Source organism: Salvelinus fontinalis, chromosome 31 (genome assembly GCF_029448725.1).
Source record: "Salvelinus fontinalis isolate EN_2023a chromosome 31, ASM2944872v1, whole genome shotgun sequence".
NCBI classification, from domain to species: Eukaryota; Metazoa; Chordata; class Actinopteri; order Salmoniformes; family Salmonidae; genus Salvelinus; species Salvelinus fontinalis.
Genome location: NC_074695.1, coordinates 24,043,034 through 24,181,503, shown reverse-complemented (window position 1 = coordinate 24,181,503; position 138,470 = coordinate 24,043,034). Strand labels below are relative to the sequence as shown.

Sequence of the window (138,470 nt, the reverse complement as noted above, 5' to 3'; positions counted from 1 at the left end):
TTGATTATACTATTCCTGGTTATTGTTCACGCAGATCTGATAAAACAACTGGTCAGGGTGGAGGATGCGCTACGTTCATAAAGGAAGGTTTTTCATATCGTAAAATATCTGTTCCACCTGAATATGAATGTGTGATGGTTGAAATCTACCGTACAGGTAGTAATATTAAGCTGTTACATTTCTACAATCCTTGTTGACAACCATCTGTAGCGATGTTTGATGAAATATCAGGATACTTGGGGACTTTGCCTCCTGAAATTCTACTTCATTTCCAAAGGAAGAGAGCTTTGGTGTGTAGGGTCATTAAGTCTGCCAAGAGAAACGCATGGAGACAGTTCTGTTCTACAATAGGCAGGGGTACTGGACTGGGAGATGTTTGGTCCAAGTGGAAGAAGCAGGACTCTATTTCCGGTTTTGGTTGATGGTATGAACTGTAGCTCAGTAAAATCTATCAAATTGTTGCATGTTGCATTTATATTTTTGTTCAGTATACATAGTGGGGTTACATTGAACGAAGTGTACAAGAAATGCAAGCGTGAGATTTTAAATGCTCATACTAACGTGCATAAGAAAATTGATGTTGTTGACTCTTCCTTGGATGCTGATTTTACATTGCCTGAGATGCAATTAGCCCTAATTAGCTGTGGATATACAGCCCTGGGTCATGATAAATTGTCTTATCTAATGTTAAGCATCCTCCTGATGAGGTCATAAATATTCACCTGGGATTATTTAATAAGATCTGGAGTGAAAGGGTTATTTATACATTCTGGATGGAAACTTGCAGTTCTATTAACTTTTGTAACGCCTGGGAAGTATCCTTCATGTGCTGGTAGTTATAGACCGATGTCACTGACCTCTAACCCATATAAACTGATGGAAAAGATGATTGTCAACAGACTGTCCTATTTCCTGGAACAAACACTTTGAGTCAACGTCAAAGTGGATTTCTTAAATGTAGATCAATCTTGGTTCATGCATTAGTAAAGGTGAGGAATGAAGTGGAATAAACTCTGGTCATGAAATAAGTAATTGTCACACCCTGATCTGTGTCACCTGTCTTTGTGATTGTCTCCACCACCCCCCCAGGTGTCGCCCATCTTCCCCATTATCCTGTGTATTTATACCTGTGTTCTCTGTTTGTCTGTTGCCAGTTCGTTTTGTTTTGTCAAGCCTGCCAGTGGTTTTCCCTCTGTTCCTGGCTCTCGATTGTTCCTTGTTTCCCAGTTTTGACCTTTTCCGCCTGCCCTGAGCCTGCCTGCCGTCCTGTACCTTTGCCCCACCTATCTGGATTACTGACCCCTGCCTGCTCTTGACCTGTCTTTTCCCTGCCCCTGTTGGATTAATAAACAGTTGTTCATTTGACGTTGTCTGCATCTGGGTCTTACCTTGAAACACAATAGTAATGGCTACTGTCTTTTTATTACATAAAAAAAAAAACATGACACTATGTGGAGAGAAGGCCTACTGATTAAGATGGCAAGACTGGGTATTGGTGGGTATTTATCTGATGATTATGGAGTTGATAATGGTATTCCTCAAGGCAGTGCTATCAGTCCTATTCTGTTCAACCTTATGATTAACAATGTGTTTAGCCATGTCGGTGAGGCATTGGGGTTTCCTTATATGCTGACGATGGAGCTTTTTAGAAGAGGGGAAGGTTTGTCTCTCATGAGATCAAATCAATTCAACAAGCTACTGTAGCGGCTGTTGAAAGACGGTCGATTGACTGCAGATTAAAATTATCAGTGTTGAAGTCTTACTGTATGTTCTTCTCAAAGAAGAAAGTTGTTGATAATAAACAGTTGTTTTTGTATCAGGGTTTGTACAGGCAGTGGCAAGTCAAATTCAAGGACTTTCAAGTACTTTTTCAAGCACTAATATTTATTTTCAATAACCATCCATTTGTAATAGTTCATATTATGCAATTGTTTCTAGTTGCCACGAGATGGCAGTACATCGCCACAACCTCATGTGGGTCTTCAGGGCCGATTCATGCTGGCAAAGTTTGACGCATTATTTGGCAGGTTGCACAATGCCGGTCGGTTAGGTACAGTTATGTAGTGGTTAAAAAAGTTGGGTAAACTATACTGAACAAAAATATAAAACACAACATGCAACATCTTGGTCCCATGTTTTATGAGCTGAAATAAAATATCCCAGAAATGTTCCATAAGCACAAAAGGCAGACTTGAATTTATATTTTCCCGTCATTTTAGCTATCAATGTGACGTTAGGCGGTGCCTAATCAGTCAGTTCTGTACCTGATTGGCTAAGTGGCAGTGTTGGTGGAATGAGCGAGCTCGCCTGGAAATCACAGCGTGAAACGTGAGGAAATAAAACTCGGTACTCAGCCTGGAAATTAATTTGCAAGACCAATACATTTAATAACATTTTTCATTAAAATTTTGAACATTATCTATTATCTTTTCAAGTACCAACTTGAGATGTTACTGTTCTAGATGACCTTTGGGAATATACTAGTAGACAAGGCAGTGGCTTTGGATGGACAGTTAAAACGTTTGCTGATGAGAGTGGTCTGATGGAGTTGGAGGTTGGCTCTTCTGTGGTGATGGGGGATGTTCCTCCGTCGTTACTCACAGATCCTGTTGTTGATCTAACCTTAAAATAGAAAATAAAATATTGGTCGAAAGTGAGTGATATAGGGGAACTGGTTGACAATTACATTGGTAGAAGCTTTTATAGTTGGAAGGGATTTGGGGGATGGGGAGGATTTGCTAGAAGTTAGTAGGGCTCTTTTTTATTTTATTAGTAGTACAGGATTAGATAGGAGGGTTTAGTTTCTCATGTTTGTTTCTTTATTAATGTAGTCTATAAACTGTGATTGACTACACTCCAGTACAGTAGGTGGTGGCATTCACTTCTAATGTTTGTTTGAGGACCACCATAATATTATAGAAGAAGTCATATCAGACTAGTGAAGAAGTAGGCACAGATATAACAATGAGACAGATATTTCACTGGTTGAATAAATGTGAAGCATTCGGTTGGCGTTTCCACTCATTACCAAATATGGTGATGAGTGGAAGCCCAGTGGCCAGCAATGGGAGAACATGGAGCGAGATGGATTTTGGCCAACATTCTCCTAATTTTCTAATCGATTAAACATTTGATCTCCATACAGTTTTGTGTTTCCAAAACTAGAATCTGTAACAAACAGTGGACTGCGTTTTGGAGACTTTAACCAAAGTTGCCAAAGTTTCTAAAAATTGTGTTGTTTATAAGGAATGCAAGGGCAAATTTAGTTAATGCATATGCACTTCACAGAGTAGGCATTCCCTAATGGAAATATGCAAATACATGCTAGAACACGCAAATAGGATCTCACTAGCTCGTGCTTGGCTCTGCCCACCTCCTTGCTTGTTCTGCCCACTATGAGTAATTTGCTCCCATTGGAAATTACAGGCTCTGATCTAACTTCTATTTTTTTTTTTACAGCCATGAGTTCACATTTATTAATGTTAAGATATAGACCAGACACTTTGGAAAAGGATTGTATCACATTGATCGATATGGTAATTTGGTTAGCATCTTTCAGAAAAAGTGTAGTATCGTCAGCCAGCTGGCTTATAATAATTTATTTACCAGCTTTGGAAATACCTTGTACAGGACTATTATTTAAAGAATTTGTAAGAAGTTGGGTGATTAATAAAAACAGGTACGGAGAGATAGGACAACCTTGCCTAATTCCTCTCTTTAATTCAAATCTAGGTGAGATGCCATATTTCAATTTGATAGAGTCTTAATAGCTTTACAGAAAAAATCCCCATAGCCAAGTCTCTCAAGGGAGTGGAAGAGGAACTGATGCTCTACTGTGTCAAATGCTTTATAAAAATCTAAAAATAATATGAAGCTATCCTCAGTTATTAGGTCTGAGTAGTCAAGTATGTCTAATTCTAGTCTGACATTGTTAGGCATATGTCTGTTCCTCATAAAGCCAGACTGTGTTTCATCAATGATCCGGCTCTGGTCTAACTTGGGTTAGTTCTAAAGATCTTTGACGTAGGGCCGTATTCTGACTATAGATCCGTGTGGTTAACTCAAGTTTGTGTGCAAATCTGACGTCAATAAATTACTTTTGACTTTTACACTGTCTTTCGTCGTAGCATAATCATTTAACTTAAAATAACTATTAGCGCTTCCAATTATGTTAATAAAAAATGTATATATCTAAGATGCACAATGCAGAAATCGTTCCGCCATTTCCTGGTTGCTAAAATTAAAATATTCCGTTTATGTGACAAAACAAGCAAGTATAGCGTAGAGAATCATTGTACCACCTAAATCGCTGTGAAATATATTTTCCATAACCAGAAATATTGCATTTTAAGCTTTTTGAAGCTGGTGTACAAAACCGAAAGTAAAAGCAAAAATAAAACTTAAGAACAGGAAGCATAGAAATAACGCACATCTACTGCTTCTTAGACTTGCTTTCAATGAAAATGACAGACCTTAAACACGCATTTCTATATGCATTTTGTCAGGTTACACAAAAAAGTTACATATTGCAGCTTTAAGGAATCTTACTTCTTTATTTCTATTTGTGATATGCAATTGGGGTTATTTGCATTTTGAAATATTACACAATGCTCCACCTTTCAGCATCAAATTTGATACAGGAGGGGAAATACATGATATAACATAATATAAAACAGAGTTACATCTCCACCTGCTTGTCAGTACTTGCACTGCACATTTACAGTTGAAAATACTGATTCACATGGAGTATAACATGGCTCTATAGTCCTCAATTAATCAAATTTCACTGTAGGTCTTGGGTTGAGGCACCCAAGTAAGTGTGCAGGTCTGCAACATTTGATTTGAAGATCTTTGCTGGAATGGTTTTCATTTTCAACCATTTGTTTGACTCAACCCGGTGACAGCCTCCAAAGTAGTAGTAATTTCCTCCTTCCCTTCCCTTGATCCAGAGTATATCAATGGGAGGAACAGTGCTGATGTCTATAGATTCCTATGAGGAAAAATACTATATTTGGTACGTTTTTCTATTCTATTTCAGAGGTCATTTATCACACAGAACAAGGAAATAAAAATGTGTCATTCACACTAGAGGTTTATCAGTCTAATACAGTAGCCTAGTTTCTCAATTAAGAAGATAATCTTCACTATTTTCTTGCTGCCGTCTGTATTTATACCACCACCACTTAACAATCAACTCTCTTATGGTTTGATCTAGGCAGAACGATGCCACATTTTTACCGGTATTGTACCCATAAGGCTTTGAACTTTGCTCTCGTCTAGTACAGGAGGGAGTGGTCGTATGATAACTTCAATTGGCACGTTATAAACTTCCTCGACGTTGTCCGAATGAATAGACCTATTTTCGTTGTTTTTATTAATGTCCATTATATTAGACTATGAGAGATGGTCAACTGGTAGGTAAAAATGTGTGGTTTCCATTGCTCCCATTGTTCAAAGATCGAAACGTTTAGTTAGCGCAGAGATATTAGAAAAATAAGGAGATAGGAATCACATCGTGCAGGGACGTATAACGCCTCACCCAGCAGACTGACGAAAAATCGCGTTCATGTTGTCATGCTACGTCATGTGGTTGCTAAGCTAATCGTCCCGCAGTCCCTTCTCAAAGTCAGGGTATGAGTCGAGAAACCTGCCTATTGTCCTCGAAAGTACGTAATGTCACGATTCCAAAGCTATACTATATTACAGAGAACGAGTGAATTATCTCACATCTCGGAAACTATTTGTAATGTTGTACTTCTTGTTGACTAAATCCATGCTAATGCTAATTGAAAGAGTGCGCGCCTTGTCCCAGAATTACCCAGAATGCACTGCGAGGCCCATTGACGACACGTGGGCAACGCACATAATGGGCTAATACGAGTCCAATGGACTTTCCCATCTACTCGAAAGTAACTCTGATTGGAGTCCTACTGGCTTTAAGCGCAGAAGTATCGTATATCATTTTCTTCTTCTATGGTGTTATGGCAATCTGCAAACAACATTAAAGGTGCATGCCGCCCACTACTGAATGGGATGAAAACAAACTTGAACACAAAATAATTGTCATAAGGGAAGGACGAAAAAATAAATACTTATAATATTCAAAAGTAAACAAAACAATTAAAACTGTACTCCTTTAGTCAGATTCAAATATCCATTCAGGTCAAATCTAATGTTATTGGTCGCAGACACATACAGTATTAGCAGGTGCTATTGCGGGTGTAGCGAAATGCTTGTGTCCTTAGCTCTAACAGTACAATCTAACAATACACAACAATACACACAAGTCTAAAAAGTAAAAGAATGGAATTAAGAAATACAGAAATAACAGGATGAGCAATGTCAGAGTACGGAGTATAAACATATTTAAGTAATAAGGCCCGAGGAGGTGCGGTGTATATATAATTTAACCTTTATTTAATTAGGCAAGTCAGTTAAGAACAAATTCTTATTTACAATGATGGCCTACCGGGGAACAGTGGGTTAACTGCCTTGTTCAGGGGCAGAACAACAGATTTTTACCTTGTCAGCTCGGGGATTCGTATATGGCTAACAGCTAAGGGCTGTTCTTATGCACAATGCAATGCAGAGTGCCTGGATACAGCCCTTAGCTGTGGTATATCGGCCATATACCATAAACCCACAAGGAGCCTTATTGCTATTATAAGTAGAGTAGATCAATAAAAAATAAATGTCAGCCAATCAGCATTCAGGGCTCGAACCACCCAGTTCAGGGCTCGAACCACCCTTCACCTTTTCCACATGTTGTTTTACGTTACAGCCTTATTCTAAAATGGATGAAATAGTTTTCCCCCTCATCAATCTACACACGATACCCCATAATGTCAAATCAAAAACAGGTTTTTAGATTCTTTTGCAAATTTTTTATTTTTAAAAAAACTGAAATATCACATTTACATAAGTATTCAGACACTTTACTCAGTACTTTGTTGAAGCACCTTTGGCAGCGATTACAGCCTCATGTCTTCTTGGGTATGGCGCTACAAGTTTGGCACATCTGTATTGGGGAGTTTCTCAGATTCTTTTCTGTAGATCCTCTCAAGCTCTGTCAGATTGGATAAGGAGCGTCACTGTGCAGCTATTTTTAGGTCTCTCCAGAGATGTTTGATCGGGTTCAAGTCCGGGCTCTGGCTGGGCCACTCAAGAACATTCAGAGACTTGTCCCGAAGACACTCCTGCATTGTCTTGGCTGTGTGCTTAGGGTCATTGTTCTGTTGGAAGGTTAACCTTCACCCCAATCTGAGGTCTTGCGCACTCTGGAGCAGGTTTTCATCAAGGATCTTTCTGTACTTTGCTCCGTTCATCTTTCCCTCGATCCTAACTAGTCTTCCAGTCCCTGCCACTGAAAAACATCCCCACAGCATAATGCTGCCACCACCATGCTTCACCAGAGGGATTGTGCCAGGTTTCCACCAGACGTGACGTGTCACGAATCCCGCCGAAGATGGTGCCTCTTCCTGTTCGGGCGGCGCTCAGCGGTCGTCGTCACCGGCCTACTAGCTGCCATCGATTCTTTTCTTTTTGTTTCTGTTAGTTTGGGCTGATTGGGTGCACCTGTTTTAAGTTTAGTTTGGTGGGTAGGCTATTTAAGGGCAGATAGCCCGCTGGCTTTTGTGCGGGCTTGTTTATCTGTTATTTGGTGTTGGATTGTTATGTGGATTTTATTATTTTCTCGGGACAGTTTAGTCCGGTGTTTTTGGACTCGTCTTTTCATGCGCCCGTGTGTTTAGGGCATGATCGTTTTCCCTGTCAACTGGAAAATAAATCCACTTTCTTGAAACCCTGCTCTCTGCGCTTGACTCCTCCACCCAGTACTCCTAGCAGCTCTAACAGACGCTTGGTATTCATGCAAAAGAGTTCAATCTTCATTTCATTAGACCAGAGAATCTTGTTTCTCATGGTCTGAGAGTCTAGGTGCTTTTTGGCAAACTCCAAGCGGGCTGTCGTGCCTTTTACTGAGGGGTGGCTTCCGTCTGGCCACTCTACCATAAACTGTGTTCTTGGGGACCTTCAATGCTGCAGACATTTTTTGGTACCCTTCCCCAGATCTGTGCCTTGACACAATCATGTTTCCAAGCTCTACAGACAATTCCTTCGACTTCATTGCTTGGTTTTTGCTCTGACATGCACTGTCAACTGTGGGACTTTGTATAGACAGATGTGTTCCTTTCCAAATCATGTCAAATTAATTTAATTTACCACAGGTGGACTCCAATCAATTTGTAGAAACATGTCAAGGATGATCAATGGAAAGGATGCACCTGAGCTCAATTTCGCATCCCATAGCAAAGGATTTGAGTACTTTTATACTTTAATTTTTTTTTAAATAAATTTGCTAAAAATTCAAAAACCCTGTTTTCACTTTGTCATTATGGGGTATTGTGTATAGATATACGAGGACATTTTTTTATTTAATCCATTTTTTAATAAGGCTGTCAGATAGCAAAATGTGGAAATAGGGAAGAGGTCTGAATACTTTCCGATTGTACATTTTGGACAGTATATGGATAGAATATGTAGTATATCTGAAGAACACGTAGGATTGAATAGAATATGTACAGCAATAGTCAAATAGGACAGGCCTTGACTAGAATATTCCCAGTCACCTTGCCGTGGTTAAATGCAATGGTTTGTGCTTTCAGTTTTGGGCGAATGCTGCCATCTATCCACTTTTTTGATTTGGATAGGTTTTAATTGTCCTGGTGGGAACAACATCCCCTATGCATTTCAAGAAACAAGAAAATGCTCATCCAGAAGCAGCGCTCCTAGTGGCCGGGGACTTTAATGCAGGCAAACTTAAATCTGTCTTACCTGATTTCTACCAGCATGCAACCAGAGGAAAATAATTCTTGAACACCTTTACTCCACACACAGAGACACGTACAAAGCTCTCCCTCGCCGTCCATTTGGAAATTCTGACTAATTTTATCCACCTGATTCCTGCTTACAAGCAAAAATGAAAGCAGGTTAAATAAGGTCTGGCCGCCTGACAACCTGCCCGCTTGACCCAATCCCCTCCTCCCTTCTCCAGGCCATCTCTGGAGACCTTCTCCCATTCCTCATCAACTAATCCCTGACCACTGGCTGCGTCCCCTCTGACTTCAAAATGGCCCGAGTTGCTCCCCTCCTCAAGAAACCAACAATTGACTCCTCTGACGTCAAAAACTATAGACTTGTATCCCTTCTTTCTTTTCTTTCCAAAACACTTGTGTCTGCTGTCTCTGATCAACTTTCTCGTTATCTCTCTCAAAACGATCTTCTTGACCCTAACCAGTCAGGCTTCAAGACGGGTCACTCAACTGAGACTGCTCTTCTCTGTGTCACGGAGGCTCTCTGCACTGCCAAATCTGACTCTCTCTCCTCTGTATCCACTGCCTTTGACACCGTGAACCATCAGATGCTCCTCTCCACCCTTTCAGGGCAGGGCGTCTCAGGCTATGCACACTCTTGGATTGCATCCTATCCGGCAGGCCACTCCTACCAGGGTGACGTGGAGATGATCTGTGTCTGCACCATGTACTCTTACTACTGGTGTTCCCCAGGGCTCGGTTCTAGACCCTCTTCTCTTCTCTCTATACACCAAGTCACTCGGCACCGTCATATCCTCACATGGTCTCTCCTATCATTGCTATGCGGATAACACTCAACTACTTTTCTCCTTCCCCCCTCCTGACACCCAGCTGGTGACACGCATCTCTGCGTGCCTGGCTTGAATGTCACCCCCCCCCCCCCCCCCCCCCCCCCCAGAGTGCAAAGAACCTTGGCGTGACCCTGTACAACACCATTTTGTTCTCTGCAAACATCAAAGCAGTGACCTGCTCCTGCAGGTTCATGCTCTACAACATCCGTAGAGTATGACCCTACCTCACACAGGAAGCAGTACAGGTTCTAATCCAGGCACTTGTCCTCTTCCATCTGGACTACTGCAACTCGCGGTTGGCTGGGCTCCCCTCCCCCCTGCAACTTATCTAGAACACAGCAGCCCACCTGGTTTTCAACCTTCCCATATTCTCTCATGTCACCCTGCGCCTCCGCACACTCCACTGGCTTCCAGTTGAATCTCCAATACAAGACTAAGGTGCTTCCCTACTGAACAGCAAGAAGAACTGCCCCTCCCTACCTTCAGGCTATGCTCAAACCCTACACCCTAACCCGAGCACGCCATTCTGCCACCTTAGGTCTCTTGGCCCTCCCACCCCTACGGGAGTGCAGCTCCTGCTCACCCCAGTCCAAGCGCTTCCCTGTCCATCTTCCGAAAACTGAAACCCTACCTCTTCAAACAGTATCTTAAATAATCTTGCTAAATGTATTATTGTTAATTTAAGCAGATCTCCCCCCCCCCATCTTCTAGCTCTGACTCTACTAACAGCTACGCTACCAGCCAAAAGTTTAAGAACACATACTTAATAAAGGGGTTTTCTTTATTTTTACTATTTTCTACATTGTAGGATAATAGTCAAGACATCAAAACTATGAAATAACACATATGGTGTCATGTAGTAACCAAAAAAGTGTTAAATAAATCCAAACATTTATTTATATTTGAGATTCTTCCAATAGCCATCCTTTGCCTAGATGACAGCTTTGCACACTCTTAATTAATCAGTTAATCAATTGGCTACCCGGACTATTTACATTGACCTCTTTTATTTGACATTCTTGCACCGGCTCTATGCACAGTCACTGAACTCTACCTAGACACTAACACACGCTACTACTACTGACAATCCAACATACACACACACACACACATACTCACACACTGCATACACTCTCACACACACAAAACACACAAACACATGCATATTGACGCCAGACACACACACACACACATAGACACACTTTCACACTCTTCGCATACGCTGCTGCTACTCTGTTTATTATCTATCCTGATTGCCTAGTCACTTTACCCCTACCTCTATGTACATATTACCCCAATTACCTCAACTACCTCGTACCCCTGCACATTAACTGTGTACCGGTATTGTTATTTTATTGCGTTACTATTTCCTTTTTTTTTGTATTTTTGCTATCTATTTATATTGTTTTTACTTTGGAACTGCATTGTTGGGAAAGGGCTCGTAAATAAGCGTTTTACGATAAAGTCTACACCTGTTCTATTCGGCGCATATGGCAAATAACATTTTACTTTTAGGTTCTAGATAGCACCTTGGATTCACTAGATTCCACGACCACTTTACAACTCTTACTTCCTTATTTGTTTGCCACTAATCCATTCCTTCTCACTCTCATTTCCACTCGACGTTCCATCAGTTTCAAACAAAAAATCTGCTTCTGCCATCTTCCTGACCATGCAGCCGGATTCCACCCTATCAGTGCATTGCCCACCTCGTTTGATGGAATACCAAATCCAATAACATCAAAGTTGATTTGTCTCGTAAACAGATTAGTAGATGTTAAAGCAGGTGCATCGAAATGCTTGTGTTTTTAGCTCCTGCATTGAATACCCATTCTAGCCTGCTGATCATGCCAATGTATTGTGCTGTAGGTCTACCATATTTATCTGATTTGTTAAATGGGAAAGCCAAAACTATAGGGTTGGATTATTATACATTAATGCATTATTATTATACAATCATAAAACATGAAGTTGATGTGAATCAAAATAATACCTTATTTCCCCAAAGTTGTGTTGCATCCCATCATGATGGAGAGAAATTACAAAGGAATATTTAAAAGCGCTGATATATCTCCCTATGTATCCTAGGGAGTGTAGTTCAGCAAACGATTAAAGTTCACAGGAACTTTTGTAATATTCTGCTTCTGATGATAAGACATTTTAATCAGAACCTGCAGTCTTCTCTACTGTATGTGAGACAAAATACTATTTACTAACATCCCAGCCAAACTGAATCTCATAAACATGTATCCTAGCAATTAGTCATGCAGTTGAAAATAATAAATAAACAGAATAAATTAGCAAACAGACTCTTTAGGTGACCAACTTTTTATAATGAGGTTCGCACTTCGTTTTGAAGTGTTAGAACATGATATTATGCTTTTTCCTTCAAAGAACACTTGGATGATTATGTGCAGATAAAAATGCTATTTTTGTAGGGATTTCAAAGAGTGAGCCAGGTTGCTGTGGTAACTAAAAGGACGTCTGGGCTCGGTGCTTTGCCCAGGTATTACTGGAAAGCTTCAAAGTAAGGAAGAACAACTGATGGTTTCTCCAACCCACAGTCAAGCTCTCCCACTAATGAGACAATTAAAAATGAATTATTGGACAGGAGAAGCAGGTTACTGCATTAAATCTTAACAAATACTTTGAACTTCAATATGATTGAATAATATTAATTGGTCACAAGGGTTATTAGCTGCAATCTAAAGCCCATTGTTAAAGAGGGAAAAAACACCTGTCCTAAAAGTCAACAATGGAATAGAATAACGAGTTTGGCAATGTAGGGTGTACAATCTCAGACAAACCAAATGGCATATAGTATACAGGATATGCTCTGTGCTCAAAGCATTAGCCTTCTATACTGATGAATTTAATGTATCAGATATATAAGTTATTGAATTAAAACAACACTGTACTCTCCCTAGCATGACCCGTAGATGTTGCCATCCTCACTTATCAACAGACAGTGCAGTTATTTTATATACATTTTTGCATGTGTGTTGGTTTTCAATATCTGAGCTGCAAATATAAATATTATCTAAGGTTACAAATCTAAGTAACACATCTCTCCACTCTCAGCACATCAGTTTCTTTATATATGCAATGCCACATCCAAGTCACTACTGCTTTGCTGTCAATCGCACAAACTGTGAGAATCACACATCAGATCATCTGATTTACTATCAATCATGCATCAGATCATTATAGGAGAGGGAGAAGTCTGGTCACTCACATCCAACAAACATGTAAATTACCCCTAAAGTATGTACTGTATTTCCAGAAGTCACACTGCAATTTCTATAGCCCATAACTGTCACAGCAGCACTACTTCCCAGTACAGTAGCTAACATATCTAAATAACCTAGATTGAGTTAGTCATACAGGTACAGCGTCAGGTCACGGAAGAGCAGTTCTCACATAATGATTTGCAGTTAATATTAGATTTCATCCCTCATGGGATTGTCGCGCTGGAGCTCCTCAAGAAAATTACCTGCCCAATCTCCGACAGCAGAGCTATGAGCTAATTTAATTTATTACACAGTGACATGCTTTAAATTCAGAATTATTCTTACAGTGATGTTCAGTTTGTGTTTATACACTGTGTTGAACATGCATAAATGTAAAAACAAACACATATTTGGACCATTTAGCCAAAACAGGAAATAAAGGCGAGGAGTTGGGCTGTGCCTAATTCAAGCAGTGCTTTTTTAAATTTTGGCCTGAACGTTGATAAAAAAAGTGAAACTCAGATGATTTAAATGCACAAAAATGTTATTTTGACATTACTTCAAAAGAGAAGCATAAGGAAGAGGTGGCCACTCTGCCAAGAGAGAGAGGAGCAAACAGATGGGTTTTACATAAACAGCACAAACATCAAGAACACTGAGATAAAGAGCTTGGCAGTCTCAGCTGATGAAACAGACCAGGGAGGAATCGAGAGGATTTAATGAGCAAGATACCCACTGTTCTTTGGGGTCTAATAAAATAATGAATCAAATAACGCATCATATTCGCTCCTAATGGCCGGGTGGCTGGATCTGTTTGTGGAGGAAGGAGATGGCAGTAGCCTGTCAGGCACCAGAGAGACATGAGGATGTGTCCCAAATGGCACCCTGTTCCCTATAGTACGTTGCTTTTGACCAGGGTCCATTTCAGACGGTGCCATGATGTGAGGAGGACGTCCACAGAGCCATGACTGTCGTCTCAATCATCTCTCTCAGCATTCAAAGTCTGATCATTTACAGCCCATCTTATTACACCCAGGCTCAGCGCTGGCCCTAGGCTTTTGGAGGCCTAAGCAAAGTTTTGTTCACAAAACGACAAACATAGGCTAATTTGGTTCAGGACAACCCAGGTTATAAAGCATGTCATCCTTGTAACTGTGGCTCAAACATAGTGATCATAAACGTTGATACTGTAAATGACATGAGTTTTCAAATATGGAAATGTGGAGTGCACATTTGAACTCATGGGCCTCCCGGGAGGCGCAGCGATCTAAGGCATTGCATCGCAGTGCTAAAGGCGTCACTACAGATCTGTGTTCGATCCTGGGCTGTGTCGCAGCCAGCCGCGACCGGGAAACCCATGAGGCGCTGCACAATTGGCCCAGCGTCGTCTGGGATAGGGGAGGGTCTGGCCGGCTGGGATGTCCTTGTCCTATCACACTCTAGCGACTCCTTGTGGAGGCCGGGCCCATGAAAGCTGACTTCGGTTGCCAGCTGTACAACTGTTTCCTCCGACACATTGGTTCTGGCTGGCTTCCGGGTGAAGCGGGCAGTGTGTCAAGAAGTAGTGTGGCTTGGCGAGTCGTGTTTCGGGAAGACACATGCCTCTCCCGAGTCCGTATGAGAGTTGCAGCGATGGGACAAGACTAACGTACGCTAACCCCATTCTGTACAAATGTGCGCAACTGCGACATTCAAACGAGGCTGCAAAGAAAACTAATGGGACTGTAGCGACTGTGTTGACATCAAAATCTGGGGTGTGAACTGCGTTTCTATTCAAGCGTTGATTGACATGGTAATGGCTCTATAGTATTGAAGAAAAGTTGAAAAAACTGACCCCTCCGACGCTGTATGTTACATCGTGACGTGTCATGGCGTAACGTACAGCACGCATAAAGCAACTAATTCTGTCTTACAGCCTCTCTCCACCAGGTGTAGCACTTCTCTCACCGTTTAAAAACAAGGGACAGGGACAGGGTAAGGGGGGGATACCTAGTCAGTTTTTGCATCATCACTGCAAGCTATCATGACCCTCTAAAGCAGGGGTGTCAAAGTCAAATGGACGGAGGGCCAAATAAAAAATTTAGCTACAAGCCGAGGGCCGGACTGTTCGAATGTTCATTGAAATTTTTTTAAATGACGCATATAGTCTAGTGAACCTAATTGAACCTACTGAAAACCTAACAAATATATTCCAATATGATCAGATAAATAAAGCAATATTTTCTTATGGCTCTGTCAGTAATCTTTAATTTTCAACAGACACAAAAGACAAATTTCCTTTATATAAAAATCCCCATAACATGAACATTAAATGAAAGAAACCGGTATTCAAGGCACCATCAGTAGCCTATATTTTCTATTTTAGCAAAAGTGGGCTAAATTTACTTCAAAGAAAAAAACAATAATAGCAATTTTCTATCATCCACTCAACTGAAATATTTTTAAAATATAATTGGATTGAAATACAATAAAATAAAGTGCAAAAATCTATTAATCAAAAACAACACTTTGTTTAAGGAGAAGTAACATGCAGTGAAAACAAATATTAAACTTTAACTTTTGAACTTGAACTGAGTAAAAACTCTAAATATGTGATTGCACAGTAATGTTCACTTGTTTGAGGTTGAGGGTGATACTTGGTGGTGTCCCATCTTTTCCACAAGTTCATCAATGTTCGGGGTAAGGCTCTGAGCTGAGGAAATCCTCAGAATTGAGTGGAGGTGTTCAGCAGTAAGTCGACTTCTGTGTGATGTTTTGTTCAGGTTCATCAAAGAAAACAGTTGTTCACACAGGTATGTGCTGCCAAACATAGACAACGTTTGAGCAGCCTGGATGCGCAGCTGGGGCATTGTGTCGGGGAGGAAACGGGCGAACTCCGCAGCACCCACTGCCGCATATTTTGCCCTCAGTGCATCATTGCATTGGAGGTCAATCAACTCCATTTGGAGGTTTGGTGGTGAGCTTTCCACGTCAACAGCAAATGGGTTACCGAGCAGTTCCAACCTGCTTTTTTGTGCTTCAAAGTCAGCAAATCGGCGTCGAAAGTCAGCGGCAAGCATACCTATTTTATCAGCCAACTGTGCGCTCGGGAACGCACTGGTAGAGAGCTTCTCTTTCATGGTCTGGCAGCTGGGAAAGTGGCTCAAATTTTCTTTCCGCATCTGCGTCTCCCACAGAGTCAGTTTGGTTTTAAATGCCTTCACTGTACTGTACATATCAGAGATGACATGATCCCGACCCTGCAGCTGCAAGTTCATTGCATTCAGATGACTCGTAATGTCACACAGAAAAGCCATTTCACACAGAAACATTTCGTCTCGGAGTTGTGTTGTGTCTTTCCCTTTCCCTTTTTCTCCACACAGAAGACACACAGGTTTTCCAGCTACCTCCGTGAACATATACTCCGACTCCCACCTTGTTTGAAACCCCCGGTTCTCAGTGTCCACCTTCCGTTTTGCCATTTTTGATGGGTATCTGAAAGTTAATTTTACTGTGATGCTGACGACTGCTGTGCCAATAAATATTGAAATGAAGCAGCCTACTGCTCGGTGCGTCACCGTTGCATTGTGGGAAATGTAGTATTGGTGCGTGTAAAAGATCTGCGGGCTGCCGGCTTGCTGCGGTCTGCGGGCCGGTTCTAATAATAAATCAAGATCATCCCAGGGGCCGTAAAAAACCTTCTCGCGGGCCGGATGTGGCCCGCGGGCCTTGACTCTGACATATATGCTCTAAAGCCTCTGTTTACTTCTGAAGATCACTTTAGCACCGCCCCCTAAAAACCTGATTCAAATTCGACACAAACCTTCAAATAGGTATATAATGACACATTATATAAACTCTTTATAGTGTTTTATTTACATTTTAGAGGCTATAAGGTGATAAGTTGGACAGATCGAGTGAAAAAAGCCATTTCCCCACACGACATCTCTCCTTCTCACAATCACGCAGTAGGTTTCGCTTCCCCACCTGCCATTTTTAAAAAGACCCGACGGAGCTCATTGCCTTCTTCAATCATGCAGAGATGGGCATCATGAAGGGCTAGTCATTGATTTTGTTGGAAAGGGGAGAAATTGTGCTTTACAATGGTATTGATATTACAGTTGATCTGGAAGTATTCCGTGTTTTGGGCGCTAAAATAAGGTCAATTGTACAGACCAGCGCAATGTACAAAAGTGAGTTAGTTTACGTTACCAATTGGATATCACGAAATTGGGGAGAAAAAGGAGTAATTGGACTCATGGGTGTGTGGTTTGCTTGTATGACCTCAAAGTGGTATTTATTATCCTCAATGTCTCATCTTTCATTACACATCGACTACTCTCGATTTACAGCATTTCCCTCACTCGGACAACAAATGTGCAAAAGTAACCCAGTTAGTGGGAAGGATGGGGGCCTCTTCTTGTCACGCGCGGTGCTCAAGTTTATAAAGTCTGTCAGTTAAAACCCATAAAGCGCTGCAAACCGGAGAACCTGAGCTCTGACGTCCTGTATAGCATGCTACTGTACGGCCACGGGGTTCCAATTTAGGTGCTTATCAATGACAAAATCTGCCATTTTCAACCTATATACGGGATGACAGATGGAGAGACATTTTTGCAGTTTTAATGCTAATTTCCCGCAATTCTACACATTTTTCCATGACTTATGAGTGAGAGTGACAAAATCTATGGGGAACCCCTGGAGGCCAGGGCCCCTGTGCACTTGCCCTGTAATTCGACCATGATTACTACAAGTTTAGATAGCTGGCTAGATTAACTTACCAGTCTAAAACATTTTAGCTGACATGGGTTAATTGAGAGACTGTCAGTGACTGACATAAGAGAGAAACTGTTGATGGAAAACTAAATTTCAAAATTAGACCCTGTGTATTCTACTATCCTAATGCTCAACAGTAAGCCCTATGTCACGCCCTGGCCTTAGTATTCTTTGTTTTCTTTATTATTTTAGTTAGGTCAGGGTGTGACATGGGGAATGTATGTGGTTTTTGTAGTGTCTAGGGTGGTTGTAAGGTTTAGGGGGTTTATTAGAGTAGTTGGGTTTATGTTTAGTATAGAAGTCTAGCTGTGTCTATGGTTGCCTGAATGGTTCTCAATCAGAGACAGATGTCATTAATTGTCTCTGATTGGGAGCCATATTTAAGGCAGCCATAGGCACTAGGTTTTTGTGGGTAATTGTCTATGTCGATGTTCTATGTTGCATGTATGCACTTAGTTCTAGCTTAGCTTCACGTTCGTCTGTTTGTTGTTTTGTTTCGTTTTCCTTCTTATAATAAAGAGAAGATGTATTTTTCACGTGCTGCGCCTTGGTCCTCTCTCTCTTCGCAAGACGATCGTGACACCCTAAGCGACCGTTTATGTTGCTTCTTCCCAGGGCTGGCCCTGCCCAGGCTGCACATCCAGGGGAAAATTATGGTGATGTAATTGGATTCCATGGGTCCTCACTTTACTGCCACATAATGAAATTACCTGTTTATTGTCATTGTTAAATCTGGCCTGGGACAACATCTTGTCACGCGGAGCGGAACAGGTGAACCCAAGAGCAGACTCAGACGAGGAGACTGGGATGAGGTAACCAAGGTATTTATTGAAACACGGGGGGAAGATTGAGTGCAGGCCAGGGGAAGCTCGGGCGGGTTGCCGGAAACCGGGTGCGGAGGCTGAGGCTGGAGCGAGAGCTGTTGGGATAGGGTAAGCAGGTCCGGAGGGGAATCCAAGGTAGCGTAGAGTGGGGAATCCAGGACAGAGTAGCAGGACTGACGAGAAGTCGGACCAGAGTCAGAGCGGGCAGAACTGTAGCGGAGAGGAAAACAGGTTCAGGCAAGGGAAAACAGGCACAACAGAAAGAAATGGCTAGAAACATGGACTGACTGAGCATAGATTACGATCTGGCAGTGTGGAAGTGGCAGGCCTCAGTATTTGTAGAGGTCTTGATTATGGAACAGGTTGCAGCTGGTGGGGATCTGTTCTGATTCCAGCACACCTGTCTCTACACACACACAGAGCACTGGGGAGTGGTGGCAGGTCAAGGAGACACAGGATGAGCACTAGAGGATGTGACAGTACCCCTCCCTCTACGGGCGCCACCACACGGTATAGGCAGGATGGTAATCGATGAGCCGAGGGGGTGAAGGAGCTGCTGCAGGAGGAGACAGGGGACTGGAGCAGACAGGTTTAAATCAGGGACACATGGAAGGTTGGGTGGGTCTTAAGAGTCTGGGAGTTTCAGGTGCACAGCAGAGGGGTTAATGACACGATCAATCTCAAAGGGACCAATGAATCGGGGGGGAAATTTCCTGGAAACTACTTTCAAAGGCAAGTCCTTCGACAAGAGCCATACCCTTTGGCCTGGAGTGTAGACTGGAGCTGAGGCACGGTGATGGTTATCTTGGGATTGGGTCCTGGCGGAGGCATGGTGAAGCGCAGCCCGGGTCCTCCTCCAGGTGCGATGACAACGGCACATGTGGTCATGGACTAAGGACACCGCTACCTCGACTTCTTGGGCAGGGAACAAGGGGGTGGATAGCCCAGAGCGCACTCAAAGGGTTTCATACCTGACGAGGCATTGATGAGGGTGTTGTGGGTATATTCCACCCAGGGTAGCTAAACACTCCAAGAGGAAGGACTAGCCGAAATCACAGAGAGTAGGGCAGTCTCCATCTACTGGTTGGCCTGTTCGGTCTGGGGATGATATCCAGATGAAAGACTAACATTAAAACCAAGTGCTGAACAGAAGGTTTTCCATACCTGGGATGTAAACTGGTGTTCCCTGTCGGAAACGATGTCAGTGGGAATGCCATGCAGCCGAAACACATGGGATACCAGCAGGTCCGAAGTCTCCTTGGAGGATGGAAGCTTGGAGGGGAATGAAGTGAGCTGCTTTGGAAAATCTGTCAATAATGGTGAGGATGACTGAGTTACCGTTAGATGGGGGAAGGCCAGTGACGAAGTCCAGAGCTATGTGTGACCAGGGGCGACTGGGTATAGGAAGAGGGCGAAGTATACCGGAAGTGGGTTTGGTGGAGGTTGTGTTCTGGGCACAGACTGAGCAGGCTGAGACGAACTCCCGGGCGTCTCTCCCCATGTGGGCCACCAAAAGCGCTGACGCAGGAAGGTGACAGTCTGGTTCATGCCAGGTTGACAGGTGAGGTGAGTACAATGGGCCCACTGAAGAACTTCAGAGCAAACTGAATCTGGAACAAACAGAGCCTTTCTAGGACCGTTACCTGGGTCAGGCTGGTTCTGTTGAGCCTGGCGAATGTGGAACTCGATCTCCCAGGAGACAGCGGCAAGGATGCAGGTGGATGGCATAATGGTCTCTGGCTCGGAACCTGTGTTGTAGGCGGTGAACTGATGGGAGTGGGCGTCAGGCTTGGTATTCTTAGATCCGGGTCGATAAGTGAGTGTGAAGTTGAATCTTCCAAACAACAATGCCCACCTGGCCTGCCGTGAGTTCAGACGTTTGGCGGTCTGGATGTAGGACAGGTATTTGTGGTCTGTCCACACAATGAAGGAGAGAACCGAGACCTCCAACCAGTGACACCACTCCTCAAGTGCCAGCTTCACAGCCAGAAGTTCCCGGGTACCTATGTCGAAATTTCTTTCTGCAGGTGAGAGCTTGCGGGACAAGAAAGCACATGGGTGGACCTTCTGATCAGAGGGGGAACATTGAGACAGAACAGCACCTACACCGGTGTCGGAGGCATCCACCTCGACGACGAACTGGAGTTCTGAGTCTGTCTGGGTGAGGATCGGAGCGGAAGTGAAGCGGCACTTGAGTTCCCGGAACGCTGCCTCTGCCTCATGGGACCAGTGGAACGGAGTGGAGGTGGTGGTGACAGGGGCTGCCAAACGGCTGTAGTTACGGATGAAACGTCTGTGAAAATGGTCAAACCCCAGGAAACGCTGCAGCTGCTTCAGATTCGAGGGCACAGACCACTGTGACTGCCCTGACCTTGGCAGGGTCCATCCGTAACTGTCCTTGTGCAATAATGTAACCCAGGAAGGACACAGAAGAAGCATGAAACTCACATTTCTCAGCCTTAACAAAACAAAAAAAAGCTTAACAAAAAGCTTATTCTCCAACAGCCATTGGAGAACTTGGTGAACGTGTTGCTGGTAGGCCTCAAGGTCCTTAGAAAAAAATGTAATGTCACGATACTATTCAGCCCACTGAAGTCTATGCACGGCCTTAGTGAACCATCTTTTTTCTTGATAAAGAAAAACCTGCCCCTTCCCAGAGAGGAAGAAGGCCTGACATGTCCTGCAGCCAGGGAATCCTGGATGTACCCCTTCATAGTCTCTTGCGCAGGGCGAGAGAGGTTTTACAACCGGCTACAGGGGAGAGGAGCTCCAGGCTGGGGGTCAATAGCGCAGTCGTACGGCCGATGAAGTAGCAGAGACAGGGTGTGTTGCTTGCTGAGCACAGGAGCTAGATCGTGATACTCTAGGACGAACTGATGACAGGTCCGGGGATTCTGGAATGGACTGGGGCACAGGCAAGGCAGGGGGACGGGCAGAATGTAGACAAATAGTGTGACAAAATGTACTCCAAGTGGTTACCCATCCAGCGGTCCAGTCGATTGTGCAGCTTTAACCAAAGCTGTGGGTTGTGCAGCTTTAACCAAATATGGCCAAGAATCAGGGGAGAGCGAGGGCAGTCGATTATGTGGAGACTGATCCTTTCCTGGTGATTCCCATAGAGACGCAGGATGACCGGCACGGTTCTCTCACTGACACTGGCGAGAAGCTGTTCATTGAGAGCGTTGGGAGAGGAAAACAGTGTCAGGCAAGGGAAAACAGGCACAACCGGCTAGAAACATGGACTGATTGAGCAGAGATTACGATCTGGCAGTGTGGAAGTGGCAGGACTGAGTATTTGTAGAGGTCTTGTTTATGAAACAGGTTGCAGCTGGTGGGGGATCTGCTCTGACTCCAGCACACCTGTCTCCGCCCACACAATCACACACACAGAGAGAGGGAGAGAGCACTGGGGAAGTGGCGGCAGGTCAAGGAGACACAGGATGAGCACTAGAGGGCATGGCAGGAGCAGATGTGACACATCTGCTACAACAATCTTTGTATGTGTTTGTGGGATTCTCATTACTTTAGAAATCAGGGCTTCTGTCAGTTTTTTGGATGTGTCAATGTTTTCAGTTAAGAACAAATTCTTATTTACAATGACGGCCTAGGAACAGTGGGCTAACTGCCTTAGTCAGGGGCAGAACGACAGATTTTTACCTTGTCAGCTCGGGGATTCGATCTAGCAACTTTCGGTTACCAGCCCAAGGCTACCTGCCGCCACTAGATGAATAAATGTTGAATTTAGAAACACTTAGAGCTTGATTTTTTACAGAGAACAGTACGTAAACGCACATAAATATGTAAATAAGTACATAATTTCCTTTCTGAAGTATTGCTAATGAGGGGCTACAGTTTACTGCTGTCGCAGCATACACCTTTACATATGATGCATCGTCCCAGTCGTCCCTTGAGTAGAGAAAGATTCCTCTGAATGAATGTACTACAAAGCAACTGTCCACCTCCCGTTCCCTACCCAGCCCACTGTCTGTCTGTCTCATTATACTGTTTCATTGCTGCTGTAGGACACTGAAGGACACCACCACCGCCACCAATTCAAGTGTGTATATTCCCTGGAAACCAATCAAGAAAAACCCAGAAAAATAATCCCCATTCTCTGCCACGATTCATTTTTATTTTGTTCCATATTTTTCTCTCTGGCTTTTGAGTCACTGGTGAAAGAGGAGCTCCGGCATAAAATCAATGTTCCATTAAAATGTTATGATCAAGAATGGCTTAATAGCTCTGGAACAGATGCTTTTGCTTTTAATATTACCCTATATTTCAGGAAACTCTTACACAGAAATGTATTGCTATCACCAGGGCTTCTATATTGGTCCTGTTTTCTCTATCAGTTGATATGGGCACTAGAATGGAATAATGGTCATATTTCTCATAATAAAAATTAAACAGATTTTGATAGATACTGTATGTTTGTAGCATTGCAGGCCTATTGGTCTCTAAATGAATTGTACAGAAATTCTGTTTAACACCAGTGATTTGATGTGGACATGGTGGATCAGTCTGAAATAATTTGTTGAAACAAATAATCTGCCATATCTGTTATTGATATTATAGCGTAATTCAAATTAGTCAGTATTAGAGAAGATGCAGCAATATACAGCTTGTTGAAAGAATGTATGAAATTAATAGTTTGTCTGATTGCTCACAGAGGCCTTATCAAAGAAATAAAGAACGGAGCTGTAGATGACTTGTGCTATTGTTTTTATTATCTTTATCACCATTATTGTTATCATCATTATTAATTGTAGCAGAATAAAATCAACTAAAACACCCCTCAGAAATAATGGCTTAAATTTCTTCACACTTCGTTGAAAATAGTAAAGACAAAAAAAAGATAGAGTTTGAAATAAAGTGGTAAAACTGAATCATTGTTTTGAGGAACATATGGAAGGTTTCAAGCGACCCATCGTATGTTGAAGGCTTTTGTTATGGAAATCATACTTTTTGGCACTTTTAATCTTTGCGCAGCCAAGCCGGGCACATCAATACAATTTAAATAAATGTAAAAGAATAAGAACATGGACACATCTCCCAGTCAGTGTGCACAGAGCAGTGGAGTGTTGTTGGTAACCTATGACAGATAGCTTTTAATTAGGACTTTTCCTGATTCACATTCCAACTCACACTGCAGTTGGTACCTGTATTTGTCTTCTTTACAAAAGACAACATAAGCAAAGAGAACAAACAAGTAAATGTCCACATGCATTGTCATCTTATTGCTGTGATATACAGTATATACAAATATATTTACAAAATCGTCAAAGAGGAACAATGTTTTCCCTTCTCAAACTCAGAACAACCGTTTCAGAACAAATTTTCACTTACTTTTCTGCATTTAGTGTTTCTATTCATTTTGGGACAATATCACTACGTTTACACAGGCAGCACAATTCTGATATTTCTTCCAATAATTGGTCTTTTGACCAATCACATCAGATATTTTCACATCAGATCTTTTTCAGAGCTAGTGAAAAAAATATCAGATTTGGGCTGCCTGTTTAAACTCAGCCTATAAATTTGATTTTGCAATCAAATCAATATCTGTATTGGACATACAGTACAGTTTGGTTGTCATATTGCTCAGAAGAAACATGGATCCCTCCATCAAGTAGGAGGATAAGCTACAAAATAATTTTTGGAAAAAACACCCAGTTCCTTCTGAACTCAAAATACCTGTAGGCTACACAAATATTCCACAAGTTGTTTTGGAGACAGGGATTTTTTTCACAATGAGTCCAGTATGTTCACCAAGCCTATCATGAACCAAGACTACATCTTTAGAATGAAAGAGGTTAATATAGAGGCTGGAGTCATTGTATGGGGGAGTGGTAGGGGTAAAAAAGAAGAGAAGGATGGAATGATAGAAGGCAGAATCAGTTTATTCCCTACGGGTTTTTAAAGGAGAACTCACCATTACTGTGATTGTGTCATCCATTTAAAATATGCAAATAGCTGACACTGCATTTGTCTGCTGGTGCTCGACCTTCCCCTTGGAGGTCGCTCACCAACTCAATTACTCTCCCTATCTGCAGTCTGTCTGCAAACACCTGTTATCCTCCCACACGCCACAGCCTCTACCAATCTCAGTCTAACCATCTCACACACCACTAAACCACACATCTCATCAAAACCAGTTAGAGAGGGAGAGGGGTAAGGATGGTGTATTATTATTTTACAACAATAATATCAGTCTTTGTGTCATGAAGAGATTTACATGAATAAAGGATTTTGTATAAAGCCTTCTCTTGTCAATTGATGGAAGAACATCAATTTTATTGACACATTAATTATAATGACATATTTTTTCATAGATATCATTATCTTGCCGATAGACACCCCATCATTTCAAACCTCTAATCCTAAAAAACACATGGATTCAACATAGAGCAATCTGCCAAACAGATTAATTTTGGAAGCAACTGTGATTGTAAAAAAAATCCCTATCATGACAGATGTCCTAAATGGAAAGCACTCTGTATCACACTGACTAACACCGGTTGTTTTCAGCCTTCCAACCAAGTGGCAATTTTCTGTTATGGGAAGTGTTGTTTTAAATTTCTTGTGCAATTACTGTTTCCTATATACTGTGGGAGGTTTTGGAAAACATTCACATTTTCATTTAACTTCTAAGGTCTTTTCAGTGCATATTCCCCTTTCACTGTTAAACCAGGCTACATAAACCTTTCCAAAGCTCTCTTAGTCTACGTTATAAGGAAAACACTGTCTTACAGATAAATCTGCCAATCTCTTGATTCCCAACTTTTCCCTTTTACAGGGCTTTAATGGCTTGCAGCAAAGCTCTGGCAGGGTAATCGGGAGAGCAATTGCTGTCGACACTGTTTTATAATTACTGCATTGCTATTATTATCGCCTGGTTAATCCACCTGGGAAAAAAGCCTTCCCATTGCCATTATCTCCTCTGGCATGATGATTGGGGCTCCTCAGTCCTCCTTGCAACTAACTCAACCTGTCAGGATTCTAGAATACAGCTCTGTGAGTTGTGGAAGACAAGCCAGCTGGTAGAATAGAATGTGTATCTGTTTGAAAATAACTGATTCCCCCTATCTTATTCATAGGGTTGAATAAGGAAGTGTTTGATGTTCTATGTGGAAAATGTTAGATTTCATGGGATTTATAATAAAGCATAACAGTAAGGTTTGCTATCTTTGGACAGCATTGCATGACATGATCATCAACCCTTCAAGGGTCAATCTTCAGGCAATATGTGGAGGGAGGCAGTTGGGTGGACTCTACCTTTGGGAAACAACAAGATGGAGGATTTATTACAATTTCTTCTTCATCTGTTTCCTTTTATTGCCCTAAATCGACTGCAAACAGGACAGTTTTGATTATTATTATACATGTCAATTGCTGTACCAGTGAAGTTATTATTGCTGTGAAACAAATATAATCTGCATTCATCATTTGTTTGAAGTTATGGCTGATACTAGACATTGTTCCTCTTTAAAAAACTAAGTCCCATGGACTCTCTACAGTTTCATGCATATAAACACTTTCTTTGAAGATCAGCAGCATCTTACAAGGTCAATGGAAAGTCATATTTCAACACGTGAATAGACAAATACTGTAATGGCATAAATTAATAAATTAATAGATGAATACATTTAGAAACATATGAATAACAAATACATTAATAAATTGACAAATAAATACTTACATGAATAGATCAATAAATACACAATTTACAAGGTAGTAGGATGCTATTCATCTAATGGTAGAAAGAGCTTTCAGCAACATATATAAAATAAAATAAAACATTCCTTTGTAACTGAGGGTGCATGTCGTGAGATCATATATTTTCCTTTTTGAGGTAATACCAGTAAAAGAAGAGGGAGAGCACCTCAGAGTGTAATGAACATTGCTTATTACGACTGAGGGAAACACCACAGAGTGGCAAAGTTCATGCAAGCCACCGTGGTGGAGGAAGAACAGGGATGGTTTCCATTGCTATAGACAGGTTACTGCACAATGCACATGGCACCTATAACAACCGATCGGTACATTTGGTTTGGCTCCCAGTGTTGTTGTTGTTAAACTGTAGTTACCAGTATGATGAAGAGAGTGTACTTTGAGTGCCGCCGGTATCTTGTGATTCCACAACCTGATCAACAGGTCTCCATAAGAACTCAAAACAACTGCTCTGATGGAACTGACAATGACCCTGGTTCATGATCCTATTGTACTCAGCTGATGTAGTTTGCCTTTAGGTTTGTTCAATGACTTTTGCTGGAAGTTTTCTGAATACCCACAGTTACAAAGATGCTTTGCTTTCAAAAATCAAGGAGGAATTGACACCAAAATGTATAACAAATTCAGTCGGACAATAGAAAAATAACACCCATTGAATTAAAAACATATGTGTGACAAAAAGGGTACTTTTTAAACTTTAAAATGATTTCCCTTTTATGCAAATACTGTCATAGTACTCATTTTCATAAAAAGTGAATGTTGGCAGTTGCAAAAGAATTAAATTCTTAGCAAATAAAAAGCAGCATAAAAATACAAGAGGTCATTTTTGTCTCTAAAAAACAAAAGAAAACTGTTACAGTCCTTTTTAATGTTTTTTTTCTTCTTCATTTTCCCTGTACTATTTTCTATAAAATATCAGGAATCTAAATAGTATTACTATTGATATCAATATCATTATAGTCATTGATAAAAAATCACATGCCAGGCCTCATATATAATTGTGTGTGCATGTGTGAGCGTGTGTGAGCGTGTGTGCATATGCATGTGTGTGTGTTTGTGTGTGAGCTAAAAACTAGAGTATTTATTTGGAGAATTGTTGTTTTGATTGTAAGTATCTGTGGATGATTAGCTACTGTGCAGGGGGAGGGGGGGGGGGGGAATCCAGCATCTTTTGAAATTGTCTTTGCCATAATCATAACAGTTTTCTTCACGTAATCTCAGTGAAAATATTGCTTTCTAAAAAAAGGAAGAAAAAGGCATGGAGGGCAAAGTGAAGGGGGTTATTGGTTGTAGAACCTACAATATAGAATTCCAAATTCTGCTTCCGTCCTTCTGGTTCCGGCAACTAGTTCTCAGAGCAGGACTCGTCATCATCTTCGTCTCCGGAACCCTTGAAGCAGGCTGATTCATAGTGCTTGTTCAGGTAGGACTTGAGGGCGAAGGTCTTATTGCAGCGCTTGCATCGGTAATGCTTGAAGGCAGAGTGGGTTTGCATGTGGGCGCGGAGGTTTGAGCGGTCAGCAAAGGCTTTGCCGCAGTGGGCGCAGGCGAACGGTTTCTCCCCGGTGTGCGAGCGCATGTGGCCCTGCAGGAGCCAGGGCCGGCTGAAAGCCTTGTTGCACACGTCACACTTGTGCTTTAGGTTGTGGGTGAGGATGTGCATGGCCAGTGCCGGCATGGACACATACACTTTGTCGCAGGTGGGACACTGGCGCGCCATCTTGCTATCCAGGCTACGGTGTGTCTGTTTGTGCCTGCTGAGGTTGGACGAGGTGGCGTACGTCTTGCCGCACTCGTTGCAAGTGTGACGGGCTGTCCCGGTGGCCCCTGCCTCACTCTCCTCTGTGGCGTCAGCATTGGAAGCACCAGAACGACCTCCCTTACGGCCATCACCATCTCCCTTCCGCCGCGAGCGCCCGTCGGAGATGAAGAAGGCATCCATGGTGTAGCCCTCGGTCAGGGCCTCCGCCTCGCCACTGTAGAATCCGCTGGCCGTCATGCCGGACTGGGGGCTGTCGGGGTGCTCCAGGTCAGGGTCACAGTACTCCTCACCCCTGCTGCTCACCTGGGTGTACAGAGGGTCAGAGACGGGCGACGCCATCTTGAGCTCCATCTTCGTCTCCCCCTGATATACAGATGGTGTGATGTAATCCTGGATGTAGCCTGGAGAAAACACACAATAATAGTTACATTAAGGCAAAACACACACACACCCAGAGACAGTGACAGTGACAGTTAGTCTACAGTAGGCTGAGTGTTGTGGTGGTGGATAAGTGCATTGTGACTTGATTATATGGATATGGATGCCTCTTGTAAATGATTAAACAATAGAATACACATAGAAATAGAAAACAAATTGATCCCCAAATCACACAGCATTTACCACAGGACTGTGATGCTGCAGAACACTATTCACAGCATTCATCTTTATTACACAGTTACAGCACAGACGAGTGGTGGCTGTAAATGCAGATAAGTGCTCATTAAAGACACCTATGAAAGAAGGCCCCTCTTATTACTTGAAGTGGTCTCATTGATTAGTCACCGTTTCTTTGTCCCTCACTCCAAGGTACTGTTTGTCAATCATCTGTGACTGAAGGTCTATATCTTTGTTTTGTTTGCCCTGTTAAGCCTGAACACGCTGGGCCCATCAGGCAGAACACACTGTCTATGGTCTGGGGTGACTGTTCAGGGGACTACAGTATTTGGGGATGATATATCATCAGGAGAGGCCATTAAAACTGAAAGATATTTATTTATTTTATTCTAGAAAGCACTTGAATTGTTTTTGGAGCGCTTTATTCTTTATAGTAGCTTGGATACCACCCTAAATATGAATTTCTCTCAAAAGAGTAGCACTTCCAGGATATTTCCAATTTGTCTCACTGGATTATTGACTGATGTTATATTACAGACAGGTCATTTTATTGTCTAGGCAATCTTTAATGTCTCCCTATATTGTGAGGCAGCCAAGTGGAGCTAAAAGGTTTCCTGGCATGCAGCTGTAAAGAGCTAAACAACACTGAATATTTACCAACATTAGCCCAATAAATCTACACACTTGTATGCATTTATCGAAACATGTTCCACTTTAACAGTTTACTAACATATAGGACAAACATATGATTCCAATTCTAATATGTGGTGTGAATCAGGAAAAAGAAGAAAAGGCAGATTCCTAAGCACTGTGTGCAGCAAGTGGTGGAAATTAACTATTGACTGGTTTTTAATGAAATTCAAAGTTTCTTGTTGATCAATAGGCCTTCATCGGTAAAATATTACAGCTGTTGGAACACACTGCGTGTGGGGAAATAAGACAGAAATAATGCAGGGCAAGGAGTAAAGTGACTGGAGAAGACTATACAACGATAGCCTACTGAACATGGTTCAGTGATGGAAAGGTTAAGCTGAAACGTGATACACAGGATTACCAGCAGAACAAAGTGGCTATAGTGTTAAGCTCGCTGAAGTGCCTTTAGGAATCAGGTCATTAGAAAATCAATTTTTAAGTGCTCTCTTAGAATGCTGTCTCCATTCCCAAGGGTTCCCACTCAGAGACCATTCCTTGTCAAATACATTACCATAATACTATAGGACTGGGAGACTGGGATCTTATTGAAAGGCAAGGGTGCTATTTGGTCAAAAGCACCACCCCTTTGTTGACTAGCCTATATAGCTAACAACTCATGATATATCTTCCTCTCCTGATATAACTTCTAAAGGTAATGGTAATTCTTACTTCATAGGCTATTTCAAGTCTAATAGCACCCCCTTGTTTCTTTTTCTTTGAACATCTAAAATAAAACACTATCTCATTGAATATACAGTACCGTAAAGAGAGCACAGGAAAATAGCCAAACATATTGTATACAGCAACAGATTGTTATTGAAACATATGGACATCTTGTTTTTTATTCCCCTGATTAATTACACATGTGTAACAGGTTTTAATTACTTAAGGTCAGACAGAGAGTTCATTATTTGTGGCTGAACTAATGCTGTATTAACCTTTGCTGTATAGCGACTCATTCCTCTAATGCAAAGCGAGCATGTTATTAATGGACTCCCTCTCCCACCCTCCTTCTTTGTTGTTCGACAGACACTTCAAGTCAAATGTCTCCACAATGGGGAAAGCGCTGACGCCAGGCATTTCAACAATGTTGTGATTTCTCTGGGATTTCATTGAAAAGACAAGAAGGGTTATTTTGTCTGCATACAATGGTAATCGTTGATACTAATGCAGTAATCCATAATATATATTTTTTTTTCCCCCATCAAAATGCTTATTTCTTTCTCAACAGAAGAGGAGTAGTGTTATCAATGACAGAACAGTAGAGACTGAGACTAACAGCTTTATTAACGATTGAAATGTCAATTTCACCACATCATTTATTTAAAGAAGTAATGTTTTTTGCAATGAATCTGGTTCCATAACTTTATCGTAACCGTTTGCATTTGTGTTTATAAAATGTAAATAAAAATGAAGTTAATTTATCCTCATACTCTATCATAAAAATATATATATTTAGTGAAACTGATCATTCACTGCAGCCATAATTTGTTAAGAACAACTAAACTGTTCAAACATGTGCTTTTGTTCTCAGTTGTTGCTGCTCCTAATCTAAAATCACTGGATAATAGTATTATGTGATGTGGTTGAATAACAAGTGAGCATTTTATGTTCACAGGTTGATCTGAACTGTAAAACTATCTGCTTATTGCCAAGACAAAATAACAAAGAGAGACAGACAGACATCTGGCATCCTAAATATGGCCACAAAATGGGAGCGAGCTTAAACCTGACTGACTGAAAGTGAAGGACGTCTCTCTCTAGCTCTGACTGGACTGGGGCTTAGCATGCTGCCTAGTCCTACTGTCGCCCACTGTGCAGCTATGGGCCCTTTCCTCTATGTTTACTGTATACACCTAGTCACGTGGCCCCACGTCAATGCTGCCCGAAGCATTTTTTACTCCTTTTTCTCCTTCTTTCTCTCCTCCTCGCTCCCCCTCTACTCCAGCTAACCCCCCTCCCCCGGCAGTACTGTACAATGCGTTGATATCTCTTGTGATGGCGATAGGCCTGCATGGATGAAACTCCACCCCTGCTAGTTTTCAAACGCCCGGAAGGAGGAGAAGGATGCAGCGGAGGGATGGGGGTGGGGAGACTGTGCATGCATGCTCCGGTTGGGTGGGAAGGGAGGCGGGCAGAGGGGGGCAAGGACTGTGATGGAAACTCAAGGACAATAACAGCTAAGGACAAATGTATCATCCAGCACTTATCTTTCATTTTCATATATTTCACAGATCACACAAAGACTGGAGTGACAGCCTGCATGTTTCAGGCACACCGTAATTTGTGCACGCAATACAAATTCAGAGATACACGTCTACAGGCGAGAAGCACGTTTTGCTCCACCATTTGCATAAGCCGATCCTCTGCTGTGACCTGAATTGTGTCTTCCTCTCATCAGAGTCAAAAGACAAAAGTCTTGGAGCACGATGGGGGTGTGCTGGTGGTGCTGGAGAGGATTATTTGCGATACGGGAGCAAAATCTAATGGCTTTATGTAACATCTGTTATTAATTCCCAGACAAAATGCAGACAACAGGCATGTCAAGGGCTGAAGAACCACTTACGAATACACAATCAAAAGATAATTCCAACTGTGTTTACTGTATAGATATCACGGGGCATTCTTATTCTGGAATCAACAACTAAACCAAAGAGAGCAGTGGTGCTACAGTAGCACACCCTAGACAACGGCAGGCAGGATGTGTGTGTGCTGTGTGCTGTGTGCTGTGCTGTGCTGTGCAGTGCAGAGGCATGCAAACTCACCATTCTCACTGAGACGAACGCCCAAGCTGGTCACAGAGTCAGTGATGGAGCGTGTGAAAGGAGTGAACGAGTCATCCAGGTGGTGATGGTGATTAGAGAAATCATCAAGCTTGATTTTCTTCACCAAAAACGAACGGGGCATGTTTCAAAGAATAAAAAACACACAGAACTGAGAATCACACATGAAGAGAAAAAATAATACCCCCAAAGAAATCAGCAAACAGGCAGAGCTGGAGCCGGCTGTCAGTAGTAGTAATCCTTGTGTTAAAGGAAAATGCAACCTCTAAAAGACATAAGAGAAGGAATGAAAATGGAAACCAGTGGAGAACAAGGCAGACGACAATGCTGTGCGTTTCTCTATGGCACCCCCAGCTTTCCAAAAAATACAATTAAAATATTTGGTTCAGCACTGGATAGCTCCTGTGATGCAGCAGGCTTAAAGGACCAGAGAGAAAGAGAAGAGAGAGAGAAAGAGAGAGACAGAGAAAGAGAGCGTGGAGGAGGGAGGAGAGAGTGAGAGTGAGAGCAAGAGAGAGAGAGAGAGAGAGACTGTCAGACTAGCTGAGATCAGCTCTCTCTCCAGCCTTTATATGGGGCACAGGCAGTGGAAGATCAGGTGGTGCTGCGAAATGGAGCTGCTTAGCTTTAATCCATCAAATGTCCCCGGGGACACACATCAAATTACCACTGAACCGTCTGTGCGTTCGTTCGCACACAGACAGAGGAGAAAGAACACACCCATCCCCCCCCCCGACACACACACACACACACACACACACACACACACACACACACACACACACACACACACACACACACACACACACACACACACACACTGCCCCCACTACTATCACTGCCCCTCTCCCATCCCTCCCTCACTCTTTCACTCCCACTTATGCTCCATGCTCAAAGAAGGAGTACAAGAGGTGGATTGAGACAATGGAGACGTGGATGAGAGCACATTTAGTGTCCTGTCACCTATTGTTTTCAGATGAAGTGGCACAGTTTATGTTTTCCTTGTTACAGGAACTGCCTTGCTCCTCATCATCCTGTCCTCTCTGTTACCTCAGACTACCTCTTACTATTCAAAACTCTCCCTGGCTGGGACAAAAGCAGACATATCTTACTATACTAAACACACTGCACACACACATACAGTTGTAGGATCTTAATTTGAGCCAGTTTGCCATAGCATTAAAATAATTCTGAAGCAACAGGAAATGTGAATTATTATGTGAATCAAGTCTGAAATTTCAAAGTGGAAATTACAAACCTCAGAAGAATTTTTAAACCTTAAATACACTACAAGGTCTCTTGCAACAGGATGATTAATATTAAGATCCTACATCTGTACTGTACAATTAAAATATTTTTCTATGATTCTCTATGAGAAAATGTTTGAATTGAAAATGGAATTTTAGTTTACTTCCTGAATTGGCGGAAATGAAATTGAATTGACCCCAATCCTGACACATACACACTGTAGAGTTTCATAACAGGGATTTCAGCACTGTTTATCTGCTTATCCATGGACGCAATAGGAGCGTTTTGGCAAACTCTCTAGCATCTCCCTGACGGTGCGGCACAGATGTGTCCTGCTATGCATGAAAATTAATTGCCTGTTAAATTAATTACAAATTTTTGATTAGAATGAAATGTAAAATTAGACTCACATTTGCTAATTAGTCAAGTCATTTCTAGATTGATTTGGTTTGATAACATTAAAGCATAGCAGGCAGCAAATGCTCCGATGTCTACATATTCTGTAATATTTGTTATTTAGAAATATTGAACAGATGTACATGTCAGAATTCTGCCAGAAGGTGTCAATGTATCTGACAAATACACATCGGAGACTGTAGGAATCTTACATAACAAGACTTGATTGCTCACTTGTGGGACACTGACGTCGTTTACTGTATGTCAGTCAGGCATATGAACTCTCATCATTCTCAATAATCAATCAGGAAAACCATGCACAACAATGCCGTGGTATTGCTGGATTATACAGCAAAAAATTGTCATGCTGCTGTGATACATTAGCAAGGCTACGGATTAATTTCATGCTAAATTGACAGCCATAAATTGGAAGTGACAATTTTATAAGGGTGCTGCTGCGTGCTTCAACAAATTGGACATGCTCTAAGAAACTTATTACAGCCAAGTTCGGTTATCTTGTCTAGAAAGGATCAGAAATGGAGAAAGATGGAGAAAACACTGTGCATCATGCTATTGATGATTTCCTAAAGGTTTTTTAAAGTGAACTTTGTTTTGTTTTGTATACCGTCCTCTAGTTTGACTCTGCTGTCTGAACTGAGCTCAACCTTGGGCAGAGGACCTCCTCATCCTTCTGCTTTCTGTACAGTGCAGTGGAGCACAACCAGAACACACCTCCCTGCTTCAGACATGGCACGCAGACATTAATATTTCAAAAATATAAAGATGACACTCAGAAGAAACATGGAGGCACAGATAGAAACTCAACTTGGTGGAGGAAGGAAACCATCATTGAGAAATGGTTTTACAGTGTTATATTTGTTTTATTCATATGGTTGTGGGGTAACTTTTTTTGTCTTAGCATTTGCGTAACTGACAAAATATTTTGACAAAATACACAGTATTCAACCCATAGTAATTCTATAATTTACTGTGTTCCATTTAATTATATGATTCAACAATTCACTATTCCACAGACTTGATGAATCCACATACTTGATTAATTAATTATCCTGATTTGAGACCAACAAGTGATAGTTACAGGTGACAAGTTACAGGTTGCCCCTTCCTCACCCCTCTCCCCTGCCCTGAGCTCCAGAGCCCTCAGACTCACTCTGACATCTGGTCACTGCCTTGGGACGGGCGTTGCCATGGTGACATCCCCTCTGGGCTAGCGGGAGTAGGATGGCTCTACCCTCGCCGGTAGTAGGGGCAGGGGCTTGGGCTGTATCCACCGTCTGGTCATTAACATACTGTACGGCCTCAGAGGGCTGTGGAAAGTTGGCCAGCTGAATGGAGGTAAATGTTTTGGGTTTCTTATTCTTTGAGACAATTCCTCCGCTAGGGATGCTGTGCAAACTGCAAAAGGAGGATGTAAGGCCGTTCCGCAGGTTCCAACACCTCTATTTCTACTGCCTCAATTTACAAACATGTTATGCAATTAAATCACTTAATTTACATTTAAGCTAATTCATCTTGGAAATTTCTGTAGAAATTTCTGTTGAATGGAGAGAAAATACATCTCTTAATTTCTCTGAAACAGCTATTAATTTGTTAAGGTAGTGGTGCCTAATGAGTCCAGGACACAACCCATAGCGCCACTTACGATGCTACCATGAGTGTTTGGAGCAAGGTAGTAAGTCCATTAGGCACAGCGATTTATAATTCACCTCTATTTTCCTTACCGGGTTAGTGGTGCAACAAGCCAACATCCCCTCATACTGTTTTATTATATTGGCTCTGTCATGTACTGTATCACATTGTGTTGTTTTATAAAAAACATTCTATACTCTACAGTACAGTCACTACAGATGTAGGATCTTAATTTGAGTCAGTTTGTTACAGCAGGAAAATAATCCTGCCAAATAGGAAATGTGAATTATTATGTGGATAATTATAATTTATGGACATTTTTTGTAGGGATTGCAACATTTTTCATTAGGGCAAAATTTTAAAGTGGAATTTACAAACTATAGAAGCCTTTTTAAACCTCTAATACACTATAAATTTGCATTTCCTGCTATGCAGGAAACTTCTCAGCAACAAAAGATCCTACATCTGTATATGGGCACAAAAATAAGTGGCTTAATAAATAGTTGATAAGTGACTCACCAGTGTATGGGACAAGTTGGATCAGAATGACAGTTTATCCAACAATTTCACACACAGAGAGAATGAGAATGATGTTGTCTCGGGTGGTGTGAAAATAAATAAATACAACTAAACTACAACAAACAAATAAATAAAGAATTGTTATATATAACGCTCTCCAATGGAATAAACAGTCAACAGAAACTGATCAGCCCTAGCACAGAGATGAAGGTTGAGGAGACAATATTTATTACTTTATTGAGGACTCCCGGCTCAACATAAAGGGAGTGAATGGACTTTAACAGCTTCCACTGCCACTGTATATCAAATGCAAGTTGGCAGATAGTTCACTATATCACTCATGCCCTATTTGGCTTGTGTCTGCCTGGTGTGTGTGTGTGTGTCTCAGTGTGTGTGCTCGATTTTGTTGTCCACAGGCAACTAACTGTACAATAAGTGGGGCAATTAAGTGAGAAAGGCAGAAAGAAGCTAATATGTTCCTATCTCTCTTTGACGGATGAGATAATTTATGCTAATAACATCTCCACCAGCTCCAGTCTGCCTAAAGATGATAGCAGACCCATCGTTCTCCCTCTGAAAAATCCTTTTCATACTGTTTCTCAACAAATTGCAAGAAGACAGCTGCATGGAAATGAATGAATATCTCTCAGACAGAGCACAGCCAGAATTGTCTGTTCCTCACCTATCAATATATAATGGTAACTCTTACTTACACTCACTCATACTGTGAGCCCCTTTTGTAGTTTGGAAAGGAAGTAGTACTTAATGGATGTATAAACATGAATAACAACACATACCCAGTGATATTTTGAAGATTAGAAACATTTTGGAAATAAATTATACAACAAACACAATTCTACATAGCCCAAGGTGTGATCAAACTTCGACGGAAAGCAATTGTTTTGCAGTGAATAAAAATCTCCTCCTCTGTCCTATTGTCTCTGAGAAATTGCTCCTCATTAAATCAAATAATATAGCCTGATGCATGCTTACAACCTAGCTGCATGGTTACAACCTCTTTCTCCCTCTTCCTCTCTTTCTTCTGCTCTCTCTCTCTCTCCCTCCGCGCTCTACCCAAACTCTCTCTCCCTCCTCCTCTCTCTTTATCTCCCCCATCCCCCCTCTCTCTCTCCCTCCCCTCCTGTCTCTCACCCCACACTCACAGTCTGTTCTTTTACCTCAACAGCCTCTTTCAGAGAGAACACAACCCAGGAACATATGAGAATATTAAATATGATGAAAGACTGATGTTTCTTAATACCATTCAAGCTAAAGCTCAGTACACAGTTCTAGTGGGATAAATTCCATTATCGTATTGTGGATGAGGAGGGAATAACTGGCTTGCAGAGCAGAGTTCTTCCATGATGGCAGATCAATAAATAACACTGGTGACAGTAGGAGCAATAAAGAATATGCAATCTCCAACATATGGGAGGTAGCTAGCTGCCCACAACCACGCACAGTAAGGAATTCTGTTATTGTCATCCACTGAGACAGATGTGCTATTAACTTCCAAGAACAAGGTAACTTTTTCTTAAAGAGTACTGGGGGAAAAGAATGGAAAGCTTGATGAAAAAGTAATTTTCTAAATGTCATCTTTTCAAAGAGCTGTAATTGTGAATGGAGAGATGCTTGGACTGGACTTAGTATAATAGATCTGATTGTTCGTCTCCATCCCAAATAAGTCATTATTATTCATAAACATTTCCTTAAAGGAAAACCTAATTAACCCAGTACTTTCCAAAGGAATGATGCAGAAGCACCCTGGTGCCATTAAAAACATATAAAGTTCTAAATTTGTATTCTGCTTCTGTAGCGGGCTTCCTCCTCCTCTTCATACGAAGAGGAGGAGTAGTGATTCGACCAAACTGCAGCGGGTTGTGAATACATAATGATTTAATAAACAAAACTGAAGAACACGACGAACACTTGAATAATTACAAAACAAATAAACGAATGTAGACAGACCTGGACACGAACTTACATACAACGTGAAGAACGCATGAACCAGGAAAACAGACTACATAAAACTAACTAACTAACAAACAAAAACCGGAACAGTCCCATGTGGCGTAACATACTGACACAGGAGACAATCACCCACAAACAAACAGTGAGAACAACCTACCTTAATATGACTCTCAATTAGAGGAAACGTCAAACACCTGCCTCTAATTGAGAGCCATACCAGGCAACCCAAAACCAACATAGAAACAGAAAACATAGACTGCCCACCCAAAACTCACGCCCTGACCAATAAACACAACCAAACAACAGAAAACAGGTCAGGAACGTGACAGCTTCCCTTTCTATAGTGATAATTAAATATGAATTATAATAGTCATCATCGCACCTTGCTCTAAGTTATCTCTAAATGATTGTTCCAGTAATCTTATTCTAAATTAATTGGGTTAATTAATCATGAACAGTCCCTCCCCCACCTCCCCACCTCCATCCCCAAAAAGGCATTGCAGGGTTTTTCATATTATGTTCCATGGAAACGGTCATACCACTGGATAATAGACTGTCGCTTTCAATTTGTACCCCAACCCCAAAATAGGAGCAACTGCATTCATGTGATGCTATCAGTCTGATTGAAATTAGACAACAAATGAGAATATTTGCATATAACCAGCATGGATGAAGTGGATTGGCCCAATAGACTAAACACATACCCCTAGATGTTTATTGTGTAGTCCCCAAAAAGTGTTCATTCCAGTTGCTCATTTGTCTGTGTGAGCAACACCTGTTTGCTTTAGGGGATAAACAAAGACACGTGGCCCTTGTTGCCAAAAAATGGAGCCCTTTCATGAATAAAATGAAGGAATCTGCAACCAAGCAAAAAAAATCATCAGGCAACATTGAAGCAGGCGTCTTTTTTCTCCTCTTATGTGTTTCCCTTCCCACCTGCTTGTCAGAAAGGTGAGGATCAATTTCCCAAGGATTAGGCGGCCTGTGGAAAATGATTGCTTTTTCTAATACTTAGCAAAAAACATTATATTTCCTGTGGTCTTTGTTACTCTCAACATTTTCTCAAATGAGCAAAACACAGGCGAGCAGCATTGATGCCTTTGCGAACTTCACCTTGGGACCAGTCGTCATTTGCATATATATTGAGAGCATACGTTTTTGGTTTATAATAGTCACCATTCTGGGGTAGGGGTGGAAGGTGGGGGCGGGTGGCAGGCATTCTGTTATGAGGCCCCTCACTGGGCACAGAAGTCATTTCAATGTCTAGTTTTGATTTACATTTGGTTGAGTTATTATGTCACCATGTCATTGGATTTAGGTTAAAATCTGTGTGAAAAAAAGACGAAATTCCCTTTAAATTTATGATTTTTTAAATATTTTTTATATCCAATCAGTTTTCCATGTTGATTCAACATTATCACAAATCATTTTTGGGATGAAATAACATGGAAACAATGTTGATTCAACCAGTTTTTGCCTAGTGTGCTTGTCTGCAAACAAAACTGAGAGATAGGCAGGCGATAGTCACGGCGCTAGGAAATCCTGACACACTCTGGTGTTGCTCTTATGCTGCACACTCTCTTCAATCCCAACAGATAGGCTACAGCAGAGCTCTGTATATAACACTAGGCACACACTAGGCACACACTGGTTGAATCAACGTTGTTTCCACGTCGTTTTAATTAAATTACGTTGCACCAACGTGGAATCGATGTTAAATTGTCGCCTGTGCCTAGTGGTTTGTGTCTCCGCCTTAATAATGGGATTCGTTGTCCACAGAGCGGAACGACGGTTGTTATTTGAATACTTTTTGGAATATTTGATGAGGGGTGTTGACGTCAACTGCCTTTATTGAATGGAGAGTGAGCTGCTAGCCTCATGAATATGCATAGTCCGCCTCAAATTTCGGCGGGGACAACTCCGATGTAAATTGTTTTTCCTCAAACTTGCCGGGATGTCACGTGAACCACACTTATATCAATACACTCGTAACAACCTAAGCATTATGAAACTTCTATTAGATCCAATAAGCCTCACGTCTTAAAATAGCAATTCATTTTAATCTTGACTGAATTTGACACTCTCTCATTGCCACCCATAAAAAAACTCCTCACTTGCTTAAAAATGTATGATCTGCTTAACACAAACCCTCTTTCTTCACCTCTTCCTCTCTGGCTACAGAGGATACCACAAGACAAATACCCATTAGGGAAGAGTGGGGTATCCTTTTTCTAGGAAATGATACACAACATTTATCATTTGACCAAATATTTAGGAAGAGGTCATCATTTCATGGAGTTTGTGAAGGAAGAAACCACATGGAAAAAGTGGGAGCAAGTTAGGTCCCTAAATCAGATTTTCACCAAGTCAAATTGATTTATCGTGTTAGAGGTTTCACAGTGCTTGCATCTAAACCAAAGTAGATCATTTTAAGATTGTTCTATACATCAGTTGGGGTCCCTATAAGCTTCAATATGAGTTCCTAAACCGAGCATGAAAGTGCATCACTGTAGCTGTGTGGGCTAATATAGTCAAAATGTTTGCCTTGGGGTAAGATTAGCCAATGGCAATAGGGTAAATTGAGCCAATGGTTGAGCCAATGGCAAGTTGAGCAAATGTAAGTGGGTTTTTTCACCAGGCGTAATGCAAGGCGTGCAAGGGCCTGGCCTATGTTAAAAGTGTTTTAAAAAGTATGAAGTGTTTCTTAGGTATTAAGTCTGTGTTAAAAGATGCTTAGAATGATTAAAAGTCCCAAAAGTGACTGTGATTGTGTTGAATTGTGTTTGGGAAATAGAGATAAACATGGTTTTAAAAAGGTCGTGGTAATAGTGTATTTCATTCAGTACAGAAATGTGTAGGCTTAACTTACCCTGTCCCATGGCTGAACTTACCCTGTCCCATGGCTGAACTTACCCTGTCCCATTGCTGAACTTACCCTGTCCCATGGCTTAACTTACCCTGTCCCATGGCTGAATTTACCCTGTCCCATGGCTGAACTTACCCTGTCCCATGGCTGAACTTACCCTGTCCCATGGTTGAACTTACCTTGTCCCATGGCTGAACTTACCCTGTCCCATGGCTGAACTTATCCCATAACCAGTGTAAGTTGTGTCAAGAGACCTCTTTTTTTGGTCAAGCTTTGTTTTCAAAACTGTGATGTTTATGTGAATTCTGATTATTTACAGGGATACAGAACATCCTGAAATATATGTAGATATCTTAGTTAGGAAGAATACTATATTTCCCTTGATGGAGGGATGCTGAATATAAAACAACTTACACCACTCTCCCCTATCCCTGAAAGGGCAGATTTGTCCAGAAAATATATTTATAGTTATATTCATGAAACCACATTGCATTAATAGCCATACCATTGATATATATTCATATTTCATGGTTTATTTGTGTACCTGTAGACTACTGTACATACCATTATACATTACAAATAAAATTACGTTCTTTACTTTGAGATTTGGGCAACCATACATGTTTTGCAGTGCAGATCGGTGCGTGTGTAAGTGTGTGTGGGCATTCATAGGCCTACATTTGTGTGTTTGAGCGCATTTCAAAGGGCATGCAGCTTTCCTGCAGACACACAGACGATACAGCTGGCAGTCAGAGTCGAGGCATGGCTTTGTTCACTGTGTTGCTACCTGGAAGTATGTCCAAGTTGGCAATCTTACAGAAGGCCGTGGCTCCTGGGTCACCCTTTATATACGGTGCATAAAAGCTGCCTCCCTCCCGTCTGCTATCTGCTCCATCCAGAATGGCTGTAGAGCACAGGCTGAACAACACAAGAAACAATATGTAGGAGTTCAGTCTCCATTAATCACTTTCACAGTTATGTCAGATATATACATTTTATAACTTTCCTCTTGTAGTGGGAAAGTGGTGTAGAAGATTTTCTTGAATTCTTCCTTCCTTTCAAAAATATTTGTGACGCATTTTCATATTCCCTCAACACACTCCACTCCACTGTTGGATACGTTATTCTAGAATCTGACCAACCAACACCAATGGCTGCCCAAATGAGGAATGACAACAGTCCTGTATAATTGCCTGATACATTAATCAGATAAGGCCCCTGTCAAAACAGGTGACATTCACTGTGGAACCACCTTCCTCCCAATGGGCCTGTTCTGAAGGACTGAGTTGCTATTGGTAATGACAACTCCGTAAGTCGTAAGTCTGTCCCCTCTGGATTAGGGATGAGAGAGAGCCCCATACATCTAGTCCTCTTCTCCAATCCAACAGACATTTTAATTTGAAGTTCATTTTCTCTTCAAGGGTTTGTAATTGTCTGTGAGTGATGAAACAGCTAACCTATCATTTGCAACATTGAATGGCCATTGGTATTATTTTTTTGGTTCATTCTGACGTACATCATTTCCCTCAGGCATTGTTTATGTCTTTTGGATAGACGCTTTAAAACTTAATTTAAATACTACAGCCAATAATGGTTCTCTCCATTTGGACTCATTGGTGAACAGCAGCAATTTGTTGTTCAATGGTAACCTCCTCATTAATTAGGACACTAAACCACTAGATCACAACCTCTTTGGACATAAGAGTTTCTGTAAGGCTATAGCCAAGTTGTTTTAGAATTTCTATCGTATGTACAGATGTAGGATTTTATTTGATCACCCTTTTGTTGCTGAGAATTTTCCTGGACGGCAGGAAATGCAAACTTGTAGTGTATTTGAGTTTTAAAAAGGCTTGTAAAGTATGTAATTTCCACTTGTCAGACTTGATTTGCCCTAATGAAAAATGTATCAACCCAGACAAAAATGTTGATTAATTATAATCCACATAATTATACACATTGCTGCAGGATTCTTTTCCTGCTGTAGAATACTGGCTCAAATTAGGATTATACATCTGTATGATTGCACAGAAGTGGCCATAAGTTTAGGTCTGGGTTCAATCAAATCAAGCGTTAACTGGCGATAGCCGACACCCACATAGCTGATGCATTGTCTGTGTCGGCGGTGAAACTGCGTTGGAGCTGTCAAATTGTTGAGCAGCTGCTCTTGTGATCTTTGTCTCGAAGCCACCCCCGTCCCACTCACGTTAGAAGTTCTGAAATTAGAATGTGTAGATATATAGAATTAATGATTTAAGGCTGCATGGGATTATTCTTAATGTGACACCTTGCAGCCAATGGCAATGTCCGCTTTAGGTATACTGCCGGGAGCCGCTTGTGTATTTGACAGCTCTAATGCAGTTCCACCTCCGACATCGTCAAAACATCAGCTATGCGGATTTCGGCTAAAGCGAATCTGATTGAATCAGGCCCTTAGTTAAACCAGATATTCTCACCAAAAACAAACAATGATGATTCATTGATATTTCACAAAGAAACCAATTATACAGAATAATGGAAACTCCCTCCCTGACTATAACGAGACCTCATCTCTCAGCTGTTATAGGGTACGGTGCACCCGGAGACCTCTGTTACCAACAGCTTGGGTGACGTTAACGTGTGGGAAATGAACGCACATGCCTGGCAGCGGTGCCTTGGTGCACACTGGGCTCAACACCTGCTCGTGTTCAGCTGCTACCACCACTGTCCACCGCATGTACAGTTGAAGTCGGAAGTTTACATACACCTTAGCCAAATACATTTAAACTCAGATTTTCACAATTCCTGACATTTAATCCTAGTAACAATTCTCTGTCTTAGGTCAGTTGGTATCACCACTTTATTTTAAGAGTGTGAAATGTCAGAATAATAGTAGAGAGAATGATTTATTTCAGTTTATATTTCTTTCATAACATTCCCAGTGGGTCAGAAGTTTACATGCTACCAAATTCAAATTGAGTGTACTGCCGTTAAATTGTTTAACTTGGGTCAAACATTTCGGGTAGCCTTCCACAAGCTTCCCACAATAAGTTGGGTGAATTTTAGCCCATTCCTCCCGACAGAGCTGGTGTAACTGAGTCAGGTTTGTAAGCCTCCTTGCTCGCACACGCTTTTTCAGTTCTTCCCACAAATTTTCTATAGGATTGAGGTCAAGGCTTTGTGATGGCCACTCCAATACCTTGACTTTGTTGTCCTTAAGCCATTTGCCACAACTTTGGAAGTATGCTTGGGGTCATTGTCCATTTGGAAGACCCATTTGCGACCAAGCTTTAACTTCCTGACTGATGTCTTGAGATGTTGCTTCAATATATCCACATCATTTCCCATCCTCATGATGCTATCTATTTTGTGAAGTGCACCAGTCCATCCTGCAGCAAAGCACCTCCACAACATGATGCCCGTGCTTCACAAGGTCTTGCCTGATTTATTTTGATTTTCCCATGATGTCAAGCAAAGAGGCAGTGAGTTTGAAGGTAGGCCTTGCAATACATCCACAGGTACACCTCCAATTGACTCAAATTATGTCAATTAGCCTATCAGAAGCATTTAAAGACATGACATCATTTTCTGGAATTTTCCAAGCTGTTTAAAGGCACAGTCAACTTAGTGTATGTTAACTTCTGACCCATTGGAATTGTGATACAGTGAAATGATCTGTCTATAAACAATTGTTGGAACAATTACCTTTGTCATGCACAAAGTAGATGTCCTAACCGACTTGCCAAAACTGTAGTTTGTTAACAAGAAATTTGTGGAGTGTTTGAAAAACTAGTTTTAATGACTCCAACCTAAGTGTATGTAAACTTCCGACTTCAACTGTACATAATAAACAGACCCGTCCTTATCACTGGATCTCCATTAGAGGGGACTACAGTCATCTGAATCCAGACTACCTGGGACCAGGGACAAAGGAGGGTATTGTAAAGGCAAATGGTAATGGCTTTTACTATATTAACTGACTGCACACTGAGGTTCTGAATTAGACCAAGGGCTTGATGTTATTACGTCCCCTGGAGGGCCAGGAGCTTGTCTCTCTCCTTCATGATGACTACAGTGGAAAACCAGGTCAGTGCTCAAATCGTCATGCTCTTTGCCCTCGTCACTCTGATCCTATCTATACGCTCCATTCAGACTGCAGAGGAACAAAGGCCTGCAGCAGGTTGGTACCTCAGTCACATATTGGTCAGCATTCGACACTGGAGAGATGATTGTTGTAGTCTCATATAGGCGAGAATATCTTGCAATGCTAACCCATACTTTCACTGTATGGGGGTGGATATTTATTTAGTACATTTTCCCATATTGTCCTACTATAGCACTGCTCCTGCAGTAGCCTGCAGCAACAATCACACTCTACTACAGTGTTCAGCCGAAACAACAGGCTACAGGGAGTAAGTAAGGGGGGTGTTTTTAATCAGTGAACCCTAGCTGCATCCCTCTTCGTCAATACATCCTGCCCTCTCAGGGATCCTTGAGTTCACAGACCAGACCAGGCCTGGAGGGAAGAGCTCAAGACAAAGACAACACCATTCCCCACAGGCCTAAAAGACTGAGGAGATGCCATTGGGGGCCCGTTGATAAATTACTCTCGTCTGTCCGCATGAGAAAACAGGGATTCTCAGTAATTGCATATTTCCCAGAATTCCCACTAATTGCAGTTGTCACATGTGGGGTCTGCAGTGCAGTGAGCCAGCCTGGTCTCTGGGCCTTGATTGTCAGTGATGTGTTAAACTAAACAGCTGAACTCTCACCTGCCCCCTGAGTAGGGGAGTGGGAGATGTGCAGAGAGAGGCCTGTAGTAGAGGATGCTAATAAATTGCACAGTGGCAAAAAACATCAGCAGGGCAGCCGTGGAGTCAGAGGCGCAGAGTGCCCAGTGTATCCTGCCAGACAGACAGACACATGCAGCAGACCCATTAAGGCCTCTGAAATGGGTATGGAGAGAATGTCTTGGTGACACTGATTAAGGACAACCAGTAGCTACTGCATGCCCCCCCCCCCCCCCATCCATGATTGAATGTATACTGAGCTCTACAGTATAGATGTAACCCGTTAATATATTGTGGCAAATTGTATCTTAAGGTCTCTCACACAGAATTAAATAGAAATATAGGATCTCTGGGGTCTCTCACATGAGATTGGTGGGTGGCGTAGGCATTACTTCCAACACTTTACTCATCCTTCTTTCACACTAATTCAATTTTCATAATAAAATAGAATTCCCTTCGCTCTGTTACATGCATACTGGCACCTTTATATGTACAAAAATATGTTAATCTATCTATTAGGATACAGAAAAATACTGTAATGTGTGCAGTTGCACTGAGAGCACCAGAGGTTAGATTATGGAACATGTTAGAGTATGGAACGTGTACATGCTACATCTTTAAAAATATGGGGATCATGATGTGGGATCTGTTGAAAACAGATTTCTCACAGGTTTCTCAACGGTGTTGTCTTGGTTCACCAACATAATGGGTTGGATCAGTGATGGAGGAAGGCAGATCTCATCAGGACTTCTGGCACACTGCGATACCATGGGGTGGCCTACTGAATTATACAGAGGGGTTGTACAACTACATTTTAATCCACTCATGTTTCAGGCCTGATAAAAGGATTCTCTCCATCTCTTTCTGTTTAATTCACACTATCATCAATCAAATGTGTCCCTCCTCCTCCCCTGGGTTTGAGGGCCTACTGTGGATAGGCTGGGGGTCCCCTGGGGGGGTTAGGGACTGGGGCATGACGGACTGGTCACAGATGCTACAGAAATTAAAATGCAAAAGTCTGTATACATGTGCAAGGTGCTCAGTGTCTCAGACGAGCTTGTTTACATCAAGCACAACATAGGGCATTTAGGATGCTTTTGTTTGTATAAAATCTCTCAGACAGCTATGATATTAGGAATTAGTAGATTTATGAAATATGAATCACATAATAAACCAATAAAACATTTTTATTTTATTTTTTAGCTTGGCTACAAGTGTGTAAGATTCCCTGTCTAGAAAATATACTGGATTTGTTTCTAACAATTGTCAGGAATGCATACTGACAGCAGCAGCCAGAGGCTACAGTAGGTCAGTAGGTCAGCGTCTGAACAAAAATAGAAAATAAAGGATAAACATAATACCTTTATAGCCTACGTAGGTATACTCCCACACAACAACAAAACATTGCAGAAACCAACCACATTTAATCCTCATTGGATCTTAAACCACATCAAAATGATAATGTATTTTTTCCCCTCATCTTTAATGTGAACTAAAGTTATTGTATGATTCCCCGGTTCTGGTTATTAGTTTACGGGATAATAGCATGAATGTTTGATGGGCAGTAAATAATTCAGTACCTTTGTGTCCGTCTGTGGTTCACTACCAGTTCTGATTGAGTCACTTCAAGGCGTCTTTTGTGGATGGAGGGTCCTTCAGCCTAAATGACACTTGGCCAAATAACACTTAAGTACCTGCTCAATATTTTAACAGGCTGGCCTTGAAAGAAGGCTTGGGAATGGAATGGTATGTCTGGTGGATTGTGTCTTTGTTAAGCCACAGCAACTGTAGAGTAGAGCACCATTCATGTCATTTAGAATCTCTGGGCTGACCTATCACGCAACAACACGCATCACTGTCCAGGCACTATGGTTTAAACTCCATGCTCACACCAGGTACAGTTACTTAAGTTTGACACAATGACTAATGATGGGAAAAAAATATTGTGAAATTGTACCACAAAAACATGGGTCATTCTGACCTTGTAAAAGCCTCTTTTGGAGAAAGAAATGATATATCCATGTGACATGTGGTTTGAAAAGTATTTTTCTCTTCATTTGTTTTATCAACTCTATTTTCATATACATAATTAAGAATTGAATTGATAGGTTCACACCTGTTTCATTTTCTTTTGTTGATTGTTCTTGGGTTGAAGTTAAATGTATTTTTATACTTGGATTATTTTAATCTTGACACAGTTTCTCAAATACTGTATTAGAAATGGTAACATCAGAATATCACAGATTTAATGAAAATATCAAAAACCAGATTGTGAGTTGCTACACCAATTTGAGTAATCAAATCGGTCAAAATTGTGTTTTCAAAATCATTCCCAATTGGGTGTGGAGACTGCTATTGTAGAGTATTTGATTAACGTTCCGTTGATGAGAAAATTAACTTATGTACACTTCATTATAAACCCAGCAGACCTCAAGGACCCAGTCTTTATGAATCCAGGACCAGATGTCAGCCAGCCACAGCCCCAATTAATCTCCACGTCTTGTAACACACCCCTAGAAGTAACAAAACAAAAAAATCATTGGGTCCGTATGACTAGGAGGACAGAGAGTCAGAGACAGTGAGTGGGAAACGAGGGTGAGAGATGCTATCCAGGGAGCACGGGGCCTGGCTGGCGAGCCTGCACAAGGGGAGATAAGAAGGGGGTGGCTGGGCTGTGGTGGAGCCTGGGTCACAGAGGGGAGGCTGGGGTTATTCATGGCCTTGCCGTGAAAGCTTGAGAAGATTACCCAGGGCCTGGCTGGCAGTGATACTGAGGGAGCGGACAGGCAGAGTAGAGGGGGGCCTCATCTCACCCCCTTTGTTCCCATCCATCTGCTTGGATCTCACAATGGCTCATAGGGACAGGGGCTGGAGGGGTAGAGGGGGCAGAGGGGGGTGGGGTGGAAGAGATAGGGGAGAACGAATGAGGACTCAAGCACACGGCTTGTTGAGATTGAATGAATAGTGCTGCAGCTGACAAGCTCTGACATACTACATTGGGAGAGGCGATGGAGGCGGGTGTTTACATTGTCTTTTTCCGGGCCAGTAATGGGCCGGCAGCTCCTCTTCACTCTGTATAATCAGTACTTTGGATAGACTCAGACGCCTCTTCAAACCATGATAAATAAACCACTCCAAAACCTTTGCGACCATGAGGACAGCATTTGTCTGTGAATGTGTTGACCGCCGTATTCATCTTGTTGAGCAATGATCAGATGATAAAGGTGTTGTGTCCTATGAAATGTTGTCCAGACAGACTATACCTATGTACACAACAAAAGGGTTTTGTCCTTTGATTATGTTCCACTTGTAGAATAGCAGACAGTTTTAAAGCGGAAAGCATTAATGTTAGGAAAGGAGTTTATAGTTGTCACGTTGCATTGACAATGGAATGGAATATGAATTTGGTAATATCTCATGACTAAGTTCATTAGTTATGAAATATGGAAATGTATTACTGCTGTGGTCTATGACTGGATGGTTGCGAAGAGGAATGTGCATGTATACGTGTGTATAGGTGTTAATGCCTTTGTGGTGAGCTTGTTTTTTGCTCTTACAACCCTTTGGAACTTTAATGTAATAATTTTAAGGAGATGATAATTCATCATGAGCTGCCACTGTACTTTACTTCATGACTCACTGAATATATTTTAATTTATTTATTTAACCTTTATTTAACTAGGCAAGTCAGTTAAGAACAAATTCTTATTTACAATGACAACCTACCAAAAGGCAAAGGGCCTCCTGCGGGGACGGGGGATTAAAAATAAGTAATAATATAGGACTAAACACACATCACGACAAGAGAGACAACACAACGCTACATAAAGAGAGACCTAAGACAACAACATAGCAAGGCAGCAACACACGACAACACAGCATGGTAGCAACATAACATGACAACAACATGGTAGCAACACAACATGGCAGCAGTACAACATGGTAGCAGCACAAAATATAGTACAAACATTATTGGGCACCTACAACAACACAAATGGCAAAAAGGTAGAGACAACAATACATCACGCAAAGCAGCCACAACTGTCAGTAAGACTGTGCATGATTGAGTCTTTGAATGAAAAGAGCAGAGATGTTATATTGCTGAGGATAACGACATCGTCCTTATGAAAAGTGTGATCTCTGATAAAAGGTTATATTGCTGTTGCAGTCTAATCTTATTGTTATTAAAATAATCTAATCTTACATTATTAAAATATATAATTAAAATCAATCCCCATTGTCTCATTTACATAACTGTATTTTTAATAAAGTGTGTTTCCCAAATTTAAGGAGAAATGTGTATTTTGGAACATTGAAGGGTAGTTATCTTTACAAGGGAACCTCCATTTCCAGCATTATGACAACTTAATACTATCAATAGAGACTATTAGCTATTCAAACCCCCAAAACCCAGGATGCTTGTCCCACACAACCTTTCTGAAAAAGTTCTGACATTAAGGTCAACACATCTGTTGATGTGAATGTACAGTACCAGTCAAAAGTTTGTACACACCTACTAATTCAAGGGTTTTTCTTTATTTTTACTATTTTCTACATTGTAGAATAATAGTGAAGACATCAAAACTATGAAATAACACATATGGAATCATTTAGTAACCAAAAAAGTGTTAAACAAATATATTTTATATATTTTTTAAATATATTTTAGATTCTTCAAAATAGCCACCCTTTGCCTTGACGACAGCTTTGCATACTCTTGGCATTCTCTCAATCAGCTTCACCTGGAATGCTTTTCCAACAGTCTTGAAGGAGTTCCAACATATGTTGAACACTTGTTGGCTGCTTTTCCTTCACTCTGCAGTCCAACTCATCCCAAACCATCTCAATTGGGTTGAGGTTGGGTGATTGTGGAGGCCAGGTCATCTGATGTTGCACTCCATCACTTTCCTTCTTGGTCAAATAGCCCTTACACAGCCTGGAGGTGGGTTGGGTCATTGTCCTGTTGAAAAACAAATGACAGTCCCACTAAGCGCAAACCAGATGGGATGGCGTATCACTGCAGAATGCTGTGGTAGCCATGCTGGTTAAGTGTACCTTGAATTCTAAATGAATCACCGACAGTGTCACCAGCAAAACACCCCCACACCATCACACCTCCTCCTTCATGCTTCACGGTGGGAACCACACATATGGAGATCACCCGTTCACCTACTCTGTGTCTCACAAAGACACGGCGGTTGGAACTAAAAATCTCAAATTTGGACTCATCAGACGAAAGGACAGATTTCCACCAGTCTAATGTCCATTGCTCATGTCTCTTGGCCCAAGCAAGTCTCTTCTTATTATTGGTGTCCTTTAGTAGTGGTTTCTTTGCAGCAAATCGACTATGAAGGCCTGATTCACACAGTCTCCTCTGAACAGTTGATGTTGTGATGTGTCTGTTACTTGAACTCCGTGAAACATTTATTTGGGCTGCAATTTCTGAGGCTGGTGACTCTAATGAACTTATCCTAATGAACTTAACTTATGTGGCAGTCCTCATGAGAGACAGTGTCATCATAGCACTTGATGGTTTTTGCAACTGCACTTGAAGAAACTCTAAAAGTTCTTAAAAAGTCTTAAAGTAATGACGGACTGTCGTTTCTCTTTGCTTATTTGATCTGTTCTTGCCATAATATGGACATGGTCTTTTACCATATAGGGCTGTCTTCTGTATACAACCCCTACCTTGTCACAACACAACTGGTTGGCTCAAACGCATTAAGAAGTAAAGAAATTCCACAAATTAACTTTAACAAGGCACACCTGTTAATTGAAATGCATTCCAGGTGACTACCTCATGAAGCTGGTTGAGAGAATTCCAAGAGTTTGCAAAGCTGTCATCAAGGCAAAGGGTGGCTACTTTGAAGAATTTAAAATATAAAATATATTTGTATTTGTTTGACACTTTTTTGGTTACTACATAATTCCATATGTGTTATTTCATAGTTTGGATGTCTTCACTATTATTATACACTGTAGAAAATAGTAAAAATAAAGAAAAACCCTTGAATGAGTAGGTGTGTCCAAACTTTTGACTGGTACTGTATGCATAGCCCTTGGCCAAAACATTGCTTAAATATGAATAGCAGATCAATTACTTAGGCCCAGACCAATCAGACCAGTTCCTTTGCAAAAAATGTGGCAAAATATTAGCATTGGGCTGCCTGTGTAAACACAGCCATGGTGATGGAGAAGCATCTCTCTGTCCCAGAGAAGTGTTCACAGATGTTCCCAGAAGAATCCCTCCCATCAGAAACCAAACCGGTGTGACTGCCTGTGCCTGGCACTAACAGATAAACAGTAGACATATGGCCAGTTTCCCATCATCTGCTCTGCTATTTACAGCCCAGTAGTCTGTCACTTATGACGCCTCCAAGGAGACAGGATGACACCTGTTTGAATTCTCAATCAAAGGACTTATCTCCTCTTACACAGATTTATGAAGTCGGATAGTTGGAGTAGATTTTCTAATACAGTACTGCTGTCTTTGTAAAGTAGTATTGATCTGTTTTGCAGTGCACCCATAGGGCTGGCTTGTTAAGACAATAAACCACAATAATTATATCAAAAATATTAATCTGTTGAGCTTATTGAGTGGGTCCTCAACCCTGACTTTTTATTTTGGTTTGAATTTTCCTTCATTCTTATCCTGCATTGTGATCCTTCCATTTCAAAGGATCCTTCCAGAGCCAAACATATGTTTTGTTTAGGCTTGAGTCTGTGGCCTGTAGGAGAAGATGCCATATAGCAGCATGGCCTGGATGTGGAATGCTCTTTTGTAAGTGTTCTGAAATGCCTTCCCACTCCAAAGGCTATAAGATAAGAGTGGCAGGTAGCCACAATGGAAGAACATAGAGTAGAAAGACAGTAACAAGGGAATGGGGGCATATCGTGGATCAGAGGGATTAGTTGTTAAGAGGGAGAAGGAGGAATAAAGAGAGAGAGAGAAGGAGGGAGAGGAAGAGGGAGAGAAAGAGGGAGAGAGAGGCAGGGAGAAGGAGAGGAAGAGAGGGAGTGGGAGGAGAGAGGCAGGGAGAAGGAGAGGGAGAGAGGGCGAGTGAGGGGAGAGGCAGAGAGAAGGAGAGGGAGAGAGGGAGGGGGAGAGGCAGGGAGAAGGAGAGGAAGAGAGGGAGGGGAGAGGCAGGGAGAAGGAGAGGGAGAGAGGGAGAGGAAGGGGGAGAGGCAGGGAGAGGGATATGGAGGGGGAGAGGCAGGGAGAAGGTGAAGGAGAAAGGGAGAGGGAGAGGCAGTGAGAAAGAGAGGGAGAGAGTGTGAAAAGAAGAGTGTTCTCTGTCTGACCTAAAGGTCATAGTGACAACAGGTTTAATATGATTAATCAGGTCAGGCTAACACGCAGCACTTACAGTAATTTGACAGGGCCACACAAACGCAACTATAATCATCGATTTAGTGTTAAAATTACTTACCCTTGTCCAGGTCATGATCTTAATCATCTGTATGGATAAAGTTCCTTAGCATCATTGTTGTGATGATAATCAACTGACTTTTCCACCAGTTTCACGCAGTTTTAAAGACATTCAACAAGACTTTGGTGGCTAAGCATTTCACTGTAAGGTGTATTCAGCGAATGTGACAAATCAAATTTAATTTGATTTTGATTTTAATCCACACAAGAGAAATCTTGTCTTAGACCTGAAGACCTACGTTAGCTCCCAGAGCTAACGTCTAGGCTTTAGCTCAGCAGGCAAACACTGTCTTGTGGCACACCAGAGACCCAGGTTTGAACACAGTCCAGAGTCACATCAGCACAGTATGAGTTAGAACCTGGGAGAAACTAAGGAGAACCCATCTCTCAGGTTTAGAGTGTTCCCCTCAGGCCACAGTGTGCTGAGTCAGATGCCAGTGACAAGGTCTTCCAGCTCTCCCTGCCTTCACCTCTCTCTGACAACTGAATTATTCATAAGGGCCAGAAAGACGTTGTTAGGGGCCTGGCTGCTAATTTCTCAATGGGGTTGTTGGCTGTTCTCGCGCTATTTGCCAGAATGCATGTTTGGGAGGCTCGGATTCAAATGACTTGTCAAGATCTCCCCCAATGCTTTTTATTATCTATCCATCATCATACACAGAGTTCAAAATGTGGTCTATACATGCTGTGGAAGAAAACAGGATCAAGTTAAACTGTTACATAAACTGATAGGGCATTAACTCTTACATTTACAGTATTCTACTCTCAAGGACATTGTGCCTGATCTGCTGGACGGTGTGTATCTAGGCCCTGTACTGTAGATTTATTGAGTGCACTCTCTCCCCACTGGATTCATCCAGCAACAGCAGCACAGGTCACTTTAAGGGTTGGGGACTTTGCCAATTGTCGTCAACAAAGAGTGTGTGCTTGTGTTGTTGTCCTTTCATAGCTGGCACCAAGCCTTAGCGGTATGCAGAGGTCAACATAGCATATGACATTCTTTCCTGCACCCTATATCTATCCAAATAATTAAGTAAATCATAGTAAAGTGAGGGCAACAGAAATGTAATATCCATAGACAAACATTGGCAGTAGAATGGCCTTACTGAAGAGCTCATTGACTTAATGTGGCACCGTCATAGGATGCCACCTTTCCAACAAGTCAGTTTATCACATTTCTGCCCTGCTATGCTGCCCCGGTCAACTGTAAGTGCTGTTATTGTGAAGTGGAAATGTCTAGGAGCAACAACAGCTCAGCCTCAAAGTGGTAAGCCACACAAGCTCACAGAACGGGACTGCCGAATGCTGAAGCGCATAACGTGTAAAAATCGTCTGTCCTCGTTTGCAACACTCACTACCGAGTTCCAAACTGCCTCTGGAAGCAACATCAGCACAAGAACTGTTCGTCGGAAGCTTCATGAAATGGGTTTCCAGGCCTCCCGGGTGGCGCAGTGGTCTAGGGCACTGCATCGCAGTGCTAACTGCGCCACCAGAGTCTCTGGGTTCGCCCCCAGGCTCTGTCGCAGCCGGCCGCGACCGGGAGGTCGGTGGGGCGATGCACAATTGGGCTAGCGTCGTCCGGGTTAGGGAGGGTTTGGCCGGTAGGGATTTCCTTGTCTCATCGCGCTCCAGCGACTCCTGTGGCGGGCTGGGCGCAGTGCACGCTAACCAAGGGGGGCCAGGTGCACGGTGTTTCCTCCGACACATTGGTGCGGCTGGCTTCCGGGTTGGAGGCGCGCTGTGTTAAAGAAGCAGTGCGGCTTGGTTGGGTTGTGCCTCGGAGGACACATGGCTTTCGACCTTCGTCTCTCCCGAGCCCGTACGGGAGTTGTAGCGATGAGACAAGATAGTAATTACTAGCGATTGGATACCACGAAAATTGGGGAGAAAAGGGGATAAAAAAAAGTAATTTTTTTTAATAAGAAATGGGTTTCCATTGCCGAGCAGCCGCACACAAGCCTAAGATCACCATGCGCAATGCTAAGCGTTGGTTGGAGTGGTGTTAAGCTCGCCTCCATTGGATTCTGGAGCAGTGGAAATGCATTCTCTGGAGTGATGAATCACACTTCACCATCTGGCAGACCGACGAACGAATCTGGGTTTGGTGGATGCAAGGAGAACGTTACCTGCCCCAATGCATAGTGCCAACTGTAAAGTTTAATGGAGGAGGAATAATGGTCTGGGGCTGTTTTTCATGGTTCGGGCTAGGCCCCTTAGTTCCAGTGAGGGGAAATCTTAACACTACATCATACAATGACATTCTAGACAATTCTGTGCTTCCAACTTTGTGGCAACAGTTTGGGCCTCAATAATGCTCTTGTGGCTGAGTGGAAGCAAGTCCCCGCGTCAATGTTTCAACATCTAGTGGAAAGCCTTCCCAGAAGAGTGGAGGCTGTTATAGCAGCAAAGGGGGACCAACTCCATATTAATGCCTATGATTTTGGAATGAGATGTTCGACGAGCAGGTATCCACATATTTTTGGTCATGTAGTGTACTTTGTTTCTTATCATGAATCATTCTGCTTAGAGAAATAATGATGCAGGAATTAAGGAGACCGATCTATGAATAAATGAAGAACATAAATAATAAAATCTTGAAAAGACCATCACTTCTTATTGACTGCTCAACATCCTCTGTTGGATACCAGGTATCAAAGTTCATCATTTCAATCAGAAAGCTGAAGACCACCCAAGGTAATTTCCCTTGAACTGAGTCCAAATAGAAGCTTTCATCATTGTTCTGGATATTAATGCAAAGCACCCCCATCATTTACGGTGGTCTGGTGAATAAATCATCACCTGTGGTCTTGTCCTCTTACCCTTTTAGAAGAGTCATACATGCAACTGTCCAAAACAACAGCCAAGCCTTTTTGGATCCTTGGTGAAATATTGTAACATTCAAAGACCTATACATTTCTTTGGAGGTGACACAAACACAGCACTTCACATTCAGAGCAAACCTTACAACACAGCCCCATCAAAAACCTGTACCAATGAACGCTAACGTAGGCGGAGATGATAACACCAGCAGGTGCTCAAGGACAAATAGGTAAACGCTGCATCAGCATAAAATAAATCAGTTATGCAAGGTATGCTACTGTTTTGCCATTTGTCAGATGTCTCACTTTTTTTTCAAGGTTACATTTTACATTAATAAAGTGGGACTTTGTTGGCAGCATTGGAATGGATGTCTAAGTATTTTTCCCCTGACCACCTCTGTTTGTGCTAATTACAGTCTCTGCATATGTTACCACCTTTATTTACTGCCTTCACCCACTTCAGACATCAGTTTAATAACTAGGAGTGGGAGAGATCTTAACCCTAAGGGAGGACCATCAAAGCCTATCAAACCCCCTTCTCACGCACCCACACACCCACCCACACACCCCCTCTTTTCTCTATCTCTTCTCTCTTTCTCTGTCTCTCCCTCCCTCCCTCCCCCGCCCTCTCTTTCTATCGCTTTCTGTCTCTCTGCAGCAGATGGACCACCCTGAGGCAAGGCCATGAGGAGAGGGACCTGGTGAGAAGGTGGTACTGCCATATGACGAATGAGATCAGGTGTGCTTCAACACAAAGATGCCTCCTGCTCTTTTCAAGTATACATGTTAGCCCCCAGACAAACTCCTGTGAGACGCAAATGACAGTGGCATCTGTGGCAGAAAATGACCCAACTACTGAGAATCTGGATAATTACATATTGTAGCGAGACCATTTGTTGCAGATAGAATCACTGTTGCACATTCAGCTGCTGCACACAGGGAACCTTGTTGTCCCTTAGCAATAAACATACATTTTCTAAGAAAGTTGGGAATAGTTAATGTTAAATTGCATACATTTGTCATTCATTAAACAGTTTGAGAGCTGCCAAAGGTAAAGTTTGCCAGAACTACCTCAGTCATATATCTCTGATGCCAATCCAGTCCTAGATCCATAAATATGTTTTCATATGGCTGAAGGTCAATTGAAAATTAGTTACACATATTATCATCAATCAGTAAGTACAATATCTACAAGAATGTAGCCTAGCCCCTATTTATTCTAAGAACAGCTACCAGTATCTCTCCTTTGAAATGTAGTCAATCATTACCCAACTGTAAGCTCACCAGCTGAGGCATTTCACTGTAACATATATAGCTAATATTACTATGATGGCCTGGTTGAGGACATATTATTTTGCACCCGACCTTCAGCAGAGAAGTTGTATATTTACAGCACCAATAGAGCAGCAGATATTATGCACATACGATATACAGCTACACCTGGCTGTAATCATGTCTTTTCTCTGTGATGCCACTCTGGCATGAGGGTCAGACTCATCAGACAAGCACCCTGCCACTGTGGCTTCAAATATCAACCAAGGTGGTCTCCCCTTTATCTTCTCTTTTCTCCCCCTGCGCTGGTGAACACAATAATAGCCTTGCTGTGTTCATGTGCGCTCCATGTTAGCACTGTGGCTGTCAAAGGCCATCAAGCCCCTTTAAAGAATGGCAGCTCTCTGAAGTTGCCTCTTTCTGGAGTGGCCATTTTCCACATGACTGGTCCCACACACAAATGGGCTAGCTCAGCCTCTCCCGGGCTTGGAAACCTCCAGCAGTTGGGGCTCTAGGGAAAGGGGAGTGGAGAGGGATCTCAGTGTTAATGGGAGGGTCGACATTAACATAATCATCTCCCTAAAGCGGCATCCAATATTGTTGCAACAAACAATACCTTGCTGGACCCCTCAGAGTAGGCATCATTAAATGCAATGCTTTTATTGTTGATTACCATAGATATAAAGGTTGTTTTACAGTGGAAAGGGTCATAATGCTACTGCAGCTAAATCTTGGCCCATGATCATCATAGCACTGCATGGGGAATGGTTAGCAATTCGGCAGGTATCCCACAGAAAGATAAAATGATCCTGGATAATGGAAAATGGTCATCATAAACACCATCCACAGGTCCTCTAACCCTTACGGGATCTTTCACCATGTTACTGCTTGCAGTGTCGTTTGCTGCTTGCTTGGTACTGTCAATGATCTCTGGAGTCTGCTGCTGTATTGAGCACAGCCTGGCATGTCAGCAGTGCCACTGTATCAATGTTAACCTGGCAACCCATCCTGAACCCATTTATGTAGTACAGACTGCCAAAGCCTCCTCACATAACTCAGAGCATCTGGAACAAAGACTATGTCCCAAATGGCACCCTATTCCCTATATAGTGCACTACTTTTGACCAGGGCCCATAGGGTGCCATTTGGGTCACAGACAGAGACAACACACCACAGGGATATACAGTATAATGATATCAATGATAATGAATGAAAATATCTGGTTGGCCAGCCACTTGGGCTTTGTGTCAACATTAACATCTGGCCCGATCATGTGCGGTCCATCCCGACACTAAGACAGGAATCAACATTTTCATAAATCATTTCAAGGTGTCATCTTAAGGTTACAGGGCTAGCAGTGCATGACCAAAATAATGTGGACACCTGCTCATTGAACATCTCATTCCAAAATCATGGACATTAATAGGGATTTGGCCCTCCCCTTTGCTGCTATAATTTATTTAACCTTCATTTAACTAGGCACGTCAGTTAAAAAAAAATTCTTATTTACAATGACGGCCTACTCCGGCCAAACCCGGACAACGCTGGGCCAATTGCGTGCCACCCTATGGGACTCCCAGTCACAAACAGATGTGATACAGCCTGGATTCGAACCAGGTACTATAGTGACGCCTCTTGCACTGAGATGCAGTGCCTTAGACTGCTGCACCCCTCGTGAGGTCTTCAGTAAGGCCATTCTACTGTCAATGTTTGTCTATGGAGATTGCATGGCTTTGTGGTCGATTTTATACACCTGTTAACAATGGGTGTGGCTGAAATAGCCAAATCCACTAAATAGAAATGATGTCCACATACTTTTTTATATACTGTATAGTGTACCACACACAAGTCAATTGCCTTTGAATTGCACAGACAATGCAAAGAAGCACTGTGAGGATTTCCCTTTATAGACTTGTTATCTACCTTTTCTACCTTTATGGTTACAAAATAAGAACAACCTTTTCCCAAACAGTGATTATCATAGTACCATAATAATTTAAATACAGTACAAATCACTGACATTTTAGTAAACAGGCTTTTAGACAGATATCCATAAAGAATAGCTGAAAAAATGTGTCTATTTAGTTAGTCACTCATGAACGCTCTTCTATCAGCTGGGTAAGTGTAATAATTATCAGCGTTACAAGTTTTTCCATCCTCCCTACTGTGCGTCTCTATAATTGGTCTCATTACGTGGCACAGTCAGCCCTAGAACAAAGGGTTCCCAGAGAGAGGGGGGGGGGGGGGGGGGTCATTCTAAACCCTGCAGAACCCATGCCACATTGACAAGCAGGGGGCATTTACATATGCTGACAGACTCGTCCCTTCCAAGGGTGGAGCGTTTGGCACTTCATTAAACCAACATCAATATCTGCTGATGAAAAAAAAAGGAGCAGGCCAAAACACTGGGAGACACCATAGGGAAATGACAGAGGGCTGTAACGTTCAATCTCATTTTATGGGAGAGTATTATTTAAATAGAATTTCATATGTACCAGAGTACTAGTGTCTGAATATTGCCTTGTGTGTCTGTCACTAGATTATCTGCAATTGGTTTCCACAAGCTGTTCACCCGAATATCAGCTGCCAGCATTTGTCTCCCTCTGGGTATGTTCAAGCAAAAATTTCCCCACGTTCTGGATTTTGTTGATGTTTTGACAAAACTGCTTAATTGTTTTTCGAGTGTGATTATGTTATTTTATTGCTGGTGGTATAGTAAATTGTTGTAATAATGCTAATCATTCATCCTTGAATGATTGTTGTTTTACCAACTTTACCAAGGGGATCCTACAATCAGTTACTGTGTCAGGCACAGGTGACGTATCTGTGGATTCAGCAACAAGGTAGATAGGATATCTATCTAGAGTTGTGGTTTAGAGTTCATTGCATTATAATTCCCTGAATTAATTCCCTGATTCTGTTGAAGAGGCTAAATCCCCCATTCAATTTGACGCGCTGCTCATTTATCTGAGAACTGGGATGGGAAGCGGCTGGGTGGGGTGGGGATTCGGTGAGGTGTGAGGGTGGGGGTCCACTCTGGGAGGTGTCGTCCTGACCAGATGGGCCTCTCAGTGGCGTTGTAAGAGTCCTCCTCACATGGCAGAAGAGACTGCAGGATCTCACAGGACCAAGACAGGGAATCCAGGTGGCCACAGTCCCTCCTGACCAGCTGGAGAAGCAATGGGCCATCTGACACAAAATTATACACTTTTCTTTTGCTGCTGATGCTGTGTGTTGTCAATGCCTCTCCTCAACACAAAAGCCCGGGCCAATCAAGGAATTTATCCAACGAAGCTAGCAGAAAATCTCTTAGTTGCACTCAGATATTCAGGGACGTTGTGAAGCAAAGCGAAACAACATTTGAATGCAAGATGAAGGCTATAGTGAGTAAGGAGCTGTGAAGTGCCTAAAACGAAATAAAAATGACAGAGAAAAAAAATCTGATTCACCTTCAACTAAATGTAACACTTTATCCAGAACTACCCTTTGACAATTTCCCTTTTACATAATAACATCCAATAATGATGAAATAATTTGGGCTTATTTATTGTCAATGGTGTGAATAATTCACCGCAGTGATTTCAGGAAAAGGGGTTTTCCTTTCCTCAAATCCAAGTGAGAAAGTCGCATCTGCTCTTCGCCTGATCCTCATCTGATCCTCAGCTGACCCGGACTCCCGGAGGCAGGGTGGCCCTCATCTGATCGTCTGCTAACCCGGACTCCCGGAGACAGGCTGGGGGTAATTGTCGCCCTCTTTCTTTATAATTTTTTTACTCAGAGCCGGGGTCAGTGGAGCTCCCAAGTGACCAGCAATGGGGCCAATAGCCGACTAACTGCCTCCTCTACTCTGACTAACCTTAATTAGTGACCACCTCCCTGGGCTTCCCCTAAACCTGGGGCTGGGGGGACCTCTTTGTGGTCCTCAACTCATCTGAGGGGAAGGAGATAGACTGAGAGATAGAGACTGGTAGAACAACAGCTGCTGATGGGGACATCACTATCTGGTTCCTATGGAAGAGCAGCATCCTCCTGAGAGAAATTGCTGTAACCTACAGTAATCTGATTCTCACACATCCATGATAGCCATAGAATCTCTCGAAGCAACATTGTATGTGAGTGAACACATGAGGTTAAACACATTAACTTGAACACATTAGCACATGATGATCTATAATGTATTTACAAAAACAATCAACAGTGCATATCATATGATGATCTTACATGGAATGCTCTTTCACACTGACACACACATGAACATAGAGATATAAAAGCCTTTATACAGCAAGTGTTGAATAGACAAAGTGTAATTAAATGTATTTTGTGTTGACAAGAGAATCTGCTGGGATGCCTGAATAATGCAAAGATTCTTTTTTTCTAACATGGTCTACTACCGCCATCTAGTGTTACAATCTGAAACATTCTAAATAGAGAAAACACCAGTGGGTTCAGCAGAGTGACCGTGATATACACTAAGTGTACATACAGAACATTAAGAACATATTCCTAATAATGAGTTGCACCCCCCCCCCCCCCCCCCCTTTTGCCCTCAGAAAAGCCTCAACTTGTTGGGGCATGGACTCTACAAGGTGTCGAAAGTGTTCCACAGGGAAGCAGGCCCATGTTGACGCCAATACTTGGCTGGATGTCCTTTGGTTGGTGGACTATTCTTGATACACACAGGAAACTGTTGAGCATGAAAAACCCAGCAGTGTACCTGGCGCTTACCACCATACCCCCGTTCAAAGGCACTTTTATCTTGCCATTGACACTCTGAATGGCACACACACACAATCCATGTCTCAATTGTCTTAAAATTCCTTCTTTAACCTGTCTCCTCCCCTTCACCTAGACTGATTGAATTAGATTCAACAAGTGACATCAATAAGTTTTCCCCTGGATTCACCTGGTCAGTCTATCTCATGGAAAAAGCAGGTGTTCTTAATGTTTTGTACACTCAGTGTAAATCTAAGGTTAATTCAATAATAACATTTTTCATGGCACTATAATTAGTAATTACAAACCAAACATGAATCTGGATTCTGCTTGTCTCCTTAAATTCCCAATTATTCAACAAGTAATGGTTTAAAACCATACATTTGAAATAAGATAAGGTTATGAGGTTTATAATGCAGATATTTACAACAATTGCTCCAACACCCTTGAGTGTAGGTTGTGAATCATACTGCATAGAAATACATACAATTATTAACTGAACAACAGTTTGAAATCTTATGCTTTACTCCATTGATCCACGTGGATTTTTTTCTCACCACAGGGTGCCCTTGAAGACATACTTAGAGTCCAATCTCTAATCTGAGGCCAGATACGTCATTGTCTTGTCATTGTCTTTTCCTTGACCCCCACATTATTCACACATCACCCCAGTGGGTATAGGTACTAGCAGGTACTCCTGTCCAGGGGGTGTACTTGTACATCAAGCTGCATTGCACTACAGAAACAAGAGATAAACTCCTGCCCTAGGGCCGTTCTGGCTCGGACAAGGCTACTTACCAGTGGGTATGTTAGTGTCTCAGGTATAAGTCATCATCATAAAGGGCACCTAGTGTTGCAGAAGTCTCCTGACTCGAACAGGTTGCAGACATTCACCAAAGGGAACATAATGGCAGAGCCAAGCAGAGAGCCTGTCTGTGCCGCTGCTCCACACCACACCAGGGCACTGTGGCTCTCGTCCCTCAGGATGACACCCACCATTACCCTCACATAGGACATGGTCCCCGTGAAGAAGACCCACGACAGAACCTGAGGATTACATTGTGACTTTATTAGTTAGGTAACACGTACGATTCAAGTGTAAGAATTCAAGTGCCCTAGCACGACATACCTGATCCTATACTAATCAAAGGTTTAATGATCAGGTGTTTAGTGGAATCAGATGTGTAGTGCCAGAGGAAAAACTAAAATGTGCACCCCCTGGGTGCTGGGCCCTGGGGCTCCCCGGGTGCATGTGTCGCCCCCCCCCCCCCCCCCCCCCCCTAGCACTACATAGCTGATTAAAATAAACAAAGCTTGATGATGAGTTTGTTATTTGAATCATCTGTGTAGTGCTAGGGCAAAAAACTAAACATGCACCGAGTGGGGGCCCCAGGACCGAGTTTGGGAAACCCTACCATAAAGGACCGTATCAACTTTGTTACCTTTGCTTTTCTTGAATTCCAAGGATCAATAACTGTGACAGTTTGATAGATAAGTGTTTCTTAGAAAGTGTCTCTAGACTGAGGCCTATTTCTACAGGTGGAGTTGTCACTCACTATGATGGTTTCTCCCAGTGCAGAGCCTTGTAGTACTGGACATGGACTCATGGCGGCCATGGCCATGTTGTATCCTCCAAAGATTGAGCCCAGGAGACACAGTACACCCAGCAACACTAGTGACCTGAGCGCAAAACAGGAAACCAGAAAACAGTTTGTAAACTGTATATCTGGAGAATGTCATTCAACATAAAGATAACCAATGAGATTGCTGCAGTGATGGGTAGCTGAATGTCTATGTCAGTGTACAAACAATATCTATGTTCATCTGAGAACGCTGTAAAAAATGGTTACTTATTGAACAGCAGGAAGCAATTTCTGCACATAATGCTGTCAAAGCTGAGATAATAATACATATTGATTTGAGTGTTTGTCCATAAATGCTTGTTGTTGCTTTATCATCAATAAAAGAGGAAAGCTTGAGGCTATTTGGGGTTTTACCTTTTAGGAAAGAACAGGGCGACTATACAGGCCACTGGGTTGGCACAGGATGCCAGAGCCGCCGACAGGTGATAAGCCAGGTTACCGTAGGGCATGCAGGAGTACGTCTGCACCGAGGGCAACAGGCCGTTGGTTGCCCCGTTCACACAGACCACCATGAAATAGATAAAAGCTAACTGATAAACAGAGTGGCCTGGTTTAGCCAGCTGTAGCCTAGCCTGACCTGATTCCTCACTGTGGGGTTTTGGGTTAGAGTTCTGTTCGTCGGTTACCACTCCAGGGTTGTCGAGACCGAAGCAGACCGACGCCACTGTGTCAGTGTCTGAAACCAGGTTCTCTGTGGACAGTTCAAAGCTGCGTGGGAACCTGTTGAGGGCAGAGAACGCCAGCAGGCTGATGCACATCATCGCCGCCAAGAAGAAGAAAAACACCTCTGTGGAAAAGTTGGGCTGTAGATACTGGGTCTGGACAATGTACATGTCCTTTTCAGTGAGGTTACCAGAGGACTGAGTGCCATTTACACACTTGGCCATGCCGACGCCCTGGCCAAGAGCCACCAGACCAGGGATAAAGCCACTCAGGCCCTCTCCAATGAAGTAGGTGGTGATGTAGTGGGCTGGCAGATGCATCATGAAGGGCAGGAAGGTAACAGAGGAAGTACAATCCACCAAGGCCAGGAAAAGGGTTAGAATAAAGAAGACTGTGCTCCGTGGTGCCGTTGCCACAACCGTGGTCTCATCCCAGAAGAACGCCAACAGTACACAGGCCAGGATGCCGATGGACAACACACTGTAGATGACAGCGCTCTCCCTCAGACGGCCCGGACACAGCTTGTGCATGACAGTGACCAGCAGAGGCCCCAGGTTGGCCAGCTGGATGATGACTGTCAGGTAGGATGGTAGCTCCCAGCCCTCGGGGAGGGTGTTGACAATGAGGGGGAGCTCCACCCACAGGCCGTTGACAGCCACCCAGGAGCCCAGGCCGAAGCAGCAGGCCAGAACATGGACCAGCAGAGACATGGCTGTATTGTAGCTGGTCCCAGTCAGGTCAGGTCAGGTGAGGTGAAGTAGTCTTCTGGAGGAACTTCAGATCTGAAGTGAAGATATATCTGGTTGAACAGTTTCAACCTGGCCAGCCTTCAGAGCCTAGAAAAAGAGGAAACTAGAGATTATCTTAACAAATACTGAAAGTCAGTAGCGGTGCGTGAGCAACCTCTGTCCGGTGAAGTCCACAAAGCATATTGCATGTAACAAACAGTTACATGACCTACAGCATGGTCAAGCAAGTTAATGTTTCTGATATTTTCAGACTACTAAACTAAACAACTATTGAGTTAGAACTAATGAGAGTTACTGCTAGTTGCAAAGAAAACAGGAGCTACCTCCACTATTCCAGAACCATTTCATCTTCAACAATTCAACATCATCAAATAACCTACTGTATGCTTAGTCTAATACAGTGACAACTAAAAGATATCAAAAACAACTTAGTCCAATCAATGTAAGCTAAATATGCTGTGGCTGTCCATGGTTCTGCCATCGTCCTCTCTTTCATGTTGACGAAACGGTCTATGACTGTGTTATACAGTACACGCTTTTAGTTTTTGTTGTCCTATGCTACCTGGCTAGAATGCTTGCTCGCTAGCCTAACTTCCTTTATTGGGCAACGATGAGCCAGCTAGTTAAAATTAGCCTACTACATCTAGCTACATACTGAACTTCCATCCTCTAAGGGCCAGGGGCACAATGTATGAACTAATGGTTGGATCAGAATCGCCATTATAATCAATGACCAGTACAGAGAATTAAGTAAAACCACAAGTCTAAATCCCTGTCTCCATCCATGGCTAATTTAGGAAAGAGACGATTCTAGGTAGCTAGCTAGCCACTGGAGGACAACGACACAACGAGATGCAACAATTCAATTTTTTTCTGTCAATTATATTTTGCTTTTGATGTGATGTGATTGGTGTGAAGCCAAATCCAAACTGGCTTCCCTTGGTGCACCAGGACCATTCACAGTTGGGGCTCACTCAGTTTAGCTCAACGCTAGTTGGCTATTATTGTATACTTTTTTATCAAGGGAGGCAAAATGCTTGCTGGTTTCCCTTGCATTCAATGCTACGGGTTTCAACAATCTCATACTCTTTTTGACCAAACAGCATCAGATAGATGGGCTATACATACAGAGACAGAGGGGAGCTGTTTCACTCGCTCTGATGCTTTTCCAGTGAGATACTGTACATTCAGCCTCTTGCGAATTGAATGAAAATTATGAAATATATTTTTTGGGAAAACCTGGCTTCCCTTGGCATCCATGAATACACGCCACTGCTTAAAGACACTGCTGCTAAAACTATCAAGCTAGATCGAGGATGAAATGAGTAGGACAATAATAATATTTGTAATTTTAAAAAAAAGTATTATAGTACCAAATCTCTCTGCAAGGATCTATCAACAAGTAGGCCTAACCCTAGCCTAGACCAGGGGTTCCCAAACATTTTCACTCAGGCTCCCCTTCCAGCATTGGGGAACACTGGAAAACTGATAATGCACTATCAATTTTGAAATGGCACCTTGTGCATTATTGCAACTTTCAGGAGTAAGTTGAAAGCCAGACTGAGTTCCTTTTTTATTTTTGGGAACTACTGGCCTAGACCATGACCCTCATTACTGTATAACCAAGAGTAAATATCACATTGTTATTGTGGGTTTACAAATCAAAGGATCAGTTTTGCCTTTTAGATCATAATGAATCAGATTAAATAGAAAGATTCTAGATCAGCACTCCTACTCTGAGACTCTTTATGGATATGTGCCCTGTTATTGAATGTGCATTCATTTTGTCATTGGAATTTGATCTTTAACTTTTTGCCAAACAGCTTTTAACCCTACTGTTTTACACTTTAGCTGTGAGTCACACAGGGTGACGCAACCTGGCATAAGCAGATCTAGGTCAACTGGTTCAACTCTGACGCTCTCTGTGTGCCCTGTAATTTATGCACAGGGTGTTGTTGCTCAAGGGTGCAAATGTCACACATCCAACTTTGAAATGACTGGTTTAGTTAATTAGTTACACTTTGATTACCTAAATGATATACTGTATGTTAAATTTAAAAAATAAATGTAAGTCAAGGACAACTATCTAACTAACTGTGTAGATGGAGTAGTGAGAATCAGATGTATTGTATTTTTCATTTTTACAGAGATGAAACCATGAAACCTTGAGACAATACTAGCAATTGTAACAGAGAAGTATTCAGTATACTCAACGCATTCTTCTTACATGTCAAGCAGCTGAAGGAAATTTCACTTCCCTAACACTTCCCTCTAGAAACACAACGTACCATATGGCTGTGGGGGCCAGCCGGATGCCTAACTACGACCCAGATCATACAGGACACACACTTCTCAGAGGCCTCAACTCGTGACAATCCAAACCTTGAACTGGCTCAAGCTGCTGAACTTCACTCTCTGTACCCAAAGTAGCAAATGTTTCACTCTTCTCATTGTTCAGCTAAACATTTTATCAGTTTCATATCAACCATTGTCTGTAACGATGCCATGTATACACAATTAAGAATGACTATATTAGTCTTGAGACATAATTTTCTTTATATTTACTGGCTGTGGCTTTTAAGGAACTGGTGCTATTAGCATGTGTATTTCCGCATGACCACCTGCACCTCAAAGCTCTGTATTAAAACTTTTACTTCTGGAACTCAAGTCTCCTCTTTTACTTTAAAAAAGTTAACATTGTTACTGCACAATGGAAAAGTCTAAGAGGGATCCTTGGGAAGTTTAAGTGGGAACCGACTTGAAATTTAAAATGGTCCATTTAAATTTAAAACAGTTAAAGTAAGGGTTAAGGGAAGGGTTAAGGTTAGGAGTTCAGGTTAGGAGTTAAGGTTATGGTTAGGGTTTAGGGCAGGGACATCCCAAGGATACCACTTAGTACAATTTAGTTTACATGGCCCTGCTGATTTCCTATCTCTGCTAGTGAAAATCAGACAGGCATTTAGCTTCCACACAGGATTTCATGATGTTCGGCCTAACAAATGAGACAATGTCAGAGCCAATACCATCACATACTGTGTATCTGGCTTACAAAGCACCAATGTGTTACAGTAATGTAGATGGTCAGTGTGAACTGCAAGAACTTTCAATTCATATTGATCACTATGATCTTCTGTCAGGGGAATGGATTATCAGAATCTGCCTGAAAAATACCTTCTTTACAATATTGATTTGAAAATTGATACACTTTAACTTCCATGATTGTTCCATTGCATGACCATAAGGCAATATTACATTTCCAATACAACTCATAGGAACCAAGAAGATAAAAAAGTATACTCACAGGTTTCTTGAGCTACTGAATGGATGCCTTATTGAGGAATCCAACATCCTCCCACTCTCATCTTATATACAGACCTTTGGGACAATGCCACTGGCTTCTCCTTCACACACAGGCTGGAGGAGAACTAGGGAACTAGTGCCTTGTGGGTAGTTCAGAGTCCAGTCCAGCAGTCAGCTCCACCGTGTAAGAGTAAACTGAGCAGCTGTGCAGCTGTATCCTTTTTAAATCTGTACAACAGCCATAAAGTTAGATACACAGTAGAGATGGGACGTCCCCTTTCCTCTGCCTGCACAGCCCCGAGAGACTAATGGGAGACCTATGGTCCCTCATCTCATTCCACAATTATGTGAATGGGAAATTCAGGAAGAAAGCGAGGTTGCTTATATCAGAGGTAGTCAGGTAATACAACCCAGGGTGTGTGTGTGTTTGTGTGTGTGTAAATGATTGGGATGTGGTATGGTCATTTTAATCATAACAATAATATCCAATAAAAATCCATCTGTTTATTGACCTACAGAATATACATTGATTAAGACATGAGAGGGCATCTACTCAACATCTTTGACCAATAATGACTCTGGTGAACACTAACTGAGATTCACATGAACTTTTTATAGGCCTACACCGCTTTATCCTTTAACCAACAACAATAGTCCATGGGAACAATAACAATATCAGGGATCCCTCCCGAGTGGCGCAGCGGTCTAAGGCACTGCATCTCAGTGCTTGAGGTGTCACTACAGACACCCTGATTCGAATCCAGGCTGTAGCACAGATTGGAATATGTTCCGGGATTCTTCCAATGGCATTGAGGAGTACACCACATCAGTCACTGGCATTATCAATAAGTGCATCGAGGACGTCGTCCCCACAGTGACTGTACGTGCATACCCCAACCAGAAGCCATGGATTACAGGCAACATTCGCACCGAGCTAAAGGGTAGAGCTGCCGCTTTCAAGGAGCGCGACTCTAACCCGGAAGCTTTTAAGAAATACCGCTATGCCCTCCGATGAACCATCAAACAGGCAAAGTGTCATTACAAGACTAAGATCGAATCGTACTACACCGGCTCCGACAATCGTCGGATGTGGCAGGGCTTGCAAACTATTACAGACTACAAAGGGAAGCACAGCCGAGATCTGCCCAGTGACACGAGCCTACCAGACGAGCTAAATAACTTCTATGCTTGCTTTGAGACAAGTAACACTGAAACATGCATGAGAGCATCAGCTATTCCGGACGACTGTGTGATCACACTCTCTGCAGCCGATGTGAGTAAGACTTTCAAACAGGTCAACATTCACAAGGCCGCAGGGCCAGACGGATTACCAGGACGTGTACTCCGAGCATGCGCTGACCAACTGGCAAGTGTCTCCACTGACATTTTCAACCTCTCCCTGTCTGAGCCTGTAACACTAACATGTTTCAAGCAGACCACCATAGTCCTTGTGCACAAGAACACTAAGATGACCTGCCGAAATGACTACCGACACGTAGCTCTCACGTCTGTAGCCATGAAATGCTTTGAAAGGCTCGTCATGGCTCACATCAACACCATCATCCCAGAAACCCTAGACCCACTCCAATTTGCATACTGCACCAACATATCCACAGATGACGCAATCTCTATTGCACTCCACACTACCCTTTCACACCTGGACAAAAGGAACACCTATGAGAGAATGCTATTCATTGACTACAGATCAGTGTTCAACACCATAGTGCCCTCAAAGCTCATCACTAAGCTAAGGAACCTAGAACTAAACACCTCCCTCTGCAACTGGATCCTGGAATTCCTGACGGGCCGGCCCCAGGTGGTAAGGGTAGGTAACAACACATACGCAACGCTGATCCTCAACACGGGGGCCCCTCTGGGGTGCGTGCTCAGCCCCCTCTTGTACTTCCTATTCACTCCTGACTGCACGGCCAGGCACGACTCCAACACCATCATTAAGATTTGCTGATGACACAACAGTGGTAGGCCTAATCACCGATAATGATGAGACAGCCCATAGGGAGGAGGTTAGAGACCTGGCCGTGTGGTGCAAGGACAACAATCAACAAGGAGATTATTGTGGACTACAGGAAAAGGAGGACCAAGCACGCCCCCATTCTCATCGACGGGGCTGCAGTGGAGCAGGTTGAGAGCTTCAAGTTCCTTGGTGTCCACATCACCAACAAACTAACATGGTCCAAGCACACCAAGACAGTCGTGAAGAGGGCACGACAAGACCTAATTCCCCTCAGGAGACTGAAAATATTTGGCATGGGTCCCCAGATCATCAAAAGGTTTTACAGCTGCACCATCGAGAGCATCCTGATGGGTTGCACCACTACTCAGCCGCGGAACGCAAGGCACAACAGAGGGTAGTACGTACGGCCCAGTACATCACCGGGGCCAAGCTTCCTGCCATCCAGGACCTCTATACTAGGTGTCAGAGGAAGGCCCTAGAAATTGTCAAAGACTCCAGCCACCCTAGTCATAGAATGTTCTCTCTGCTCCACACGGCAAGCAGTACCGGTTCACCAAGTCTTCACCCCCCCCACCACATTTCCTCAACACCGGTGCCCACGCACATTGACATTGACTCTGTACCGGTACCCCCTGTAAATAGCCCCGCTGTTGTTATTTATTGCTGCTCTTTAATTATAGGTATTTTCTTAAAACTGCATTGTTGATTAAGGGCTTGTAAGTAAGTGTTTCACTGTAAGGTCTACACCTCTTGTATTCGGTGCATGTGACAAATACAATTTAATTTGATCACTAGCAGCTGTGCTTGCGAGTCCAGTAGAGCGGTGCACAATTGGCCCAGCGTCGTCTGGGTTTGGCCGGTGTAGGCCGTCATTGTAAAAAATAATTTGTTTTTAATGGACTTGCCTAGTTAAATAAAAGCAAACAATCACAATCACCCAACTGGTGTTGTGTGTCTACTGTCCCTTTAATTAATATTTAACACCATTTTATTATGTCCACGAGTGTCTCAATAACTTTATAAATGCTGAACTTTCATTATAAGATTTCCCCCTTTTGATGGATATTATTCCCTCTGATACTACTTCATGAAGAGCATAATCATTTTAATATTGTACCTGATAAGATCAATAAACTACCCACTTTTATTACTAACCACGTATCCATCCGGTTTGTATGCGAGTAGTCATACGGTATTAAAAAATCACATCTATGGAAACAGGAGGTTTCGGTACAATTGTATAAATGCAGACATAATTTGTTCGTTTGAAAAACTGGGATCTTTTTGTATCAGTGAAATGTATTACAAGAGAAATGGCGGTGGAAACGCCTTAATGTAAATGCTGGCTGCAACCTCATATTGATATAGTTACTATCATATCGAAGTACATTAGGAGTCATGCAATTATATGATGATCGATGCTTGACTGACGTTTAACACAAATATTTTTTTCGCTCTTATCCATAATAATCTCATCATGTAGACTAGACTACCCGCACAGTATCTGCCAGCTGTTGACAAGAGCGCAAATGCCAAGACCAGAGTAGGCACATTTGCTTTTTAACGCAACAATTTGTGAGAAAACTATTGGTAGAGTTGAAAATGCGATGGAAACACACTGAACTTTAGATTTTTATTCGGTACATGAAAACTTAAGCGAAAAAGTACATTTTGTGTGCACTACGTCATCACCCACGGACTTTTATCAGCAACAAGTCCCTTTGGTGGAAACACACCATTGGTGTGAACATTGTCTTTGTGGATTGTAGAATATTAGCATGAAAATCTGTCGCCAATTTGATGGAAACCTAGCTTGTGATAAACAAATAGTCACAAGACTGGTCACCCTATGATATTTACTGCATGTTTGGTAAGATCACTAAAGGGGAACAGACAAACACTATACATAAGATCCTGTACAGACCAAGATAGTGTAAAAGTACAATCAATGTAGTTCCATAACCCACACCGACAGTGTATGAATGGCAAACTCAATGACACTAGCATTCTGAAACAAACATGGGAAATGCCTGCAGGGGGTTAGAACCATTGGAATATAGACACTATACATACATAAGTGTGAATGCATGATGCAATAATTATGATAGGAAAGGGGGAAGAAAAAAAAAACTTATTATAAAAGAAGACATGACTATTGGTCAATTCTACTCTCCAACTAAGGACCAAAAGAGGTAGCCCAATTCAAGTTATCTCCATTCAAGGGTTGTTGGCTTAAATGGTTGCAGGTTTTCTGGTTTGTGAATCCTTTCAGATGACATATGTTATTATTGTATTGTGTTTTACACCCAATGACACTTATGAACTAAACATTTCTGGTATCTTAAAAATATATATAAATAATTATATAGGACGCTAAATATCAGTGGTTGCCAGTCATGGCCAGGTGTGTGTTGACTAAAGTGACAGCTTGAAGAGCTTACTACTTCAGGGATCTTGCTATAAACTGCTGCAGTCACATGCATTTCCAGTGGAGCCCATAAATAAATTGCTATAAGTTAGACATGCATAAAGCCCCCAAAAAACACCCAAGAAATCAATCTCTCTAAATCAATGGGGAGGTAAATTGACTGGTTGAACTTTATGTTTAGAACCTGATACGTTTTTCTTATCTAATTTATATCTTGCACTGAACAAAATCCACAAATACTTGCATAATCGCTGGAGGGTCCTCTCTATTACAAAAAGGCAGCACACAACATGTACACTCAATAAGATTATTTATGTTATTGTACAATCTGCATTTATAACAAATAATAATAAAAAAAGATTAGTAAGATGTACAGTATTCGAATGATCAGGGCTGGACCGATGACTCCGCCTACCTAGTCTTCTCTAGTCCAACCAGAGCTCCAGTGATGGAAAGGGGAGGGGCCATGGCCTGAGAATGGCGCATGTAGAAGTGATTGCATGTTTGTGGGTGTCTGCATTCGTGTGTTCGGACACACGTACATCCCTGTGTGTGTGCGCTTGAGTGTTGGCTGGCAAATTAATTAAAATAAGGAGGGAGGTGGTGGATGGGATGAAAGGATGAACGCAAACAAAAGAGGGAAAAGGAGAAGGAGAGTAGTAGCATGGGCTCAGTTGGTGTAGATCTGGCCCTCTGGTGGCTGGGGGAGCTTCATGTTCTCCTTGCACATCATGAGCCGCCTGAGCTCCTGCAGGACCACACGGATGCTGTAGGAGTTCTGCCACTTGGCCAGTGCAGACACTGCTCGTGTGTCAACCTGCAGGACAGGGAACAATGGAAGGAGAGAAACATTACACCTCAATCACGCACACTCACAAAACATGACTCAAATCTCTATATATATATTTTGTAGTAATATCATGGTTGGCTGAAGTACTGGTTAGTTGTCAACAAACATATCCCAAAAATTATTCGCTACATAATCTGGTAAAAATAGTTCATTTTTGTATGGATATAAAGACTACATAAATGCAACTTGTGGAATAGCCTATCCAGCGGAACGTACATCCTATACGATCATGCATAACTACATTTAGTATGTTCAAGCAAAGTATTGCCAATGGACTCATATTGCATGTGACATTTCCTCTGTCTGTAATGTAACCTAAACATAGTAGGCATTAGCCCTGCACTGAAATCCATATCTATTATAGGAGCCAGGGGCAAATGAATCAGTCATTCACTTCAATAAACAATCAAATCCTTAAACATACATAAAAAAATATCTACATCACAAATGAGACAGCCAGTATTAACTATTATACAATGGAAACATTTTGAAAGACAAACAGGTTTACATACCACACCATTGGAGTTGTGCACACCATTCAAGTTTATCTTAGTTACAAATCTGACAAACGGTGGGGCCTCTGGATATCTGGGCCCACATTCAACCTTCAGACTGTACATCCTATTTTCATAGATTGTCTGAAAAATGACAAAGACATCAGTAAGAATGGGTTTAGCATTACGTTAATAGCTCCACCTTGCCCCTTTGATAGGCTAGGTCAGGGTTGTCAAACTCAGACCGCATTCGGTTTTCACCGAGATCCTGAGGGCTGTAAATATAATTCATTTTATTTCCAAGCTGGCAAAAAAATTCAAAAAGTAGTCATCTGTCCATTACATTTGGAATTTTAAATGCTCCCCGACAGTCCAACTGTTAGCAAGCTGGACAGAATAGTTTTGATTTGGTTTTTAGCCATTTCAATATTGATTAAGATTGTCCCCCGCAAATGTACATTTATTGACAAAAAATAATGCATTCTTTGTTTTATCAAACCTGTGCGCCGTATGTTTGACACCCCTGGGCTAGGCGGAATTTTTGACATATTGATTACACCTGTCCAATCCTCTCAGACCTCCACAGTTGCCTAGCGGGGTAGGGCCTAAGGGGTTGTTTCTGGACAAGGCCAGTGAGCCAAACTTGGTGGATTCCTGTGAATCAGAGTAGCCAACTCACCCTAGGAGGGCCAATGATCATCCCTCTCCATCTTGTTAAGGTCATGTCCTCATCATCTTCCAAGCCCCAGCTCACTGTCCCATCCCCCACACCTTTCTGGCCTTCTTCCAGCTCTTCAAGCAGCCGGAAGTTACGAGGAACCTTAACGCCTGTTGGTGTGTGAGACAAACAAGCACAAAACAGAAAAGATTGAAATACCACACAAGACAAAACAAACAGTACATCCCATTAAGTTTCAATATGCACAGTGTACAAAACCATGTTCGGCTCTTTCCATGACATAGACTGACCAGGTGAAAGATATGATCCCTTATTGATGTCACTTGTTAAATCCACTTCAATCAGTGTTGTTGAAGGGGAGGAGAAAGGTTAAAGGATTTTTAAGCCTTGAGATATGGATTGTGTATGTGTGCCATTCAGAGGGTGAATGGGCAAGACAAAATATTGAAGTGCCTTTGAATAGGGTATTGCAGTAGGTGCCAGGTTTGAGTGTGCCAAGAACTGCAATGATGCTGTTTTCACACTCAACAGTTTCCCGTGAGTATCAATAATGGTCCACCACCCAAAGGACATCCAGCCAATTTGACACAACTGTGGGAAGCATTGGAGTCAACATGGGCCAGCATCCCTGTGGAACGCTTTTGAAACATTGTTGTCCATGCTCTGACAAATTGAGGCTGTTCTGGGGGCAAAAGAGGGTGCAACTCAATATTAGGAAGATGTTCCTAATGTTTTGTACACTCAGTGTATATGTCAGAAGTTACACACCATGGCAAACTTTGATTCTTCTATAGTGCCCTTTGAATACAATTTAGTGGTGGAAACAGAGCATCTATTATAGCCGCACTTGCCAGGGTTTGACTGGTTTTTGCTGATGGCAAGCCATCTAATATGAAGGATGGGCTACCTTTGACAGTAAAACCAGGCGAGCGGGTCAGACCACCTCAGTCTGTGCCAAAACAGTTTGAAAGTGCCACTAACCAGCCATTGGTCACATCCTCTGCCAATCACACCTGTACCATTGACCAATAGGTTAGCAGTAGACAATAAGAAACTGCTATAAAGCCAGATTCCACTTCCTATCAGTCAGTTCCTTCAAGCAGCTCCAGAAAACAGCTGTTGTTCATAAACATTTGAACTCCAACTCAACATCTGTCCATAAACCTGTAGATAGGTGGTGAGAGTTTCGCATGAGACAAATTAGCAATAACTCTGGGCAGATTTAGTGAGTCGACCCATTCACACTGAGCTTCTGGGAATAATCTGCTAAATTCCCCGTCTAGATTATCTGGCAGTCTGATTGGGTATGTGTGTGGCATTTACCTGCCATTTTACCTTTACAACATTACTGCTTATTTAGATTTTAGCAATAAAACGGATTGTTACTGTATAATTAGGCTTATTACAGCTGTGTAACACATTTATTTGCCTGTCTTTATAGAGACCACTCTGCATCAATTACCCCACTATCACTGCCCAATGTAATTACAATAAAGCCCCTGACTATTTTGAGGAGTTTTTCAATGATTATTAAGTGTATAGCTACAGTAGCGTGCTAATTCAAACGAACGTTACTGGCCTGTATTAGAGAACAAATTGGAGGTGTGGATTGACGTAATGTGGACGGTAAACGTAATCCGCATAAATGTGTGGGTAGCTAGTTAGCAAACGTTAACTAGAGAGAATTGGTTATTTCAGTTCATAGTAGGCCCAAACGGTTCTGGCCTAAATTCAGATGAGTGAGCTAACGTTAGCTAAATAATTGATCGCATTAGAAAGCCAATAGTGCCATCTTCCCCACGTACGCTGGGTAGTTAGCTAACTATTACAAGTCCAATTAATGTGACTGACAAGTTAGCTGAAGTTAGATCACGAAATCACTACAGTAACAAATCGAGTCGTTATCTGACTAACGTTAGTTGACTACGCTAGCAAACCAGCTAACAACAAATAGCAACTCGTTAGGTAGCTACTATAACGTGTGCTGACAACATGCAACACACAAACCAGCCAGTTCGAGCTGTTCCTGCGACTAGTTAATAATGAACTAACGTTAGCTAGCTGGTAATTCTCTTGCCAATGACGTTCTGGACGTGGAAGCTAGCTAACAGGCTAAAAACAACGCTTGATGAATGACGCGGCATTTGATCAGTCGACACAGGTTGACGAGCTCTTTTGCCATGTCAACTGAGTTAAATTTAGCATTAAATATATGAGTAACTATGCATGGAGAGATTTTCCAACGGAATTTACCATGTTAGCTTCAATACACTCGAACTTGCGAGACCAAAAGCCTTGTCAGCTGGCAGATAGCAGGTGAGAGCTAACTTCGGTAACTAGCGTTAGCCGCTAGCTAGCAGCTATGCATAGCAGCTATACATAGCCATGTTTTAGTAAAATAAGCACTACTTGAGCATTTCTGGAAAGTATCTTGGAGCGTATATACACTATCAGCAAACGTTTATTTGAATGTTACACGAAATTAGTAATGTGGTAGCTAGTCATTTATTTATTTAGCTGAACCGTTTTACCTGATCCGGCGGCGACCGCCATCTTGTCGCTTAATAGCGGGAGCGCGCACGTAAGCATGGTTGGGGGTTGGTTGCAGCATGGGAGGGGAGAGATGGGAACGCGCTTGCTCGAGGTAAATTGATCCACATTACCTAGTATAAATTGATCCACAGATCAGATTTACCCACCACAAATCCTAACCAAAAGGGCGATTAAACATATCTAACCCTGGACCAGTGGTTAGGGGCAACTTGTTCCCAACACTCAATGGGGGGTCAGATATTTTTGATTTACCTAGAGACCACTTTGGGAAAAATTTAATTCATAGATTTATCATGGTAGTTATTTTGACAATGGCATAGCAATATTTCTAAGAAATATAATAGCATAATATACTTAAAATGACAAAAAACAAATTGAAACTGTGTACAAATGATAATGGACCTTCATTCAAAGTTTATTGACTGTGTCCAGCTCACTAATGAAAGCTAGACAGTCAGGGAGCCTTAAATTTCCCCCAAAAAGAACACATTTGACTGTGGAAATATAACCAATTTAGTGCGGCCCTCCGGACCTCGTTGAAGAAGGAATGCACTCCCCGGGGCAAAATTAGTTTGACACCCCTGTTCTCATGGATGGTCTTTGTTAGATATGCTTCTAATGGAAATAATGAACACAACCAAGTACTACCTTGTTTTTTAAATTTAGTTTCTTTATAAATATAATATAAATTGTAAGCCATAAGTAGGCCAATCATATTGTACCGATAAACAACATTTACAACAACTTCTCAGCAGAGAAGACAAGGCCAGCTTTTTAAAGGTCCAAGGAGCACTACAAATTTCATTCAGACAAACATGTCAGAAACACCTGAACAAAATCAACAATAACCATTTATAACATGATTGATCTCATGCTTGACAAAAAAATAAGTGCATTAGGCAACATCTTTTCTTTTAACATTTAGACAAACCCCAATTGTACACTTTCAACAAGACCTTTAGCTAAATCCATTCATGAAAAAGCATTGTATTAAAGCAATTAGGTCATTAAAATAACCTCTACTTCATCACAATCCCGGATCCGGGAGCACCCCCATCAGTAAAAAAAGCTGACTAGCATAGCCTAGCATAGCGTCACAAGTAAATACTAGCATCTAAATATCATTAAATCACAAGTCCAAGACACCAGATGAAAGATACACATCTTGTGAATCCAGCCATCATTTCTGATTTTTAAAATGTTTTACAGGGAAGACACAATATGTATTTCTATTAGCTAACCACGATAGCAAAAGACACAACTTTTTTTTCCCACCATTTTTTTCCTGCATAGGTAGCTATCACAATTTCGACCAAATAAAGATATAAATAGTCACTAACCAAGAAACAACTTCATCAGATGACAGTCTGATAACATATTTATTGTATAGCATATGTTTTGTTAGAAAAATGTGCATATTTCAGGTATAAATCATAGTTTACCATTGCAGCCACCATCACAACTCTCACCAAAGCAACTAGAATAACTACAGAGACCAACGTGAATTACCTAAATACTCATCATAAAACATTTATGAAAAATACACAGCGTACAGCAAATGAAAGACAAAGATCTTGTGAATCCAGCCAATATTTCAGATTCTTTTAAGTGTTTTACAGCGAAAACACAATATAGCATTATATTAGCTTACTACAATAGCCAACCACACAACAGCATTGAGCCAACAATAGCGATAACGAATAAACCAGCAAAAGATATTAATTTTGTTCACTAACCTTCTCAAACTTCTTCAGATGACAGTCCTATAACATCATATTACACAATACATATAGAGTTTGTTCGAAAATGTGCATATTTAGCGGCACAAATCGTGGTTATACAATGAGAATAGTAGCCAATCTGCCAACAAAATGTTGTGAGAAATGTTGGGAGAGGCACCTAATCTAAATCAGTAACTAATCATAAACGTGACTAAAAAAATACAGGTTGGACAGCAAATGAAAGATACATTAGTTCTTAAATGCAACCGCTGTGTTAGATTTTTAAAATTAACGTTACTACGACATACAGCGTGCGTTAAAGCGAGACCGCACCGAAATTAATGGCGGAATAGTATTTTTACATTTTCCAACAGAACAACGAATTAACATCATAAATACTTCTTACTTTTTGATGAGCTCCCATCAGAATCTTGGGCAAGTTGTCCTTTGTCTAGAGGAATCGTTGCTTGGTTGTAGATTGTCGCCTTTAACTTTGGAATTAGCAGTAAACATTAGCCATGTGGCAAAGACGTGTCCAACTCACTATAACGCAGCACTAAGAAATATCCGCAATATACTGATATAAACTGACATAACTCGGTTTAAAATAACAACATTATGATGTCTTTAACACCTATATCGAATAAAATCAGAGCCGGATATATCTAAGGCCTATAACGGGAGCTTTCCAGAACGCAATCCTGAGGTCTGTCTTGCGTCATGGCGAATGAAGAAAAGACTGGACCCCACGTTCCCAGACCATTTATATGGCCTCAGATCTGCCGAGCAACTCCATTCCAATTCTCACTACTTGCTGACATCTAGGGGAAGGCGTATAAGATGAAGTTCCGGTAATATGGATAACTATTGAAAGATAGTTTGTGTTTTTCTACATTGTAATGGACACAGTGCAACCTTTAGTAGGTAGGCTGCTGACAGGCTTTTGCTGCGATACAGACAAAGCCTATATGCTGATGTTTATCAACTCCACTTGGAAATTCCCACCGCGAATTTGTAAATGTTTAAATAGCATTCTTCGGAGGTAGAACCTAAACGTGCATGTCCTATCTTGGACAGAAAATTGTCCTTTAGGAGATTACAATTTCACCAATATTAAAAGCCATTTCAGTTTATCCTTTCAAACTTCTTCCCCTCATCTGAATTATTTAATAAACTAGTGAAGCCATAGTCATAATTACAAATTGATCCACTTACTATTATCCTGTTCCTACTACTATACAATAATTCAAATCCTCGTAGTAAGCTCTGACACTGACAAGCTACACAAGAGACATTAGAAGGTAAGGGGTTCTTCTACATAGAAGATCATAGGAAATCCAAGGGTATAGTGTCTATAATAAGCTCACATCGTTGCGGTCACAAACTGCAAACTCCACATAGTTGTCACTGACTAGTTGGATTTTAATTTCACACTGAGAAAACAATCTGTACTTACAGCATTCATATAAATTCATCATTAGTACGGTTCTCTTTGACGGGCCTTATTTGTTGTTGTTGACATTTGTCAATAAAACTCATGAATGCAACAGCTTGTCAAATTGTTTAGTGTTCTACTTGTAGCCCTGGTTGTCCTGAAAAAAATAAATGATAAAACACAAAGAATGATCGGTGCTTAGCTGCCAATTACCCCGATCAGTCCCAAGACCCCAGCAACAATCATATCTTGGTTTATCTGACTTTCATGTAGCTTCATGTCCAGCCTGCATGTTATATTTAGCGTCACAATTACACTACCAGTCAAAGGTTTTAGAACACCTACTCATTCAAGCGTTTTTCTTTAATTTCTACATTGTAGAATAATAGGGAAGACATCAAAACTATGAAATAACACATATGGAATCATGTAGTAACCAAACAAGTGTTAAATGAAAATATATTTTATATTTGAGATTCTTCAAATAGCCACCCTTTGCCTTGACAGCTTTTCACACTCTTGGCATTCTCTCAACCAGCTTCATGAGGTAGTCACCTGGAATTCAATTAACAGGTGTGCCTTGTTAAAAGTTCATGTGTGGAATTTCTTTCCTTCTTAATGCGTTTGAGTCAATCAGTTGTGTTGTGACAAGGGGGTATATATAGGAGATAGTCTTTTACCAAATAGGACAAAGTCCATATTCTGGCAAGAACAGCTCAAATAAGCAAAGAGAAACGACAGTCCATCATTACTTTAAGACATGAAGGTCAGTCAAAACAGAAAATTAAGAACTTTGAACGTTTCTTCAAAGTGCAGTGGCAAAAACCATCAAGAACTATGATGAAACTGGCTCTCATCAGGACTGCCACATTCATTACTTATCAAGTAATGAATTAGTTAAATGAAAATAGTAAGGAAAGCTGGTGAGTTACCTCTGCTGCAAAGGATAAGTTCATTAGAGTTACCAGCCTCAGAAATTGCAGGCCAAATAAATGCTTCACAGACTTCAAGTTCAAGACACATCTCAACATCAACTGTTCAGAGGAGACTGCGTGAATCAGGCCTTCCTGGTCCAATTGCTGCAAAGAAACTACTTCTAAAGGAAACCAATAAGAAGAGACTTGCTTGGGCCAAGAAACACGAGCAACGGACAGTATACCGGTGGAAATTTGTCCTTTGGTCTGGAGTCAAAATTGGAGACTTTTGGTTCCAACCGCCATGTCTTTGTGAGACGCGGTGTGGGTCAACGGATGATCTCCGAAAGTGTATTTCCCACCGTAATGGAGGTTGTGTTATGGTGTGGGGGTGCTTTGCTGATGACACTGATTTATTTAGAATTCAAGGCACACTTAACCAGCATGGCTACCACAGCATTCTGCATCAATACGCCATCCCATCTGGTTTGGGCTTAGTGGGACTATCATTTGTTTTTCAACAGGACAATCATTTGTTTTTCAACAGGACAATGTCCCAACACACCTCCAGGCTGTGTAAGGGATATTTTACCAAGAAGTAGAGTGATGGAGTACTGCATCAAATGACCTGGCCTCCACAATCCCCCGACTTCAACCAAATTGAGATGGTTTGGGATGAGTCCGACCGCAGAGTGAAGGAAAAGCATGGGAACGCATTCAAGACTGTTGGAAAAACATTCCAGGTGAAGCTGGTTGAGAGAATGGAAAGTGTGCAAAATTGTCATCAAGACAAACGTGGCTATTTGAAGAATCTCAAATATATTTTGATATGTTTAACACTTTAGTTACATGACTCCACATGTTATTTAATATTTTTAATCTAAAACTTTTGACCAGTAGTGTAATTGTGATGCTAAATATAACATGCAGGCTGGACATGAAGATAAATGAAAGTCATATAAACGAAAATACGATTTTTGCTGGGGTCTTGGGACTGGTCGGGTTAATTGGCAGCTAAGCACCGATCATCCTTTCACTAGCATACAAATTAAGACAATCAATATTTTTTTGAAAGGCGCATCACCACATCTTTTCACCACACTGTGAAGTTGATAACTTATTAATCTGTAGCCTAAAACTGTGCATGCTTTTTCAAGTTGTAGTGGGAGGAACACAGTGTCGCATGACTGCAAAATTACATCGACATGGTTACTCGATCAACAAATTGCGCTAGTAATAATTTCCACCTCAAATTTGTAACATAATTCATTTTACAGACACAAAACAGATCCCACCCTGTCAAACTAACAAATTGTCTGTCGACATTTCAGACACTTCCTGTTTATATCAAAGCTGTCATGATTTTTATAGGACTTTACTCCCATAAAAACTATGGATGGAAACATGCTTACAGGACCAGAGGTTTCACTTTCCCAGCTTTTACAATATCCTACTTATACTAAACATTTAACTCTGCAGTAATTTCTCTGCTGACCTACAATTGAAAAATGTATGAACAGTCAGAAGAATAAAGGACACTTGTTAATTTTCAGGCATAAGTGCTTTTTGCTTCTGAATAAAACAATATGAATATCTCAGCTAGTTTAACACACATTTTCAAACTTCATAACTCTGAACCTTGACAATCCCAACCAATGCTGGGCAACCCATGATTATAAAACATAAAATAATTATTGCAGCAATTTTAGTTGTTCAAATCAAGGACCAACTGAAAAACTACATTATTGAACAATAGCACAACTGCCCCAAAACTCAAGTGGTCATATACAGCAGGTTGAGTTCATTCCATTATCAAGTAATTAATTAGTTAAATGAAAATAGTAAGGAAAGCTGGTGATCCATCATATTGCTTGCATAAGCCAACCTATTGTGTGCATGCATTCTTACAGTATATAAGTCAGTAAGTGACATTTTAAAAAGGGTAATTTGAGCACAGTGGGCAATTAGCATGTTTTAACTACGTTATTGTGCACAGACTTTATTCTTCCCAAGTGGAACTATTTGCAGATACAGTATATGGGGAAATCATTTCTAGATTGGTGGTGTGCATGTTATTCACCTGTCTCTCTTGTTTGTGATGCTGGAAATAAAAGCCCCAGAGTTAAAATAATTATGAAAAATAACTCCCACATCATTACGTTTCTGTAGGTGACCTTTTTGAAGACAATAAATGTCACATGCAGAGGGGGATAGTCGTGTGTTCGTAATTAAATAATGTCCAAGTTAAGGGAATTTAAGAACAGACAGATTGAAACCTGATAGCATTTCTAGCCAAGGTTGTTAAAACAAAAGCCTCAGGTTAAGTATCAGACTGCATAGGTATCTACTGTACAGTTAATTTCCAACCATGGTTACTACAGCACACACAAAGCACTCATTTCAGGTACTTTGCTAATTAAATATCTTCTGATTACTCGTCTACTGCATTCAAATAATTATTAGGCCATCATCACTGTAGCCTTACACGGAACCCAAACCGGCTGTGCGCGTGCGCCATCGTGCATACATTTATTTTGTCCCCCCACACCAAACGCGATGATGACACGCAGGTTAAAATATCAAAACAAACTCTGAACCAATGACATTAATTTGGGGACAGGTTGAAAAGCATTAAACATGTATGGCAATTTAGCTAGTTAGCTTGCCCTTGCTAGCTAACGTTAATTTGTCCTATTTAGCTAGCTTGGTGTTGCTAGCTAATTTGTCCTGGGATATAAACAGAGTTGTTATTTTAACTGAAATGCACAAGGACCTCTACTCCGACAATTAATCCACACATAAAACGGCCAACCGAATCGTTTCTAGTCATCTCTCCTCTTTCATCGTTTAACTTATATGGTGATCACATCTAAACTTTCATTGTATTACCACGACTACTGGCAAAACAGTTTGTCTTTCAGTTACCCACGTGGGTATAACCAATGAGGAGATGGCACGTGGGTACCTGCTTCTATAAACCAATGAGGAGATGGGAGAGGCAGGACATGCAGCGCGATCTGCATCAGAAATAGGAATGAGTTTTATTTTAGCCCGCAGACGCTCGTTAGCGCGCGTGAGCAGTGTGGGTGCAATAATTGAATAACATGGATTTCTAAATATATTTTGCGACGCTCGCGCACGCGACGTGTCCGGTCTGGTCAGCATGTTAATCACCCTTCAAATCCTGCTTGGCATGGTGGTTACAAGGCAGATATTGGCAATATCACTGAAGGGTAATATTGTGTTTGACCACATCTATGTAAACTTGGTATACAACTTCTGGGTTGATATATAAAAAAAGGAATGCTTTGTGTGGAAAAGAGTGGCAAATTTGAGAATGTATGTGTGGATAGTAGCAAATTTAAGACAGAAAAAAATGGTTGAAAAGAACAAGCGTTACAAAGAGCGTTACAAAGCGTTACAAAATAGGTTTGGCAAATTGAGAAGTGAAATGAAAAGCAAGAGATTACTGCATCTGTGATTGTTAAGGACATTTTTTTTTTAAACTGCACACGGACTATGTCCATCAAGACAACTGGATATAGACAAAATACGAGCCAGCACTAAGGTAAAGCGAAACTTAAAAAATCTCAGGTGAATTAACAGGCATCAACTATACAAGTGGCAAATTAAGGTAATAGGCAGTCCTTGACAGGTGAAGGACAACATACTGGGTTCATGCCCAGTGAGAGATGCATTTTTTTGTCACATTGTTTTTGAGGGGGGGAGACGAAGTGCTGCAAAAAAGCAAGACGGTTTGCTTCAAGTATTTAGAGTTTTCTGAGAAAGGTAGTTTCTCATTCTCAGTCTTCGTAAAGTGGATGACAATTAAATGTTTGACTGTCCCTTATGGTGACAATGGCTTCAGTGTTACACCTCAAGAAAGGAGATCAGAAATATAGAATAAGATGAGGATTTGAGAAAGTATCGCAATGTAGTAGTGATTTCAAATAGCACTTCGCACTCAAATTTCCACAGTGGGTTAAGAAAACACTCCACAGATAGAACCAGACAAAATGTGCAAGGTTTAAAGCTATACGGCATCTCTGAAACAAAACCCTTGTTAAGGTTTGTGTCGCCTATGGATTACAGCTAGAGTTAAGCAAGGAGACTGATTACTCCTTCTGAGGTAGGGTTGCAGCCAGTCAGAATGGTTACTTGGTTTTGTGGGCACATTTCAGGTCATCAGACCTGGGCTTCTCCCCAGTCACACTCTGGATCAGATCCTCAAGCTTAGACCAGAACCCCAGGTTCTCCAGGGGATAGTTCAGCCAGCCTGGGGAGATAAGACTTGACATTATGGTTTTATGAACTTGTTACCTCACATTTGATCTACAGATTTTACAGCAAATATAATTCTCCTGACAATTTTTTATTTATTTTTAATGTTCAAAAGCCATACCATTGGCTCAGCTGAATGATAATCGTTCCAGCTCACTAGGCGAGAGGGTAAGGAAGTTGAAGGCCATGTGTGCCAATGGGATCAGGGTCAGCATGCAGTTGTCACCATTGGTCTCAATGAAGTCATGGCGGGTGATGGCTGTAGGATCGATGTGATGCTCCCTGAATGGTCGGATAAAGGCCTGGGGCCACATATCAGAAAGTGAGTTCAAAATAACAGGAGGAACAGTAAAACAGAAAGTCATCACAACAATTAGGTAATTAGACAATTTTTGGGGGAGGGACAATACTTTTCCAAATCCAGTCAGTCACATCTACCTTTCCAAAGATGGGAAGCTCCACAGATCCCCAGGTGTCAGCCCCCCAGTGGACTACACCAGAGGCAAAGTCTGCAGTCAATATTCCTGCCACTGAGAGGGAGGGGGGCGATGACATGTAAGCAAGAATCTTGTCAATCAACGCACACTTATTCTAATGACTGATGCATCAACGGTGCTTACCAATGCCCAAAAGGATGTACCACATATGACCCAGGTGGAAGTGAGCAAGGAGGTGACAGAAGTTGAAGGCTATGAGAGAAGCAGAGGACAACACTTATCCATTCCTGACTTTTCCTGCAGTGCACATTTGTGGCCTGCTGGAGGTCATTTTGCAGGGCTCTGGCAGTGCACATCCTTGCACAAAGGCGTAGGTAACGGTCCTGCTGCTGGGTTGTTGCCCTCCTACGGCCTCCTCCACGTCTCCTGATGTACTGGCCTGTCTCCTGGTAGCGCCTCCATGCTCTGGACACTACGCTGACAGACACAGCAAACCTTTTTGCCACAGCTCGCATTGATGTGCCATCCTGGATGAACTGCACTACCTGAGCCACTTGTGTGGGTTGTAGACTCCGTCTCATGCTACCACTAGAGTGAAAGCACCGCCAGCATTCAAAAGTGACCAAAACATCAGCCAGGAAGCATAGGAAGAGAAGTGGTCTGTGGTCAGCACCTGCAGAACCATTCCTTTATTGGGGGTGTCTTACTAATTGCCTATAATTTCCACCTTTTGTCTATTCCATTTGCACAACAGCATGTGAAATGTATTGTCAATCAGTGTTGCTTCCTAAGTGGACAGTTTGATTTCACAGAAGTGTGATTGACTTGGAGTTACATTGTGTTGTTTAAGTGTTCCCTTTATTTTTTTGAGCAGTGTATATAAAAAAAAATATATATATATATAAATAAAATAAAAATAATAAATAAAATAAAAATAAAAATATATATATATAGATATATATAGATATATATATATATATATATATATATATATATAAATAAAATAATAATAAGAGAAAAAAAAAAAAAAAAAAAAAATTTCGGCCGATTAATCGGTATTGGCTTTTTTTGTCCAATAAATCGGAATTGAAAAATCATAATCGGTCGACCTCTAGTTTCAACCCAAAGGTATTCAACAGTATGAGTGTTTGACTTAACTTTTTGTACCCTGTACCTGCAAAGTTAGTCTCTTTACACCATGCCAACACTGTGCCAGTGAGGAGCTAGCTCTGGTCCAGGGCATTTACATGTCTCAGCCTCCTTCAGAGGAGGCTCATCCGCAGATAAACACACTGGACCAGAGCTAATGAGGAGCTTGCCTAATAAAATCAGACGTTTATACCAATACTTAATATACAGGCTGAAACATAGCAATGCAAAATTGTATACGTTTTTCCTACAAGCCAGAATGCAAATGTAATTAAACACTTACTGATGGTTGTCTGTGCGGTTGGTTCTTCAGCCACTCAATTTGGGATAGAATATCCACAGGAAAGTGCTGTTTACACAACTTTTTAGAGTGACGGTGATGCCATTGAAATTTATGTCACCTGCACATATGCAAAACAATGTAAACAACTACAGACTTCGATTACGTGCATGTACTTCCGTTTTATTCCTTTGGTCACGAGCAAACAAATCTTCATTACCACACAGAGACCAACGTTTTTGAAGTCGGGTTAATAATACTGTCCTGTGGATATTTTGTCACAAATTTCAACCAAATGAAGGGCCAACACCATGAACAACCAGCAGAGTATATTCACATTAAGTTTATTCTATATTCTGACTTGTAAAGGGACTGCTTGGAATTTTCTAACGTAAATGGCGTTGCCTACATAATTTGCAGGCATTGCAACATTTCATGCCTAGGGACCACCACCCCTCCATGTGAAGTACAAATGGAGCTGACAGAGCAGCATTCTGGTCACATGTGGTCCATCTACGTAACATTGCAAAAATCAGAAACTTTGTCCAAAAATGATGCAGAAAAATGTATCCATGCTTTTGTTACTTCTAGGTTAGACTACTGCAATGCTCTACTTTCCTGCTAAAGTACTAAATAAACTTCAGTTAGTGCTAAATACGACTGCTAGAATCCTGACTAGAACCAAAAAATGTGATCATATTACTCCAGTGCTAGCCTCCCTACACTGGCTTCCTGTTAAGGCAAGGGCTGATTTCAAGGTTTTACTGCTAATCTACAAAGCATTACATGGGCTTGCTCCTACCTATCTTTCTGATTTGGTCCTGCCGTACATACCTACACGTACGCTACGGTCACAAGATGCAGGCCTCTAATTGTCCCTAGAATTTCTAAGCAAACAGCTGGAGGCAGGACTTTCTCCTATAGAGCTCCATTTTTATGGAATGGTATGCCTACCCATGTGAGAGACACAGACTCGGTCTCAACCTTTAAGTCTTTACTGAAGACTTATCTCTTCAGTAGGTCATATGACTGAGTGTAGTCTGGCCCAGGAGTGTGAAGGTGAACGGAAAGGCTCTGGAGCAACGAACCGCCCTTGCTGTCTCTGCCTGGCCGGTTCTCCTCTCTCCACTGGGATTCTCTGCCTCTAACCCTATTACAGAGGCTGAGTCACTGGCTTATTGGTGCTCTTCCATGCCGTCCCTAGGAGGGGTGCGTCACTTGAGTGGGTTGAGTCACTGACTTGATCTTCCTGTCTGGGTTGATGCCCCCCCTTGGATTGTGCCGTGGCGGAGATCTTTGTGGGCTATAATCGACCTCGTCTCAGGATGGTAAGTTGGTGGTTTAAGATGTCCCTCTAGTGGTGTGGGTGCTGTGCTTTGGCAAAGTGGGTGGGGTTATATCCTGCCTGTTTGGCCCTGTCCGGGGTATCATCGGATGGGGCCACAGTGTCTCCTGACCCCTCCAGTCTCAGCCTCCAGTATTCATGCTGCAGTAGCTTACGTGTCGGGGGCTAGGGTCACACTGTTATATCTGGAGTACTTCTCCTGTCTTATCCGGTGTGAATTTAAGTATGCTCTCTCTAATTCTCTCTGAGGACCTGAGCCCTAGGACCATGCCTCAGGACTACCTGGCATGATGACTCCTTGCTGTCCCCAGTCCACCTGGCCGTGCTGCTGCTCCAGTTTCAACTGTTCTGCCTGCGGCTATGAAACCCTGACTTGTTCACCGGACGTGCTACCTGTCCCAGACCTGCTGTTTTCAACTCTAGAGACAGCAGGAGCGGTAGAGATACTCTTAATGATCGGCTATGACAAGCCAACTAACATTTACTCCTGAGATGCTGACTTGTTGCACCCTCAACAACTACTGTGATTATTATTATTTGACCATGCTGGTCATTTATGAACATCTTGGCCATGTTCTGTTATAATCTCCACCCGCCACCGCTCATAGCCTTGTTCCTCTCTAGGTTTCTTCCTAGGTGTTGGCCTTCCTAGGGAGTTTTTCCTAGCCACCGTGCTTCTACACCTGCATTGCTTGCTGTTTGGGGTTTTAGGCTGAGTTTCTGTACAGCACTTTGATATATCACCTGATGTAAGAAGGGCTATATAAATAAATTTAATTTGATGTGGAATGTTGGAGCCAGGACACAGCAGCATTCTGGTCACATTTGGAATGTTGGAGCCAGGATACAGCAGCACCTATGCATTCAGTGTCTTTCAATAGGAGTCAAGCAAAGAAGAAAAACCAGTCAAAAGCATCAAGTACAAAAGGAAACATGCAAAGTAGCATGCCATAGATTTAAAGAATGACATGCTCTATTGGTACAGTAATTTGTCATCATAGGCTAGATGTCATGAATCTTTTTTAAATACTTTGTAGGCATATCAACTCTAGTCACTTAGTGCACCACTAAATTACGATGACTGAGCTTTGGGCCACTTGATTCCATTCTTGACACCATGGCCTTTTCTCAATTACATTCTCCGCAAGTCCCCTCTCCTTCTCAAAACCAATTGGATTACAAAGCCAGAGGTCCCTCTGCAATCTAAAGCAGCCAATTGTTGAGTTGTACATAGTTCCATAATCACGCGAATAACCAATTAGGTAGTGAGGTGAACGAACGAATTTCCTGACCCCATCCGCGAGTGGCCAATCAGAGCTATTGTGTTTGACTGTTAAGGACCGTTGTTCCATGTTCTATGTACCTGGTAATGGTAGCCAAACATTACGGTCAATTAGGAGAGATAGGCCTTTAATTTAAAGGCATGTCACATATGTTGAAATTAGGATTTTGGTTAGGTAAAAACACTATGGTTGTACACTTTTTACAATTTCATAATTACATTTTCACTGAACTGTGTTAGGCCTATTCGAGATCAAAAATGAAACCATTATTACAATAGATCATTTGGGGGGAACTACTGTGGTGAGTGACCGAAAGAAAATAATAAAAATCACAAGCAACGTAAGCTTTACAAAGCCTAGTAGGCAGAGATCAAGGGAAGTTTAGTCATGAGTGAATTGTTGTTTACACTACCCATAGATGGCAGTGTACAACTATGTACAACTCAATAGACAAATTATCATTTTACAAAATCTGACCCACAAGTCAAAGTATTGATGCTTTTCCCAGTCTTCTCAATGGAAAGCTTTGACTCTGTGGGTTACAATATGCCAGGTAATGGATTTACACTCTGCCCTAAATGTGGGATTTCATAAAATCATTCAATCATCTCTACAAATTGTTTCAAATCTACAGTGGCAAAAACTTTATCTGTGAGTAAGGTCATATGTGGCCTATGCTTAAATGCAGACAGCCATAGACATTAGATGCACATTACAGGAGCTTGTCCCTTTAAATAAGTTTAAAACTAAGTTAAACAGTATGATCTGGGGGGCTGTCAAGGTTTTGACCATTAGTTGCACCACACTTTCCCAATGTGTAAAGAAATGTTTTTTAAACTGTAATGCTTTGTGTCTGATGTTGTAAATGTGTCTGCAAATGTGTGCTGCTATTTTGGCCAGGGTCTCTCTTTTAAAATATATTGGTAATGTACTACAGTTTCCTTGTCATGGAGAGCATTGTGGAATTAAATGTAATTCAGACTTTCTATAAAAGATCCTCACATCCCTCCTCTGATCCTGTTACTCAGACAATCCCGCAGGTGAAGAAGCCAGATGTGGAGGACGTGAGAAGGCGTGGTTACATGGGGTATGTGTTTGTGAGACCGGTTGGATGTACTGCCAAATTCTCTAATATGACATTGAAGGCAGTTTATGGTAGAGAAATGAACATTAAATTCTCTGGCAACAGTACTGGTGCCACGCTCCTTCAAAACTAGAGAAATCTGTTGCATTGTGTTGTGTAGCAAAACTGCACATTTTAGATTGGCTTTTTATTGTTCCTAGCACAAGGTGCACTTGTGTAATGATCATGCTGTTTAATCAGCTTCTTGATATGCCACACCTGTCAGGTGGATGGATTATCTTGGCAAAGGATAAATGCTCACTAACAGGGATGTAAACAAATTTGTGTACTACATTTGAGAGAAATAAAAGCTTTTTGTGTGTATGGAACATTTTTGGGATCTTTTATTTCAGCTCATGAAACATTGGACCAACACTTTATATGTTGCGTTTTTATTTTCGTTCAGTATTTGGATATTTTTTATTGGAAAATACAAGTAGTTGAATATTGGAATGTCTTTCAAAAATGCACTTGGAAAGTATTGGCATGTATTTGAAAATACTCAAAGTGTATTTCAAATAAAAATATTTAGATACTACATGCATTTAAATCCAGGTCTGTTTGGTCCTAGCGGTAATTAAGAAATGTAGAAACGTTTCAAATAGTAGGCTTTTTATAGGAAATTATTTTAATAAGTAGATTCTACATTATTTGAAAAATACTAAAATACAGAGCAAATAAATATTTCAAATACATATACTCAAATATACATGTTTTTGAACCAAGCTCCGTAGACTTACTTTAGGCCTATACTAAAAGACTAGTTGTGAATTTCTGCCTTTCTAAGGTCCTACTCTTAAAATTACAATTCAGGAAAAAAAGTTTTGCCTGTGCTGGAAATGGCTATATCGGTCCACTAATATGCACTACTTCTGTGAAAATCTTTTCTCCAGATCTTTCAGGGGGGTGCTGCAGCACACTCAGCACCTCTACTTCCCACTGCTATGGTCATGGCAATGCTAATATGGCTAAAACCAACAACTGTAACTATGTATTTGAGAAACAAGTGCTCATTGTGCAAATTTATTTATATTTTCAATGCAAATTTGGAGACGAATATAGTCTACATGTTGTCAACAGTCTAAGCCAACCCCCGGGTGTTTAGCCTCATAGTTCTGCACACATCAGTTTTGTTGCTAAACAACTAACCAGTCTACGAAATCAAGTGGGAACAGGTTACCGGTAGTTAGGGGATTTATCACGCTTGCTCCGCCCATTCAGCTTCACAGTAGCCAATATATAAACCGTTCATAGACTCTCACTGCTGCATTACTGATCTATTCTTCAAGTTTATTTTCTTCAATAACTGAATATTATCACAGTGACATTTTGTCGTGTGCCAAGTTACTTGAGTGTTTTCAGCCAGAATTACGCTCGTAGCCAATACCTCGGGCTGCACCAGATTTCAATGTTCCCGCAATTCGGCGGGTGTTAAGATCCATGGAAGTGGCCGGCTTCTACGACGGGGATTGCTTTGCTTTCCAGAGTAGAAACAGCATTATCAGTCCCATTAGCGACAACAGCACTTGCAAGCAGCGCATTGACAGCTCGATGACGGAGCTTGGCATAGCCGAGCACGAGAAAGCAATTGATTTCAGCGACTACTTGGATCCAGCTGCTGCGCACTGTCAACTAGCAACACACAACGAAACTCAGCAGAGAGGGGGAGGCGTATTCGCTAGTTTCCTTGCCGAGGAAAGCAGGATAAAGAGACTTTCATCATTAGAACAAAACTACAGAAACTACATCTCTCTCAACGAGCGGGAGACAAGTGCGCACGCCAACCCTAGGGAGCCATATGTCCTGGGTTATCCTGAACTGCAGGAGACCCGTGTGGACACCGTGTTCAGCCCAGAGTTTATTGGGAACCACTTTAAAACCGGCGAAAGAGACGATCTTCAAGAGGACCAAAGAATGGACAACAACGGTTCGTCTGGCTACGACATGAGGTATCTTCATTACCAGTCGACTCCAAGTGGCAGCCTTGGGAATATTTCCACTGCGTCCTCGTCTTCCTCAAGTCCACCCGGCACACCTGCCCCGCCAGGTAAAGGCAGGTCGCCTTTGCAGGGCGGGAAAATGTCATCTGGTGGCAAGGGGAAGAAGCGACTGGAAAAGGACAGTGAGGAATATAAGCAGAGGCGGGAGAGAAACAACCTTGCCGTTCGAAAGAGCAGGGATAAAGCCAAAATCCGCAATATGGAGACACAACACAAAGTGCTGGAACTGGCCGCAGAGAATGACCGTTTACAAAAACGCGTGGAGCAGCTGTCAAGAGAGCTTGCCACTCTGCGTAACTTGCTCTCTGCCACCGGTCAGTGTTAGCCACAGAGTGCCAACACACCTCTCACTGGAAACCGGTACTTGATCAGGCACTGACTTAAAAAAAACATTTATCGCGGTGCCATGTGAAAAAGTTATTCCAAGATGTTACGTTTGTGTACAGTATCTATATGAAAAATCCACCAACAGTTTACAAGTTGTGATTGGGTAAAGAAGGTGCAATGAATGTACAACTATTCATGATTCTTGACATGGCACCTTCATTCTGTCTTTACAATTTTGTGTATGCAGTATTTCTGTATGGGTTTTGCATTTTTATATTGAATATTGGTAAATATTCTGTTATTTAAAAAATAAATGTCCTTATCTGGAGCAATGGTTGTCAAGGGAAGAGTTGTAGCCCACTGCAGAGGTATGATGCAACTCTTTGTAACAGTGTTGGCAATGAATGAAGTAATCTCTTAAAATGATGAAATGTACAAATGGTATTTGATATTTTATTGAATTAAACAATTTATACTTTGATATTATTCATTTGTATGTTGTTTATTTGTGAGATGGTAAAAAGGTGGTAGATCACCTGACAGGTTTATTCCTCTCTTTCACACACATACACACACACACACATACACATACATACACACACATACACACAGACATACACAGAATTAAATAGACCATTTATGTATCTCTTCGCTCACATGTGTAAGAATTCAAGGTATAAGTAATTAAAAGATTATAGGTGTACATAAGCTCAAACATAAAGGTCCAATGGAGCTGTTTTTATCTCAATATCAAATCATTTCTGGGTAACAATTAAATAACTTACTGTGATTGTTTTCAATTAAAATGGTCAAAAAGAAACACAAATAGCTTCATAGCAAATAGCAATTTATCAAGCAATAATTTTACTAGGACTGTCTGGGAGTGGTCAAAGCGGGGAGGGGAAAATGGAAATCTAGCTGTTATTGGCAGAGGGGTTTGGAATTCTCTTCCTTATTATTATTCCTAATTATTTTTATTTTGGCCTGCCTGATGATGTCACAAATCTCCATCCCACCAAAACATGCTGACATTGCAGGCAGGCAGTCTTTTCAAACAGCTCTTACACTAAAGAGGCATTATCATAATTTTCGCAATTTCACAGTATTATTTTAACCTCATAGTGTGGAAATATATATAAAACAAAGGGAAATCACGTTTTTGACTGCATTTTAGACCCATGGACAACTGATTTGGAATATGATGACTAATTTGCATCTAACGATAGTTATTAAAAATGATAAGCTATGATATTGTGTGATTTGGAATATGATTTTAAATATGATTGATTTGGAATGTGATGATACATTTTCATCTGATGATAGTTATTCAAAATGATAAGTTATAATATTGAGAACCTAAAATACCACTATTACTTCAGTGTGGTTCAGTAAAACAATTAATATTTCAACAGCAGTGTATAGGTGAAAGAAGACATACTAACTGAGCCTTTTTCACCCAACTAGCAAATGTCACCATTATCTTAAGCACACACCTCGGTCAATAGTCTGGTGGGTCCACTGACCCACAGAGGGGTTCAAGGCCTCACAGGCCAAGATTAACTAACCTTTTGCCCAAACACACCACCACCGTCCTGCAAATAGTTTTTAAAAACGTGTATAACCTGCCAGCCTCAAATATCAAATGGTATACTTTAATATTTAGCCTATGAAATGTGCCGAAGAGAAGAGTGATTTTGGATGTGGAACAGATTCTCTTTGATAATCTATCATCCACCAAAGGTCCAGTTTGTTCAGTAAGATTATATACAGTATGTTTAGTTTTAGTTTAATCTAATAACTGGTCTAAGTGGAACTGGTCAAATACACTACCATTTCTACACATGAATGCAAGGCAGTGGAAATGACTGAAAATACTATCAAACTTGCCCATCAACAGTTACCCTGGTAATAGGACAGGAGAGAATCCCAAGAGAATTACAGTAAACCCATGACAATGCAGGGCAGAGGTTTGTAAAGGAGGCCAGTTTCGAGAGAGAGAGCAAATTGTGTATGTGTGCTAGTGCTTTATGTATTTCTTGATTAGGCTTTGCTACTGAACCCAATAGCTCCAAGTACATTTTGACAATGTCATCCTTTCTTGTATCACATAAAAGAGAAAATACAATGTTTTGAACATCGTGAATTTCACAACACAACTTCCCATAATGGAAACAGAGTATATTGCTCAACGACATCTTCCTGTTCCATCCGTGAATTCAAATGTCACACCCAATTAAAACAATGCTCTACGTACTTACAAGACAAATCTAGCAATAGGTTGAAATAGGGCTGGTTCACCCAAATTATATTGTACATTCACTTGATTTTATTGTTTCCTAAAAAGTAGTGTATACTGTACTATCTTGGTTGTGTTTGTTAAGCTGCTGCATAGTATTAGTATCATTGAGTCAAAAATAACGAGAGTAGTGCTGGACCTCTGTTAGCATGCTCTGTATAACAGACCAAAATCACAACCAAGCCATTTCAAATCAAGCTGTGTAGCAGCATGATACACTTCCCATCATACACTGTGGTGTTGTTGTTGTTTTTGTTGTTATTGATATTTCTTGCTGTTTTTTATGTTGTTGCTGGAAATTACGAGAGTTTTACCCTCTGTGTAAATGAAACTCTGTTCTTTAGGCTCCACATTCAACAGCTCAGTAAAAACCTTAACCTTCAGCTGATCTTTTTCTTTAGGAACAATACTTTTTTAAATTTCAGCCTAGAAAATACCTTGTTGAAGCCACTTTTTTGCCTTAATTGGACTATGGTGATATTCTGTACATGGGCTCCCGTGTGGCGCAGCGGTCTAAGACACTGCATCTCAGTGCTAGAGGCGTCACTACAGACACCCTGGTTTGATTCCAGGCTGTATCCCAACCTGCCGTGATTGAGAGTCCTATAGTGTGGCGCACAATTGGCCCAGCGTTGTCCAAGTTTGGCCGGTGTAGGCCATCATTGTAAATAAGAATTTGTTCTTAACCTACTTGCCTAGTTAAATAAAGGTTGCATTTAATTCCCCGGGGTCTTACCTGCACACTAGACCAGTTGTCCCCAAACTGTGACATAAGGGGTCGGCAGGTAGGGCGCGGAGAGGTAGGAGGAGAACTCAGTTGGGCTTTCAACTTATTCTTGAAAGTAATAGTAGAATGCACAAGGTGCAATTTCGAAAGCAGTTTTCCTCTTGTCATGTCAGTCATTGCAGACCTTGGAGAGCTATTTATGTCCAGTTGATCAACTAGCCATGTCAGCTAACGTTTCTTAGCCCAATGATTTTGTTTTAATGCTTGAGTCAGTCAGATATCACATGAACACATAAGAAATGGCAAAATGTGTAGAATTGCAGGAAATGAGCTTCCAAACAGCAAAAGAAAATCCGCCCCATGGCAAAATGTGTAGAATCGCAGGAAATAAGCTTTAAACCTGCAAAAAAACATTCTCCTCCAACAAGAGGAGTGTGAACAGTTTTTGACATGGACAGTGCTTGTGCACTTAGAAGAAATAGTGAGTATGAGTGAAAACGTTTGGGAAGCACTGCAATAGACACACTTTACCATGCTGCTCTAAGATTTGTAACCAACACAAGACGTCACTGTAACTTCTATCAGTTAGCCATCCTTAACTATAAGGTGACAGACTCTCTGGTACATGTCTAAAATTGTCAATGACTCCAACCACACAAGTCACAGACAGTTCTCTCTGAGCCCCTTATGTTCATTCTTATTTACTATAATGTTTTTCACTGACTCTTTTGCACAGGCTCGATGTACACCCACTGGACTCTGACCACACACACACACACACACACACACACACACACACACACACACACACACACACACACACACACACACACACACACACACACACACACACACACACACACACACACACACACACACACACACACACACACACACACACACACACACATATTCCTTCACACTCTACACATACGCTGCTCCTACTCTGTGTTTATTATCTATGTGTAATTACTTTACCCCTACCTACATGTACATATTACCTCAATTATCTTGACTAATCCGCACCCCTGCACATTGACTCGGTACCGGTACCCCTTGTATATTGCCTCATTATTTTGCTTATTTAGCACATTTTTCTTACTTACAGTTTCTTCCAACTGCTTACACACAAAATCTTTTCATGTCACACGATTTTTGAAACCTCTCACTCAAAGTGCAAAACTACACACCAAATATCCAAAACCATAAGCTACTTCTCAGCCTTTGACTCAGTTGTCAATTGCATAAAACACTTTTTTCAAAACACTACACACAATTCTCAACCTAAAACACAAAAATCTAACAGGAAGTGACTTGCTTTCCTTTTCCAAACACAACCAATCAAAATGCTACACTTACTCACCAGGTCACACACTCCTCACATGTGCAAACACTAATAGCTTAACTGATCACTAACCAATCACTAGTTTACTGTAGTATAGGCCTATAAATAGGTCAAAGGTCAGATTACCTGTTTTGAACAATGGATGCCAACAATGGACAGAGAGCAAGAGTAGTAGGAGGGAGAGGAAGAGGAAGAAGAGGACGAGGGCAAAGAAGAGAAGGAAGGAGAGCCATCTCTGATGAGATTAGAGCAACACTTGTTGATCATGTGATCAACCACGGTTTGACCATGAGAGAGGCTGGACTGAGAGTCCAGCCCAACTTGAGTCGATTTACAGTGGCGTCCACAATTTGAACCTTCAGAAATGAGAACAGGTATACAACTATCTAATGACTATTTTAGCATTACAGTAATATACTGTAAATTACGTATGACTGCATAGTATTGCATAAACATTTGTAACTCTAAGCCATCCATTTACTGCACTGCATTGAATGAATGAGGTTGGTTATCATGCTGCACTACATTTTTCTGTACATTGTTTACAGTTCCTATGCTAAACACATATTGTGTTTGAATTTTGTACAGAGTGGAAAGGCAAAGACATCATGGAGGACGAGGATGCTTGTTTACAGATGTACAAGAGACTGAAATTATAAATATGGTTTTGGTCAACAATGCAATTAGGATTCGAGAGATAAGAGAGCATATCTTGAATAATGACACCATATTTAACAACATCAATGCTGTAAGCCTGTCGACCATACAACGCATCCTCCAACGGCACCGAGTGACGATGAAACAACTTTACAAGGTGCCATTTGAGAGAAACTCTGACAGAGTCAAGAATATGCGACATGACTTTGTAGAGGTATGTATGCAACACTACTTCCAGTACTTCAAACATACCATATTTACTCATCTGTGTATCCTTTTGTCTGTTACAGAGAATATTGGAGCTGGATGCCCATGTAATTCGCCATGAATTTATTTATGTGGAGGAGGTTGGCTTCAACCTCACCAAAACCAGGCGCCGTTGAAGAAATGTAATAGGACAGAGGACAATTACCAATGTCCCTGGAAAGCGTGGGGGTAATATAACTATGTGTGCTGCCATCACTTAAAACGGGGTCCTCCATCACATTGCCACACTGGGTCCGTACAACACCGGCCATATGCTCACTTTTCTGGATGCAATTTACACAATGCTTGTCCCTGATCCAGATCAGGAGCCTGCTAGATTTGTGGTTTTATGGGACAATGTTAGTTTTCACCAGGCTGTTCTGGTCCAAAATTGGTTTGCCACCCATCCACAATTTGTAGTTTTGTACCTACCCCCTTATTCACCTTTTCTAAATCCCATAGAGGAATTCTTCTCAGCCTAGCGCTGGAAAGTGTATGATCGCCAACCCTATGCCCGCATGCCGCTTCTCCAGGCAATGGAGGACGCATGTGGGGACATAGAGGTTACCTCTGTCCAAGGTTGGATACACCATGCTAGGAGATACTTCCCTCAATGTTTGGCAAGAGAAAACGTATCTTGTGATGTGGACAAAGTATTGTGGCCAGACCCAGGCCGGAGAAGAGATGAAGCGTAGCTTAGCACTGGTGACTACCAATTCCTGGACTGCCCCCCCCGGGACCCCACACATTGTGTTCTTTACTGTATTCTAAAGAATATACTTTTGGTTTACATATGTTTATGGTTTTGTTGTATGCTACTGTATACAACAGTAATGTTTGGCCTAATAAATATTTTCTGTTTCTACATTGCATTGGTGTTTACAGTGTACTTGTTACCCTTCTCAGCAGATTACTTTCACTGTAGAACATTGTATTGAAATGTAGATATAAGCCTATGAAAGACCAAAGAGCTTTAGATTTAGAACAACAGTGTTTACATGGTATATCCAAAAATGTACTATTATGAAAGCAGTGTTTGCCATTTGATTCAAATGCTTCATTCTGACATGTGTTTATGGCATTTTGAATGCAGTGTTACATTTTGAAGGATATGTGAGGCATTTTGCATTTTGTGTGTGCAGTTTGGGGAATTGTGTGTAGAGGTTTGAAAAAAGAAGACAGTTTTGAAAACGTGTGTAAGCAGTTGGAAAAAACTCTAAAACTCTGCATTGTTTGTTAAGGGCTTGTAATAAAGCATTTCACGGTAAGGTTGTATTTGACGCATGTGAGTAAAAGGATTTGAAGTTTGTCTACACTTAGTGAACAACTGAGAACACCTACTCTTTCCATGACATAGACTGACCAGGTGAATCCAGGTGAAAGCTATGATCCCTTATTGATGTTACTTGTTAAATCCACTTCAATCCGTGCAGATGAAGGGGAGTAGACAGATTAATAAAGAAGGATTTTTAAGCCTTGAGACAATTGAGACATTGATTGTGTATGTGTGCATTCAGAGGGTGAATGGACAAGACAAAAGATGTAAGTGCCTTTGAAAGGGGTATGGTAGTAGATGCCAGGAGCAGCTACTGTCAAGAACAGCAACGCTGCTGGGTTTTTCACGTTTAACAGTTTCCACGTATATCAAGAATGGTCCACCACCCAAAAGAAATCTTGCCAACTTGACACAACTGTAGGAAGCATTGGAGTCAACATGTGGAATGCTTTCGACACCTTGTAGAGTCCATGCCCTGATGAATTGATGCTGTTCAGAGGGTAAAATACCAAACATTAGGTATTCCTAATGTTTGGTATACTCAGTGTATAAGGCCAAGTCAGGGCAGCTGCCAATATATTTAAGTACTTTACTCACCCTATGAGTCATGGACATTACTGTCTGAGAACAAATAACTATATTTTCTATAATGTTCCCAACACAAGAACTGAGTTTGGTAAGAGTGCCTTTAGCTTTATACACACACACACACACACACACACACACACACACACACACACACACACACACACACACACACACACACACGCACACACGCACGCACGCACGCACGCACGCACGCACGCACGCACGCACACACACACACTTGGTGTATACTTGGTGTGACCTTGTAGTTCTGCCCCTTGCAGCTCCTGGAGCCTCCCCTGATCCCTCCTAGTGCCTGGCTCTGACAGAGGAGAGGGAATTTCCCACACAGGATCACATTTTGTTCTCGAAAGCAGAGCCCAGCCCCCTTTATCCCATTTTACCGTCAATGAGCAGTAGCTGTCCGTAAACTCCACATTGCATCATACCTCCTGCAGACCAATAGCCCTCCTAAAAACTCCTCTGGTAGAGCAATACAAATAATGCACTCCCATGTTTTGCTTGAGTTTAAACAGGACATATGTCCACTGTGTTCGAAATGGTAAGATATCTCCTCAGATCTATGAATCACTTGTGCTGTTCATTTTGAGGGAGATCTTATCACTCTTTTGTAACTTAGAATTTTCCTGTGCCGTAGGAAATGCAGATGAGCTTGCTGATTTACATAAATTCACTAAAACCCTGCACTAACACACGGTTATATTAACATTATGGTACTTTTCATGTAGCCAACTTTTGTCCAGCTAATAATCTAACCACCGATTAAGCAACATTATGAATTAAACATTAAAATCCTGTTATTTTGCTCCTGGTCAAATGAAGATCTACACCTGTAATTTGAGAAATTATAGTCATTATTGTACTTTCTATTTGTGGTCAACATGAGACATCCCTCAAAAGACTCTTCCCTGAAGACACTTGAAACAGTGATATTTCAACATATATGTGATTTCTTGTACACTGTAGCATTTCAACATAATATCAATATAGAACAAAGTAGTTTGGGGAGGAAATGGAACATTGACCAGGAAATTTACCAAGCTCACGTCGCTTGAATAATTTCAAAATTGTGTGTACCGGTGTGTACTTTTTGGGTCAGGGAAATTAAATTGCTCTGTCAACTCAGTTGCACTATACAAATGTAACAACACATTTATATACATTTGGTGTTACTGTTCTTTATATACATGCTTCCAGTATGTACAATAGAGTGTGTGTTAAAAGGGTCGGGTCTTATTTAGCAGTTTCATCACTCCTAATCTAGTAGTTAGTGGTACTTGCAATGATGTATATAAACCCTGGATTGCTGATGATATGTACTGGCCAATTAGAGACTTTGAGGTCAACGGTCAGTTATATTGGCACTCCCCAGAAGAAGCAGTCCTCCAAAGGAATGAATGTAATTCTACAGTATTTCAATTAAATATTTCAAGGACAAAATTAAATGTATTTAAGTATTTTTATTGTTGTAGTGGGGACAGTAACATAGAACTTTAAAAAATGTATACTTTAAGGAAAATGTTTTAATACATTTTAAAAATGTTATGTTTAGCTCACATAATGCAAATTAAAGGTATGCATTAGTGTCTATAATATAATAAACGTGGCAAAAACAAATGTAGACATGAGACATTTCTATAGCTTCCAAAATATTTTTTACAATGGTGGGGGTGCCAAGATGGAGGCACAATGTCTGCAAAACAGCACCCCCTGTGTATATATAAATAATTGGGTACTTCCCAGCACCCCTTATTTACTCATTAGTAGTACCTACAAGTCACCCCACTTGCATCAGCCAATCATTGTTCACCATTCCCCATGTACCTCACTGAACTCCACTCCTGCCTTCAGAGAGTGATCGCGGTCAGAAGAGAATGGTCTTGTTGGACTGTTTATCTGTATCTGACCTGTGTTTAGTGCATGCATTTAAGTGTAAGTACTGTACATGTCATTGCTTCTTTAGGCCATTGCTTCGTTGGGTGTTGCTAAGGCAGTCGAGTCATTACCATGTTTATAAGCTTTATAGATCATTTTCTATGTGCGTCACGTTACTTCTAGCCTGCTATCCATGATGTTAGGCCTTAATGTTGCCTCATTCTACCGTGTACTGTATGTAGTCCTAGCTGTAGCATGTAGCCTAATTTAGCCTGTGCTTCTCCTTGTGGTGCAGTTACTTTCCACGGTGCTCATGGTCTCAAGCACATATGCAGACCCTAGTTACATGGGAGAGGCTATACGGACACGCCTGGTGCACAAATTGATGACGTATGTCGCACAGCTGAGGGTCGAGTGGAAACGAATGGATTCGGTTGAGTTAGTCGTCCTGATGAGCCTTTCCCAGCTAGCTAGTTTATGCTGGCTCTCTGGCAACAACAGTGGCATGGCTGAAAAAAGGTTGACAACATCCATCCTTATTCACTCAGCCTACTGGTCCCACTCGCACAGAACTACCTCTGACCTCTTTTTCCCCTCTCTCCCCAGATGAAATCCTGCGACTAGTGATGTCCAGCTGCCTGACAACCTGCCCACTGGACCAGATCCCCTCTTCCGTTCTCCATATCTTCTCCGGGGACCTTCTCCCATTCCTCACTTACATGTAAACAATTTAGTCATCTAGCAAATGATTTTATCAAGAGTAACTTACAGGAGCAATTAGGGTTAAGTGCCTTGCTCAAGGGCACATCGACAGATTTTTCACCTAGTCGGCTCAAGAATTTGAACCAGCAACCTTTCAGTTACGCTCTTAACTGCTAACTTCAAGGCTACCTTCCTCCCACTTCCCTCATCAACTCATCCCTGACCTCTGGTTGCGTCCTCTCTGACTTAAGGATCCCCTCCTCAAGAAACCAACACTCGACCCCCACTGATGTCAAAACCTACAGACCGGTATCCCTTCTTTCTTTTCTTTCCAAACACTTGAGCGTGCTGTATCTGACCAACTCTCTCGTTATCTCGCTTAGTACGATCTTCTTGACCCTAACCAGTCAGGCTTCAAGACGGGTCATTCAACTGAGACTGATCTCCTCTGTGTCACGGAGGCTTTCCGCTCTGCCAAAGCTGACTCTTTTTCCTCTGTTCTCATCCTCCTAGATCTATCTGTTGCCTTCGAAACCGTGAACCATCAGATCCTCCACCCTCTCAGGGCTAGGCATCTCAGGCTCTGCACACTCATGGATTGCATCCTACTTGGCAGGTCGCTCCCACCAGGTGGCGTGGAGAGAATCTGTGTCTGCACCACGTGCACTTACTACTGGTGTCCCCCAGGGCTCGGTTCTAGGCCCTTTCTTCTTTTCTCTATACACCAAGTCACTTTTCTCCATCACATCCAAACATGGTCTCTCCTATAATTGCTATGCGGATGACACTCAACTATCTTTCTCATTCCCCTCTTCTGACACCCAGGTGGACACATCTCTGGGTGCCTGTTAGATATTTCAGGTTGGATGTCGGCCCACCACCTCAAGCTCTACCTTGACAAGAGGGAGCTGCTTTTCCTCCCAGGGAAGGCCTGCTGGCTCCAAGACCTCGCCATCACGGTCGACAACTCCCCCTCCCAAAGTGCAAACATACCTTGGCATGACCCTGTCGTTCTCTCCAAACATCAAAGCAGTGATTCACTCCTGCAGTTTCATGCTCTACAACACAGGTGTCAAACTCATTCCACGGAGGGCCGAGTGTCTGCGGGTTTTCGCTCCTCCCTTGTACTTGATTGATGAATTAACATCACTAATTAGTTAGGAACTCCCCACACCTGGTTGTCTAGGGCTTTATTGAAAGGAAAAACCAAAAACCTGCAGACACTAGGCCCTCCGTGGAATGAGTTTGACACCCCTGCTCTACAACATCTGTAGAGTACGACCTTTCCTCTCACAGGAAGCAGTGCAGGTCCTAATCCAGGCAATAGTCATATCCCGTCTAGATTACTGCAATTCTCTGTTGGCTAGGCTCCCTACTTGTGCTATCAAACCGTTACAACTTATCCAGAATGCTGCAGCCGGTCTAGTGTTCAACCTTCCCAAGTTCTCCCATGTCACCCCACTCCTCTGTACACTCCACTGGATTCCAGTCGAAGCTCGCATCCACTACAAGACCATGGTGCTTGCCTACAAAGCAGCAAGTGGAACTGCCCCTCCCTACCTTCAGACTATGCTCAAACCCTATATCCCAACCCGATGTTCTGCCACCTCTGGTCTCTGAGCGGAAGCTGACCCCTACAGGAGGTCAGCTCCCGCTCAGCCCAGTCAAAGCTGTTCTCTGTCCTGGCACCTCAATGGTGGAACCAGCTTCCACCTGATGCTAGGACAACAGAGTCCCTGCGCATTTTCCCGAAAATGTCTGAAACCCTACCTCTTCAAAGAGTATCGTAAATAAGATATCTTCCTCCGACCCCCAAAAAACTTGCACCTGACTTTTCCTACTAGCACTGACTTTGCTAACAATTTCTTTATTGAGGAAAAATGTACTTACTATGACTGTGATATGTGCTTGTCTCTCCTAGCTATCTTAAGATTAATGTACTAACTGTAAGTCGTCCTGGATAAGAGCGTCTGCTAAATGACTAAAATGTAAATGTAATTGTAGTTAACATGGCCAATTTGTAGGATAGCAGCCTACACAAGAAATAACTTGTAATGTTGGTAGCAGTAACCATCTGGATGTTACCGTAACAGTGTTGTAAAGTACTTAAGTCATTTTTTTGGAATTGTACTTTATTTTACTACTGATATTTTTTACTATTTTTACTTTTACTCCACATTCCGAAAGAAAATACATACTTTTTACTCACATACATTTTCCCTGACACCAAAAAGTATATACAGTATACAGTATACTTATAATGGTGTGTAAACACAGTATGGGCAGTATATGAATAGAAAAGGTGTGTACAATCTTTCCATATCCCAGTCTGTTGTTTCCACTTGCTTCAAGATGTCCACCATTGTTCCTGTACCCAAGAAAGCGTTCTCTAGAATGTAGAGAAAAACGTGGAAATTCAAGAGGGTGCTATGAAATTAATGTAAAAACGTAGTTTTCTTTGCCCTATGTCATTATAAATCACATATATATTTTTTTTAATTGTCCATTGTGTATTTCCGTTTGCGGGATATTGAGGTCAAGCCTGGAATAAAAGATAAAGGGCTACCTATAATTAACTTGTACAAATATTTAGCGTTCTACGCTCTTCACAGAACAGCACGTGGCATGTGTATATATACAGTTGAAGTCGGAAGTTTACATACACCTTAGCCAAATACATTTAAACTCAGTTTTTCATTTAACCCTTTATTTTAAGAATGTGAAATGTCAGAATAATAGTAGTTTGCGCTGTTCTGTGAAGAGCGTAGTACACAGCATTGTACGAGATCTTCAGTTTCTTGGCAATTTCTCGCATGGAATAGCCTTAATTTCTCAGAACAAGTATAGACTGATGAGTTTCTGTTACGTCCGTTGTTGGAATGAGACCAAGGCGCAGCGTGGTAAGAGTACATCTTTCTTTATTTTGATGAACACCAAAAAAACACCAAAAGATAAACAAACGTAACGTTCTGCAGGCTACACAGTAACTGTACAAAAACAAGATCCCACAAACTAAGGTGGGGCAAAAGGCTGCCTAAGTATGATCCCCAATCAGACAATCAGACAACGATAGACAGCCGCCTCTGATTGGGAACCATACCCGGCCAACAAAGAAATAGACAAACTAGAATGCCCACCCAAATCACACCCTGACCTAACCAGATAGAGAAATAAAAAGGCTCTCTAAGGTCAGGGCGTGACAGTTTCAGAAGAAAGTCTTCTGTTTCTGGACATTTTGAGCCTGTAATCGAACCAACAAATGCTGATGCTCCAGATACTCAACTAGTCTAAAGAAGGCCTGGTTTATTGCTTCTTCAATCAGAACCACAGTTTTCAGCTTTGCTAACATAATTACAAAAGGGTTTTCTAATGACCAATTAGCCTTTTAAAATGATAAACTTGAATTAGCTAACACAACGTGCCATTGGAACACAGGAGTGATGGTTGCTGATAATGGGCCTCTGTACGCCTTGGTAGATATTCCATAACAAATCTGCCGTTTCCAGCTACAATAGTCATTTACAACATTAACAATGTCTACTCTGTATTTCTGATCAATTTGATGTTATTTTAATGGACAAAAAATGTGCTTTTCTTTCAAACACAAAGACATTTCTAAGTGACCCCAAACTTTTGAACGGTAGTGTACAAACATACATACATACGTAACATATACAGATAAAAAAAATACATTAAAAAAGAAACAGAAGGCATTTGAACCCAGTCTGACACGGAGAGAAGATTCATATGGGAGACAAGCCTATACACAATCTACAGTTGAAATCGGAAGTTTACATATACTTAGGTTGGAGTCATTAAAACTGCCCGGCACCCTCCACAGCAACCCGCCAAAACCCTCACCATTTCTCCTTCACCCAAATCCAGATAACTGATGTTCTGAAAGAGCTGCAAAATCTGGACCCCTACAAATCAGCCGAGCTAGACAATCTGGACCAGCTCTTTCTAAAATGATCTGCTGAAATTGTTGCAACCCCTATTACTAGCCTGTTCAACCTCTCTTTCGTATCGTCTGAGATTCCCAAAGATTGGAAAGCTGCCGCATCCCCCTCAAAGGGGGTGACACTCTAGACCCAAACTGCCACAGTCCTATATCTATCCTACCCTGTCTTTCTAAGGTTTTCGAAAGCCAAGTTAACAAACAGATTACCGGGGCCTCCCGGGTGGCGCAGTGGTCTAGGGCACTGCATCGCAGTGCTAACTGCGCCACCAGAGTCTCTGGGTTCGCCCCCAGGCTCTGTCGCAGCCGGCCGCGACCGGGAGGTCCGTGGGTCGACGCACAATTGGGCCAGCGTTGTCCGGGTCAGGGAGGGTTTGGCCGGTAGGGATATCCTTGTCTCATCGCGCTCCAGCGACTCCTGTGGCGGGCTGGGCGCAGTGCGCGCTATCCAAGGGGGGCCAGGTGCACGGTGTTTCCTCCGACACATTGGTGCGGCTGGCTTCCGGGTTGGAGGCGCGCTGTGTTAAAGAAGCAGTGCGGCTTGGTTGGGTTGTGCTTCGGAGGACGCATAGCTTTCGACCTTCGTCTCTCCTGAGCCCGTACGGGAGTTGTAGCGATGAGACAAGATAGTAATTACTAGCGATTGGATAACACGAAAATTGGGGAGAAAAGGGGATAAAATTTAAAAAATAAATAAATAAATAAATAACAGATTACCGACCATTTCGAATCCCACTGTACCTTCTCCGCTATGCAATCTGGTTTCAGAGCTGGTCATGGGTGCACCTCAGCTACGCTCAAGGTCCTAAACGACATCATAACCGCCATCGATAAGAGACATTACTGTGCAGCCGTATTCATCGACCTGGCCAAGTCTTTCGACTCTATCAATCACCACATTCTTATTGGCAGACTCGACAGCCTTGGTTTCTCAAATGATTGCCTCGCCTGGTTTACCAACTACTTCTCTGATAAAGTTCAGTGTGTCAAATCGCAGGGCCTGTTGTCCGGACCTCTGGCAGTCTCTATGGGGGTGCCACAGGGTTCAATCCTCGGGCCGACTCTCTTCTCTGTATACATCAATGATGTTGCTCTTGCTGCTGGTGATTCTCTGATACACCTCTTTGCAGACGACACCATTCTGTATACTTCTGGCCCCTCTTTGGACACTGTGTTAACTAACTTCCAGATGAGCTTCAATGCCATACATCTCTCCTTCCATGGCCTCCAACTGCTCTTAAATTCATGGAAAACTAAATGCATGCTATTCAACCGATCACTGCACGCACCTGCTCGCCCGTCCAGCATCACTACTCAGGACGGCTCTGACTTAGAATACGTGGACAACTACAAATACCTAGGTGTCTGGTTAGACTGTAAACTCTCCTTCCAGACTGACATTAAGCATCTCTAATCCAAAATTAAATCTAGAATTGGCTTCCTATATCGCAACAAAGCATCCTTCACTCTTGCTGCCAAACATACCCTCGTAAAACTGACCATCCTACCGATCCTCGACTTCGGTGATGTCATCTATAAAATAGCCTCCAACACTCTACTCAACAAACTGCATGTAGTCTATCACAGTGCCATCCGTTTTGTCACCAAAGCCCCATACACTATACACCATTGCGACCTGTACGCTCTCGTTGGTTGGCTCTCGCTTCATACTCGTCGCCAAACCCACTGGCTATAGGTTATCTACAAGTCTCTGCTAGGTAAAGCCACGCCTTATCTCAGCTCACTGGTCACCATAGCAGCACCCACTCGTAGCACGCGCTCCAGCAGGTATATCTCACTGGTCACCCCCAAAGCCAATTCCTCTTTTGGTCGTCTTTCCTTCCAATTCTCTGCTGCCAATGACTGGAACGAACTGCAAAAATCTCTGAAGCTGGAAACACTTATCTCCCTCATTAGCTTTAAGCACCAGCTGTCAGAGCAGCTCACAGATTACTGCACCTGTACATAGCCCATCTATAATTTAGCCCAAACAGCTACCTCTTCCCCTACTGTATTTATTTATTTATTTATTTTGCTCCTTTGCACCCCATTATTTATATTTCTACTTTGCACATTCTTCCACTGCAAATCTACCATTCCAGTGTTTTACTTGCTATCCTTCCTTTACTTGCTATTTACCTCGCCACCATGGCCTTTTTTGCCTTTACCTCCCTAATCTCACCTCATTTGCTCACATTGTATATAGACTTATTTTTCTACTGTATTATTGACTGTATGTTTTGTTATTCCATGTGTAACTCTGTGTTGTTGTATGTGTCGAATTGCTATGCTTTATCTTGGCCAGGTCGCAGTTGCAAATGAGAACTTGTTCTCAACTAGCCTACCTGGTTAAATAAAGGTGAAAACATACACTAAGTTGACTGTGCCTTTAAACAGCTTGGAAAATTCCAGAAAATTATGTCATGGCTTTAGAAGCTTCTGATAGGCTAATTGATATCCTTTGAGTCAATCGTTGGTGTACCTGTGGATGTATTTCAAGGCCTACCTTCAAACTCAGTGCCTCTTTGCATGACATCATGTGAAAATCAAAAGAAATCAGCCAAGACCTCAGAAAGAAAATTGCAGACCTCCACAAGTCTGGTTCATCCTTGGGAACAATTCCCAAACGCCTGAAGGTACCATGTTCATTGATACAGACAATAGTACGCAAGTATAAACACCATGGGACCACACAGCCGCTATACCACTCAGGAAGGAGAAGCGTTCTGTCTCCTAGAGATGAACGTACTTTGGTGCGAAAAATGTAAATCAATCCCAGAACAACAGCAAATGACCTTGTGAAGATGGTGGAGGAAACATGTACAATAGTATCTATATCCACAGTAAAATGATATATCGACATAACATGAAAGGCCGATCAGCAAGGAAGAAGCCACTGCTCCAAAACCGCCATAAAAAAGCCAGACTATGGTTTGCAACTGCACATGGGGACAAAGATTGTACTTTTTGGAGAAATGTCCTCTGGTCTGATGAAACAAAAATAGAACTGTTTGGCCATAATGACCATAGTTATGTTTGGAGAAAAAAGGGGGGTGCTTACAAGCCGAAGAACCTCATCCCAACCGTGAAGCATGGGGGTGGCAGCATCATGATGTGGGGGTGTTTCGCTGCAGGAGGGACTGGTGCACTTCATAAAATAGATGGCATCATGAGGATGGAAAATTATGCGGATATACTGAAGCAACATCTCAAGACATCAGTCAGGAAGTTAAAGCTTGGTCGCAAAGGGGTCTTCCAAATGGACAATGACCCCAAGTATACTTCCAAAGTTGTGGCAAAATGGCTTAAGGACAACAAAGTCAAGGTATTTGAGTGGCCATCACAAAGCCCTGACCTCAATCCTATAGAGAATTTGTGGGCAGAACTGAAAAAGTGTGTGCGAGCAAGGAGGCCTACAAACCTGACTCAGTTACACCAGCTCTGTTGGGACGAATGGGCCAAAATGCACCCAACTTATTGTGGGAAGCTTGTGGAAGGCTACCCAAAACTTTTGACTAAAGTTAAACAATTTAAAGGCAATGCTACCAAATAACAAATTGAGTGTATGTAAACTTCTGACCCACTGGGAATGTGATGAAAGAAATAAAAGCTGAAATAAATAATTCTTTCTACTATTATTCTGACATTTCACATTCTTAAATAAAGTGGTGATTCTAACTGACCTAAGACAGGGAATTTTTACTAGGATTAAATGTCAGGAATTGTGAAAATCTGAGTTTAAATATATTTGGCTAAGGTGTATGTAAACTTCCAAATTCAACTGTATGTATGTATGTATATTATTTTACTGCTCTAGGAATATAATTATTGTTTGGATAACCTTATTTACTATTATGTGTGGATTTTTACCTTACATTTTTTTCACTCTTTATGCGATGCGCAATGCAGAGAACACTTGAAGAATAATTATCATTTAATTACCACAGTGAATTATTGTAATGTTTGTTTATGTGCCAAGGGATGGGTTGCTAATTGGTGATTTGACACGAAAATGTAATTTCATTCATTCATTTTCATTCATTCATTCATATAATGAATCATTAGATTGTTCTCTACAATATTATAATCTTAATATACTTGTATTTGACAGTGTTGATAAAATAAGAACAATAATTTGCTGTGACCATTGTACCTTTTCCATATTTGGCGTTGGGAGTTGGTATCATTTTGGGGTGTTTCCGTGGATTGGAACAATCACAGTCAATGTGATACCCTAGTCATTTTCATCTCCAGATCCTTGGCTTTCATTGGCTATACTGCTGATCAATCTACATGAGGGGCTGTTTCTATGGTGATTTAAAGGGAAAGACACAATAAAAACATTGCAGAGGGAGGATATTGAACTTAGCTTTGTCAATAAATATATACTTAGTCCCTACTTTGTTTAGTATTCCTTTAGAAAAAGAGTATGTTTTCACTCACGAACCTGCAGCCACTAGCTTGTCAGTTGACGTTTGAAGTTATCACCGTTCTGCCCCACAGAGTTCTATTGAGCAGTGACCACTTTTTGATCACGCCCATAATGACATTCCATTGACTTTAAACATGCTAAATTCTCAGAGTAAATTATTTGAAGCATATATGGTAGAGACATGGGGCTGAACTATTGTTTTTCTGACTCAATTCTCTACTAAATTGACATATTTGCAGAAACCTTGAATATATTAATAATTTAATGGGTGAACAATTACTCTGATGAAAACTGAATGATTCTGACCACTCCAAATCCCAACTCCCAACTTCAGTAGACAAGTTTTGATCCACGAGCATAAACTAGCAAGCTGTGAAGGGTTCATCAGAACAACTGACTGAACCAAATCCGTTCATCTCCTCTCGACTCTCAGCTGCGCGACATACATCATCAGTTTGAGCAAGGCTTGTCCGTATAGCCTCGCCCTAGTACATCACACAGTTTCTTAACCCAGAGGCGCAACATCGCAAAACTTCCGGGAACACTTGAGAAACAGACCAAACAGATCAGGCCGGAGTTTGGAGTTTGAGAAGTCCGTATCCACTGGCACCTATAGCTCTCTACTAGTGCCCATTATTTATGATCCTCCTGGATCAGCCTTTAGTATTTTTCTGTGTGTGTGTGTGTGTGTGTGTGTGTGTGTGTGTGTGTGTGTGTGTGTGTGTGTGTGTGTGTGTGTGTGTGTGTGTACACATGAGGGTGTATGTAGAGTATGTCAATGTTTAACTACTAATTCAGAGGTGAAAGGTTCAAACATCTCTACACAGTGCAAGGTCATGCAGGATATTCACTTAGATTGAGAGGCAGATTGTCACGGTATCTGATAAGATAATTTTTGATAACAAACTGTTGACAACTACAGACCAAATAACTCATTTGTATTTTACACATGCCAATCAGTTACAAACCTAGGTAGGCCTTAACCTAAATAAAAATGACAGTAATGTGAGAGACGTGATCCCTGGATATCCGGAGCATGGGGCTTAGTAGGGGAATTCAGACCTGCTGAGATACCGTAAGAGGCCGGAGGATGATCTGGCTTGGAGTGAACCCAGATTTCAACATCTTTACTTCTCCTATTTTCCTGTGGACGACTACAGAGGCACCACTGACGTGCAGTAGCAAGGATTTGTGGTCACTGCAGAGCAAATGTTAAGGGTGAAGTGTGAAGGTCTTGTGAAACAGTAGGCCATCCTGCTCTTGCACAAGGAAACACTGGTCGGTGACAAAGCAACCATATATAAGTGTCAATTAGTTTACTTATGATTAGTGTTCTACTGTAATTTGTATGTAGAGGTCAGAGATGCTTGGCAAGCCCCTATACCACCCAGAATACAATTACAAGTACAATTAAATGAAATGTATCACTTTCTCAAACAGTGATGTTACACATACAGTATTACAGTTCATAGGTCTGTGTGCAAACAAATAGAAACAACTGAACAATGAGATTGGTGTTGCAAGTGAACCTGACATTGGCAATATGCAGGCAGGCAGGGGCAGAAAAAACTGCCACCACCTCACGTGATGGAAATCAACCACTATTGTGGCGTCAGACTCACAATGAGCCCACATGCAACGAGATATGGCATCTTTTCCTTCCTGAACAGATAGAGAACACGTTAAAAAGACTGCCTCTTATCAGTACTTATATTGTTATAGGTGAATGAATGCGTGCCTTAAATATACAGAAAATTATATTTGATCTGTGAATTGAGTTTGTATAACACAAATCACATTTTATCAGACAAAGAAAAGCTTAGGGTCCTGAACACACATTACTGAAAACATTGACCATAGTTTTTATGTTAAATCCTTAATTATGTTGTTGAATTAGAAAGTTTAAGGATTTATCAAGTCATTGCTCTGTTCCTCAATGTACTCCTTGAAAACTTCCTAGATTACCAAGTACTGAAAGGGAAGGTCCAGTTTCATTTTTGACAGGATCTTCAAGTTCTTTAAATACAGTCTGAAATTGTTGATACCCTTGATTAAGATGAGCAATAATGACTGTATACAATAAATCATTCAAATACTGAGCTATATTGTATGTTCAAAATAATTGGGAAATTATATTTTTTATACTAGTACAATGAATACGATTTTGTTTAATAAATAATATTTTGGAGTCACTTTTATTGTAAATAAGAAAATATTTTGTTTCAATACACTTCTGCATTAATGTGGATGCTACCATGATTACAGATAATCCTGAATGAATCGTGAATATTGATGAGTGAGAAATTTACAGAGGTTCAAAGATCATACCCCCAAGATATGCTAACCTCTCACCATTACAAATAACAAGGAAGGTTAGCATGTCTTGGGGGTATGATCTTTGAACCTCTGTAAATTTCTCACTCATCAATATTCACGATTCATTCAGGATTATCTGTAATCATGGTAGCATCCACATTAATGTAGAAGTGTTTAAAAACACATTATATTAATATGTATAATAAAAGTGACTCAAAGATATCACAATACATCATTTATCATTAATTTCTATTGGGCACAAAATAATCTGAAACACAACCAAAACGACCTACAAATGCATCCAACAAGTTTGTAGAGTCACAAGCTTGATGTAGTCATTGCGTGCTGGAATACGGCACCAAATACTAAATTTGAACTACTTTATTTGTAAGAATCTTTAGGGGTGTCAATAATTTTAACCCCTATCTTTTTGAGAAAAAATGCATTACTCGTTATACAAAATATCTTTCTCTGAGCAATTGTATTAGTATACAATAATAGAATTTTGCCATTGTTCGAGCATACTATATAGCTTAGTATTTTAATTATTTATTTTATACACTCATTTTTGATTATCTTTATCAAGGGTGTCAATAATTTCAGGAACCCACTGTATAACAGAAGCAAAATATCTAATAAATGTCTTATTGTCACAGTCTTATCGTCACAGTCTTCTTGTCAGAGTCTTTTTGTCACTTTGCTTTGCAGTCAGGAAAAAAACAAGTGTTGAAGATTAGGAGGTTTCTATTTTTAGCAATTGGCAATGATCAACAGGTTTATAACTATTTTCCATCATTGTTGCCTACTGTTCCAGATGAGTTGTGGATAGTTACGCAATAAGAGCCTTTCATTGTCACCTACACAATGTCTGACGCTCATCCACGTACAGGTGAGCTGGCACAGACAGGCTACCCAACAGGAAATGGGGTGTGTTGACACATTGTTTGAATGGATGAACACTCCACCCACATCAACCAAAATGTGACAAACCTCACGTTTGTTTTAACCTTTCAAATGATTTATATGATTAGGTGTAGCCACAACCATGTATTTACTTAAGTGATAATGCTAGAGGAGCCGGTGTTTAGGGCAAACCGTGCCAATATATCCTCCAAACACCTGCTTCGAGGGCATTATCATTTTATACAAAATAATATTTTTTTCTTAACTGACTTGCCTACTTAAATAAAGGTGAAATGAATATGAAAATAAAATGTAAATTATTCAAATAATTATTGACATATTTTATTTAAAAACACTTTTTTGAATAATTTATTCCACAAGATATAGTCCCGACACAAATCTAGGGTTGCTACACAAGTCGACTGGTCTTTCGTTCTATCGGTTCGGTTGGTAGAGACGTGACCCAGTTGTTCAGTCTTTTTGTTCTGTATCTATGGACGCGACCCAGTCATTCGTTCTAAATGTTCCATTGTCATACTGACTGGCAAAATTCTTATCCCTTGCTTGCTAGCTAGCCAACTACGGCTAACTTACAGTCACGTCAAAAAATGCAGCCAGAATAACAGCAAAGTAGCTTAATTTGCGTTTATTTAACATGTTTTCTGGTGACATTTATTTGGATACATCCGTAAAAATTAGCGAATAGGCATAGAAAATGTGCTTACTTATCAGGACAATGTTGTTCAGAGGAGCTAGCCAACAACACAGCTAACACTATCACTTCAAACTGAAGCTGGAAAGACTGCAAACTAGCTGCATCTTTTTTCAATTGACATTTCTTTGTATATATCCATAAAAATTATGCCAGCTGATTCATGATATCTACTGGCTGAGAAACGATGCCTGCCTGTCTCACCCAGTCTCCCAACATGTTCATTACTTTGGGACAGCTGGAGATAAAATTTGAATATTGTAACAATGTTGCAAATGTCGGAGAGACATAACAAGGTTCATACAAATCTCCACTGTTGAAAACAAAATGTTAGTCTAAAAGAAATGTGAGATAGTGTCTAGATGCTTTTTATAGTGGAGATCAAGTTTATAAAGTGTCTGGCTGGGCTGATGAGACAGTGGATTGCGCAGTCAGATGGAAGAGAGTAAATAAGCATTTTAATGTCATAGATTTAAGATTTAGCCGGTGGTAACTTGTGGAATAGACACCGGCTGGAATGCGGTTTTAACCAATCATCATTAAGGATTAGACCCACCCGTTGTATAATTAAGCAATAAGGCCAGAGGGGGTGTGGTATATGGCCAACATACCACGGCTAAGGGTTGTTCTTAAGCGCAACGCAACGTGGAGTGCCTGGACACAGCCCTTAGCCGTGGTATATTGGCCATATATCACAACCCCCCGAGGTGCCTTATTGCTATTATAAACTGTTTACCAATGTAATTAGAGCAGTAAAAATACCTGTTTTGTCATACCCGTGGTATATGATCTGATATACCACAGCTGTCAGCCAATCAGCATTCAGGGCTAGAACAACCCAGTTTATACATTTCAACATTATATGGCAGCCATGTTAGCTCCCCATATAGTATTTTGTTTTAAATACTTTCAAACTGAATGTCTAGAATTAGCATTATGATGCATTTACATGACACTACAACATTCTATGGCAGCCATATTAGCTCCCCATTAACATTATATGGGCAATATTTAAACTCCCTAGTGGCGCAGCGGTGTAAGGCACTGCATCAATCAATCAATCAATCAATCAATCAATCAATCAATCAAATGTATTTATAAAGCCTTTTTTACATCAGCCGATGTCACAAAGTGCTATACAGAAGCCAAGCCTAAAAATCCAAACAACAAGCAATGCAGATGTAGAAGCGCGGTGGTTAGGACGCTCATCCAGAACAGTGCTAGAGGCGTCACTACAGACCCTGGTTCGATTCCAGGCTGTATCACAACCGGACGTGATTGGGAGTCCCATAGGGCGGCGAAGAATTGGCCCAGCGTCATCCGGGTTAGGGTTTGGCCGGGGTAGGCCGTCATTGTAAATAAGAATTAGTTCTTAACTGACATTAAAAAAATGTTTTGATCCGAAACATACAATATACTTGCAGTGAAGCCGCTCCACAACTACACCACACCAGTCATCCAACAGACCCCCATTCAGAGCGACACACAGAAGCATCCAGAGTTAACTGACTTTCCTAGTTAAATAAAGTTTAAATTAAATCAAATTAAACAATGCTATGTCACTGAATGTATAGAATTAGAACAATATTAAACATTCTCATAGTTGGCTTAACTCTCTAAATAAACTGAGTTTAAAAACCATTAAGAACACCTTCCTAATATTGAGTCCTCCTTTTGCCCTCAGAACAGCCTCAATTCGTCAGGGCATGCACTCTACAAGGTGTTAAAAGCGTTCCACAGGGATGCTGGCCCATGTTGACATTTGTGTCAAGTTGGCTGGATGTCCTTTGGATGGTGGATCATTCTTAATACACACAGGAAAATGTTGAACGTGAAAAATCCAGCAGTGTTGCAGTTCTTGACACCAACCGGTGCGCCTATCACCTACTGTCTCAAGGCTCATGGAAAGAGCAGGTGTTCTTAATGTTTTTTACACTCAGTGTATATGTCTCTGGGTGTAGCTAATGATGATATATGTAAAAATGTATCATAGCTAAAAAAAACAGTACATTTGTATCAGTAAATACAGTATGTCATGTATTGGGCAAATAACTGGGGCTATCTTCAAAAAAACATTGCACAACCACTGACAAATTGACCATTTCTTCTGCCCCTACCAAAGTATGTACAACTTTGCATATAATGATTACATGTACCAATATGAAAAACAATGCAGTAGTGTCTAATGTTCTGGTGGAGGATGCCCAGGGAAGTCAGCTCAGTGAGGTTTGTTTACATTATCACCCTGTTGTCAACGTCATCAGTTGTTGCCATGTTCGATGAGCGCTGGGCCACAGGAAGGAAGCGGAAGAGGCAGAGCGTGTTGGGGGAAGCACAAGCTCCAACGACTCAAGAGGACGTGTGTTTATACGCAGAGCAAACTGCTGTGACCTACATGACTGAACTGAACCTCTTTACACCAAGCCAGACCGCATGTGACATCTCAGCCTTAGCAGGCCTGAGAGTGACGGTGTGTCCACGCCATCAACACCCAGGGACAGGAACTAGTACTAAAGCTCATGGGTTAGTGTCATAACAACCGTCATCAAGGAGATCAAACTCGGAAATTATGTTGTGGTGGTCGGGATAGCAATAAGCCAATAACACTATTATAGTGAAACATCCACTTTCTGAAGATCAGTCACACTTCTATGTTTATTAATGAAAAATGACAAGGACATAATGTTCTCAGATGGATAGATAATGAAAGTGAATTGATCATTTATTCAGTGAAGAACATTTGATGGAGGTATTATGAGACATGCAGCTGCCTGGCCTGCATGCATGACTACCAGATACTACTGTGTACGTACCTTGACTAGACAAATGTGTCTGTTCTGATGACTCAAGCTCTCACAAGTCATCAAACATTTCTCGGATGTGTTTGGTTTCTGGAATTTTCAGAACCCCACTTGGCTTCGAGAAAGTAAGCCACAGTATAAGAAAGATCCTCCTTTTTTATTCTCTCAGGGCCACTCAGGGCTGGCTGGCTATTTGGAAGTTCCAGGTTAATGACTAAACCCAGGACACACATTGGAAAAGCCTGTAGGGCAGGGTTGACTCCCTTTCCGATAAGTGCTGATAATGGAGTCACAGGTTCAACAGAAGAGGCTAAGCAAAGAACCAATAGCTAGGTTATCCCTTTCATCCCATTTTGTCACAGTAAGTATGTATTATGAAGATTATGCCTACATTGACCAATGAAGTGATCTAGTGAAAGGCAAATAAATACTAATCAACATTCAGCAACATTTGTTCACAGCAAACACAGACCATGAATACATGCAAAAACTATACAACTTTATTCTGCGGCTTTATTTATTGACTATTAGGTGGTCAATCATAGGATCAGAACGATACACTATCGCATAAACTGTGCTTATTTTATCATAATCATCATCATTCTCAACAGCATCATCAGTACCACTATAAACCCCACTCTCTGAGGGTGTCTCAGGGGGAGTTTTGATATGCAAAAAAACATGTCCAGTTCACATGCACGTAAACTTTTTTCAGAGTACAGTTTCTTCTGAATAGAGCAGCTCTGCCTTTAAGACCACTTCCTGTCTCTGGCCACACCTTGGTAGTACTTTTCCCAATGCCCGATCGGTGCAGCCTGTTCCATCCTGTTCCTTGACGTCAGCAGAGCCGTGTGGTTTGGGAGTGCTGCTATTACTCACTGCTCCGTTGTATTCTTGTGATATGGCATATGGTGAATGGTAGTGGTACAGTGTGGCAATGTTACTGCTGTCATGATAATGCGTATAATGTTACTTTACATGCGTACGTAGTACCATTTGTTTTCTAAGTAAGGGTACTCTGGACCTAATACAATATTGAAGCAGGGATGACCATTACATTTATTTCTGTGAATACTTTAAAAGTATTCCCCTCAGGAGGCTGAAAAGATTTGTCATGGGCCCTTAGATCCTCAAAAAGTTTTACAGCTGCACCATTGAGAGCATCTTGACTGGCTGCATCACCACTTGGTTTGGCAACTGCTTAGCATCCGACCGCAAGGCGCTACAGAGGGTAGTGTGTATGGCTCAGTACATCACTGGGGCCGAGCTCCCTGCCATTGAGGACTATGCCAGGAGGTGTCAGAGGAAGGACCTAAAAATGTTCTAAAACTCCAGCCACCCAAGTCATAGGCAGTTTTCTCTGCTACCGCATGGCAAGCGGTACTGATGCACCAAGTCTGGAACCAACAGAACGCTAAACAGCTTCTACCCCTGAGCCATAAGACTGCTAAGTAGTCAGTTAAATAGTTAACCAAATAGCTACCCAGAATATCTGCAGTGATTATTTTTTTGCACAAACCTTTTTGTGACATCACATACACAGCTGCTACTGTTTATCTATCCTGTAGCCTAGTCATTTTATTCCTAGTTATATGTACAGTACATATCTACCTCAATTACCTCATACCCCGGTACTGGTACCCCGTGTATATAGCCAAGTTATCATTACTCACTGTGTAGTTATTATTACATGCTATTCCTTCTCTATTTTCTTTCTCTCTGCATTGTTGGGAAGGGCCCGCAAGTAAGCATTTCACGGTTAGTCTACCTACGCCTGTTGTTTACAAAGCACGTGACAAATAACATTTGATTTGAAAAGCCAATTTAATGCAATCTAATAATTGTAGATGTATCCTTGTACAAATAAAATTGCTTTGCCAATATGTATCCTAATGGAGAAAGGGAAAAATACACAAAAACTCATTGTTGACACAATGTTATCTGTTGAGGTCAGCCTGAGAATACGATTCTGAACATGAGTCAGATCCATAACAGTGGTTTAAAAAAAGGATACATATATGGATACAGACAGATAATTATTGATGAGTAGTTACAGAAAACAGGAAAGTATGGGTTATACTGTGCACTATGTGCCCAGGTATGTGAGTCATAAAGTTGTATGATGACACAAAGAAACTTCTCGACTTGTATGCTTATGTTGAAACCTGAGCTGTTTGTGTGTTCTGAAGAGCCCCCTTGTGGCAACTTCAAAACACTGGTCTTGCACAGTATGCAATATAGACACAGCCTACCAAGTTCATCACGGTGAAATAATACAGATAAAATGAGAACATTTCTTTGTCAATGAAAATGAAATCTATTTGTCAGGTCAGCTTTACATGTCAATGGTCAAGTTCTTTAATTCTGCATTGCTAGAAAAGGACACAAGTAAGCGTTTCACTGTTAAAGCCAACTTACGCTTGATCTGAAATGTAATCAGATGCTTCGTATCGCGGGTGTGACGCAATCGCAGTCTGCAGAGGCCAACTCAAACTCCATACCACATTGCCGTGTGCCTCTCAAATTTCTTAACAATGCCGAGATCTCCATATAGCTCCGCATTGACATGATTGGTTGACAGTAGGTGAGGGCGGGAGGTCATGTATAAAACACTCAATTCCTTGACAACAGCTCTGCTCCACGAAGCGCAAAAAATATTTTTGCTCTGACTTCTGTGGAGGCCGCACCGGCACCGCAGTAAATGATGTTCGGCCACTGCAGACAGATTGGCTATGTACTGTCTTATATCTACATCTGTTCTTTACGAAGCATGAGACAAATACATGAGCAGTTTAAGTCAGAATTAGTTCACAAATGTCATGCAACAGGTCATACCGCTGTACGCTGGACACATCATATGCTACGGATTCAGCTGCTTAATTAACGTCTGGGGTACAAAGGGTTCTCACCCTATCAAGTCTATTGGTACATCGTGGTCTTCATGGGAGAAGCAGCAGCTCAGAGATGTCTGATATGCACAGAAGATGGTACACTCAATCTGCTCCCTTTGTTTGACTGGCATGTCTGAGCCTAGCTTCAATTACCATTTTGAGGTGGGACATTTGCCACGTTCAAAACAACTGGGAACTCGGAAAAAAACAGCTCTGAATGGGAAAAATAATTTGTAACGGTCATCCAAACCTGAATTAGCGACCTGAAGATCACTGACGTCATAATTTGACCTGTTATTTTTCCGAGTTCACAGTTGTCTTGAAACCAACTATTGCAATGCTCTTTCCATTAGTGACAGTTATGATCATTCAATCTCATACAAAATATTGATGGTGCGTTCAAGAAAAATACGAGGTCAAATCATGACGTAGGATTTTTTTGGGGGACCTGAAAATCCATGACATTACCACAGGCTTTGTTTATAATTCTGTATGAAAATAAAATCTTACATAACTCAGATCCAAAAAGCAGAACAAAAATCAGTAGACTTGTTTTTATTTAAAAAAAAGGAATACAATGGATGTAAATAAAAAAATAAAAAAATGGTTGGTGAGCATAAGTACAGAAGAACAGGAACATCTGGGCAAACACAAAGCTGCCCAGGTAGGTACTGTGAGTTCATCATTACTTGCAAATGCATTAAAAAGTCAGCAGAATGAAATCTGATCTAAATTAATTTTTTTTAAGTATCAAGAGGGCATGTCCATGGGTAGGACATCATACATTCTAGAGAAAAGGTACAGCCATTTGATTCAGGATATATGTAGTTATTTTTGAGTCACTAAAGGTAAACTGAATGCTAGTAGCTGAACAAATCTCATGAAAAACGTGTTTATTCACAAGTGCAGGACGTCTATGTGGAAAAAAGTGAACTAAAACTGACTGCCCTGGCCATAACTGATCATCATTACAGTGTTTTAATCCCTGTGCTGGTGTTTGTAAGTTGATTTGAGATCGCAGGCTCACTGTCCAGACAGGCAGAATGGGTTTTATCTTTCAGAGGCTGGGATAATAAAAGGCTGATGGTATTTGTATTGCTAGCACAGGGAGAGGAGGGTTAGCTGCTGCCTGTATCTCCATACAGTATGCTGAGCTGGCATTTTAATGCAACCTCCTGTGTTCAGATGCAATGCTCACCTGATGCATTTCACCCAGTTTGTTTCTTTAGTATGAAAAAGCCTCTGCATTGTTCATCCAAAGTGGGGACTTCTTTAGAAGTCACCATCCCTGAATGATACTGTATATCTAATGGGTTAAACAAATGTTGTGAAATCATTGGAGACTCCTTTATAGCAGACTTTAGCCAAAAGACAGATAAAAATATGACATTTGTACATTTTTTAAAAGCGGGCTAAAATGTGAACGCAACACCTCAAACTATGCAAAAAAAAAGAACAGCTATACATGCGTGCAGCACGTCCATTCAAAGCACATCATCAACTAGACACTCCTGTTTAAATGTAAAGTTTGAAATTAATACGTGGTGGGGGTCAGGGTCAAGAACCAGGAAACAATCTCGAATACATTTAAAATATAACTTATTATTAGCTTGTGATGTTTCCCACTAAGACAGCAGATAGAAATCATGCATCAGTAGAAAGCTCAGATAACACTTAACACTTGCGCACACACACATACATTGTGCCTCCTGTAGCTTTAGCCAAAAGACCCTAAACAGGGAAGTGGTAGGGAGCTCTCCTATGGCCTGTAAATAACCCACTGAATCCACCCCTCATCCAGTGGAAGGAGAGGAGTGCAGTGACTCGCTCGGATGGTGGCCACCACTTAGCCTCAGTTTACTCCTGGGTATATTACTGCCCCATCATCTCAAGTTCGCCTGTTTTCTTTTCACTAACATCTCTGCAGCAATTCATTACGTTGGCACTGCAGGGTTGCCACAAACCAAGCACTGTAGCTCCTCCAGAACAATTGTAAAGAACTGCAAAGGAAAGAACTATTTGGGAGAGAAAGGTGAATAGCCAATGGACATTTTTTTGCAAAGGCTGAAACGGAAGAACACATTTGCGTGTTATTTGGTAACTGTATAGAAGGTGCATGTGTCCCGGTAGGGTAGACTACTAGTAGACCATTTAGCTCACAGAACAAACACCTTCATTTACTGACGGTTAGAAAGAAACACTTGTTTACTCATTTGTTTTGAAAATCAACACCTGTATTTGGGATGTGATACCTGAAAATTGAGACCCTGAGCGTCCAAACTGACAGTTCATATGAGAGCTACGGTGGGTGACGAGGAAAAAGGGGCAGTCCCTTCCTCCCACACCCCTGCTCCGCATTTGTAAAGAAAACGAGTGAGTCTGAATCAATCGATTCTCTGAAGTCCAAACAATCCACTTGCCCAGCCAGCAGAGTAAAACCATAGGCAGAGAGGGCCGGCTGGCCAGCCTAATTCACCCTGCAAAAAAAACAGACAAGAGAAACGGAGGAGCAAGAGAGGGAGGAGGGTAGAGGAGATCAGTGGAAACAGGCCCGGTAACAGACATAAGCACCCAGGGCCAGGGCAGTGCAGAGGCAAACATTGGCCAGCAGGGGGTTCCAGGACCCTAGAGCCTCAGGGCTATCGTCTCCTGCTGCCTGGTCCTGGTTCAGCCCCTGTTGTTTTTCTGGCTCGTGCAGTCGGTGGGGTTTCGTAGGAGCTTTGGGAGCTGGTTCTTTGCTTCCCGCCTGGCCATCAGGTTGATCACTGGATACAGTGGAAGACTGCGACTGGGCGATAGCACCTTCACCACTGCCCCTCCATCGCAGTTCAGTCTCTGGTGGGGCACTGCAATGGGAGAGATATTCCAGGGGGAGAAGGATGAAGAGTGACACTGAATATTGCGTGTATGAAGTCTAGACTGCTAAAAATCTAATTGAGCGGGCCTTATTTACCTACGAGTGTGGGAATCATTCTGCGCAACAACAACCTCAGGAAAAAATGAGATTGGTTCAACCGTGCCGTTGACAGATAGACCTGGAGGAAGGGGGCGGGGCAGGGGAGGTGTGAACTCTGGAGGAACGTCCTCTTCGTTGGAGAGCTCTTTCCACGACTCCTTAAACATTTATGGATTGATGTGGGTATTATTTAAACATTAATAGGCTTTACAGAGAAGATATGAGCTTTCTCCATACATTATGAGGAGAGACATCTGTATCTAGTTAGAGTTTCCCAAATAAAACACCCAATTGGCCTACTTTAAATTATTCATTAGAGGACAAGTATAAGAACATTGTGGCTAACCAGTTCCTGAAAATATATACAAAAGGCAAACACATTTTACAGACATCCGAGGCCCAATTTGTATGTGCGTGTATGACCTACTATAGCACTTTGGTTCATGGCAGCAACTAAAAGATGGATTCAACTTACCTGCAATGATGCGTCTCCCATGATGCACCTGGCACCTTCAATAACAGCGAGGTAGGAAAATCTGAGTTGGTCAGGTGTTTGAATCAGGCCCATCCGATAGCGTCGCATCTCCAGCAGTACGTCACGAATGTGCACAGATGACGGGTCCTTGCGCATGGACATCTGCAAACAGATATTTCACAGCAAGTTTCATTGGGTAAGCTGACAATTACTTGACATGAAGTCATGATTCTTCATAAAGCCATTGGAAATGAGTGTCTGCACAACTCAATACCACATTTGCACAATTTCGGCTTGTGGGAGGAATAAAGTTTTACATTTCAAATTAGATTTCCAGTGCAGTACTGACCAGTAACAGGCAAGTGTCGACAAGACAGAAGGTTCCCGAGCGTCCGATGCCTGCGCTGCAGTGCACCACCACAGGCCCCTGGTCAGAGTTGAGGCACCCAGACTCCCGCACTTTGAACAGGAAGTTAAGGAAAGAGGCTGGAGATTCGGGCACCCCAAAGTCAGGCCAGGTGGTGTAGTGAAAATGTAGGATCTCTCTAGTTTCCCGAGTCTGTAGAAGGGGGATGAATTAACCAACTAAGCATAAAATAGAGCAGAGATTTCGATTACTGTATTGCCACCACCACCACTAGTATGAACATAAGTCAAGAAAAACTTCATAGGAATCTCAGACAAGCGTCAAAGAATCATGTTATAAATTACTTTGGAACATGATAGTCCTGAGTTCAGTTGCTTGTAGAAGGATATCAAAACACCCACCGAAGCTGCTTCAAAGCAGTGTGGAGGATTTCTAGGAATAGCCTGGATCTCTGCTGATAGTAATGATAATCAAAAAGTACAGTCCTCTTATAATGAATGTGGGTATTTATACAACAGGTGGGTCTAATCCTGGATGCTTACTGGTTAAAACTGCGTTCCAGTCGGTGTCTATTCCACAAGTTACCACCGGCAAAGGTTATGACATTGAAATGCCTATTCACTGTTCAATCCACTGTCTCGTCAGCCCTGACAGACAATTTATAAACTCGACCTAAACATTAACTCCCATTTCTTTGTACATGCATAAAAATGCAGATTCACGCAATCTCAAACTGAAGCTGGAAAGACTGCAAACTAGCTGCATTTTGTTTTGTTTGACTGGTTTTTCTTTTGACATTTCTTTGTATATCCATAAAAATGCAGATTCATGATTTTGACTGGCTGAGAAAAGCTGCCTGTCTGTCATCTCAACTCCCGACACGTTCATTACTGAGGGACAGCTGGAGATCGAATTTCAATGTTTCAAATGTCAGACAGCCAGGTTTATACAAATCTTTGCTGTTGAAAACAAAATGCAAAGATTTGTATAAACCTGGCTGTGTCTGACATTTGAAACATTGAAATTATATCTCCAGCTGTCCCTCAGTAATGAACGTGTAGGGAGTTGATGACAGACAGGCAGCTTTTCTCAGCCAGTCAAAATCATGAATCTGCATTTTTATGGATATACAAAGAAATGTCAATAGAAAAACCAGTCAAACAAAACAAAACGCAGCTAGTTTGCAGGCTAGCTCCTCTGAACAGTGTCCTAGTGAGAGCAAATTCTCTATGCCAGGTGAAATCACACATCATTAGCTCATTATGACATATCCAAATAAATGTCACTAGAAAACAGCTTAAGCAAATGTAGCTACTTTGCTGTTATTCTGACTGCACCGTTTGACATGACTGTGTTAGCCGAAGTTGGCTAACTAGCAAGCAAGGAATAAGAACACTGCCGGCCAGCATGGCAGCGAAACATTTAGAACGAACGACTGGTTCACGTCCATAGATATAGAACAAAACGACTAAACGGCTGCGTCACATCTCTGGCAACCTAAACGATTTGTTTCAGGACTATATCTTGTGGAAGGATGAAATAGGATGAATAAATTCATCAAAATAAAATGTAATGAAAATATGTCAATAATTATGTGAATATGGTGGTAACCCGTAGCCGGTGTTTGGAGGATATATTGGCACGGGTGTTTGTCTCGGGCCGGCAAACCGTGCCAATATATCCTCCAAACACCGGCTTCTCGGGAATGATCACTTAAATATAAACTACATGACCAAAAGTGTGTGGACACCTGTGCTTCGAACATCTCATTTCAAAATCATGGGCAGTCATATAGAGTTGGTCCCCCCTTTGTGGCGACAGCAGCCTGCACTCTTCTGGGAAGGCTTTCCACTAGATGTTGGAACATTGCTGCGGGGACTTGCTTCCATTCAGCCACAAGAGCATTAGTAAGGTCGGGCACTGATGTTGGGCGATTAGGCCTGGCTCACAGTTGGCGTTCCAATTCATCCCAAAGGTGTTCGATGGGGTTGAGGTCCGATCAACAAAACATTTCTGTATGGACCTCGCTTTGTGCATGGTCATGCTGAAACAGGAAAGGGCCTTCCCCCAAACTGTTGCCACAAAGTTGGAAGCACAGAACCATCTAGAATGTCATTGTATGCTGTAGCTTTAAGATTTCCCTTCACTGGAACTAAGGGGCCTAGTCCAAACCATGAAAAACAGCCCCAGACCATTACTCCTCCTCTACCAAACTTCAGTTAGCACTGGGCAGGTAGCATTCTCCTGGCATCAGCCAAACCCAGATTTGTCCGTCGGACTGCCAGATGGTGAGTGATTCATCACTACAGAGAACGTGTTTCCACTTCTCCAGAGTCCAATGGCAGCAAGATTTACACCACTCCAGCTGACGCTTGGCATTGCGCATGGTTATCTTATGCTTGTGTGCGACTGCTCGGCCATGGAAATCCATTTCATGAAGCTCCAGACGAACAGTTCTTGCGCTGACGTTGCTTCCAGAGGCAGTTTGGAACTCGGTAGTGAGTGTTTTAACTGAGAACAGACGATTTTACGCGCTTCAGCACTCAGCGGTCCCATTCTGTGAGCTTGTGTCCGAACACTTTGCGGCTGAGCAGTTGTTGCTCCTAAACGTTTACACCTCAAAATAACAGCACTTACAGTTGACAGGGCAGCTCTAGCAGGGCAGAAATTTGACAAACTGACTTGTTGGAAAGCTGGCATACTATGACGGTGCCATACTGCCAATGTTTGTCTACGGAGATTGCATGGCTGTGTGCTCGATTTTATACACCTGTCAGCAACAGGCGAGGATGAAATAGCTGAATCCACTACTGTTCACATACTTCTGTATATATAGTGTAGATCAGTAAATAGGACACTGTACCAAGAAGTGTACATTTTATGCCTTAGTTCCTAATTTAAGATTATAATAGGATGGTAAGTGGAGAACAGAAGATTACACAACGAAGGAAGAGGAATCTTACCGACAGATTTTCTAGCTCCAGCTGACGGACAGTGTAGTAGGATTTGATGTCTTCTGAAACAAGCGTTAGCTTGAAATTTGTGTCTTGAAAAACCGCCTCCCTCACCTCTCTAGGCGGCCAGTACTGGGCACACTTCACCTGAAAAATAGCCAGAAATTTTAATAAGTGCATACATTTTACTGGGATGTTTATATTGAATAAGTACAATATTGATATTTTGGGTGAACAAGCCCGTTATACCGAAAACAGAGCAGTACTCTGCAACTGGAGGTCCATAGTGGTTAAAGGGAGCTCGTATAATTATTCATATATATATATATATATATATATATATATATATATATATATATATATATATATATATATATATATATATATATTTTTTTTTTTTTTTTTTTTTTTTAAATACTACTAATAATGGTAATACTCACAGATCCTTTCTCTATGACACGGTTCAGCATCACCACTCCCATGGTCCTCTGCTCCCATACCATCTCCCAGAAGTGACCACATGTGTTTGGAAGGGGCCCCTTTGGAGGAAGAGGTATTGTTAAGCATCTCGTCCATTTTTAAAAAATGTCTATCAGGCAGTTAAAAACACACCCACTGTAATGCATGTGACAGGCAGGCTACACTAGTCGTAGGCGCATGTCAGTTTAGAATCAAATTAAGTGTTACCAACTTTTGATATACAGTGCATTCGGAAAGTATTCAGACCCCTTGACTTGTTCCACATTTTGTTGAGTTACAGCCTCATTCTAAAATGTATATATTATTTATTCCCCTCAATCTACACACAATAACCCATAATGACAAAGCAAAAATGGGTTTTTATAAATGTTTGCAAATGTATTTATTTATTTTTTTACAAAAATAAATAAAATCACCTGAAATATCACATAAATATTCAGACTCTTTACTCAGTATTGTTGAAGCCCCTTTGGCAGCGACTACAGCCTCGAGTCTTCTTGGGTATGACGCTACAAGCGTGGCACACCTGTATTTGGGGAGTTTCTCCCATTGTTTTTTAACCTTTATTTAACCAGGAAGGGCTCATTGAGATATAAAATCTATTTTTCAAGAGCGTCCTGGCCAAGTTAGGCAGCACCAAGTCATTACAAAAATTACAGACAAACATGAAAAACTACAAGTAATCTAGTAAAACCATAGAATTCACAAGAGTATAACAAAAATCAAAAACAGTAAATTAAAAACAATGACAGGTCAGGGAATCAGTCTCAAGATCATTCATCAGTGATTTAAAAACACCAATCGGGACAAGTTCTTCCAGTTTAAAAGTATTTTGTAAGGCATTCCAAGACGACGGCACAGAGTACATAAAAGCCCTTTTACCAAATTCAGTTTGGACATTTGGAACAGTTAGCAGGATAAAGTCCAGCGAACAAAGAGAGTACCCGCCACATTTCTGAACAATAAAAATGGCCAAATAAAAAAGGTAGTAAACCCAAAATGTCTTTATAAATAAAAGTATACCAGTGCCTGAGCCTACGAGTGACTAGAAAAGGCCAGCCAACCCTGGTATACAAAGTGCAGTGGTGCGTAAGGGTTTTGCAGTTTAAAATAAATCAATGCGCCATGGTAAAGGGTGTCAATTGATCTCAAAAACTGAGCGGAAGCATTCATATATAAAATATCCCCATAGCCTAGTAAACACATAAATGTAGCTGATACTAGCCTCCTCCTGGCTTCAAAAGAAAAACAGGCCTTATTCCTAAAATAAAATCCCAATTTCAGCTTCAATTCTTTTGTAAGTTGTTGAATATGCAATTTAAAATGCCTCCTTGCAGAGCCACTCAAGCTCTTTCAGGTCAGCTGGGAACTCTGGAGCTCTTTCAAAGTGAACATCGGGTTCTTGGTCACCTCCCTGACCAAGGCCCTTCTTCCCCAATTGCTCAATTTGGCCAGGCTGCCAGCTCTAGGAAGAGTCTTGTTGGTTTCAAACTTCTTACATTTAAGAATGATGGAAGCCACTGTGTTCTTGGGGACCTTCAATGCTGCAGACATTTTTTGGCACCCTTCCCCAGATCTGTGCCTCGACACAATCTTATCTCTGAGCCCCACGGACAATTCCTTCAACCTCATGGCTTGGTTTTTGCTCTGACATGCACTGTCAACTGTGGGACCTTATATAGACAGGCGTGTGCCTTTCCAAATAATGTCCAATCAATTGAATTTACCACAGGTGGACTCCAATCAAGTTGTAGAAACATTTCAAGGATGATCAATGGAAATCGGATGCACCTGAGCTCAATTTCAAGTCTCATAGCAAAGGGTCTGAATACTTATGTAAATAAGGCATCTGTTTATTTTTTATACATTTGCAAAAATGTCTAAAAACCTGTTTTCACTTTGTCATTATTAGGTATTGGGTGTATGATGAGGGAAACAAATATGTTATCCATTTTAGAATAGAGCTGTATCAAAATGTGGAAAAAGTCAGGGTTCTGAAAACGTAAAATGAAACCTCAGTGGGTGTGCATCTGTAAACCTCTTTGGGCTAGGTGGGACGCTAGGTGGGACGCTACCTGGCCAACATCCGGTGAAATTGCGGAGCGCGAAATTCAAAATACAAAATTCGCATTATTAAACATTCATGAAAATACAAGTGTCTTAGATCGTTTAAAAGCTTAACTTCTTGTTAACCCAGCCGCTTTGTCAGATTTCAAAAAGGCTTTATGGCGAAAGCACACCATGCATTTTAAATGGTGTCACCCCCCCCCCCCCCAAAAAAAAAATCTGGATGGTTTCTCCTCAGGTTTTCGCCTACTATATCAGTTCTGTTATACTCACAGACATTATTCTTAACAGTTTTGGAAACTTTAGAGTGTTTTCTATCCAATACTATCAATTATATGCATATCCTAGCTTCTGGGCCTGAGTAACAGGTTGTTTACTTTGGGCACCTCATTCATCCAAACTTCCGAATACTGTCCCCTATCCCTAAGAAGTTTTAAAAATAATCAATGTGATAATAATAATAAATGTAATAAAACATTTCTTCCAGGATAGGATGATTTTTTATTTTATTTATTTTTAAATCGGAGATGCCCTTGCGCAACTGACATTCTGAACGTAGTAAAATTGCTGTAAACGCTTGACATCTAGACAATTTATTTCCAGTACTCCCTTCTTAGCCAGAGTACAAAAACCAGAGTACAAACCTGAGTAAGAATGTAGCTTCTCCGTGCCTCTTCTACAGAAATTAGGCTTGCGTTAATGTAGTCGTTCGTACCCAGTTGCAGGCTGATTCTGCTGTGGTCAACTGCAGAGAATGAAAGAAGGCTGATGAAAAGAAAACACTCAACTTTGCAATATCCCAAGGGACTTAGGATTTCATCTCTAAACACAATAACTTTGGTGCAGCTGTACAGTGCATCCAACAGGTCAATCTGACAAACACAGCAATGTTTATTTCTTCTTCTATTCTAATCCACTCAACTAAACAGGAAATACTATCTAGGCCATTTCTCCTCATCTAAAACAAGAGAGCTGGAATGGTACTAAAGTAAAGACTTCAAGTATTTTGAATGTCTGATGTTCACTTTACATCAAATCAGGAAACAAGAACATATTGACACACTGGTTGACATGTGACCAATCTGTCCCATAGGGTTTAGGTTCACTTTTTGCATCTTTGTGTAAAGAGGAAACCACAACAGCTTTGCTGTGTCTAGTTAACATGACGGAAGACTAAAAAAAGACATGACAACTGTAAAAGCTTGAACTGTTTAACTACTTGTGAGGCATCGGACCTTGAAAGATCCATCCGTTTCCATACATGAGATGTTTTAGACTACAGCTTAACACGGGTTCAGTCACAGTATGTAGCACCCAAATACAAGAAAGGCTATCCTGCATAGTGCGTCAACTATAGCCAATGTTTGAGCCTGTGATTGTAAATTTGTCATGCTTCTGTATACCTAGACCGACGAATTGCAGGAGCTCAGTCTAACTAAATCCCCTTTTGTAGGCCCATGGATCAATTCCCCCCCCCCCCCCCCCCCCCCCAAAATTGGAGGAACCCAGTCAGGGTCTCAACTTATTGTTGAGAGTTAGAATAGTAGAAAAAACGAAGGGATGTTTTGAAATTTGATTGTGCCTCAGAAGCTAGCATTATTTATATATTTTTTATTTATTGGTAAATTAGTCTAGCGGCCAGCTATCTAAACTTGTAGTAATCATGGTCAAATTACCAACTGTGGGGTCCCTAAAGATTTTGTGTCACTCACAGACATTCATACCTTTATTTTTCCCACATTTAGTTGTGTTACAAAGTGGGATTAAAAGTTTTTTTTTTTGTCATCGATCTACACAAAATACTCTGTCAAAGTGAAAGAAAGATTCTAACATTTGTTTAAAATAAAGCACTAATATATTTTGATTACATAAGTATTCAACCCCATGAGTCAATACACCTTTGGCAGCGATTACAGCTGAGTCTTTCTGGGTAAGTCAGAGCTTTGCACACCTGGAGTATACAATATTTTCTGAATTATTTTTAAATTCTTCAGACTCTGTCAAGGTGGTTGTTGATTATTGCTAGACAGACATTTAAGTCTTGTCATAGTTTTGACTTATATTGGCTTGAAAATCTAACTAGGCCACATTCAATGTCGTCTTGGTAAGCAACTATAGTGTACACTGAGTATACAATACATTAAGAACACCTGCCCTTTCCATGACAGACAGATCAGGTGAAAGCTATGATCCCTTGATGTATTTTTGTTAAATCCAGTTCAATCAGTGTGGATGATGGGGAGGAGACAGGTTAAAGGATTTTTAAGCCTTGAAACATGGATTGTGGGTCTCAGAGGGTGAATGAGCAAGACAAAAAATGTAAGTACCTTCGAATTGGGTATGGTAGAATGTGCCAGGCATACCAGTTTGTGTCAAGAACTGTACCTCTGTGTTTTTAATAACACTCAACCATTACCTGTGTGTATCAAAAATGGTCCACCAGGACATCCAGCCAACTTGCCAATTGTGGGAAGCAATGGAGTCAACATCCCTGTGGAACGCTTTTGACACCTTGTAGTCCATGCCACGACAAATTAAGGTGGTTCTGAGGGCAAAGAGGAGTGGGGGTGCTACTCAATATTAGGAAGGTGTTCCTAATGTTTGGTATACTCAAAGTATAGTTGGCCTTGTTTTAGGTTATTGTCCTGCTAAAAAGGTGAATGTCTTCCAGTGTCTGTCGGAAAGCAGACAACCAGGTTTTCCTCTAGGATTTTGCCTAACCCAGTCCTTGCTGAAGACAAGCACACACAAATTGATGCAGCCACCCCCATTCTTGAAGATATGAAGAGGTACATGGTGATGTGATGGATTTGCCCCCATCATCATGTTTTGTGTTAAGGATAAAGTAATTTTTTGGCAGTATTACTTTAGTGCCTTATTGCAAACAGGATGCATGATTTGGAATATTTTTATTCTGTAGTCTTCCTTTTCACTGTCAATGAGGTTAGTATTGTGGAGCAATTACAATGTTGAGCCATCCTCAGATTTCTCCTATGACAGCCAATAAACTAAACTTTTTAAAAATCACCATTGGCCTGGTAACTGAGTTAGGAAGGACTTCCATCTTTGTAGTGACTGGGTGTATTGATACATCATCCAAAGTGCAATTTATAACTTCACCATGCTCAAATGGATATTACATTTATTATTTTTACCCATCTACCAATAGATGCCCTTCTTTGGAGGCATTGGAAAAGCTCCCTGGAATTTGTGGCTGAATCTGTTTTAGAAATTCACTGCTCAACTGAGGGACCTTACAGATAATTGTGTGTGGGATACAGAGATGAGGTAGTCATTCAAAAATCATGTTAAACACTTATTGCACACAGTGAGTCCATGCAACTTATTAAGCACATTTGTACTCCTCTACTTATTTAGGCTTGCCATAACAAAGGGATGAATACTTCTTGACATTTCAACTTTTCATTTTTAACATAATTCCACTTGGACATGGGGTATTGTGTATGTAAGCCAGTGACAAAAATGTAATCAATTTAAAATTCAAGTAGTAAACCAAAAAGGGGTGTCATTACTTTCAGAAAGCATTTCTCTCCAGCCTATGGCAAATGTATAGAATTGCAGAAAATACGCTGTAAAATTGCTAAATTGTCTCTTTTTGAGGACCTCACCCCATCAAAGTTGCCCATCCCTGAACTAGATGGCATCAAATTCACAAAACTTACATGGGCTGACATCTCTGTAGCGATTCCGAGTTTTGTTTTCAGGTAATTTAGCAAGTTTGCAGGGCAGCTCACTTGATTGCTGACGGATTTCCTGTGAGCAAAACAATACATTTACTTACATTTCTTACCTTGAGTTTTATTTTGTTTTGGGAGGCAAATGGTTGTTCCTATGGTTGCTTGCTCACTGGTATTCTCCCAATGGTGCTCAGTCTATTACAACCAGCATCAACCCTAACGGAGTCTTAAGGAGAATGTACTATGGTGCAGACTTGTGTTGTGCTGATCCATTGTTTCTGGAGGTGCACATAAAATGTTCTAAAGCTAGGGTGGTTCTTTACAACACAATAACAGCATACTTGGGATATCTACTGTAAATATGCAGTCAAGGCTATTTTCCTAAACCACATTTGTCCGCAGTAAAAACAAATTATGCTGACACTAAATAATTGTCCCCCATCACCTCAAACTCAGATATGACACATCTGGTCACAGCCACCTTTAGGCCTTGTCTGTAATCCAGAGTAGTCTAACAGTGTGTGTTATATATATCGTTAATAAATGTGAATGCAATTGTGGTTTGCCCCTTTTTCTAGTAACATGCATAATCATGTCTGAATTGTGGCATGGAACAAGTAGGGTGGAATCTGTCCGCATTTAGCTATCAATGACACTGTCAATGTGACAACACTAATCTGCTACAATGCATCTACCACGTGCAGGTAAACGTTACAAAATGTAACAACCGTCGCTATAGCCTACTCGATGTTACAAATGTATCATTCGAAACTGAGGTTTTCTAGAGACTTCACACATCCGACAGCACCGTGGAAGTTGGTACGTTAACTAAAACATCGGAACAGGGTAGCCTAGCTAACGTTAGCTATATCAAAATTGGTACCCAATAAACCAGAATTAATACTTTATAACCACGAGACACGTGTAATAAGTCGTTGTAGGCACAATGTTCAAATCTAGCCTACTCAAACAGAACTTGCAACTTCAAATCCACCTTGATTTTCCTAGACAAACCTAACATTACCTGGTAAATGGCGTTCCAACTCCCGGGTTCATCGATTCCCCGAAACTCAGCTTCCATTGCCGTGTTACAGCCGCCTCTTTTCCCGACAACCAGTCGATATCTATTTCTAAAGGTTTAGCAAATTTAAGACGTTGTCCAACAAAATCGACAACTCTTTCTATACTGTTCTTTATTTTAAGTAGCTAGCTAGCTACATTGACTACTGTCGTCTCTCTCGGCCTGGTTTTACCGGAAACACGCTGTGACAACCCCAGTTACGCTCCTCCTTGTCGAGACTGTCCTTGAGGGAATTCGATTATCTGGACCGGGTTACCATGGAGGAGTTTGCACCGGGTGAAAGGTGATTACATTCGTTTTAGAATCCGGGCGTGAACCAGGTGCCCCGTTCAAAGCCCAGGGTAAAATCGTCTTAAAATAAAAGTGAGGTGGTTTATGCTAGATTAAGCACATGTAGCAATCAGTAAGATTGTGTTTTCACATGCAAAAGTGATTGACTTTGATAACGTTATATCTGCCTTCCCAATGAAAACTAGTTTGAAAATTCACCCATATACATACAAAAGTATGTGGACACCCCGTCAAATTAGTGGATTCGGCTATTTCAGGTACACTTATTGCTGACAGGTGTATAAAAATCGAGCACACAGCCATGCCATCTCCCTTAACAAACATTGGCAGTAGAATGGCCTTAATGAAGAGCTCAGTGACTTTCAACATGGCACCGTCATAGGACGCCACCATTCCAACAAGTCAGTTTGTCAAATGTCTGCTAGAGCTTCCCGCGTCAACTGTAAGAGTTGTTATTGCGAGTTAGAACCGTCTAGGAACAACAACGACTCAGCTGCAAAGTGGTAGGGCACACAAACTCACAGAATGGGACTGCTGAGTCCTGAAGCTTGTAGTGGGTAAAAATCATCTGTCTTTGGTTGCAACACTCACTACCGAGTTCCACACTACCTCTCAAAGCAATGTCTATCAGGAATCAACTAAGACCCAGATGCGTCGAATTAACAATGGTTTAATATTCCAACAGGGGCAGGCAATAGACAGGTCAAGGCAGGCAAGGTCAGTAAACCAGAGGTGGGGCAACGGTACCGGACAGCAGGCAGGCTCAGGGTAGGCAGAGGTCAATAATCCAGAGGTGGTGCAAAGGTACAGGTCAGCAGGCAGACAGTCTGGACAGGCTCAGAGTCTGGACAGGCAAGGGTCAGAACCAGGAGGCCAAGAAAAAGAGAGACTGGGACAAGCATAAGCTGAGACAAATCACTGATCGACTTGACAAACAGAGAACACCGGTATAAATAGACAGGGGAAGATGGGCGACACCTGGAGGGGGGTGGAGACAATCACAAGGACAGGTGAAACAGATCAGGGTGTGACAATGTCAGCACAATAACTGTTTGTTGGGTACTTCATGAAATGGGTTTCCATGGCAGAGCAGCCGCACACAAGCCTAAGATCAACATACGCAATGCCAAGCGTTGGCTGTAGTGGTGTAAAGCTTGCCGCCATTGCATAGTGCCAACTGTGAAGTTTGGTGGAGGAGGAATAATGTTCTGGGGCTGTTTTTCATGGTTTGGGCAGGCCCCTTATTTCCAGTGAAGGAAATCCTAACGCTACAGCATAAAATTACATTCTAGAATCTAGATGATTCTGCACTTCCAACTTTGTGGCAACAGTTTGGGGAAGGTCCTTTCCTGTTTCAGTATGACAGTGCCCCCGTGCACAAAGCGAGGTCTATACAGAAATAGTTTGTTGAGATCGGTCTGGAAGAACTTGACTGGCCTGCACCGAGCCTCGACCTCAACCCCATCGAACACCTTTGGGATGAATTGGAACAGCGAATGCGAGCCAGTCCTAATCGCCCAACATCAGTGCCCGACCTCACTAATGCTCTTGTGGCTGAATAGAAGCAAGTCCCCTCACAAAAAAAAAAAAAAGATTCAGAATGGTGACATTTGTGCGATCGGTTTTCCATCGCTCATTTGGACGTCACGTCAATGATATCATGTCACCATGTGGGACTGTGGGTCAATTAACCTTGTTGGAGTGGGCATCCTGATTCTAGTTTGTGAGCTAGGCAGGCTACTGCCTGGGAAGGTCTCCCACTCAGAGGTACGAGATGGGGAGGGGGCGGGGGTAGGTTGACCTCAGGTCTCTCCACTGGAAGCCCGAGATAGAGGGAGCGGGGGAGTCTATCAAATAGCGCACCTCTAACTTTGTACAGTACTAATGCAATTAGTTGGGCAATTTAGTTTGTGTTTCTTGTTTGAAGTGCAATAGTGTAATAATCAGATTCTCTTCTTTATAAGTGTGTTATTCTATTTGTGTGATGTAGGATTTGTGCAATTTAGTTTTATTTGTGTTTTGTTTTTGTTAGCAATAGGGTAATAGTGTAATAATTCAATTCTCTTTTTATTTGTATTTATATACTACAATTTGTTTCTATTTGTCTTTGTTACTTCTTTTTGAAATGAGTCTTATGTTTGTATATAATTATATAGTTTTAAATGTTATGATTATTTATTTGTGTTGTTCCAAATGTCTGAATAAAAATTAGTTCGTGTAAAATGGTGCTGTTTTTTTGTTGTTGTATGAGGCGCTGAAGGAGGGGTTCGCCCAGGCTCACATACAAGCTAAAACCGCCACTGCCCGCAGCAATGTTCCAACATCTAGTGGAAAGCCTTCCCATTAGAGTGGAGGCTGTTATAGCAGCAAAGGAGGGGACCGACTCCATATTAATGCCCATGATTTTGGAATGAGATGTTAGACGAGCTGGTGTCCACATACCTTTTGTCATGTAATGTATTTTATGGAAAAGAGATGTTGTATATTTCTGGACGATGCAACATGCTGCCTTGTTGGCAACATCACCGAAAACGCAGATTACTGTTCGATTTGAGAGGGCGCTGCACTTTCACCTCTTTTTCCTGGTCACGTCACGGGCCATAGACCGGTGTACTGGCTTTCCACTAGAAAGCACAGCCACAAAATCAAAGTTGGCTATATTGTAAAAATGCATGAAAACAAAAAATAGCTTTCTGGTCTTAATTTAGGGTTAGGCATAGGGTTAGCAGTGTAGTTGAGGTTCGTGTTAAGGTTAGGTTTAAAATCATATTTTAATTGTAGAAATAGGCGGGGTTTATAATTTCGTGTCAGTGGGGAGCTGGTGTACCGCGGCTCAGGTTAATAGAATTTCCTCCTTGGGGGGGCTCTAATCCCCGCCCTCATTTCTTGACATTGGCCTACCTATCTAGTAAAATAGATTACCGAACTGTCAGGAATGAGGCTAACAAATCCAGTCCAATAACGGGGGTGGTGCCTAAAACGTCTATGCTATGGGCCTATCGGACCAAGATTGACAAACATACACC

At 41.5% G+C, this 138,470-nt stretch overlaps 4 protein-coding genes and 1 pseudogene across 4 annotated transcripts; 1 reads left to right on the top strand and 4 right to left on the bottom strand.

Annotated features, from left to right (window-relative positions):
* Positions 1–23,175: 23,175 nt before the first annotated feature.
* On the bottom strand, positions 23,176–32,659 carry LOC129829903 (transcriptional repressor scratch 2-like). Its single transcript, XM_055891904.1, has 2 exons — positions 32,037–32,659; positions 23,176–28,364 (listed from the first exon to the last, which is right to left on the bottom strand). Exons 1-2 carry the CDS (start codon positions 32,176–32,178, stop codon positions 27,547–27,549), a joined length of 960 nt encoding a protein of 319 aa, XP_055747879.1. The 5' UTR covers positions 32,179–32,659; the 3' UTR covers positions 23,176–27,546.
* Positions 32,660–62,432: 29,773 nt separating this feature from the next.
* Positions 62,433–68,253, bottom strand: LOC129829901 (solute carrier family 52, riboflavin transporter, member 3-A-like). The gene is made up of 4 exons (XM_055891903.1): positions 68,060–68,253; positions 63,701–64,845; positions 63,260–63,383; positions 62,433–62,750 (listed from the first exon to the last, which is right to left on the bottom strand). The coding sequence occupies exons 2-4, from the start codon at positions 64,717–64,719 to the stop codon at positions 62,538–62,540; spliced, it is 1,356 nt and encodes a 451-aa protein (XP_055747878.1). The 5' UTR covers positions 64,720–64,845; positions 68,060–68,253; the 3' UTR covers positions 62,433–62,537.
* A 3,399-nt stretch (positions 68,254–71,652) lies between these two features.
* On the bottom strand, positions 71,653–77,119 carry LOC129829902 (ubiquitin-conjugating enzyme E2 variant 1-like; annotated as a pseudogene).
* Positions 77,120–92,261: 15,142 nt separating this feature from the next.
* Positions 92,262–93,818, top strand: LOC129829900 (CCAAT/enhancer-binding protein beta-like). Its single transcript, XM_055891902.1, has one exon. The coding sequence runs from the start codon at positions 92,446–92,448 to the stop codon at positions 93,328–93,330; it is 885 nt and encodes a 294-aa protein (XP_055747877.1). The 5' UTR covers positions 92,262–92,445; the 3' UTR covers positions 93,331–93,818.
* A 27,797-nt stretch (positions 93,819–121,615) lies between these two features.
* On the bottom strand, positions 121,616–135,349 carry LOC129829899 (tyrosine-protein phosphatase non-receptor type 1-like). The gene is made up of 9 exons (XM_055891900.1): positions 135,097–135,349; positions 134,058–134,148; positions 131,019–131,119; positions 128,268–128,366; positions 127,837–127,974; positions 124,856–125,065; positions 124,507–124,668; positions 124,029–124,189; positions 121,616–123,921 (listed from the first exon to the last, which is right to left on the bottom strand). The coding sequence occupies exons 1-9, from the start codon at positions 135,151–135,153 to the stop codon at positions 123,612–123,614; spliced, it is 1,329 nt and encodes a 442-aa protein (XP_055747875.1). The 5' UTR covers positions 135,154–135,349; the 3' UTR covers positions 121,616–123,611.
* Positions 135,350–138,470: the final 3,121 nt, after the last annotated feature.

Coding starts and splice junctions, on each gene's coding strand:
- LOC129829901 (XM_055891903.1), bottom strand. CDS start 64,719: ATGTCTCTGCTGGTCCATGTTCTGGCCTGCTGCTTCGGCCTGGGCTCC. Junction 63,384..63,700: donor GCCCTGTTCTTTCCTAAAAG/GTAAAACCCCAA, acceptor TTTTGCGCTCAG/GTCACTAGTGTTGCTGGGTG. Junction 62,751..63,259: donor CACTGGGAGAAACCATCATA/GTGAGTGACAAC, acceptor TGTAATCCTCAG/GTTCTGTCGTGGGTCTTCTT.
- LOC129829903 (XM_055891904.1), bottom strand. CDS start 32,178: ATGCCCCGTTCGTTTTTGGTGAAGAAAATCAAGCTTGATGATTTCTCT. Junction 28,365..32,036: donor CGTTCGTCTCAGTGAGAATG/GTGAGTTTGCAT, acceptor TGTTTTCTCCAG/GCTACATCCAGGATTACATC.
- LOC129829900 (XM_055891902.1), top strand. CDS start 92,446: ATGGAAGTGGCCGGCTTCTACGACGGGGATTGCTTTGCTTTCCAGAGT.
- LOC129829899 (XM_055891900.1), bottom strand. CDS start 135,153: ATGGAAGCTGAGTTTCGGGGAATCGATGAACCCGGGAGTTGGAACGCC. Junction 128,367..131,018: donor GAAGCTACATTCTTACTCAG/GTTTGTACTCTG, acceptor CTTCCTCCAAAG/GGGCCCCTTCCAAACACATG. Junction 127,975..128,267: donor GTGTCATAGAGAAAGGATCT/GTGAGTATTACC, acceptor GCTATTTTTCAG/GTGAAGTGTGCCCAGTACTG.